Raw genomic sequence first — 144,179 nt, forward strand, 5'->3', positions numbered from 1 at the left:
GCAATATATACTGTCACGCTCACTTGAAGTGCAGTGATTAAAAATGCAGAACTTAACTGAAGAGGTATAAAAATTGATTTTTCCTTTTTTTAAAAGTGGACAATGTGCTGCAAAATGGCCACCAAAGGTCAAACTGCCTGGCTCTGCATATTCAAACTATCTTGCTGTTTGTTAAGGACAAAAGGGGGCATTCCAAGCTAAGCAGTATCAATTACATCCATCCTGAACCCATCAAGAGACATTTTTGAATTGAATGGGTTCTTCTGAAACAAAGAAGGTGTGGTAGCCACATCCTGGTCCATTGTTGGTCACCACAGGGAGGAGGGGGGTGGCTCCATGTCTCGCAACAGAAGCAACATGTGAGAGACTTTTACCTTAAAAAGTAGCTCTCTGGAGAGAGGGAGAGAATCAGAATAACATCACCAAAAGCATGTCCAGCCGGGAGCTGAGAGATCTAGCAAATGCCAAAGAAGATGCCCTGTTGTGAATTCTACACTTCTGCTTGTGCAGCAGAGGACTGAAAGTGATCACCATCTCCTGACTGAAATCTCAACCACCAGAAAAATCTACAACCATGGCCTGCAACTTTAAAAGAGAAATTGACCTCCGAAAAGATTCAACAGGTTTACCCTGAACCCTGAAAACCCACCTCACTTCAAACCACTTACCCATTTCCCTCTCTATTTATCATTTCTTGTGTTTGTGTGTGTATGTGTGTGCGTGAGTCAATGCGTGTGTGGGTGCGTTGCGACAATTTCGGAAATGAATATTGCTCAATAAATTGTTAACCTTCTGTTTTAAACCTACAAGAAAACCTGTTGCTTTCTGTTTATTTGACAAATAAAACACAAAGGGGTTAAAACCCCAGTAACAAAAACACTTAATGTGGTCAGTTGGGAGGTGAACAGTGAGAACCACCCCCACCTCTTACCACCTGGCCGTAACAATATTTAACAGCACAGTTCTAAAGAGTGTGCAGGAACAGAAGGACCTGGAGGTGGATGTGCATCAATCTCTGAACGTGGCAGGACATATTGAGAGAGTTATTTATAAAGTATATAAGATCTTGGGCTTCATAAATAGAGGCATTGAGTACAAAAGCAGAGAGGTTATGCTGAACCTTTATAAAGCTCTGGTATGGCCCTGACTGGAATATTGCATCCAGTTCTGGTCACCACACTTTAGGAAGGATGTGAGGGTCCTTGAGAGGGTACAGGGGTGATTTACCAGAATGGTTCCAGGGATGGGGGAATATTAGTTACAAGGTTAGGTTGGAAAAGCTGGTTTGTTCTCCTTCGGGCGATGGAGATTGAGGGGAGATTTGATAGAGGTGTGCAAGATTATGACAGGCTTAGATACGTTAGACAAGGAAAAACTGTTCCCATTAACTAATGGTACAAGGACTAGGGGTCACAGATTGAAGGATTTGGGCAAGAGATGCAGGGGAAATATGGGGAAGAACTTTTTCACGCAGCGGGTGGTAATGACCTGGAACGCACTGCCCACAAGGATGGTGGAAGCAGAGACGATCAGTGACTTCAAAAGGAAATTGGATGACCACTTGGAAATAAACTTGCAGGGCTACAGGGATCGACCGGGGAAGGGGGACTAACTGGATAGCTCTGTGGAGAGCTGGCATGGACACAATGGGCTGAATGGCCTCATTCTGTGCCTTAAATGACAGTATTACTCTACAACAGATGGCCTCTTCCTCTCCCGATCCTCCAGTTCTCACACCCCGACACTGCATGCTTCCTGATTTCATGGAGGCCTGAAGATAATAGGCTGCTCCAGAGAGTTTGTTTTCTGTCTGCAGCTTTCTGTCTGTATGCTAATGAGGCCTGGCCCTCAAGATGGACCATCAGTTGAGATGGTTCAGGGACAGTGAGGCAGATGGTAAAATGGTGCCTTTGTGTGTGTCAGTGTATATAGACCCACCTGGAATGGTGGATTTTCTGATCATTGCCTATGAATGGACAGAAATCTAACAGTATCTAAAGGCAACTCAGAATACTGTATCTTCATTTTTGTCTTATGAGGAAAGGTTGAGCATGTTGAGCCTGTACTCATTGGAGTTTGGAAGAATGAGAGGTGATCTTATTGAAACTATAAGATTTTGAGGGGGCTTGACAGGATAGATGCTGAGAGGGTGTTTCCCCTGATGGGGAAATCTAGAACTAGGGGGCACAGTTTCAGAATAAGGGGTCGCCCATTTAAGATGGAAATGTAGAGGAATTTCTTCACTCAGAGGGTCATTAATCTTTGAATTCACTTCCCCAGAGAGCAGTGGGGGCTGGGTCATTGAATATATTCAAGGTTAAGTTAGACAGATAGTTGATCTACAAGGCAGTCAAGGGTTATGGGGAACAGGCAAGAAAGTGCAGTTGAAGTCATGATCAGATCAGCCGAGATCTTATTGAAGGGCGGAGCAGGTTTGAGGGGTTGAATGGCCTACTCCTGCTCTTATTTCTTATGTTCTTAAAGAAGTTCCCAACTTTCAATGACTTTGTGATAATGAATGAGCCTCTCCATGCTGTATAAGGATAGCATATTCCCGTTGTAGGAAATAGTTCTATTAACTGAAATGACTCATCAGTTACTGGAACATAGCATTTAAAAGCCTGAGGATGTAGAGAACAGAAAGGAAAGAAAATAGGCGTGCGATATTGTGTCGAGGGAATACTTGTCTGAAGTTGATCAATAGGTGAGAGGCTATTTCAGGGAGAGTAATTCCATCTCTGATTGGTTCTCCATCCTCCACAATGCCAGAAAGTGCAGTGTTGACTTTTTAGCCAAAACAAGAAAAATATAATGGACAGGATAAATTCTGAAGAAAAAGAAAAAGATGATTGGGTTGAACATACACATGGAGCATGGGATCATTTTGGTCCTTCTCAAACTTGCTGGATGGCTGCATATCTTCCTCCACGAAGAAAAGGGAATAAGCAAAGGTTATCCTTTCTCCTGGCACTCTTAGCTTCCTGCAGATCATCAGTCATGAAATCCTTCAGTCATGAAATTTCACAAAATCATAAGATAAATCCAGATGATGAAAACCATTTGATCTCATTCATCCAGAAAAATGGCAGATACTGCCCCCCCACCCCACCCCCTACCCCTGCCAAAACTCCATCAAAGCACCCAACTGTTTCCAAAATGTTAGTTTTCCCTTCGTTACCCTGCTCAGGAATCCATTTTAAGTGTTGATTACTCTTTGTATGAATGACTTCCTGACACAATCCCTGAACTTGCCTAGTGTATAGGTTGAACTGTAAGCTGTATTTTGGATATACATTTTCTACAGCTAAGGTTGAAAAGCCCAAGTTTTTCATTTTTTTCTTATTACTCACTGATGGTGGGATCAATCTCATAGTTGTTCTCTCCATCACTTTCAGGAATTGAATGTCCCTATTTTGTGGCCAAAACTGGATGGAATCCACCAGACTTTGAGTGTTACATCATCTCGCTTGTTCTCTACAGATACAGAATGAAGACGTTATGTTTTGGACAAGGTAGTGTGAGAAAACAGGGGTGAAAGTACAACATAAAGCTTGCCAAAAACGAGGGGTATAATTGTCCCTGGAAAGTTATATGAGGGAGTTTTGGAGCACTCTTTCTAAGCATGCATTGCAGTGATGTTTCTGAATTACAATGATGCTTGTTTTGGAAAATCTCCACTTATTGAGTTATTAAAACAGCATTGGGACAGAGCAGAGCACAGTGACACAGGTGGTGACATAATCGTGTATCTGGTGCTACTAGTTTAAGATAAAGCCTGAACATGACAGTCAAAGTGCTTGTGATTGGAGGATGTTACGTATTGTTGTAGCATAGGCCAAGTGTTGTCTAAAGAATTCTTGGGTTCTTTGTAGGGCTAAAGAATAACTCATTTATTCTTTCTTCTTTTTGGGCCTCCTTATCTCGAGAGACAATGGATACGCGCCTGGAGGTGGTCAGTGGTTTGTGAAGCAGCGCCTGGAGTGGCTATAAAGGCCAATTCTGGAGTGACAGGCTCTTCCAGAGAAATTTGTTTGTTGGGGCTGTTGCACAGTTGGCTCTCCCCTTGCGCCTCTGTCTTTTTTCCTGCCAACTACTAAGTCTCTTCGACTCGCCACAATTTAGCCCTGTCTTTATGGCTGCCCGCCAGCTCTGGCGAATGCTGGCAACTGACTCCCACGACTTGTGATCAATGTCACACGATTTCATTTATTATATACAGATAAAACTACTTATGCTCTCCACAAGCCTGTTTAGCTAGCACACCTCATGCTGCTTCTAGCTTCTTCTCAGACTAATACTCATGTGACTATTACATCACCATAACTACAGTGGGAGGGGTTTACTCTCACTGCCTCAAATATCAACCCTTACAGGCCCTTATAATAGAGGAGATCACCCCAAATACAGTGACAATTTTCCCCCCAATTTTCTCCTCACTCCTCCTGAACTCATGGTGGAACATGGGCAGCCTTTGTTCTCTGATTTAACTGACTGTTTTTTAAGTATGAGCCCAGAAACTTTAGATGAACTGATCAATGTCAGAGGGCCTCGCAACTAAGCCTGATTGTTGTCTCACCAAAACATCCAGATGTGCACACATTCCAGCAGCTGTCACTAGATAATGATCAGGAATGGGAACCATGGCTGATTGTTTTCCCCTCTTTTAAGATTTCACCTTCTTGCTACTGAGATCAACCAACTCAGCACAGACTGAGACCTGAACCTGGGTATTCCCTGTACTGTATGGTTCAGTACCGCATCTGTCAATACATCAACCACTGAGCCATTTGGGGAAAGAAATTGCCCCCTTTAACCTTGGTCTCCCCATGACCCTCCTTGACTCAAAAACTGAATCAAATTTCTCCACGGCTTCAGCAATTCCTGCACTAACTGCATTCTTTTTTTTAAAAATTCACTTATGGGAAGTGTGCATCGCTACCAAGGCCAATATTTATTGCTCCTCCCTAATGTCCCTCAAAAAGGTGGTGGCGAGCTGCCTTTTTGCAATCCCTGTAGCAAACATGCTTCCACAGTGCTGTTAGGGAGGAAATTCCTGGATTTTGAGCCAGTGACAAGGAAGAAAAGCCAATTTATTTCCAAGTTAGGACGGTGTGTGACTTGGAGGGGAAATTGGGGGTGGTGGTGTTCCCATGCATCTGCTGCCTTTGTCCTTCTAGGTGGCAGAGGTTGCAGGTTTAGGGGGTGTCGTTGAAGGAGACTTGCTGAGTTGCTGCAATGTATCTTGTAGATGGTGCACACTGCAGCTATTGTGCACCGGTGGAGGGACTGAGTGTTGAAGGTGGTGGATGGGGTACCAATCAAGTGAGCTGCTTTGTCCTGGATAGTGTTGAGCTTCCTGAGTGTTGTTGGAACTGCACTCATCCAGACAAGTGGAGAGTGTTCCATCACACTCCTGGCTTTGTTAACAATTATTAACAAACTTGTGAAAGGAAAGAATCTGAGCTCTTTATTTCTCTAGTGGATGATCTGGCTGAATGGCATGTATGCAGGTAGGGTATAGTAACACACTCAACTGTTTGACTTAATGACAAGCAAACTGGGTGATTAGTTTGTAACCAATGAATCATCTAGAATCAATTAGACACCCCACTCTACCTATTAGACTCCATGCTTGGTACCCTTTCTTTAGGTTGACCCCTGACTTCCTAGAGGGCATATCCTGAGAATACTATATTGGACTTTGCATTATTCAGGGCTCGGGAGAAAAAAAAGACTCTTTTGTTGAATTATTCTTTGGGGCAGACTGTTGAGGGGAAGCAAGGGAGTTCGTTCTTTATCTGTTTATGTAGCTTCCTTAATCAAAACGATTAGGATGAAAATGTTTATCTTTCGTCATGTCTTCCCCTCATTGACATGGCTGCCTCCCTTCATTCACTTCATTAAGACATTTTGACTGTAACACTTCATTAACTACTGCCTGTAACTGAGATCCCAATCCTGCTAGTCTCCATTATTTAACCTTTAGTTTATTGCTTTATTCCAGCTGGATGTGTTGTGACCCTTCCATTCATAGTTGCTGCCATAGCAGAGAGGCAGAATATGAAGTCGTCCATGTCAGTAACAATCAGGCACTTCGATGGGAACCAAATGCAATTTACTTCTCAATCAACTTGCAGTAAGAAGACATTCATTTATCCATTAATTGAGCGCATAATCCAGGCTGAAATGCTAGTACTGTACTGAGGCAGGACTGCACTGCCTGAGGTCCAGACATTAAACCGAGGCCCAGACATTAAACTGAGGCCTGTTTGCCCGCTCAGGTGGGCGTAAAATATCCCACTGCACGATTTTGAAAAAGAGCAGAGGAGTTCTCCTCAGTGTCCTGGACAAATATTTACCCCTCAACCAACATCACTATAAAACAAATGATCTGGCCATTATCACATTGCTGTTTGTGGGAGCTTGCTGTGCGTAAATTGTCTGTCATGATTCCTACATTACAACAGTGAGAACACTTCAAAATGTACAACATTGGCTGGAAAGCACTTTCCAATGTCCTGGGCCATGAAAACTGCTGTATAAATGCAAGTCATTCTTTCTTGATAGCATCAAGCAAACAAATCTGCTGATTAAAACAATTACCATTAGCACAATTGGGTCAAAAATAAAATGAAATTACTCCATAAAATTTACAGTACATATAAAACCAAATATATCCTTAGTGATCACAGGGCAACAATCTATTCTCAAGGTTCAGATTATTAAAAAGTCGGCTCAGTTACTGTATGGACTTTTGTTCGACTTCATTATTTTGATTTCAACCCAGAACCAAAGGTGGTTGTGGTTATTGGATGCCAATCATTTTAGCCCCAGGACATCGTTGCAGGAGTTCCTCAGGGTAGTGTCCTAGGCCCAACCATCTTCAGCTGCTTCATCAATGACCTTCACTCCATCATAAGGTCAGAAGTGGGAATGTTCACTGATGATTGCAAAGTGTTCAGTACCTCAGATACTGAAGCAGTCTGTGACTGCATACAGCAAGACCTGGACAACATTCAGGCTTGAGCTGATAAGTGGCAAGTAACACTCATGCCACACAAGTGTCAGGCAATGACCATCTCAGGGAATGACCATCTCCCCTTGACATTCAACAGCATTACCATCGCTGAATCCTCCACCATCAACATCCTAGGGGGTTACCATTGACCAGAATCTAAACTGAACCAGCTACAGAAATACTGTGGCTACAAGAGCAGGTCAGAGGCGTGGAGTTCTGTGGTGAGTAACTCACCTCCTGACTCCTCAAAGCCTGTCTACTATCTAAAAGGCACAAGCCAGGAGTATGATGGAATATTCACCACTTGCCTGCTTGAGTGCAGCTCTGACAACACTCAAGAAGCTCGATACCATCCAGGACAAAGCAGCTTGCTTGATCGGCACCCCATCCACCAGCTTAAACCATCGGCACACAGTGGCAGCAGTGTGTACCATATACAAGATGCACTACAGCAACTCACCAAGTCTCCTTTGACAGTACCTTCCAAACCCGCGACCTCTACCACCTACAAGGTCAAGGGCAGCAGACGTATGGGAACACCACCACCTGCAAGTTCCCCTCCAAGTCACACACCATCCTGACTTGGAACTATATCACTGTTCCGTCACTGTCACTGGGTCAAAATCCTGGAACTCCCTCCCTAAAAACACTCTGGCGGTGCTTACACCATGTGGACTGCAACGGTTGAAGAAGGCGACTCCCCACCACCTTCTCAAAGCCAATTAGGAAGGATACAAATGCTGGCCTAGCCAGCAATGTTTACATCTCATGAACAAATTTTTTTTTTAAATTGTTATTCTAAGTCTAAATCACGTGAATTCCCAACTGGACTGCTGCCCCTTATTTGCTTTCAACCATATTATTATATATTACCTACAGTGTGTGGCATAGGTCAAACAATGTTGCAGAGGGTAACTGGTGATGCTGTCGTGTTTTGTGTACTGCATTTGATACCTGTCCACGTGTAGCTTGCACTTATTCGCAGGTGGAAAGGTTTTTGGGCAGTAAAGTAATAGCAATGACAGGAGATATTCTGAAATGGATCTCCCTTTAGCTTCACTGTTCTTGCTTCCCAGTCTTCCTGAAGCAAACTCTGTGGATAGGTGTCTAACAGCAATGGTACAGGCAGGAATACCATGGTTTAGTGCATGGGGGAGCTCCATGGGTTAGTGCCGGACGGCATGATCCTGGTCAACCAAGAGTCAAAATCGACCCCAGTGTATCTATCCTTTCATAAAGGAGACATCCTTGGTCTGCACCAACACACAGTGTACACATCCTGTTATGTATAGGGAACACTTACTGATCTGTCCAAGTGCACACAGTGGACACTCTCTCACACAGTGTACATCCCCTTTCACACAGGGGAACACTCCCTGTTCTGCAAGGATTGAATTTAAAAGGAGGGAAAATGATTAAAAATGGGTAATGAAACAATGAAATAAAATTCAAATTTGTAGTGCAGACTAAACTTTAAATGTTTGGATTGGTATTGATTTGGTTAAATTCTTAATCTTGATAATAGAAGTAAACTTCAAGGCTAAGTTATTCATTTCATCTAATTATCTTTTTGATCTGGTGGAAAGTGAGACTTCCAACCGAAAGTGAATCCAGGGCCCTCCCGGTGGGATGTTTTTTTGGGGGAACTATGGTACAGTACACACAACAGTAAATCTGAGGCATGGGGTTTGTGGAGAGTGTCACTTTGGAAATAGAGAGCTTGTTAGTAATTTGTTCAAGGGCCTAGGAGTCTAACATAGGGAGGCTCGCTTATGCGGGAGAGTGCCTCAGTCGTGATCTATGGGACTTCCTGAGTGGCAGATGATTTGTGTGGAGTTAAGCCTTGTATACTTTACACTTTTTTTCAAGAGGAGATTTAAGGAAGTCTGCTGGGGATTTTTCTCTCTCTTGCTCCAGCCAGTTTCTGTTCTTGCTGTGAACATTTTATAAAGCTCAGGAAGCTCACTGGGATTAAAACTGCAACACATTGGTGGAGAATTAACACTGGGCAAAACAGTCACGTAGCTGACTACCCACACAGCATAAAAACCTAAACAGGGCTGAAAACAGTTAATTCTATCCTCACATGGATCACAGAGGATAATTTCCATTAATGCAGTCTTCTCTAATCCAACATCACTAAAACAGATTCTCTGGTTATTATTGCATTACTGTTTGTGGGAGCTTGTTGCATAAATTAACTGCTGCTTTTCCTACATTACAGCAGTGACTACACTTAAAAAGTACTTTTTGACAAAACGGCATCAACCTGAAACATTTGCTTTGTTTCTCACTCCACACTTGCTGCCTGACCCATCGAGTATCTCCAGCATTTTCTATTTTTTATTTCAAAAAGTACTTCATTGGCTGTAAACACTTTGGGATGTTCTGAGGTCTTGAAAGGAGCTATATAAATGCAAAACCTTTTTGCTTTTTTCTTCACTTTTTGACATGTTCCCTTGTTTTCTCTCCCTCGTGCTCTCTCTCTTTACAATCTATATGCCCCGGAAGTACTAGTGCTTTCTCTCGCTGGAAGAAAATGCAGGGTGACCTCTCGCACCACGCTCCCACCAAATGCAGGAACATTGATCGGCTAGGCCTTAGCTCAAATTCTAAGGCTTCAATCTTGATACAGATCAGGGATTAAATACTGGAGTTTCCTGGTTTCATGGCTCAGTTTTCTCCCTGATTCTTTAGATTTTAGAGGTGAAAAATTCAATATTGGTGCATACATTTTTAAATTCACGTGGGGCAGTAGTGGGGGGCGGGGTCCAATTTTGAGTCACTATCTACCATGCCCAATCTACCCCAAAAGTGCGCTGTCAACGTCCAGGACCATCCTAAACAGTTGTTGGGCGCCTTGTATATGCAAATTACCACATTTGCTTTGCCCAGTTATTCAAGGTCTTGTGCGGACTCTTGAATGATCCAAAAAGGGACTGCTGGAGTTAACTTGAAAGAAGAATGGCCAGAGAACCTCTAAAAAGTTTAATTCTTGCTGCTCCTGGCTCCACAAAACTACTGCAGGCCACTGCTGGTCTGAGCTTGATCCTTTCCCAACTCATAAGAGCAGGTTAAATTGAAGACAATGGGATATGAGTGGGTTAGTCGCCCATCTGTGCTGCCTAAGTGGGCAGGGTTAAAATTGGTCCTACTAATTCAGGTGATTACATTTCCAAATGTGGTTGACTATTTATTTCTGTGTTATGACACATGGCCGTTTAAGTCAGTACCTCCTTAAATACACTCAAGAGGTGGTCTGTGAGTCTCTGAACGTTTGTGTAATTCATTCCCATTTGGTAGGTCCAGTAAAAAGCTATTATACTATATATTATACTCGACTTTTATAAGAAAGTCGAGGCACACTTCTAAACACTATTAAAATAATTATAGAGATTAGGTTTCACAGTACGTTAGAACACTGGAACCTCTGGAACCTCAATCCAAATCCAGCCCAGACTGAGGAGAGGAATGCCTCCCCTCATTGCAAGCTGGTTTTGTGAAACAAACCTGAATCAGACTCAGCCCAACTTATAGTGGGCAGACACACACAGCACAAAACTAAGCACAAATTTAGCACTAAATAGCCAGCCTCTCTCAGGTATGGCTGGTGTAGGGAATTGATTGGAGATGTTCTGAGCTTGAAGTTAAAGCTGGTCATTGAGGAAGTAAAAAAGGGGTTTTATTCTCTGCCCCTCACCTCAATGAATACAAAATTCAAAGTTTTAGCAGTTCTCACAGTCAGCTGCAGTCAGCCCCAACCCCTTTTTAATGGCTTTCCTCCCTTCCCACCTGCAAAATTGCCCCAACGTCTGTCTCCCCCATGACTTACCTTCATGCTGGCTTTTAACCTCTAGGCTCCTCTTGAACTGTGTGAAGCTGGCCAGCTGCCTCTATCTACCCAGTTCTGGCAGGCAGCTGCAGGATGTAAATGAGGCCTAGCCTTTATAATTGGCTGAGGCCTCTCATGGAGACTCCTCAGCAGGAAGACCATCATCTCTTCCTGGCCTCCTGCCCAGGAGTTAAAACCCACCCCTAAATGTCAGCAAGCTGTTGAACCATGGAGGAAGCCACAGCTGAGTTTGATTTTACGCTCACCTGATAACTACACACAGGCATTTCCCACCATATATCCTGGCTGATTTTCTCATCCTTCCTATCCAAGGGGGCTCCTGAAGCCCACATTGTACTGTCTTACACGAGGGCTGGATGAGAGCACAACACAGCAGAAAGGCAGAAAAAATCATGGGACTTTCTGGTTTGTATAGATCAGTGTTCCAGTTGTTAGTGGAACATTAGGAACCCGATTAGGCCATTCAGCCCCTTGTTCTGCCATTTAATTATATCATGGTTGATCTGTATCTCAACCCCATTTACTTGCCTGAATAGAGTTGAGGTTCAGATCAGCAATGGCCTAACTAACTGGTAGAACAGGCTTGAGAGGCTGTTACTTCCTGTTCCTATTATGCCGCTACCAACTGTGGCACTGATCTGCCCTTGGTGCACTTAGTCACCGAGCCATCAGAAATAAGGAAAAGAAAGGCTTTGTAAATATAGTTTATGTGGCGTTTTTCACTTCCTCTGGACGTCCCAAAGAGATTCTCAGCCAATGGAGTACTTTTGAAGTGTAGTCACTGTTGTAATGTAGGAAACGCAGCAGCCAACTTGTAGACAGCAAGATCCCACAAAGAGCATGACGATAATGACCAGGTAATTTGTTTCAGTGGTGTTGGTTGAGGGATAAATTTTAGCCAGGACACCCAGGAGGACCTGACTTCTCTTCTTCAAAGCAGTGCCACAGGACCTTTTAACTGTACGTGAGAGGGCACATGGGGCCTCAGTTTAACATCTCATCCAATAGATGACACCTCCAGCAGTGCAGCTGACCTTCAGAACCACACTGGAGTGTCATTCTAGAATTTGTAGTCAAATCCCTGGAGCGGAAGCCATGACCTTCTGACTAAAAGGGTGAGAGTGCTCCCAGTGAGCCACAGCTGACTTGGCCAAAGGAAGGCGTTACAATCTTCTTTTGAAAGTGACTATTCACAAAAAGTCAAATGTTGTGATCATCAACATTCAGGCAAAGGCGAGAGCAAGCTTCGAAGCCACGCCCCTGTTGGATGCTGTCAAATAAGTAACTTATTTACATTGTAAATTTCTAACCTGCAAAGCAAACGGCAAATTGCCCTGTAGCAAAACAAAGTGATTCATGCCTTCATTGAGCTGTGTTAGATTCATGTGGTATCCATTGATCAAATGCCACAGCAATGAGACATCTCTCCCCTCACAAACAATTAATAAATCATATTTTATAGCCTTGCAAAACTAAATATAATTTTCTGTTTTCCTGGAATAATATTTTGTTCAAATGTTAGAGTGTACGCCGGCCGATATTCATGAAAGGCCTGGAACAAGGGCAAGGAAACATTGGCAGTGAGGTAGCTGTGCATTAGACGTACTTTAAAATACGGAGCACAAGTCATCATACTTTCACAACCTGCTTTTATAGGCACTAGCAATGGGGAGCTTAGACACCAAAGCAACTTTTATTATTGATTTGAGTTTGTAACATTGCAGTCCCATTATATATAGTTGATTACACTCCAGTGAAGTGCCTTGGGATGTTTTAATACATTAAAGGCACTATGCAAATGCACTATGTAAATGCAAGTTGTTGTTGTTGTTGATGATAGTGGGATGAACAGTTGAAGGTTGAGACCAGGACACTGGACTCACTTTTTAAAAAGCAGCCAGATGTTGTATTGGGAGAAATTAGGGTCCCTATTCAGAAAGGACAAGATCAAAGGGGCTAAAGAGTCTTCTTCAGCTGAATGTATCTTCTGTGAAGTACCAAAGGAGACAGGATTGAGTGTGTAGTCATGTGTGTAGAAATGGCGGAGACACTAAATCAGTATGTTGCCTCAGTTTTCACGGTGGAGGACACTAGTACCATCCCAATAGTAACAGGTAATGCAGAGGTTATAGAAAGAGAGGAACTTAGAAAAATCGTCATTAGTAGGAAAAAAGTACTGAGCAAACTATTGGGATTGAAGGCAGACAAGTCCCCAGGGCCTGATGGCCTACATCCTAGGGTCTTAAAGGAAGTGGCAGCAGAGATAGTGGATCCATTGGTTATAATATTCCAAAATTCCCTGGATGCGGGAAAGGTTCCAGTGGATTGAAGAAAAGCTAATATAACACCCTTATTCAAAAAGGGAGGGAGGCAGAAAGTAGGAAACTACAGACCAGTTAGTTTAACATCTGTCATTGGGAAATTGTTAGAATCCATTATTAAGGAAGTAACAACAGGACATTTAGAAAGTCAAAACGCAATCCATCCGAGTCAGCATGGTTTTATGAAGGGTAAATCGTGTTTGGCTAATTTGCTAGAGTTTTTCGAAGCTGTAACAAGCAAAGTGGATAATGGGGATCCTGTAGATGTCGTTTATCTGGACTTCCAGAAGGTATTTGATAAGATGCAGCACAAAAGGTTAACACACAAGGTAAGATCACATGGGGTTAGGGGCAATTTATTAGCTTGGATAGAGGATTGGCTAACCAACAGAAAACAGAGAGTCAGGATAAATGGGTCTTTTTCTGGTTGGCAAGATGTAACTAGTGGGGTGCCACAGGGTTCGGTCCTTGAGCCCCAATTATTTACAATATATATTAATGACTTGGATGCAGGGATAGAAGGTACTATGGCCAAATTTGCAGATAACACTAAAATAGGTGGGATAGTAAGTTGCAATAAAGAAATAAGAAATTTACAAATGGATATGGATAGGTTAGGTGAATGGGCCAAAATTTGGCAGATGGAGTTTAATGTGGATAGGTGTTGTGAGAATAAGAAATACTGAAATGTTGTTTCTACAGCTTGTGGAAAATTACCGAGAAGTCATTTCTACACAACATAATGAAATCACTGAAAAAGAGAACTGATAAGGATATGTAAGTAAAGACCTTGAGACAGTACAGCAGTTAAAAATTGTGCTTAGGTAGAGAAAAGAAAAACAGCAAGAGTTAGAACAAAGGATGTAGTGAATGACAAACTGCCCCACTAAGATAAAGGCTGACAGCTGCAAGTTAACACACACAATGGAGAGCCAAATAAGGTAAAACAAAAACAAGAGTTAGGGGCTAGAAAGTTAGAGTAGGGGGAGAAGTAAACAGAGGAGGAGACTGTAGCAACCATAGGATAGGTTAGTGTCATAATACGTTATAACCAATAATGTAAAATAAAGGCGTGGACAAATGGATTTGTATTGTATAAACATGAACTGAATATGTTGATGGGTGTGCCTGCTTGTAGGACACCCGATCTTGCAAGAACATTAAATAAACTTACTTCTTCAGAGTTTGACTTGGTGTAAATTATTATCAAGTGGGCTACGTTTCTCACAGTGTGAAGTTATCCACTTTGGTCAGAAGAATAGAAAGGCAAATTATTATCTAAAGGGAGAGAAACTTCAGAGAGCTTCGGTGCAGAGGGATCTGGGTGTCCTCGTGCATGAAGCACAGAAAACTAGTATGCAGGTACAGCAGGTAATAAGGAAAGCAAATAGAATTTTGGCAATTATTGCGAAAGAAATAGAATATAAAAGTAGGGAATTGTTGCTGCAACTGTACAAGGCATTAGTGAGACCTCACCTGGAGTATTGCATACAGTTTTGGTCCCATCACTTGAGGAGGGATGTAGTTGCATTGGAGGCAATTCAGAGGAGGTTCACCAGATTGATTCCAGAGATGAGGCGTTTGTCTTATGAAGAAAGATTGAGCAGTTTAGGCCTTTACTCTCTAGAGTTTAGAAGAATGAGAGGAGATCTAATTGAGGTATATAAGATGATTAAGGGGATTGACAAATTAGACGTAGAGAGGATGTTTCCTCTTGTGGGGCAATCTAGAATGAGAGGTCATAGTTTTAGGATAAGGGGTATCAGATTTAAAACAGAGATGAGGAGAAATTACTTCTCTCAAAGGGTCGTAAGTCTGTGGAATTCACTACCCCAGAGTGCGGTGGATGTTGGGACATTGAGTAAATTTAAGGAGGAGATAGATAGACTTTTAATTAGTAAAGGGTTGAGGGTTATGGAGAATGGTCAGGAAAGTGGAGTTGAGGCCAAGATGAAATCAGCCGTGATCGTATTGAATGGCTGAGCAGACTCAAGGGGCTGAATTGCCTACTCTTGCTCCTAGTTCTTATGACCTTATGATGTCCCACATCACGGAGGCACTGAAATGAGATCGGATATTTCCCAACAGGGAAAGAGGAAACATTGGAGGACGAGTCTTCTCAAAACTTATTTTGTTTGTCCAATTCTTTCCCCTCCTTTCTCTGATGGCACTGATGGTTGCTGGGGTATGGTTTTATGGAATCAGGCCCGTCCCAATATCTCACACAAGTTAGCTAAGATGAAGTGAGCTTTGGTAGGAGAGCATCATAGGCAAACCTGATCTTTTCCTCAAGCAATATACACACCTAACAGTGAGTGCCACTGGATCAGGATTTGGAGGAAGATCTCTGGTTATTATTTTTTCCTCCTCAGCTGAAATCAGCTAATTCAACATAGACTGGCTATGTGGCTCCAGGCTATATGCAGCAGGCTATTTACCATCTGAGGTATTAACTTTCCAGTGCTGTTCCTTTAGTCCACTGAGATGATTAAGTGTCATAATGGTGAAAGAGAAATCCAGTGTCCATCAGAAAACTTCAAATACCTGGAAATTATACAGAAAAGGGAACATTAAACAGGTGCAAGTGTCTCAAGATGATACCACATCTAACCTATAATTGGCCTGTAATGTTCTGATCACCCAAACACCGACTTTGAAAGTTCTGCTTTGATTGTCGGTTTGCCCACATGAATTAAATAATTTTTCCCCATCCAGAATACCGATAAAAAGATAGAATGTAGCTTCTCAGAATTGGCAATGAACACCTGGGGCCCTTCTTGGTTATATATTTTTTTTTTGTCCTGCTAGTTTTTCACTGTGAAAACCTCTAACCAAGAAGACACAAATAATAACAGCAGGTAACATGCAATTTTATACTGAGAGGCAAATGGAGGGAAAAATGTGACAAGTTAGGAGCTCAAATATTCTCATAATTCAAAAACAAACCCATTCATTGCCATTACAGAAATAACACAACTCTGCCATGGGGAGATAATTATTCAGCACTGATAGATCTCATAAGTACTCAGAGAGTGCTATCAGTTTCTGTCTGATGCATGGGGTTCTGTTTCCTCATACACAGCTGTGGTCATAAATTGTGGGCCTTCCCCAAAAATACTTGTGCCGTTCACACTTGAAACCCACTCATGAACCAGACAAGCCATCCTTAACCAGTAACAAGAACTGCCTGCCAAGACACTTAGCTAGGCCTCAATCCCTAATAAATTGTCTGCTGTTTTGTCAGAAAAGTATAACTCTCTGATTTATACCTTTCACAGATTCCACATTCTTTTTGTTCAATCTTTTTGTCCAAGGGTGATATATGCCTCCTAGTAAGCCCAACAGTTGCCATGGAATCATTTTTAACTTCTTGGGCAGTCAGCAATGTTTACTGTAGCTCCAGCAATTTATCTGATGCTTTATGAAATTTCCTGACTTGCAAGTGGCTTCCTGGAATATTAGATTCTGATTCTGAGCTTTTTATTTAATAAAGAACAAATAACTGCAGAGTAATATATGGCTTATATTCGAGTCAAAGAAAACACCCTTTCATTAACTCTCCTTAATGTTAATGCGGAACAAAAATTGACTGATTGCCCAGCGTACTTTTTTTGATTGAAAAGCCCTGGTGAAGGCCAAAGCCCACTGTGTAGGACACCACTAAGTTTGAAAAGATCAGGAGTGTTGAGGTGATATATCAAAGGAATAGTCGACAGGCAGCACGAAGTTTGGAGCTTGCAAACCTCAGTTTGTAGAGGATGAAGACTGGGATGGGGGGGTGGGGAGGGGGTGAAGGAGTTGCATAGTTTGAGAACTTGCAAGAGTAATTATGTAGGATAAAGGTGAACCCTTTATAAAGTTTATAGAATAAACAAAGAACTCCACACAGAATGAAATGGCTTGTATTTATATCGCATCTTTCTCATCCACAGGATGTCCCAAAGTGTTTCATACCCAATTAATTGAAGTGTGGTGAATGTTGTTATGTGGGCCAATTTTCACAGAGCAAAGGTCCCACAAACAGCAAAAAGATAAACGACTAGTTAATCTTTTCTGCTGGGGTTAGTTGAGGGAGGAATGTTGGCCATGCTGCGAGAACTCTCCTGCTTTTCTTCAAATAGTGCCATGAGATCTTTTACATCCTCCATCAATTTAGGCCTCCCTCAATCCTGTACTGAAGTGTCAGCCTAGATTCTAGGTTCTATCCTGCAGTGGTGGGGCTTGAATCTACAGGATAGATTTTGATTTTCGAGTGGTTGATTGGCAGAATGGGCCAGCTGCCCACCCAATAGTGCCAATGGGGGTCCAGTCCAGTTTGAGGTCCTGCCATCATTACCGTACCCCCGTGGGCAGTAAACAGGGCAGTAAACTGGCTCTGGTGAAATATAAGGGCGGCACAGTGGCGCAGTGGTTAGCACCGCAGCCTCACAGCTCCAGGGACCCGGGTTCGATTCTGGGTACTGCCTGTGTGGAGTTTGCAAGTTCTCCCTGTGTCTGCGTGGGTTTTCTCCGGGTGCTCCGGTTTCCTCCCACAAGCCAAAAGACTTGCAGGTTGATAGGTAAATTGGCCATTATAAATTGTCACTAGTATAGGTAGGTGGTAGGGAAATATAGGGACAGGTGGGGATGTTTGGTAGGAATATGGGATTAGTGTAGGATTAGTATAAATGGGTGGTTGATGTTCGGCACAGACTCGGTGGGCCGAAGGGCCTGTTTCAGTGCTGTATCTCTAATCTAATCTAATCATAATCTAAGGAGGTGCGGATAAAGGTAGTTTGGGCAACAGCGGGGAGGTGGGGCCAGCTGCGGCAGAGGCTCAGGCCCGGAAGCACACTCCTGGTGTTCTTGGCCCCACAAAAATAATTTGCCTTTGGGCGCCTGTTTCAGTTGATCTGTCGGCTGAAACTGGAGGTGGGGCCTTGGGGTCCTACGTGTGTCAAAAGATCCCGATTTGCACATTAAAAGAGCCAACTGCCTAAAACAGGCAGGCACTTCTACCGCCCAGCAGTCGGCCCCTTTGAAGATGGCGGCAGCTGGAGTGCCAGTGCAAACGAGCTGGTAAGACATTTTCAGACCACTCCCGCATCACTTACAAAAGATGACTCATGTTAAAATCCTTCTAAGTGAGAGCCACTACTGCTGTCACTTAACGCTCTGTTGGTGTTCTAAAGGTTATTCCATTGCATTGATAGCCTCTATTCTAATCATTGAGCAGGCAGTAACCTAATCAAATTCAAATAATATCCAATGACAGCAAAGCTCAAACAATCTTTGTTTGACCTCAGAGCATCAGCAACAATATCAGTGCCATTTTATCATTTATTTCACATATCAGAGAGGGAAATTTAGCAAAAAGAGATAATTATTCCTACTGTTGCAACATTATTTTTATTTTTAGCAAAGGATTCATGCTGCAGTTTGAGCTAGAAATTGGTTCTTTTAATCTGATTAAGCACTGTGACACTAATGTTGCAATAGTAAAGTTATTCCATAATTAATTACTGTAATTAGTTAGGTCAAATACTCATGCAAAAACTCAAAATTACTCCCATTGACTCCTGGAAAGGACGGCATTACCCCTGAAATAATCAAGAATGCCAAGCCTGCTATACTCTCAGCACTCCACTGCTTTGCCTGTGCTGGGATGAGGGGGCAGTACCACAGGACATGTGTGATGCCAATATCATAACCCTCTATAAGAACAAGGGTGACCGCGGTGACTGCAACAACTACCGTGGAATCTCCCTACCCTACTCAGCATAGTAGGGAAAGTCTTCGCTCGAGTCATTTAAACAGACTCCAGAAGCTGGCTGAGCGTGTCTACCCTGAGGCACAGTGCGACTTTCGAGCAGACAGACCCACCATTGACATGCTGTTCTCCCTTCGTCAGCGACAGCAGAAATGCCACGAACAACAGATGCCCCTTTATGTTGCTTTCATAGATCTCCCAAAGCTTTTGACCTCGTCAGCAGACGTGGTTTCTTCAGACTACGAGCAAAGATTGGATGTCCACCAAAGCTACTAAGTATCATCACCTCATTCCATGGCAATATGAAAGGCACAATTCAGTATGGTGGCGCCTCATCAGACCCCTTTCCTAGCCTGAGTGGTGTGAAACAGGGCTGTGTCTCGCACCTACACTGTTTGGGATCTTCTTCTTACTGCTGCTCTCAATGCATTCAAGTCTTCAGAAGAAGGGATTTTCCTCCACACAAGATCAGATGGCAGTTTGTTCAACCTTGCCCATCTTAGAGCGAAGACCAAAGTATGGAAGGTCCTCATCAGGGAACTCCTCTTTGCTGACGATGCTGCATTAACATCCCACACAGAAGAGTGTCTGCAGAGACTCATCGACTGGATTGCGGCTGCCTGCAACAAATTTGGCCTCACCATCAGCCTCAATAAAATGAACATCACGGGACAGGACGTCAGAAATCCATCAATATTGATGACCACGCTCTGGAGGTGGTTCAAGTGTTCACCTACCTAGGCTCAACTATCACCAGTAACCTGTCTCTCGATGCAGAAATCAACAAGCACATGGGAAAGGCGTCCGCTGCTATGTCCAGACTGGCCAAGAGGGTGCGGGAAAATGGAGCACTGACACGGAAATCAAATGTCCGAGTGTTTCAAGCCTGTGTCCTCAGTACCTTGCCCGACGGCAGCGAGGCCTGAACAACATATGTCAGCCAAGAGCGACGTCTCAACTCATTCCATGTTCGCTGCCTCCGGAAAATCCTTGGCATCAGCTGGCAGGACCGTATCTCCAATGCAGAAGTCCTCGAGGCGGCCAACATCCCCAGCATATACACCCTACTGAGCCAGTGGTGCTTGAGATGGCTAGGCCATGTGAGCCGCATGGAAGATGGCAGGATCCCCAAGGTCGCATTGTACAGAGAGCTCGTCACAGGTATCAGACCCACCGGCTGTCCATGCCTCCGCTTTAAAGACGTCTGCAAACGCGACATGAAGTCTTGTGACATTGACCACAAATCGTGGGAGTCAGTTGCCAGTGATCGCCAGAGCTGGCGGACAGCCATAAAGGCAGGGCTAAAGAGTAGCGAGTTGAAGAGATTTAGCAGATGGCAGGAAAAAGGACAGAAGCGCAAGGAGAGAGCCAACTGTGTAACAGCCCCGACAACCAATTTTATCTGCAGCACCTGTGGAAGAGCCTGTCACTCTAGAATTGGCCTTTATAGCCACTCCAGGCGCTGCTTCACAAACCACTGACCACCTCTAGGCTCTTACCCATTGTCTCTCAAGACAAGGAGGCCCAAAAGAAGAAGAATTACTGTAATTAGTCCATAACTGGTAAGGTAACTCCCTAAACCAAGTGTACCCTTACTGTGGCCTGTGCGAATCAAAAGGATATTTTACATTGAAGTCATTGGAAATAAATTTGGAGGAGTAAAATTAGCTCTCACTCATTTCATACTCATGCAAAAGCTCAAAATTACTCCCATTGTTTCCTGAAAACAGGCACATCGTACCCACTGATTGTCCACCCTACATTCCCTGCAAGCTCTGTTCCCTGCTGAAGAATGCAGGATCACAGAATTATCCATCAATTATGCATAATCAATGATATCAGATTCTTTGTGCTGAGACTAACTCCAGTCGATGTATTCTCTGTTGCTCCCCATTCACATGTTGTCAGTGTTTTGTGTCAGAGTGAAGATTAGTCCAGTAAGGTAAAGAGCTTTACTCATTCTGGAATATCCCAAATTGGAAGCAAATTGGATGAAAGAAGAGTTGTTGTTATGTATAAAGTGCACATGTGATAGAGTAATCACCACAACATGCGCAATTGGGGGAGGAGGTGTTCTGATGAAGATTATACATTTGAGTCAGAAATTCTACATGAGCTCCCCTAATGGTTCAATGGGGTAATGCACTACCTGGTCTGGTATGGAACCCTACACACCAGGAGGGTCCCAGGTTCAATCCAGTCTGTAGTGGGTTGGTTGGGTTCACCTGGGGTGAGAGTAAGGGAATTGTAGTTGCAAACCTAAGTGTGGAACAGTAAAAATCAGTCAGATTCTCAATCCTGATTATTGTCCATTGCCAGCAACCCAACCCCACAAATGATATCAATGTTATCAATGGTTTGGTTGAGTGGGTGGAAAAGTGGCAATTGGAATTCAATCCAGAGAAGTGTGAGGTAATACATTTGGGGAGGGAAAACAAAGCAAGGGAATACACAATAAACAGGAGGATATTGAGAGGGGTAGAAGCATTGAGAGACCTTGGAGTGCCTGTCCACAGGTCCCTGAAGGTGGCACGCCAGGTGGATAGAGTAGTGAAGATGGCATTTGGGATGCTTTCCTTTATTGGCCGAGGTATAGAATGCAAAAGCAGAGATGTAATGCTGGAACTGTATAAAATGCTGGTTAGGCCACAGCTGGAGTATTGCATACAGTTCTGGTCACCACATTACAGTAAGGACATAATTGCTCTGGAGAGAGTACAGAGGAGATTTACAAGAATGTTGTCAGGGCTTGAAAGTTGCAGCTACGAGGAAAGATTGGATAGGCTAGAGTTGTTTTCCTTAGGACAGAGGAGGCTGAAGGATGACTTAATTGAGGTGTACAAAATTATGAGGGGCCGAGATAGAGTAGACAGGAAGGACCTGTTTCCCCTAGTGGAGAGGTCAGTTACCAGGGGGAACAGATTTAAGGTGATTGGCAGAAGGATTAGAGGGGACATGAGGAAAAACATTTTCACCCAGAGGGTGGTGGGTGTCTGAAATTCACTGCCAGGAATGGTGGTGGAGGCAGAGACCCCCAACTCATGTAAAAGTTACTTGGACCTGCATTTGAAGTGCTGTAACCTGCAAGGCTATGGACCAGGTGCTGTAAAGTGGGATTAGATTGGGCGGCTAGTTTTTTTGGCCGCGCAGACACGATGAGCTGAATGGCCTCCTCATGTGCGGTAATTTTTCTATGATTCTATGGCTCTATGGTTCTATGTGTGGACACCAGTTGAGCTAAAGTTTGGGCTTGACTGTGGTTAATGATCATAGTATTGAAGTTCCTACAGTGGCTCGGGGTAGTGAAATTACAGGGAGCCCCTGTGATGACTTGACTGAGATGAACTGACGGCACAGTACAGAAATTTCTTCACATGTGAGACTCAGAGGCTTGGATTTTCCTTTGCTGCTTTGTGGTGGATTTGGGGCAGAAAACAGAGCAAATTGCATTCTTAAAGCCCAGTGCCTCAAAATATCACAAAAGATGTCCTTCTGAGTTTCCTCGCCCTGCCCCAAACAACACAAAAAAAACTCCCTTTAAGGAACACCAAAAGCCCATTCCACCACAATTACATGGGGTCAAAGGGGTTGTGGCTCCAGGGGGTTACAGGGGCATGGCGAACCCCTTTACTGCATTCCCCTTCATTTTCACCCCAACTCTCTCTCCCAAGTAATTATCCACGTCATGTGGTGCTCGATGTATGCCCCTTTTATCCTTTTTATCATGAAGACATGTCCCAAATGGGACCCTGTAACCCATATTGATGAGAGGTGAAGGTGGACTGTACCTTTGAGAGAAATGCCCTTGGAGCCTAGCAGAAGCCCTTGTGTTAGACAAAGTGAGTTTCGAGAGTAATGAGGTTATTCTCAGCAGATGTGAGTTTCCTCACCATCCAGTTGCTGGACCAGAAAGAATATGATAGATATGGAGGTGAGTGAAGCTGTATTCATAGAAGATATATATTGACATTAAAGCCTTGACTTACCTTGGCCACCCTTTTAATTTCTTTCTATATTGTGAGGCAGCTCTTGGAATGGTAGAGGTTACACCAAATTCCTCCACCACCTCCCACACACAGCCTGCAGTAATCTTCGATGGGAACTCCTTCCCTCAGTTCTGACCAGAGTGTCCCCTTGGCCCTTTCTTCTTCCATTAGCACCTCCGTGGATACAAACATCTGGGGCTCTTTCCACTGCAGGAACTCTGAGGCTACTTCTCCTTCTGGTATTTTGCAAAGAAGTGATGTTGCACTTTAGTTGGCTGGACAGGAGCTTTCTTTCCTCCCAGAGGCAGTAAAGGGCAGATTCCTGGGGCTGGATTTTCAATCTCCGCTGAGAGTGGGAACGGCAGCGAGCATTATTTGAAGATCGCGTGCTCGAATGTTGGCACTGGGTCCCATTGCCTCCACAACACAATGTCATTTTTAAACTTCTGCCAGCAGGAAGGGAGCGGGTCGGGCGCCCACGTCCAATTGAGTTCATTTAAGAGTTCATTAACAGGTTTGTCAGGAACAGGGAGCTATTTTTAAAGTCTAGGATTGGGAAAAATGCCATAGGGTAACACGGTAGAGTAGTGAAGATGTGAGCAGTGTGGAGGGACATAAGTGCTATGGGAAGAACTGATTAAATTAAAGCAGAGGCAGCAAATAAAGCATAGCTGCCTCAAATGTGTCTCAGTATGGATATTGTTGAATCTGGAAGAGTTAGATGTTACATTGGAGAGTGCCATGAAACTGGATAGGGAAGTGAGTCCATTGTCATCACTGTGACATCTGGCATTGGCATGGGAAGACCTGGTGAGCTTTCAAGGCCAAGCAGACGGAGGTCAAATGGGAACAGGCAACTCTGACATTGGACAGAGCAGACAGGATGAGCGGCAGCAGATGCAACCTCCTGGACAGCAGGAGGCCTGAGGAGCACAACAGGGGGTTACAAGAAGTGGAAGGCACTACCCAAGACATCAGGTGCACAGACCAAAAGTCAGCTAATGGAAATGTCAGCGCGCTAGTGCCGTAGGAGGCTGCGCCTATCCAGGCTGATGATCTTGGTCCTGTGTGCTCTGATCCACAATAACCTGAGGCCTCACAGTCCCCATGGCAGTCCCCTACCAGCAGCCATCAAGGTCTCAGGTGCTCTGAATCTCTATGTGACTGAGTCGTTCCAGGGAACAGCTGTGGATCTAGGTGGCATCTCACAGTCGGCATCTCATTAGGCTATCAGGCAGGTCACGAATGCCCTTTTCAGGAGGGTAGGGGACCACATCCACTTTGACACAGATGGGCCTGCGCTGGCACAAAGGGCATTGGGTTTTGACACCATCGATGGATTCCTTCAGGTGTTAGGCATCATTGATAGTACCCACGTGGCCATCAAGGCACCCATCAACAAGCCAGTGAGATCCATCAACAGGTAGGGCTTCTACTCCCTCAATGTTCAAATGGTCCGCTACCACAACAAGAGCTGCCTCCATGTTCACACTCGCTTTCCTGGCAGCTGCCATGACTCCTTCATCCTCCGCCAGTCCAGTCTGTCTCGGTCCTGCACTCAATCCCAAAAGTGCATGGCTGGCTTCAAGGGGACAAGGGAAATCCCTTGAGGAGATGGCTACTGATCCCTTTACAGGAGCTCCAGACAAAGGCACAGAGGCGAACGAACCAATGCCACCTGCTCAGCAAACCAACCATTGAGAAGGCCCTCGTATTTCTGAAGATGGGATTCTGGTGCCTGGACTGGTCAGGTGGTGCCCTCCAGCACCCACCTGCAAGGTTCTCGATCATTGAGGTGGTCTGTTGCGCTCTCCAGAGAGGTATGGACCTTAAGGACAGTGAGGTCCTGGAAGAAGACACATCATCGGGGAGGAGCAGGAGATAAGAGAGGTTGAGGAAGAGGGGTCTGAGGGGGATAGCAGTGAACAGAGAGGTGCCCCTGCTGCATGACGAGGAGGCCTCCTCCTGCCACCCTCCAAGGAAGAGTACCTCCTTCCTCTCCCTTGCGGCCTCCAGCATTAGATCCAGGTCAGCCTCGATGAAGCGAGGGTCTGCCCTGCCCCAAGTGCCAGCCCTCCAGCTCCCTTGTGACATCTCTCTGGTGCTGTGGAAGGTAGATCTCTCCCCCAAGACAAACAGCAGCCTCAGTGATGGCTGCCATGGACGTCTACATAAGCCTCACACTTGATCTGACCCACTGCTATTTTCAATCCCCCAGCTCTAAGAGGACGGGAAACCCATCTCCAAACCAATTAAGGACTTTCTGACTTGAAAATTGCAATCTGAATCAGCTTCCCAGAGGTGGCAGGTTTCAGACCAAAAACCAGACGAGGCTCCTGTTTCCCACCTCCACTTCGGAAATCTAGCCCCTGGCCTCCAAAGCACCCTCATGACCAATGAGAAATTTGGGAGGGAATTCTGGAGGGAGGAAAACACAGGCTAGTAAGCCTTCACAGGGTGCCTTTGCATTCAACTACAGCTGGGGAAAGGGAAGCCAGTGACAGACATGCCCTACCCATAGAGCAAATGCAAATGAATGACATCTGGATAGGGTACCAGTTGGGCGTTGGGTCTCCACAAAACTGTACCTCAGCATGAGTTAGTGCCTTAAGACAGTAAGGGCGAATATTCAAAACAAATTCAAAGCAATTCAGTGAATAAGCAGCTAAATATGTAATGGATAAGCAGCAGTGAGACTTTATATACCAGAAATATTTATTGAGTAACCTAACCATGAAAACCACAGTTGACAATGTTATTAAAAGGTTGTTTCGTTAGGTCATGCATTAAATATTCTTGGCACTCCTACCATCCCCTATCATATATTCTGTTTATGGTATAACATTCCTAAGAAGTGTCCGAACAGGACTTTAGGAATTGTGTAAAGGTTTTTTTAAAGGTTAGCTCAAGTTTCCCACTCTGATTCTTTTGCATCTCCTCAAAACTGCAGGACTGTTCACCTCCTCCAGTTTTCCTTTCTAAGAGGCTTTACTTATTGCCATTTCTATACTTATCTCATCTACTCTCCTACTCCTTCAGTCATTAGAAAGTGAAAGAAAATTAATATATGGTGTGATGCTCTGATTTTCATACTAATTGCATTGGCAATATAGCTGAAAGCACATCCACAATGGACTGAATGGCCTCCTTCTGTTCTCCAAATTTCTATATAATGTTAATTGGACACCTTCATGAGGATGACCCAAACTTTGTAAGGGAAAATTACTTCAATGCCTTCTACTGCAGTCTTCAAAAAAAAACTCTTCAGCAAATGCCAATTTCAAAATGATATATCCATGATGGAATGTTTCACGTTTCCACAAATGGGTCTTCCAAATCTATCTCGTTTTAAAATAAATGTTATGCTCACCAAGTTGCTCACCACTCAGTGTTGGGGGTTGGAATTATTCCCATTTCAAACTTTCAATGTCAGCATCAAGCATTGCTGGCCAGATGTAGCAGAGCCAGATGTTGATCCCCCTACTCTGCCCAAACTCAGAAGAGTTCCATCCACTGCACCAGTGTGGCACTTTTTACCATTACCCAATTAGCCTTCTCTAAGATTTCCTATGGGGTAGATTTTGATCGAGTGCCACAGCCCATTTTACCTCTCTCCTGATTGCCATTTCTATTCACTCATTATCACCCATTTTACACGATCGCACAAAGTCAAGATCTACTCCAGTTTTTGCTGGTAACCCCTATCCACCAGGAACTGGATTGAGACTGCCCAACCCAATTTTACATTGGATCCTTAACAGCCAACAGACAGGCAAACCCAGCTCTTATGTCAAAGTCAGAGCCTCAAGTCACTAGCATCATGTCAGAGAAGCAGGAGGTTGGCAATGCAAGAGGAAAGGAGCTCCAGGAGAATTTTCACTCAGAGGCGGAATCACAGCCAGGGCTTAGTAGCCGTAGGAAATGTTAGACCTTTCTGTTGAGATGTTGAGAATGCCACACTTGGCAAGGGTTGACTTGTATATCTCAACACATCCACAGCGGGGAGGAATTGCTGTCTCAGTACCTTCACCTAATACTTGAATGTAGATCAGGCATTAGTGTATTTGTGAAACTTTGCAGTCTGGCCTCCAGCAGTCTGGTTACGCATAACACAAGTAGGCTGGACACAGCTGAATGTAGAAGTTAACTGTTTCAGTCACTTGATAGTGGAACACAAATAGCAATCTTCACTTAGCAGTTTCCAATAGCAACATTACTCCCTTGATATTTAACGTGATGTAGAAGATGGCTAATTCTAACTGTTGATAAAAAGGCTGAATATATGTAGTTTGATATACTGGGATTATATACAATGGCTGCAACTGGAAAATAATTTAATGGAATTAGATTTAGTCCTTTGGAATTCAATACCACAGCAGTTAATTGGAGAAGTTTTACTCCCAAAAGAAGGGGTGTTAAAAGAGGTGTACTCCACTCTAATGATATAAAATCAACGTAACTGAGAAATGGTTTGGGTTACTCGAGCTTTATAGAATGGGAGTAAGTGGGAAGATGCTTGGTCTGTTGGTATTTCGCACAGTGAGAATAAATGGGAAAAGATTTGGTCCATAGGAATTCCATACATATGTACGGATGAGTGTAAGTGGGAAAAGGCTTGGTTCATTAGGGTTCTATACATTGGGACTGGGTACGAAAGGGTTTGGTTCAATAGAATTCTGCATAATGAGAATGAATGGGAAGGGATTTGGTCAATTGAAATTACATGTAACGGGAGTGAATGGGAAGGAGTTTGATCCACTGAAGCTGAATAGGCGTCAAATGAAATTTACTTTGGAATTCTGAACAATGAGTGTAAATAGGAAGAGGTTTAGTGATTTGGAATTCCATGTTGGGATTAGCTGTAGTAGAGAGGATCAAATGAGCCTTATGAGATTGAGGTAAAAAGGTACTTTTCTGCAATACTGTCTATTCTGCACAATACCCAATGGGGTTTTTGATATTTCACACCCTTTCAGGAAATACTTCTAGAAATTATGGATAATTTCACCCAAATAACTACTTCCAATAAAAAAATGGAGCTGATCTTTACATTATTGCATGCTTCCTATTGAGCTAGTTTCAAGCACAGCCAGAACAGTGCTGTAGATTTAAAGCTGTGTTATTTTAAGCGGTTCAGGAACATTGGATGGCATTAAAGCCTCCTGGTGATTTTTATTGTAAATACATCTTTCAGCAGAGTCTGGCCTATCCATCTATCATAAAAGGGGCCCTCTAATCTATGCTTATATACAGGTGAAATAAAGCAAAACAAATTTGCTTAATTGTGTAAATTCTGTTCAACCATAATCTATTTAGTTTCCTTAATATTTAATCTATCCCCATTTTTAAACAACTTTATCTTCCTGCTTCGGCTACTCTTGCAGCGAAGCTTGGAGGTCTTGTCAAGTGAGGTGGGGGAGAAGGGTACAAAGTTCAACCCTTTAGTTGCTCATTCTCCACTTGACATCTCTCTACTTCCAGACTCTCGCTCGGTACCAATATATTTGAGTGTCTACGGTGTTCTTTTCTTTCCATTTTGTAAATGTTCCCATTTTAATATCACACATTGTTCTAAATGGTGGGCAATCTAAGCCTGAACAACAACTGTGCCTCCTGCTGCTAAAAGCGACACTTATATCCAGCCTTTGCAACAGACCTTCTGTTATTATGTAAAGGACACAGGTTAGAGGAGTGCCTTTTGCAGATAGAAGGGAGTTAGGAGCAGACAGGCATGGGTTTACATGTACAGAAGACTGACTTTACGCTATTAAAACTCACTTGTTTGTTATTCCACACATGTCAAAGTCTGATTAAAAGACTCTACAACACCACAGCAGTAGTTAATCCAAGAAAAAGAGAAGAGGCTTGTTTGGACCCTACAGCTCTATAAGAAAATAGGCTCAACTGTTGCTTCTGAGATTAGAACAAATAGATCGCCACGTTGAGCCTTACCCGCAAGAGATATTTGACACCTTAAGTAACAAGTACATTAATTGTTCAAATAAAAATGTCTCTACTGAGATTCTGGATGCAGGCCTCTGTCCCACTCACATCGTAGCCCATGGTCTCTTCCAGGTTCTATCAAAAATGGTGAGGTGTGGGAGCAGTTCATTCCCCCAGAGAGCAAGGGAAAGTCTAAAGAAAAGGCAGCCAACTTCATCACTTCTTACCTCCGACTACATAGTGCCACCAGCAGAGGCCTGTGGACACCATAATCCAGTTCCTCCTGCGTCTGGGAAAATAACTTGAAGTCGATAGACTATCACTTTAATGATCTTAGAGGTGCCAAATATCTCCTGTCATCTGGCCGAAAAATTTAGGCAGGCCTGCAAATTAATTACTCTCAGCCCACTAACTCTACTTTTGGAGAACTAAACTGGGCCACTGCTCAACTTAGGCCTGCAAAATATTATAAGATATATTTGCACTCCGCAAGCCTGTCCAATTCCACCCCTACTCCCGGCTCTTAATGTTAGCTTCTAGCAGTGAAGCAGGGAGTCACATATTGTTAGCGACCAAAAATGCCTAGCTCAAGGATACTTCCCACAATGTCTCACAATTTTATTGTCTACACCTTTTTCTAGTATTTTTATTTACAAGTTGTCCTTCTATTATGACTCCAAAGGGCTTACCTGTTTCAGAGATTTAAAAATTGCAAATGTTAAGCATTTACCCATCTGTAGAAGTGAAATTGTTTTTGAGTATATAATTTCTGGATGGATTCTCTGGATATTGCTTTATAAACACAAACAGATGGAGTAATAAACTTTATGACCTAGTGAAGCTGATAGCTCTCTGATCTCTCCCTTGGGATTTTCCACTGCATTGCTCTTCATAGAATTCCGTATGAACGGGAATCTTGTAAATTTACATCATTTGTGTGAATACCAGAGAAACCGAGTTGATGGCTTCAATTAACACACGGATCTTTCTTCCCCTTTCATTCTTTCCTGGGACTACAACACTGTCAAACTCTTTACCTGCCCTAGCCTTTCCTTCTTCCCACATAATTGTCAAAAAAAATCAAGCTTGTTGTCAATTGATCATAGTTCTTCCTTTTCCTATTTTTCAATCTTGGTAATGTCTGCCCAGTGGGTCTGAATTGCTAGACACTACTATCTCACAGTGCATGTTGGAAAACAGCAAGCGCTAACTTTTCCGAGCCATATAGACCCTAATTGCCGTATCAAAGCCTTCAAAACAATGGGCAGCATTTTCATGGTGAGATGGGGGCAGGACTGGAATTTCCCACCACCGACCGGCGTGCCACTTCCCTGGCAAATCCAGACTCCTGACCATTTTCCAGGCAGCAGGTCAGGGCTGGAATGACTACCCATCTGCAAGTGGTGGGTAGCCGATTGAGTCAGTCAAGGGGTCTATTTAGGCCCCTCTCCTGCGTCGACCGGAAATTTCCAATCAGCAGGTGGGCCCCCTGCGTTGACCAAAACACGGCCAGAGGAAGGAGGCGGCCTCCCGACGGCACACCAAGGGGCCAAAGCTCTGGATTGATTTTATAAACCTCCCGGGTTGCTGATGATGAAAAATGGCCACAGCTGCAGCCTTAGTGCGCCCTGTGGAAGACTCTTCCTTCACAAAGGCAGTCTGACTGCTGTGGCCATTTTTAATTTTATAAATTTTAAAAGTGCGGAGGGGGCACCTCAATCTTGAAGCCCTCTCTCTCTTAGATCCAATGGCAGGCTGCAGCTCTTTTACTGCTGGAGGGCCTCTTATTGCTCCTCTAGTGTCGGGAGCCCACACACCATCCTTAATTGGACAGCAAGTGGACCCTCTGGCCATTAATTATTCCCAACATGGTGCAGGATTGGGACCCATATTTGATCCCGACGTCGGGGTCCCAAACCCAAACGGTAAATCCAGGCCAATATGTTTTAGAGTTGAAATCGCCATGGTTTCCGGAGATTGATTCGAATTCCAATGAGGTGGATAAAAGGCAACACGTCCATGCATGATAGTGATAGCTCCTCGAGAAGAGATGAGCAATACGAAATAAATTTGTGTCAATCCAGTACTAAGTGGTTAGTGTGACACACTAGCCTGCCATGTCCTGTTGCCCATGTGTGCAAGACATCGGGCTGGAGTTTATAGAGCTGGTGGGGAGGGGGGAGGAGGTAAGTTTCTCAGTGCAGGAGGGGTGGGGGACAGGATCTAATTAGCATCATGGGTGCAGGGAATGGTGGGAAAGGTTATAGTTTAAAGTTAATGCAGTTGGGGAAGGGAAGGTCAGATAGTAAAGGTAAGTGTTTTGGAGGGCAAAGGGCAAATAATTAATTTAATTGATATGGGGGGGGGGGCAGGGGGTGGCCCACCCTAGCTATTTAAATGAGTTGCCGCGCTTGAAGTCGGCGGATCTTTGGCGTGCGGCCCATGTGGGTGGGCAGCCTTATAAAATTCAACCCATCAATTCGCACACAGTAAACAGCAAGGAACAGTTAATCTGTATTTTGATGCTGTAGGTTGAGGGATAAATGTTGGGCAAAGACATTGGGAGAACTCCTTTGCTCCTCTTCAAATAGTGCCACAGGGCCTTTTGCATCCAGCTGAGTCAATAGATAGAGCATTGGTTTAACATCTCATCAGAAAGCTGTTAATAACCTGTATAATAGCCTTCCTAGTAATAGCACAAGTTCTCAGAGCATCAGACAATGACTGCTTAAATATGGGAGCCAACCCAAAATAAATAGAGTGAAACCTGGCTCCATAAGGCATGTCTGAGACTGTTCAAAATTGGCTCTCTGTATGGATACTACAACATTGATTGAACTGTTGGTAAAATAGTTCTAACTATGTGCTTGAACCCACTGGAGAAGCATCATTATTGCATTTGGAGGTGTGTTAATGTACACAGCAAACGTGACAGTTCTCCAAGAGAAATCTTTTGATTCTAGCCAGTCTCTCACTAAAATCAGGCGGCGTGTAAAACAGGAACCTAATCCAACTAGTTTATTGCTGGGCAGAATAGGTTATTATGACCCCCAACAACTTTTTAAAAAAAAACATTTTTTGAATTGACAAAGAGCAAAGCAAGTCAGTACAAAGGAACAACTAACTGAACCACAGAGACAAGAAGGGTCAAGAGAAAGCTTTAGACACAAAATCAAAGCTATCAGAAAGGAGAGCGATGAACAAAATTAAGAGATAAAATTAAGGCTCTGGAAAGAATGCTTTCTCCAGGTGCAGACAGGAGAAAGAGAGAGTAAAGGAACTGTAATCTGGGAATCAGTTCAGACCAGAAAGAGGTCAAAAGGAAAATTAAAGAAGGGAAAATGATTTTAAGAGGAGAAAACATGTGAGAAGAACAGGTGAGATTAAGAGAAAGAACAGACGTGATTAAGAGAAAGAATAAACAAGTTAACAGGAATCTAAAGAGAAAGCCAACACAAGGAGGAGTGAAGGCAATGTCAAAACAAGTGTGAGAGGAGGAAAAGAGGCCTGTCGAAGCAGAAGAATCCCAATGAGCATGAGAGGAGATTACAAAATAGGTAAGATAGAAAAATATCAAGGTAAGTGTGAGGAAGAGGAGAGCAGACAACACAATGGAAACTCGGAACTGGCAGGAGAAGATGAGAGAAGGGCTGTACAAATGCAGAGGTCAAGACAAGCAACAGAGAATGAAACTCTACAGCAGATAGGTAAGGAGGAAAGAAGCCAAAGCAAGTAGGTGAGAAGGAAAATGTAAACAACAGAATATTCCAATACAAACAAGAGGAAGCCATCTGAAGTGGGAGAGGAAAAGAGCAGGCCAAAAAAAACAGCAGAAGAGATTCTAAAGCAATGAAGAGAAGATCAATGCCCACAGGGAATAATGAGATTCCAAAACAGGTGGAAGAGGAGGGGCGAAGGCAAAGAAAGCAGGAGAGTAGCAGACACCAAAACAGGTGGAAGAGGAGGAATAAAAATCAAAAAATAAAGAGTGACAGGAGTATAGAAGGCCAAAACAAGCAGGTGGGATGCCAATCCAAGCATCAGGAAATACTAAAATAAATAGTTGTCAGCCAACAGAGGTGTGAGGAGGAAAAACGGTCAAAACAAGTAAAGAGAGGAGGTCAAGTGATGAGTAAAAGAGGAAAAAACACCAAAGCAAGGGAAGGAGGAAAGAAGTTGAAAAAATGGGAGAATAACAACACAAACAGCAGATGATTCCAGAAAAAACAAGGTGGAAGTTGTTGAAGTGGGAGAGGAAAGAAAGCCAGATGCAGGAGAAAAGGTTCTAAAAGAAATGGGAGAAGAGAAAAGAAAGCTATTGTATTTATAGAGCAGATTATCACATCTTCAGAATGTCCAGAGCACTTCAAAACCGATGCATTACTTAGAAAGTGTAGACACTGTTGTTATATAGGCAAACATGGCAACCAATTTTGCATTCAGCAAGGGCTAATGAACATGTGTTTTATTGAATGACCAATGATCTGTTTTTGGTGATATTGGCTGGGGGAATGTTGACAAGGACAACCCTGAAATAATTCCTTTCTCTTCTTCAAATAATGCCATGAGATCTTTTGTATTCATTTGAGCTACTTAAGCAGGTAGGTAAGGCCTCAGTTTAATATCTCATCAAAAATGTGCAACTCCAAGAATATAGCAGTCTCTGTGTGCTGAAGTGTTAGCTTAGATTGTTTGCTCAAGTCCTGGACTGGAGATTGAACCCACAACCTTCTGGCTGCAGCATAAGAGTACTACCACACAAGTCAGTCGAATAGCAAGAAGATCAACACATAAATGGAATATTCTCCAAACACAGCACGAGGTGAGGCCAACACAGCTGGGAGGAGAGCAAAACAGATGAAAGCACATGTGAGAGAAGGAGAGAAGGCAACACAAATGGAAGGATACAAATAAAAACATGTAGGAGATGCTAAAAGAGGAACAACTCAAGTGAGAGGAAAGGAGGGGCTGACATAGCAACAGAATAAAGAAACTCTAACACAGATAAAGCAGAAAAAAATGCCAAAAACGTAGGGGGAGGAAAATATCAGCAACAGGAAATTCCAAAGCAAATAGGAGGAACCCATTAGAAATGGGAGAGGAACTGAAAAGGCCAATAAAAGCAGGAGAGGAGACTCAAAAATCTGGTAGAAGAGGTCAAAGCAAGTGCAGATAGAGGAGAGATAACAGCACAACTGAGAGAAAGGAAATTGAAAGCCATGAAGAGAGGAGTAGAGAAGGTTAAACCAATTGGGGACAAGAATAAAACAAAACAACAACTCTGAAATAAGTTTCAAGTGAGGAGTAGGAGAGAAGGCCATCAAGCATCAGTGAAAGTGGAGAAAATGGTCACAATGAGAGATCAGGAGGAGAGAAAGCAGAGAAAATTTGAGTAAAGAAAATCTTTGAAATTAACGGGGTCAAATGAAGCACGTGTTCATTTCATTTGGGTGAGACACTTCAAGCTAGGAAATAATTACTTCCTTTTGAGGTCTGGTAGTTTTCGAGCACAGAGCTATTGATACAAGTCGTTGTCTTCTTCAACAGCATTGTCATCAACAACCTTCCATTTATATAGTGCCTTTAACAGAGTAAAGCGTCCCAAGGCACTTCACAGGAGTATTATCAACCAAAATTTGACATCGAGCCACATAAGGAGATAGTTGGACCGATGGCCAAAAGCTCAGTCAAAGACGTAGGTTCTAGGAGCTGATAAAGAAAAACATTGGGCTATATCTTGACTTTGTGTCTGCAGTCCATCTCTCCCAATTTTTATTTCCGTTGGAAATGCAACAAATTACTTATGTGTGCAAGACTTGTATGTCAAAGAGAGAGTGAATCCTTTCTTGAATGTGTTTCCATGACTATAACAGGGTAAATGTTACCCCTAGTGCTGAGCTTCCTGTGCTTGGGCACTAACCGGAATATCACATGAGAAGGTTGTCAGTAACACGTGCTACGCCGAATGATGATTTTTTTTAATCCATTGGCTGGAAACCTGAATTAAATATTGAAGAAATGGTGACTGATAGCAGCTAAAATGGTCACCAAAATTTACATCATGACAGGGAGTCAATGTCTGGCCAGTCTCCTCCAAAACAATGACTTGAGAAGTTTGGAGTGCCTCACCTGGCCAGTCTCCATTGACAAGACATTAGAGACAATCTTGGGACATTAAACTGGTAGAGACAGATCATTCAAAGATAATCACTTGAACAATGGGACCCTGATTGAGAGAAGGGGAATTCCTAGACATGAACTTATTAAGTTGCAAGAGGGAATACACACTGAGCCATCATGTGACAGGCCCACCATCTGTGTGTTTTAAGCTGGCTTTACTCTCTTTGCAGCAGACAAGCAACTGACATTGTTCAGAAGAGACCCAATGGGGGCCCATCTCTCTCTCTCTCTCCCCAGTTCACCTGGCAAGTTTCAAACCCTGCCTGCTGTCTGTGACCACCTAAGTCTATCATTGCTGCAGACAGAGATCCCATGAAGGAAACTATCTGCATCGCTGTTCTCCAAGAAAACCCCAAATCTGCAGGCCACCTCTACAAGCCGGAAGCCTCAGGACCACCGATTTCAGTGGAAGACAACTGAGTCATCAAACTCCACAGACTGTATACACCTTTTTATTGCTCCAGACTGTAATCCGATCAATCTATTCTTCCCCACTCTGTAACCTATTTGTATGTGTATGTGTGACCCTCGAGTGTATGTGTGTGTGTGTGAAAGTTGGAGCGTAGTTTATTATTTTACTTAGATCAGTTTAGGTACAATAAAGCTAACCTCTTTCTTTGTTAAACTCAAGAAAATCTGTCTGTTTGGTTCTTTTATGATCATAGCACGTGAATGGTGAAACACTCACTGAATTGGTAAGTACATTCACTTTTTAAAAGAAATAAACCCTGTTGCGGTCAAACAAGGAGAGGGAAACGACGGGAGGCCTTTGACCCCTCCTCACCCGATCGTAACAAGGTTAATGTGCAGACTTTGTGTGCCGCCCACTAATTTCAGATACCTTTGCTGAGGATAGTGGTATATCCTGGTGGTATTCCCGTCATGGCCAAAGACCTCGTTGGCTTTTCTCTAGCTATCTTTCTCCTCCAATACGTTCAGCAAGACTTGCTAAAGGAGCCATCCTACTCCATGGACCTGTACCAATGAGTCACTTGTTACACCTTCTGATCTGCTCAGTACTGGATTTTTGCTGATTCACCCTGCTGCCTTTACAACATTTTTATGTTACACATCAAAATGTTAGGTGGGAAAGCAAGTGCGAATATATTTGCATATTCACCTTTAACTAGAGCTCATTTAGTTTGCCAAAAAAAAAACACTGCATTCAATTCTGGGAGAAATGTTGGGATCACAGACAAAATGTGATGACACTCCAGCACACATTAACGCACGCTTCAGGTGCGATGCGTGGAGTAATTACAACCCTCTTGCTGCCTGATCTCTCACACAATGAATGGTTACTTGGAAGTGTATCCAAGGATGAGTCAGCACCTTCAGTAAAGGAGGAGAAAACATGGGAGGAAAAGTAAGTTTGAGAAAAAACGATGGTGGCTCTGTGCCAAGTTAAAAATGGTGACTCTGGAGTGAGTTAAAATTCCCAAGTTTGCCTATAAACAGTTCAATATTTTCACATTTCCAGACTGTATTTTTCACATATGCTGCTGAAGGGACAATGTGAGTGTGAAAAGGAAAGCACAAATCTGTGTGTCTGTTTTACATTTTATTAGAGCTAGTTCAAGATTAGCTTTTTGACTCCATTCCAGCTAGGTTGAAAGTGATGAGTTATGAGGCCACATTCTGACATAAAAGGAAAGTTTCCATTCTCCTCAGGAAAATCCAACTGAACAATGATAGCAGACAGCAATAAAGAATGAGATAGTCACTCCTCATAACTGCGCCTTCCCAGTATTAGAATATTACTGCAATAAAGAAATAAATTATATCCTCAGGATGTCACAAAGCCCTACCCAAATAATTAATTACTTTTGAGGTATATTCACTGTTGCACTGCAGCTATATTCAGCAGCCAATGTACATGGCAAGATCCCACAAAAAAAAGATGAATGATTTTTTAAACTGTTTTCTGGTAGTGTTTATTGAGGGAGGGATGTCAGCCAGGAGAGCAGGAGAGCTTCCTATTTTTCTTCAAAGAGCGTCATGGGATTTTTTATATCCACCGGAACAGGCAGACAGCTTTGGTTTACCATCGCATGTAAAAGATTGCACCTTGTAAAATGCAGCATTTCCTCAGTAATGTGCGGAAAGGTCAGCCAAGATTTGTGTTCAAGTCCTGGATTGGAGTGTGAACCCATAATCTTCTGCCTCAGAGGTGTAAGTGGTACAAGCTGAGCCTAGCAGCAATTCACTCCAAGCAGACATAGGCATTTCAGCCTCAACTGGATTCTTCTTTAAGTCACAAAGAGACAAATCTTACAACAAAACAAGCTATGTCACTCGCTCATGACCTCAGGACATCCCAAAGCACTTTCTAGCCAATGAAGTACTTTTTAAAGCAAAGTCATGTTGTAAACACTGCAGCCAATTTGCATACAACAAGCTCCCACAAACAGCAATGCGATAATTCCCTGTTATTGGCAAACAGGTACCTTTTTGAGCTCAGGTCAGTTAGTGAGCTACTGCACCACACTGATGCATCAGGAATATCATTCTATATATGAGTAGCATGTGGAAAAGATTTATGATTGTCCTTGATCTTAGGACCTTATAGATGTGAGCATCTGCTGGAGTCAGTCGCAAGTGGAGTGTATTGGATCTTATTGCCAATCATAGATGTCAAAGCTTTTAAGCCAATTAGGCAGCTAGTCAGCTACACAATCTCAATAGAAATATTGTTCCAAAGAAATCTAGCATGTAGCAAGAATAATTTGTGATGCCCTGAGTTCCTGACCTCCAAAGCTGGTGTCCTGACCAAGATTTATCCCTCAAACAGCACCACTAAAAACAGATTAACGGGTTATTTATCTCAGTGCTATTTGTGGGACTTTGCTGTGGACACATCAGCTTCTACAATTGCCTACAAAATCACAATGATTACACTTCAAAAGTAATTCATTGGTTATAAAGCTTTTTGGGGACATCCTGAGGACATGAGAGGCTCCGTATAAGGGCAAGTTTGTTCTTGTGGCTTTTGTAATTATGGGGCTGAATCTTCTCAGAAGAGGGGGCGGGGGGGGCACATCCCGACGTCAGGATGTTTTTCATGTGGCCCACACGCTCAGGCGGGAGGGGGGACCTCACCCACAATATTGCCAGGAGATGGAAATCAAGAGATGGCAGGCGGGGGAGGCGGCCAATTAAGGAATGCAGGTGGGCCTTCCATGTTGCTGGCCCAATCAGAGGGCGGACAGCTGTGCAGACTTGGCAGTGCCCTCACAGGGGTGGCAAAAAGTTGATTTTTTTTGCCAGGGCCAAGCAGGCAGGCCCCAGCGATTGGAGGGGAAACCCCTCCAGCAGTGGTGACAGGCCACAGGTGTGGCCTTTGGTGCTGGTGGCCCCCTCCTTGAGCCATGGAACCTTTGGCTCCAATGGCTCCCCCTCTGCCAGAAGCCACTGAGAGTCCACTTGCATTGCAGCCAGCAGCCTCTCCATGTTGCGCCGGGGTGGGTGGAGGGGGGGGGGGGGGGGGGGAGGGTTGGAGGAGTGTCAATCCGCTGCTGGCCAAATGCCAGCGGCCCAGGAAAATGGCCCTTAATTGGGCCTTTAATTATTCAAATTGTCCACCCACTGAGCCACTGCGCTGAGAAACTTCCTCAGCAGATTGACTGCATCAGAGAGCCATCCCACCTGCCACCTAGCTCGTCACCCAGGGACCAGTAAAATTCCAGCCATGGTGTCTGAATGGAGCTCTTGTTTGAAGTCAAGAAGGTTGAATCTCATCAACTCACATTGCTGTGCCATGATGCAATGGGCACTAGCCAGGATTACAACCCTTTCTTTCCGAGCTCGTAAAATGAAACCTACAAGTTAAAATCATAATTGCTGAGTCACACGCTTAGACCCAGGGCTGATGTGTCAACCAGAGTTTACAGTTTTTAAAGCAGGTTAAACACTTTAAAAGGTAACAGGGAAGTAAGAAGCAAGCAGCATAAAACTCCTCATACAATCTAAACCCTTTGATAGAAACATTTCCATGGTGACATGAATAGTTCCTTTAAAACAAACTCTCCAATTGTTGGAGTGCCAGTCGACTCAGTCACCATGTAGAACATGGTGCTTAATATGGTTTCGTTAGTGGGAAGCTTACAGGAAAAATTTGTTTAGGTAATTATGCCATCATATACCTCTGAAAAATGACTACTAATAATATAATCTCCCTGTTATGATCAGGTGAGGAGGAGTCGAAGGACTCCTCTCTTGTCCCTCTCCATGTTTGACCGCAACAGGGTTTATTTTGTTTTTTTGAAGTGGCTATGCTTGCCAATTCAGTGAGTGTTTAACTATCTGCGCTGTAATGTTCTATGTTCTATTTACATGCTATGATCATAAAAGAACCAATCAGAGAGGTTTTCTTGAGTTTAACAATGAAATAGGTTAGCTTTATTGTACTTAAACTGATGACTTTCTCACACACACACACACACACACACACAAATAGGTTACAGAATGGGGAAGGATAGTTTGGTCGGATTAAGGTCCGGATCAACAAAAAAGGGTATGCAGTCTGTGGAGTTTGATGATTTGGCTGGCTTCCAGCTGAGTTCAGTGGTCCTGAGGTTTCCGGTTTGCAGAAGTGGCTGACCGATTCAGTGGGCCTGTTGGAGGCAGCGTTACGGATGATTTCCTTCATGGGGTCTCTTTCTGCAGCAATGATAGGCCTAGGTGGCTACGGCCATCAGTCAAGGTTCGAAGCTTGTAAGGTGGACTGGGGGGACCTCCACTTGGGTTTTCTCTGGACGGTGTCTAGTTGCTTGTTTTGGTTGCTGCAGAAAAAACACCAGCTTAAACACACAGATGGTGGACCTGTCACATGACTGTCACCCAGTGATTCACATGATGGCTCAGTGTGTATTTCATCTTGCAACTTAATTTGGTCATGTGTAAGAATTCCCTTCTCTCAACCAGGGTCCCATTGTTCAAGTTTGAGTGGTTTGTCTCCACCACTTTAATGACCCAAGTGATGCCTCAATGTCTTGTTAATGGGAGCAGGACAGGTAATTCATCATTGCTCTGGAGGGGAATGGCCAGACAATTCGTCTCCACCTCGATGCATTGGAATGTAGGGTATATTGATGCAAATTGCGGTGGCCATCTTAACTGCAATCAGTCGCCTTTTATCTGTTCCTTTTCTCCTTTTTTAACATTTATTTCAGGTTTCCAACCAGTGGATTAAATATCATCATTCGGCATAGCATGTGTTCATGACATCCCTCTCAAAGTTGGTATTAGTTATGCTCATTTTATCAGTTTGCACTTTCCACTGTACACCTAAACCTTAATTACCAATGAAAGTCACATGAGACCTTAATTCGGGGGACCGATTTAGAACAGATTTGTCATTGACTGAGTTTTATTTTAGTTGTTTAAGACCAATGAAAAAAAGAACAAAGTGATTCTTGACAACGCAGCCGGCAGGGATGTCATCCGACTGCGCCAACCTGCGCACATGAGCAAGCGGGCTCCTGCTCTCTGCGCGTGCGCTGTATTCCACATTGCCAGGACCGGTTGGCGCATGCGCAGATGACGTCATCACGTAAATTGCTAGGACTGGTACACGCATGCCCAAGTGACGTCATAGAACATAGAACATAGAAAAATACAGCACAGAACAGGCCCTTCGGCCCACGATGTTGTGCCGATCCTTTGTCCTCTGTCAAGGACAATTTAATCTATACCCCATCATTCTCCTTTATCCATATACCTATCTAAAAGCCGTTTGAAAGTCCCTAAAGTTTCTGACTCAACAACTTCCCCAGGCAAGGCATTCCATGCCCCGACCACTCTCTGGGTAAAGAACCTTCCCCTGACATCCCCCTTATATCTCCCACCCTTCACCTTAAATTTATGACCCCTTGTAACGCTTTGCTCCACCCGGGGAAAAAGTTTCTGACTGTCTACCCTATCTATTCCCCTGATCATCTTATAAACCTCTATCATGTCACCCCTCATCCTTCTCCGTTCTAATGAGAAGAGGCCTAGAATGTTCAGCCTTTCCTCGTAAGACTTATTCTCCATTCCAGGCAACATCCTGGTAAATCTCCTCTGCACCCTCTCCAAGGCTTCCACATCCTTCCTAAAATGAGGCGACCAGAACTGCACACAGTACTCCAAATGAGGCCTTACCAAGGTCCTGTACAGCTGCATCATCACCTCACGGCTCTTAAATTCAATCCCTCTGCTAATGAACGCTAACACCCCATATGCCTTCTTCACAGCCCTATCCACTTGAGTTGCAACTTTCAACGATCTATGCACATAGACCCCAAGGTCTCTCTGCTCCTCCACATGCCCAAGAACCCTACCGTTAACCCAGTATTTTGCATTCGTGTTTGTCCTTCCAAAATGGACGACCTCACACTTTTCAGGGTTAAACTCCATCTGCCACTTTTCAGCCCAGCACTGCAACCTATCCAAGTCCCTTTGCAGACGACAATAGCCCTCCTCGGTATCCACAACTCCACCAACCTTTGTATCATCTGCAAATTTACTGACCCACCCTTCGACTTCCTCATCCAAGTCGTTAATAAAAATCACAAACAGGAGAGGACCCAGAACTGATCCCTGTGGCACGCCACTGGTAACTGGGCTCCAGGCTGAGTATTTACCATCTAAGACCACTCTCTGCCTTCTATCAGTTAGCCAATTCTTAATCCAACTGGCCACATTCCCCACTATCCCATGCCTCCTGACTTTCTCCATAAGTCTACCATGGGGGACCTTATCAAATGCCTTACTAAAATCCATGTACACCACATCCACTGGTTTACCCTCATCCACTTGCTTGGTCACCTGCTCAAAGAATTCAATCAGGCTTGTGAGGCAAGACCTACCCCTCACAAAACCGTGCTGACTGTCCCGAATCAAGCAGTGTCTTTCCAGATGCTCAGAAATCCTATCCCTCAGCACCTTTTCCATCAACTTGCCTACCACCGAAGTAAGACTAACTGGCCTGTAATTCCCAGGGTTGTTCCTATTCCCTTTCTTGAACAGGGGCACAACATTTGCCACCCTCCAATCACCTGGTACCACCCCCGTCAACAGAGAAGATGAAAAGATCATTGCCAGCGGCTCTGCAATTTCATCCCTTGCTTCCCATAACATCCTTGGATATACCCCGTCAGGCCCGGGAGACTTGTCTATCTTCAAGTTATTCAAAAACCCCAACACATCTTCCCTCCTAACGAGCACTTCCTCGAGCTTACCAGTCTGTTTCACACCGTCCTCTTCAGTAATACACCCCTTCTCATTCGTAAATACCGAAGAGAAGTACTCATTCAAAACCTCACTTATCTCTTCCGGCTCAACACACAGTCTCCCGCTATTGTCCTTGACCGGACCTACGGTCCCCCTAGTCATCCTCATATTTCTGACATACGCGTAAAAGGCCTTGGGGTTTTCTTTTATCCTACCCGCCAAGCATTTTTCATGCCCTCTCTTAGCTCTCCTAATCCCTTTCTTCAGATCCTTCCTGGCCATCTTGTATCCCTCCAGAGCTATGCCTGTGCCCTTTTTCCTCAACCTTATATACGCATCCTTCTTCTTCCTAACAAGACTCTCAACCTCTCTTGTCAACCACGGTTCCCTCACATGACCACCCCTTCCCTGTCTGACAGGGACATGCTTATCAATGGCCCCTACTATCTGCTCCTTGAAAAAGTTCCACATTTCGACCGTGCCCTTCCCTGCCAGCATATGCTCCCAACTTATGCTCCTCAGTTCCTGCCTGACAGCATCATATCTACCCTTCCCCCAATTGTAAACCTTGCCCTGTTGCACATACCTATCCCTCTCCATTACCACAGTGAATGCTACAGAATTGTGATCACTATCTCCAAAGTGCTCGCCCACCAACAGCTCTATCACTTGCCCTGGTTCATTACCTAGTACCAAATCCAATATTGCCTCCCCTCTGGTCGGGCAGTCTACATACTGAGTCAGAAAAGCTTCCTGGACATACTGCACAAACACTACCCCATCCAAACTATTCGATCTAAAGAGTTGCCAATCAATATTTGGGAAGTTGAAATCCCCCATAATTACTACCCTGTGACTTCTGCTCCTTTCCAAAATCTGTTTCCCAATCTGCTCTTCCACCTCCCTGCTGCTATTGGGGGGCCGATAGAAAACTCCCATCAAGGTGACTGCTCCTTTCCTGTTCCTGACCTCAACCCACAGTGCCTCAGTCGGCAGATCCTCCTCGAAAATTCTTTCAGCAGTTGTTACACTATTTCTAACTAACAATGCCACCCCCCCACCTCTTTTACCACCATTCCTAATCTTATGAAAACATCTATAACCAGGTACCTCCAAGAACCATTCCTCCCCCTCACCTATCCACGTTTCAGTGATGGCCACAACATCGTAGTCCCAAGTGCCCATCCACGCCTTCAATTCACTCACCTTATTCCTGATGCTTCTTGCGTTGAAGTATACGCACTTTAACCCTTCTCCGTGCCCATCTGTCCTCTGCGACAGTGCTACCTTCCCCAATACCTCACTACACTCTTTGTCTTTCTGAGTGGACCCACTGGTCCCTGGACTACAAGTCCGGTTCCCATCCCCCTCCCAAACTAGTTTAAACCCTCCCGAACAGTACTAGCAAACCTCCCTCCCAGGATATTGGTGCCCCTCTGGTTCAGATGCAGCCCGTCCTGTTTGAACAGGTCCCATCTTCCCCAGAATGCAGTCCAATTATCCAAGAACTGGAAGCCCTCCCTCCTACACCATTCCTGCAGCCACGTGTTCAGCTGTGCTCTCTCCCTATTCCTAGCCTCACTATCACGTGGCGCCGGCAACAAACCAGAGATAACAACTCTGTCCGTCCGAGCTTTCAGCTTCCAGCCTAACTCCCTAAACTCACTTCTAACATCTGTGCCACCCTTCCTTCCTACGTCGTTGGTGCCAATGTGCACCACGACCTCTGGCTGCTCCCCCTCCCCTTTAAGGATCCTGAAGACGCGATCACAAACATCACGGACCCTGGCACCAGGGAGGCAGCAAACCATCCGTGCGTCTCGCTTGCGCCCACAGAACCGCCTGTCGGTACTCCTCACCATCGAGTCCCCGATGACTAGTGCTCTCCCGTTCTCCCTCCTTCCCTTCTGAGCCACAGTGCAGGACCCCGCGCCAGAGGCCCGTTCACTGCAGCCTGCCCCCGATAGGCCGTCCCCCCCAACAGTATCTAAAACTGTATACTTGTTGCCGAGGGGAACGACCACAGGAGATCCCTGCACTGACCTCTTCCCACCTCTAACTGTTACCCAGCTGCCTTTGTTTTGTGGAGTAACGACATCCCTGTAGCTTCTATCTATCACCCCCTCAGCTTCCCGAATGATCCTCAGTTCATCCAGCTCCAGCTCCAGTTCCCTAACACGGTCTGATAGGAGCTGGAGACGGATGCACTTCCAGCAGGTGAAGTCGGCAGGGTCACCGGAGGTTCCCCTTACCTCGAACATACTGCAGGAGGAGCACTGCACTCCCCTGGCTGCCATTTCTTTTACTCAATTACCCCTTAATTAAGTACAAATATAGATATTAACAAAAACAGTGAAATAGCTTACCTGTTCAGTCCTTTTTGGTTAGAGGAGGAGGGTAAAAAGGGTCTTATTATTAGGTTAGAGGAGGAGGATGGGTGGGAGACACTACATGTGTAGTGTCTCGGGTTAACTCTGCTCCACACCTTTAAAGAAAATACCTACCCAGGAGTCCTTGCTGCCGTCCAGCTTCCGGTTCCTCCCGCGCCAAAAGTAGCTTGAACACAAGGAAAACAGTAAGTACAACTTTTAAAAACACAGTTCCTGGTGCCTTCACTTACCCACCGAAGAGTCGCTACCTTCTCCTGCTGCTCCGCCGGGAAATGAGGCCGAGTCCACGGAGCTCCGCACCTTTAAAGAAAATACCTACCCAGGAGTCCTTGCTGCCGTCCAGCTTCCGGTTCCTCCCGCGCCAAAAGTAGCTTGAACACAAGGAAAACAGTAAGTACAACTTTCAAAAACACAGTTCCTGGTGCCTTCACTTACCCACCGAAGAGTCGCTACCTTCTCCTGCTGCTCCGCCGGGAAATGAGGCCGAGTCCACGGAGCTCCGCACCTTTAAAGAAAATACCTACCCAGGAGTCCTTGCTGCCGTCCAGCTTCCGGTTCCTCCCGCGCCAAAAGTAGCTTGAACACAAGGAAAACAGTAAGTACAACTTTCAAAAACACAGTTCCTGGTGCCTTCACTTACCCACCGAAGAGTCGCTACCTTCTCCTGCTGCTCCGCCGGGAAATGAGCATAACGTCATCGCATAACGCAGGAGAGAGAGCAAGCGGAGAAGGGGGAGAAAGCGAGGTGTGGGGGGAGAGAGCAGAGTGGGGGGGAGAAGCAGGGAGAAAGTGGGGTGTGGGGGTGAAGCGGGGTGTGAGGGAGAAAGCGAGGTGTGGGGGAGAAAGCGAGGTGTGGGGGAGAAAGCGAGGTGTGGGGAGAGAGCAGGATGTGGGGGGAGAGAGCGGCGTGTGGGGGGAGAGAGCGGAGTGTGGGAGGAGAGAGCGGGGTGTGGGGGGAGAGTGGGGGAGGGAGCAGCCGAAGACCTTGGTGCCGGTGGGTGCGCTCTCCTCCTGCACCCCCCCCCCCCCGCCCACTCTCTGTGGCAATTCCCCCCCTCCCCTCGATCTCTCCGGCCATTCCCCCGCATCTCTCTCTGGCCATTCTCCCCCCCCCCCCCCCCGCCCGCTCTCTCTGGCTATTCTCCCCCCACCCTGCCCGCTCTCTCTGGCCATTCTCCACCCCCTCCTCCGCCTGCTCTCTCTGGCTATTCTCCCCCCACCCTGCCCGCTCTCTCTGGCCATTCTCCACCCCCTCCTCCGCCCGCTCTCTCTGGCTATTCTCCCCCCACCCTGCCCGCTCTCTCTGGCCATTCTCCACCCCCTCCTCCGCCCGCTCTCTCTGGCTATTCTCCCCCCACCCTGCCCGCTCTCTCTGGCCATTCTCCACCCCCTCCTCCGCCCGCTCTCTCCGGCCATTGTCCCCCCCCACCCACTCTCTCCGGCCATGCCCCACCACCCCCTCCCCCCCCGCCCGCTCATTTCCCAGCCAGCCAATCTCTCCATCCATATGTTTACGTTGCTTTTGTGTGATTATTTGAGCAGCGCCATCTTTAGTCCTGGCAGCTGCCTGACCGTCGTTGACTGTGACGTTTTAGTTGAACAGGCTGCATTTGCCAGTGCCAGTGCAGCGCCATCTAGTGGCTGCATTGTCAGCAAACGCAGCCAAAAAAGAATGTCAAACCTCTCAGGAAGCAACTCCCTACCCTAATTATGGAAATTGTAGTAATCCAGTAGACAACAGCAGGAGGCAAAGATAACAATGGACCCAATTAACTGGGCCTGCAATGATTGCAAGGGCTATAACCAAAAGGCAATACCTCACATAGCTTAGGTTCAATAGATTGACTCTAAATAGTCAGTGTCATCATTTGCAGTACAATTTAGAAACTCATTCCATCATTTCCACTGCTTTTCCAGTACCTGTTAAAAGAGCAGCAATTATCAGCGCCAATATCGCGGTCATTTCAATCAGCTTTTAGGCACCTTATAGTCATATGAAGGGATCGTGCCTATCCCATGACCGATGTACACCACGTACCAACCATCTTTACTCCATGTTTATTTGCCTCCCTTTCCATATTTCAGAACCCCAGTGTTTCACATTCCATTGTCATGTACAAAATGGAAGATTTATGACTGCAAAAGTCAACTGTTAAACAAAACCACAGGAACATAGGCACTTATATCACAGTCAAAATGGCGTAGCAGTCACGTGAACCCCCTCCTGTACTGGAAATCAACAAACCTGTCTGCAGAGCTGGACCTCGTTAACCTTGTCTGAAATAGTTTTGGGGAGAACCCCTTTGAAATTGAAAAAAGCACTATTGCATATTAATGACTCTTTTCGGCATGAATGAACTAACAAAGGATTCTGGAGACAGACTGACTCACAGCCCAAACCAAAATGAATGGGTGTGAAATAGCACCATGTTACCAGAATGGTCCCCATTCAGACATCAATCAATAGCCATTGTTATCATATCCTGGCCCATTGCATGATCACACCGTGGAGAGGGCCATATGTCTCCTAACAGAAATTCTAAAATGATGGATTCTTACCTTAAAAAGTTAGCCCTTTGGAGAGAGGGGGGTAGTCAAGCCAACACCTTCAGAAAGCAGTCCAGTCAGAGGCAAAGCATGAGATCCAACCAAGTAAGAAGAACCGTGCTGTACAATAATTGAACAACCACTACAGCAGAGACTTCACTAAGTGACTTTAAGACTCTCCATCTGTGAAGGTAACAACATCCACACCTCCAGCTTTGTGCAGAGTTGTAACCACTAGAACTCTACAACACCTCAACAAGTTCAAGACTACAAACATCCAGGCCTGCAGCTTTAAAAAGACTTTCCACCGTAGAAGATTCAACAAGTTTGCTGTAAAGCACACTTACCTCACTTTGGATCTTAAACTATCCTACGCTTTCTCTCTATCTATTATTGTGTATGTGTGTGTGACTGAATGTGTGTGTGGGTGAGGTTGCGACTATTTCAAGAATTGCATAAAAATAATTACCCTTTTTTAATCTACGAGAAAACCTGTCATGTGTTTGTTTATTTGACCTAAAGGACACTCAGAAGCTAACACAACTTTTTAACAAAATGCAATTGTGGTCAGTTGGGAAGTGAACAGTGGGAACCATCCACACCCCTTTCCACCTGTCCGTAACACCATATTCCGATAACTGATGGTTTTGTAAATTGAACTGTCCTATTTCCCCACGACATGCAGTGCTACATTTATGCAAGCTGAAGATAGTCATTTTCCCCCAAAATGTTTGAAGTAAAAATTTATTTTAAAATGACAGAAAGATGCAGAATATAGAGAGTGACCTTTAAGGGCCCAGTTCCAAATCTGTACACATGCACTCGGACACATGCCTCTCAACGTAATCTGAGGAAATACATCCAAAAACACCTTGCTGTGTTTATATTTTATCCGGCAATGCCCTCAACACATCAGCTAGCACTTAGTGAGGAAAATTAACGTCTTGCACAGGAAGAGAACAGATGGTCATTTTGCAGTTGCAGGTTTTGTTGAAATCCCTATCCTCATTACAGCTCCCAGAGTAAGTGCTTTTAGCTTCAAAACAAAAATCCCATTCTCCTACGCTTTGTATTTTCTTCTGGGGAAACTGAGCTATTTTTCAACTGATATGCTGTTCTGAACCCAAGTGAAGGCAACCACAGGGTTAAAATTCCCCTTGTACCAGTTGACACATTTAAGTGTACGTTATTTGAAAGTAATGATTAACTTATTTGCTCAATATAAGTTCCCTAAAACAAGGGGAATTTAACCCCCATGTCAAACAGCCCCAATTTCTGTTAGTTTAAAACTTTAGTCACCAGGCTAGAAAATCAAGAATTGAAATAGATGTGAAATCAAACAAATATAAAGAGGAAACATCAATGGACCGACGTTGCAGTTCATCAGCAAAAGCATTAGGACATGAAAGAAATGGAAAAGTTGTGCAAGGAGAGAGCTAGGTCAGAGGTCAGAATGTTTCTCATTTTGCAGAGGGAACATCGACCTCGGGAACAAGTCGTCGGCTCGTGCAGTGCATGAGGATTCACTCCGGGTTTTCAGAAGGAGGTTGGGTGAGTTTCTGGCTGAAACTGAAATCACTGCATGGAAAAGATAGGTGGGATGTTGGGCAATGTGCCTCCTGGACAGTGTGACCTCCCGGAATGGCTTTTGATTACTCTCTTGGGTCCGAGAGGAATTTCCCAGAATTTCGGAAGGTTTTTGACTGCTGGTGGGTGGGGAAGCTTTGGGAATCACAATGCTTAGTTAGAACATAACTGTACGGAGCATTTCATATATTCATATATTCGTAAAGAAAGGACATGGGAATATCTAAGCAAGTAGGAGGCCTGAGGTAAATGGGAAAAATGAGATTAAAACAGGTTTAAAAAGAATATAGCTGAAGTCTAATGTTAATGAAGTCGGTCTTGAGACCAGCAGGTTGCAGGGTATCTGGAGACAGATGAGATATCATTCCTGAAGCTTGTACTGACTTTATTCACGCTGCATTTGTGTGTTTTTTTGTAAAACATATTTCCCATCACCCTGTTATTGATTGTATTAATATGCTTTCATGCCTCGTATTTTTCAAGCTCAGAGGAGGATCCGCACTCAAAGTGTTGGCTCTCTACTCTCCCTAAAGATGCTGACTGACTTGTTTCCTGTGATTCCAGCATTTTCTGTTTTTGTTTCAAATTTCCTGCATTTGCAGATTTTTGTATTAAAAGATTATTTTGTTTACATTTTTTGTTTTTTTAAAAGGCATCCAACGCCCCCTTGCACCTTGATTAGATTTCAAATTGCAACTCACACCTGAGTTCCACTGATGCTACATAGAAACCCTCTGAACCCTTCAATTTGCTTCTGGTCTGCAACTCACGCTCAAGTTGCAATTATTCTTTGTATAAACTGAATTCCCATTTAGATTCCAGCCTGTAACACATTCCTGGGTGCCCATCACTCTACATGAAAACCATCTGCTCCCCTCAATTCAACTCTAGTCTGGATCTCACTCCCAGGTTTGCCTTATTCTATATACAAAGCATCTGAATTTCTCAATGAATTTAATTCCCAGTATATTATGCAAAATTAGATTCTTATTAGTGATCTTGTAGCCAATAGTTGTTATTGCATAAAAGGAGGCCTCTATTTACAACATTTATATAGCACCAATAATGTAGTAAAGCCTCCCAAGTCACTTCACAGAAACGGAGTCAAAAATTGACACCAAGCCAAAGAAGGAGACATTAGAACAGGGTAGAAAAAGCTTGGTCAAAGATGGAGGATTTAAGGATTTAAGAAAGGTCTGAAAGGAGGAGAGCTTTAGGGAGGGATTTCTGGAGCTCAGTACTTAGACAGCTCATCAATGATGGTGTGAAGGAAGGGAGAGGATGGACAACAGGCCAGAGCTGGAGGAACATAGGGTTCTCGGAGGCTTGTATGGCTGGAGGAACTTACATCAATAGGGAGCGGCAAAGCCCTGAAGGAAGTTGAATTGGAGGATGTAATATTTTAAAATCGAGGCGTTGTCGGACCAGAAGCCAATGTAGGTCAGCGAACACAGGGGTGATGAATGGGACTTGGTGCAAGTTATGATATTGGCAGCAGACTTTTGGATGAGTTTTCAGTTTATGGAGGGTGGAAGACAGGAGGCTTGCCAGGAGAGCACTTAGAAAGATGAAAGTTGTGTAATTGAATCATGCAAACCAGAGGGCGTTGGGTTTAACATATAGACTGTACCGAGTTAGCTTTTCTCAGCTGGGGTAGCAGTTGAGATGCTGTCGGCCTCAAAGCATTGGGTAAAGAAAGGAAGGCCAGGCAGGCTTCTATCTAGAGACCCAAGATAGAAAACAAACATGTATATGTATCTGTGTCCAGATGTCCTGCAGCTTGCCAACATTGTCTAAAGAGAAGAAGGTAGAAAAGGGACAGTAAAAGGAATGCATTTATACAGCACCTTTCACGACCTCAGGCTGTTCCAAAGTGCTTTGCAGCCAATAAAATACTTTTGGAGTGCAATCACTTGTAGGAAACACGGCAGCCAATTTGCACACAGCAAGGTCCCACAAACAGCAGTGAGATAATGACAAAACAATTTTCTTTTAGTGATGTTGATTGAATAATACATACTGACCAGGACAGAGGGGAGAACTGCCCTGCTCTTCTTCGAAACAATGCATCCATGATTTAACAACTGGAAGTCAGCACCTCCAACAATGCAGCACTCCCTCAGGATTGCGCTAGAGTGTCAGCCTAGGTTTTGTACTCAACTCTCTGCAGTGGGATGTGAACTGACAACCTTCTGCCCCAGAGATGAGAGTACGACTGAGCCACAGTTGACTCCACCAAAGCTCCTACGTGAAGAATGGCCAGTTAGGTGAGGTACTGGTGGGCCAAGCAAAGAGTCAATGTTTGAAAGAGCGAAGGAGAGAAACTGGGAAGTAAGAAAACATCTCAGGACTTTGCCCAAGGGGTTAACTGAACAAACAGAGAATAAAGTTCAAAGCCAGTCCTCCTATTCCTCCCCTGACTCCAGGTCAAGTCAAAGACGGTGACTGAAATTCAAAATTAATCGATGGGAGGAAGTCACTTGGAACTGCCCAAATGACATTGGTAGCTTTTGGATTGTGAAGTGACGTGGTTTCCACATCTGACTGCAGTGGCTCACACAGAGCTGTCAACCTGGGGAAAAAATGAGGTGAATGACAAGGCCTATTACCATATTTACACCTCGACAGCCAAACAATAAAACCTTTACCCACAGAAGTGATTTAGTACAGAAAATTATTTCCCAATAGGTTCATACATCAGTCTATAAAATTTATAAACATTTCAGCACCGGTCGATGGCAGGGAGCAGGAACGCGAGCGAACTGTTAATTTGAGAAATATGCTGCAGCTGATGTTAGACTACAACGGAAAGAGAGAGAGTGCAACAGGAAGTGGGGCAGCCACGTTTATGTCTCACTGTTTCCTGCTGTTGTGTTCAGTGAACACTCAAGGATTTTTCTTTTTAAAAAAAATAGTGGAGCCTGCTCTGATTCATTACTGAGTTGCTCCCGTCTGTCTGTCGCTGCTCAGGTCTGTCACTGCACTTATATGTCGGATCTGGCAGAGCTGTCGACATTGGACAAATCCTCGCGTTGATATTTTCAATAGCGAGCCACGTTCCTGAGACGTCGGATTGTGGCTGGAGCGGAAATATGGTTGAAAGCAGTAATTCGTGTCCATCAGATGGGCTGTAGCAAATCGCAGAATGGCAACAGTGTTTTATTTTTCCCTTCTCTGCCTTCCCAGCAGCCCCGTCTGACTTGTGAAAATTGCCAAAGCTTTGACATGCTTCCTTTCCCTCACTGGAACCTAAGGAAGAGCAAAAAGAAGTACGCGAGAGTCACGAGAGCAGTCCGTGCATAAGGTTGAAGGGCAGGAGGTCGCAAGGTCACGCGTGAGGCACCTGTGGATTGTGGGATCATTAGTAAAACTGCATATCAAATAAAGGAATAAAAACAGACAATGCTGGAAACAATCAGCAGGTCAAGCAGCATCTGTGGAGAGAGAAAAACAGAGTTCAGGTCAATTACTTTTCATCAGAACTGGACGAATTAGAGATTTAACAGTTTTTGAGCAAGGATAGAGCCAGTTAAAAGGGAGCGGGGAGCGAAGAAAAACAAGTCAAGGTTTATGATGGGGTGGAGGGCAGGAGTGCTTAAATGACAAAAGGGATGATGGTGCAAGGCATCTCCACAAATGCTGCCTGACCTGTTGAGTGTTTCTAGCATTTTTTATTTTTGTTTCAGATTTCCAGCATCCATAGTATTTTGCTTTTGTTTTATGAAATAAAGGATTCAGGGTTAATAATTGATATTTCAGCAAAAATCCTGACAGTTCTCACTCATCTTTTTGTTAAGATTTTGTCCGATAAAGCTCCCGTGAAGCGCCTTGGGGCATTTTACTGTGTTAAAGGCGCTATATAAATGCAAGTTGCTGTTTTATTTCTAACACAGCAAAAGCACCAGGGAAAAGGTGGGAATGGAGGCGGGAGGGCCCCCGAAAATACCGATGCCGGGCCGTGTGCCAATTTCAAAGTACCAATCCTGGCACCAATAATAAATATCAGGATGGAGACGGAAGGGCAGGCCAGAAGTCCCACTCACCTCCCCATTGAGCTCAATTAAACATTAAAAAGTTCGTAAAGAGCTTGTTGAAGGGGGAGCGTGAAATATTTAAAGGGACGCACAGGTTTTAGAAGCTGTCGGTTTCTGAACAGCTGAGGGGAGGCAGATACACAGTGGGGAGCCAGTCATGGCTGCCCAAGGGTAAAGGACGGCTACCCCGAGGGGACCCGACGACATGTGTCGGGTTCGGGTTCGGGTCGGGTCGGGTCGCACTTCCGGATCCGACATTCGGGCTCGGGCCGGGTTGGACACGCTCTATCACCACCTCAGGTAAGTGGCTCCAATGTTAATTTACTTTTTGGGCTTGAAAGGTGATTTTGTTACAGTTATTTTAAGCTTGTGCAGATAAGCAACAAAATGAAAAACGGAAGGTAGGTTAACTGATGGTCGGGTCAGGTCAGGCGCAGGAAAAAATGGAAGGACTCGGGTCAGGTCAGGCTCGGGGTCGGATGCGGTTCCGTTGGGCTCAGGTCAGGTTTCATTTGCAGACCTGCCGGCCTTGAACCTAGGGCATCACCCTGCCCCATAAGAAGGTCAGCGGGGCAAAGGGGGACTGGGCACTTGGTAAGGGGTGCCCCTGGTGCTGCACAGGTGGCAGGGAGATTAGGCATTCAGAACCTGGGCTTTGAATGGGGTTGACTCCCCCTGGCATCACAGGGCAGAAGAACAAAGGGCAAGGCTGCCAAGAACAATTGGGAGGCCACCTGCCCAAAAGGAAGGCTTCTGCTGGCAATGGGGGAACTATTAGATTTTGGGCCTAGTGGCCATGAGGAACAGCAACCTTTGCAGAAAGGGCAGAATCACAGGCATCAGGAAGACATGGGAGAGGAAAGCAGGATAGGAAGGCAATGGAGGCCAAACGCTCAACACAAGATCAACTGCCAAAGACGGAGCTACCTGGAGATGACCAAGACCCATTGCTACAGGAGACTGTGACTATCCACGCCAGTGTTCACATAGATCTGTGCTCTCGTCGCCGAAGACCTCACACTTCACAGCACTGGTCGCTGTGTCCTGCCAGCAGTTGTCAAAGTCACTGTGGCCTTGAAATTCTTTGCTTCTGGCTCCTTCCAAGGATCAGCTGCGAACCATTGTGGCATCTCAAAAATGGCTACACATCACTGCATCTCGCTGGTCACTGATGCTCTCTTTGTCAGAGCTGCACAGTACATTCATTTAATAACAGACACAGCCTCGCAGGGTCAGAGGGTATTGGGTTTTGCTTCCATTTCTGGATTCCCCCAGATGCAGGCATCATCAATTGCTCCCATGTGGCCTTAAAGCACCCAGTGACCAGCCAGTGAGATCCATCACTAGGAAGGACCTCCACTTCCACAACATCCAACTGGTCTGCAAAAACAACAGGAGCTTTGTCCATGTGTGTGCTCACTTTCCTGGTAAATGCCATGACTCCTTCATCCTCTGCTAGTCCAGGGTGCCTCAGATCTTCACTCCAACCCCGAAACACATGGATGGATCTTAGGGGACAAGGGAAATCCCTTGAAGAGATGGTTACTGACCTCTGTATGGGAACCCCAGACAGAGTTGCAGAGGTGATGCAACCAATGCCAGCTGCTCAATGACAACCACTGAGCAGGCTATAAGGTTCTGAAGATGCAATTCCAGAGCCTAGACTAGTTGGGTGGTGCCCACCAATAATCTTCTGTAAGGGTCTTGGTCATTGTGGTGGTCTGCTGCGTGCTCCATGACATGGCCCTCCAGAGAGGTGTGAATCTTGAGGACGGTGAGACCCTGGAAAAAGACAGCTCATTGGCGGAGGAACAGGAGCAGGAGGTAAGAGAGGAGGAGGAATTGGAGGCAGAGGGAGGTGAAGCTGAAAAAGAAGTGCCTTTGTTGCAGGATAGGGTGGCCTTCTCCTGCCACCCTCTGGGAAGAGGACCTCCCTCCTCTACCTTACAGCCTCCAGCATTAGATCCCGGTCGGCATCGATGAAGCGAGGGTCTGCCCTGCCCCAGCCGGGTGCCAGGTCTCCAGCTCTGCTGTGACATCTCACTTCCCTCTCGAACAGTGGAAGGTTTTGGCACAAACCGCAGATCTCTTTTTTAGGACAACCAGCAACCTTGGTGATGGCTGTCATGGGGAGTCTAAATCAGTCGCACTTCATCTGATCCACCTCCATTTCCGCCCCCACTGGTCCTAAGTGGACTGGGAACCCGACTTCATGCAAATAAAGGGTTTCCCCACGTGAAAATCTGAACTTTAGTCAGTTTCCAACCCAAAATCAGACCCGGCTCCTGTTCCCCTCTTCCGTGGCAAAAATTCAGCCCTTAGTGTTTACATCAACCACCCCCCAATCCAGGGACAACACAATTCAGATGGAAAAGCCCTCTGAAAAAGAGGTGCCTTTGTTGCAGGATAGGGTGGCCTCCTCCTGCCACCCTCTGGGAAGAGGATCTCCCTCCTCTACCTCACAGCCTCCAGCATTAGATCCAGGTGGGTATCGATGAAGCGAGGGTCTGCCCTGCCCCGGCCGGGTGCCAGGCCTCCAGCTCCGCTGTGACGTCTCACTTCCCTCTCGAGCCCTCTGCTCTGACCCAACGATAAGCTCCAGCCCCAACCTCAGAAGAACACTGCCCTTTGTACCAGTGCCGACATCTTGTCATTCGCTCCATCAGTCAGCCAGTGACCTGAGAAACTTTACTACCAAATTGGTTAGCCAATCCCAAGTGCCATTTGCAAAGGTATGGAACAGGGAAAATGTAAATGCCAGAAAAAGCGAGGAGAAAAAGTAATGTCTGGCGCCCTAATCTCCTCTCTGACTGAGACACACTGTAAAGCAGTGAGTTCTGAAGAAGGGTCACTGATCTGAGACGTTAACTCTGCTTCGCTCTCCACAGATGCTGCCAGACCTGCTGAGTATTTCCAGCATTTCTTGTTTTTATTTCAGATTTCCAGCATCTGCAGTATTTTGCTTTTATATTACTGTACAGCAGTTGGTAGATCATCGGGGAAGGGCAGCAGGGGGTGGGGCTGTGTGTTTGCAGAGGTGAAGCACTTTACTAAATATTGCAAGGTTAATGTAACAGCCAATTTGCACATAAGGGCTGGAATTCAATGCTGAGCCAGTGGCTCCACCCACTGGCTGGAAAGCCGGGGGCTGAGCCCACCTCTGTCGGGCCTAAAAGCCACGTCGCAACTTTGAGTGGCTCAGGCCTTTAATTGGCTGTTGTTCCTGGCTTGGGGGTGGTTGATGTAAATCCAGCCTCCAAGAGCTGCCGGCCAATCAGAGGGCCAATCTGAAGTAAGAGACTCAGGGCCTGGAGTTTCCCTATTGAGCACAACCCAGAACTTGCACCCAAAACTGCAGCCATCTTGCCAACATCTGGTTACGCTCAAGTTACCCCCCCCCACCACCCCCCCACTCAATCTCATTAGAATGCACCTAAACTTAAAATGGGCATAAATCAGATAAACCATTGGGGCCCAAGGAAACAATTGAACCCATACCAGTATATTTAAAAAATTTGAAGTTTCAACTCATTTAACTGCCATTCTTGCAAATATTCAGCATGTTTAAGACCCAGCCATTGGGGAAGCTTTTCAGTTTTTACATATGACTTATACCTTGCCATAAATGCATTCAAAGATAATACAGAGCAGGTTTTGAGGATACTTCTTTTACAAAATGCTTGAACAATTGCAATTGCAATCTTGAGACCAGAAAAATGTTTTCTGCTGTGCCTGAAAATCTGGTTGTAATGTTGAGAGAGCCAAACAAGGGCAATTGGAGTATACAGGCATTCGGGAGTTGGAGTGGCGTGGCAGTTTTGTGGTCTGAGATTTGTTGGGATGGAGGGTTTGAAGGATGGATGTAAAAGAGCAAGGAGACTTGGGTGCATTGGAAATACATGTATAACTCACCAACGCCCAAAATTCTGTAATCTTTAAAACCACAAAATTGGCTTGCACCCAGATTCTATGCCTGTCTGGGGACAAAACGCAGAGGAAACTCCGGGCCCTGCGTTTCTTTGTAGCAAGTCTTTTGGTTGCTTGGGGAAGTCCCAGCCTTCCCAAACATACAGATACGCAATTAATGTGCTGGCCAAACACAACAAATCGACCAGTTGCTCAGTCGAGCTTGTTCAATGGCTAATCCTACCATATTTCATCGCTTACACTTCCCTTTGCAATTCTATTTTTGAAGCACATGCTCGCCATGTCAGGGCAACCATCAGGATTGAGAGAAACAAATGTGTTCTTAAGTTCCCAGTTATTTCACCTCCCCCCCACCACCAACACCCCCCACCCCACCCCACCACCACCTGCACACCCCTGTCCACCTTAAGTTCTTCAGAGTAGCCGTAAAGGGAAAGGGATCCATATTACAAAGCATTCTGCTATACCAGATTTATTTTTTCTTGCTACAATTTATTTTAAAAAGACACAGCCTGTTCCAGAAAACAGGACAAAGTGGAAAAAAAAGGTTATTGGAATCAAATGTACACAGCATTCCCTTTCACTTAACCTCAAGGGCTTCATAAACTTGAAAAGATTTTTGAGAGTATAAATCACAGAAACTGGCAGGAGCATCGAACACATTGGACATGTCTGAAAAAACATAGATCCAAGTATAAGTGCAAGTGCTGGATGAGACACTGAGGTTCAAGAGCAGGAGACCACTTAATGTCCAGTTTAAAGTAGCCAAAATGCACATTCATTGAGTTGGTGGGGCAAAGCAAGAGTGTGCAACGCTAAAGCAGACATGTATAATGATGACTATGATACTTCTCTGCCTGCAAATCCCATTTTTTTTTTCAATATTAACCGGCACTTGCCAACTTCTCTGGACAATGGCAGTTAAATTGTTCTTACTATCAATGTGGCCTTAGATAAGTCTGGAATTCCAGTAAGATTAATAGGCAGCCTACAAAAAGAATGATTGACATTACTTAAGAATAAGATGTAGACAGTCACCACTGGAATTAGACCAGGTCAGCTCTGGAGTTGAGCCCCACATCATACACTAACCACAGAGTGAAGCACTGGGCCAATGAGCACAGATGGAATCTAAATTGATTCTCATGATCTGTTCTTTAAAATTACTTCCTGAAATGGTGCACTGGGTTTTTTCTCCCAATGGTTCACCTTTACAATGTACAAAGGGGTGTATGACTGAGCTGCAAGGAGATAGGGTTAGCCAAAGCACCTTGAACGTCTCTCCTAAATGGCCAGTTGCAGCAACAAATCAGCTGACATTTAATAGCCTTTTATCATCATCCGGTTTTCTTCCTCTCCCGTTACGATGATGCTTCTTCATACTGGGCACCACTCTGTTGCACCTTTGGTACACTCATGTAGCTAACAGTAAGTGTTGGCTAGCTAGTCATCTGTGAGAGTCATTCCAGAGGAGCCTAATCCTGAGCTCACTCACCACCCACAAGGAACTCTGACTAATTTCTTCCTCTCCTTCCTGAGCCCAGGGATGCTGAGGTGAATTGTTCCACCCTTACTGCTTCCACAACTAAGATCAGCTAACTCACGCAGACCAGGGATCATCCCTGGGACCTCCCTGGCTTGTGTGGTTCAATTCTATACTGAGCAGTGCACTTACCAACTGAGCCATTGGGAGAACTTTCTTAAACCTACAGCAAAACTGTGCAGTTTATTGTTGAATACGGAGGAATAAAGGCTGCCATTTTGTTTAGTGGGCTCACCACCACCTTCTCAAGGGTAATTAGGGATGGGCAACAAATGCTGGCTTTGCCAGCGATGCTCACATACCATGAAAGAATAATACCAGCGCTGGTATTAGGTTCTTTAAGAAAATGAGGACTCCATTGGAATTAGGAGAGGTGAGGGAAGAGAAAATTCAACCTCCTTAATTTTGTTCTACACCAAGTTCCATTTGGCTATCACCTTCTCCCCAAATACATTGACTTTAAGATCCTGATCTTCATCTTCGAATTCCTCCATGGACTCGCCCCAGCCTATCTCTGCAAACTCCTCCAGCCTGTGTCCAATGTTGCTACTATCAGTGACTAATATTATCAATTTTTTTTTTAGTAATCATGACTCTTCAAGATAAGGGAGGTGAAAGTGGTTTAGGGAAGAGTTCCAGAGAGTGAGAGAGTGCTGCCTGAACACGCACGACAGATGGTGGGGTTAAAGAGAGAGGGGGAGGGAACAGAGAGCACAATAAGAAGGTTGAAGGGTGGTGGGGCAGGAGATACAAGACTGAAGAAGCTTTAGGATGGAGAGCCAGCATACATCAGCAAAGACAGGGGTGATTGGCGGATGGGGTATAGTGAGTTTTCACTACCACTATGAATGCTGGGATAGCCTTACCTCCATATCCTTGACTTGCCAACTTTCGCTCTCAAACAACAGCATAGCCAGATGCGTTATGAAACAAGAACAGGAAAACATAAAGGAAGAGAAAGAGAAAATGTGTTGAAGAGAAACAAACTGCATTAAAGAGGAGACATGATGATATTAATGAGACTTGGCTGTCCCAGGGGCTCACGTAATGGATGTAGCTTGCATTTTTAACCTTACTGGCACCTTTGATGGTGTGGATGCTCAGGTAGAACAACACACCTCACACTTTGGATCTGCCTAATGTTGATAGCCATGGTCCAATGTTAACATCAGTGTGTGCAATAGGATAGAGGAGTTGAGCAGTGTGTTAACCTGTTATTCAGCACACGCTATTCTGGGTAGCCCCACAGTGAACGAAAGTTTGGCCCTACCAAGTTGTGTTTGAATGAACTGGAGCCGATTCAACAATTTGCTGGTTTCAAGAACCAATTGAGATTTCGTTTGGAGCCAAAGGTGACTCCAGTGTTCCAATCTGCCAATCACAGTGTCGGGATGGAAAATCTAGCTTCAGAGAGAAGGGAAAAATGTAGCGGATCGACCAGCATTGTGTGTGCTGAGAATACTGGCCACCCTTCGGTGATTTATAGGAACACAATTAATTTCTGGAAATGTGCTACAGACTGGAATGCACCTGAGGGGTTCAGACCATCAAGATGGCTCAGATACAGAATAAAAAGCTCCCCATAAAGTCTGGTTAGTAAATGATGTAAATACTGAGCTGTACAGACCAGCTTGAAGCAGCAGTCTGAGCTGAGCTACCTGATCTTAGTTGGCAGAAAAACAAGCCAGGCTTCCCAATTCTGAGGGCTACAGAAAGATAGACTTGCATTTAGATAGCACCTTTCACTACCTCAGGACATCCCAAATAGCTGTACAACCAAAGAAGTACTTCTAAAGTATCATCACTGTTGTAATGCGGCAGCCAGTTTGTGCGGAACAGGATCCCACAAACAGCAATGTGATAATGATGAGATAATCTGTTTACTGACGTTGATTGAGGGATAAATGCTGGCCTGGGCGCACAGGAGATCTTCACAGCAATTCTTTGAAACAGTGCCATTGGGTCTTTTACATCCACCTGAGAAGGCAGACAGAGCCTTGGTGTAACATCTCATCCAAAGGACGACACTGTCAAGGTTGGCATGTGAAAGAATAGTCACTTGGGCAAGATACTAAAGAGTTTTCAACTCTTGTGGACCTGAAAGATGGTCACCTTCCAAGGTGGAGGGTGGGGCGGTGGGGTGGAGATAGAAACTCAGAACAAATATTATTGATAAAATGGATCCTGTATTTGGAAAATGCCAAGGAAGAGCATTCCACTGAAACATTCAACAACAGTTTGCATTTATATAGCGCTTTTAATGTATCAAAACATCCCAAAGCACTTCACAGGAGTGTTATCAGACAACAATTGATGGAGCAATGAAGGAGACATTAGGAGGGATGATCAAAAAGCTTGGTCAAAGAGGTCAGCTTTACGCAGCTTCGTAAAGGAGAGAGGTGGAGAGGAAATTCCAGTGCTTATAGGGTCTAGACAACTGAAGGTGCAGCTGCCAATGGCGGGGCTTAGAAAATGGGTTAAAAAGGACTTTCATTAGGTTGTCTTTGTGGCCCAGAGCTCATTTAAGGGTTAAAGGTGGTGTTGGCTTCCTTGAGTACTCTCATGAAGAGTTCAGTGAAGACTGTGTGGGTTTTGTGCAATGTGGACAGCAGCTTGTTTTGTACAGAGTTCACATGGTGACCAGTTACAGCCGTGATTAGAAAAAAAATTGCAAAAAGTCTTTTTATAGACACAGTCATAAACAGTATCAGAAAGTGATGCTGTAAGTCTAGCAGCCAATAATGTCAAGATACTCTTAGCAAATGGCCAAGGGGCTCTGGATTGTTTCACTGCTCAGTTGACTGTGTACATGCAGGTCATGGCTGGTTACAATGAACATTTGAGTATTTCACAAACAAGTCCGCACAATCCAGAATAACACTGAAGATGGTCCCTGGGCTGCCAAGGGAGCAACAATCAACAAAACTGAGGATATGCTGTTTTGTGATGTGATAAATTCTACACTCAAATGACCTGCAGGAGGCAGAGGGTGGCAGACGGCAGAGGGTGATGGTCGAGGGTTGTTTTTGCGAATGGAAGCCTGTGACCAGTGGTGTACCACATGGATCGGTGCTGGGACCCTTGCTGTTTGTAGTGTACATTAATCATTTAGATGTGAATATACAAATTTCTCTGCAGCACCTGTGGAAGAGCCTGTCACTCCAGAATTGGCCTTTATAGCCACTCCAGGCGCTGCTTCACAAACCACTGACCACCTCCAGGCGCGTATCCATTGTCTCTCGAGATAAGGAGGCCCAAAAGAATAGGAGGTATGATCAGTAAGCTTGCAGACGACACGAAAATTGGTGGTGTCGTGAGTAGTGAGGAGGAAAGCCTTAGATTACAGGAAGATATAGATGGGCTGGTAAGATGGGCGGAGCAGTGGCAAATGCAATTTAATCCTGAGAAGTGTGAGGTGATACATTTTGGGAGGACTAACAAGGCAAGAGAATTTACAATGGATGGTAGGACCCTAGGAAGTACAGAGGGTCAGAGGGACCTTGGTGTACTTGTCAATAGATCACTGAAGGCAGCAGCACAGGTAGATAAGGTGGTTAGGAATGCATATGGGATACTTGCCTTTATTAGCCGAGGCATAGAACATAACAGCAGGGAGGTTATGATGGAGCTGTATAAAATGCTAGCTAGGCCATAGCTGGAGTACTGTGTACAGTTCTGGGCACCACACTATAGGAAGGATGTGATTGCACTGGAGAGGGTGCAGAGGAGATTCACCAGGATGTTGCCTGGGCTGGAGCATTTCAGCTATGAAGAGAGACTGAAAAGGCTAGGGTTGTTTTCCTTAGAGCAGAGAAGGCTGAGGGGGGACATGATTGAGGTATACAAAATTATGAGGGGCATAGATAGGAGGAAACTTTTTCCCTTAGCGGAGGGGTCAATAACCAGGGGGCATAGATTTAAGCTAAAGGGCAGGAGCTTTAGAGGGGATTTGAAGAAAAAAAATTTGACTCAGAGGGTGGTTTGGAATCTGGAATGCACTGCCTGAGGGGGTAGAGGCAGGAACCCTCACAACATTTAAGAAGTATTTAGATGAGCACTTGAAACACCATAGCATACAAGGCTACGAGCCAAGTGCTGGAAAATTAAATTCGAATAGTTAGGTGTTTGATGGCCGGCACAGACATAATGGGCCGAAGGGCCTGTTTCTGTGCTGTATAACTCTATGGCTCTATGACTCTATGACCTTTTTAAGAGGCTCAGTTTACGGAGCTAGTGTATCAATTAACATGTGGGGAGGTGTCGCACATTATAATTCGAACAAACCAGGAGCTTTACCCTTCCTCATACACTGTGTGAACTTTATTTGTACTTTTGCAGTGACTACCAACATTAAAACATTTACAGACTAGTTTAATCCCCCTGTCACCCCTCAACTCACACATTTCTTCACTCCTCTCCTGAAGGTGCTAACTCATATATAGTTTGAATGTCAAAATGAGTTTCCTCTCCCAAATGGATATTCTTCACCTGTGATTTTAGACACTGAATGCTAGTTGACAAGGAAGGATTTCACTGCCAAAGCCAAATCCTGAGGCCTAATGTCAAATCTGATTTAAACTTATATGGTGAAAGCTTTCACTGTATGCTGGCTGTAAGGGTCTTATGTGCATTGAGTTTGAATAGTCTCAATCAGTTTCTAATGGGTATGGGCCCATAGCATACAAACCTCATGACATCCCAAAGTGCTTTATAGCCACTGAAGTACTTTTGAAATGTAGGCACTGTTGTAATGTAGGAAACGCAGCAGACAATTTGCACACAACAATAAACAGCACTGAGAATATTATCTGTCGGTTAGAGATGAATATCACCCAGGATAATTCCCCTACTCTTCTCTAAATAACACAATGCAATCATTTACATCCACCTGAGAGGGAGATGGAGGCCTCAGTTTAATACCTCGTCTGAAAGGTGACACTTCTGACAGCACAGCACTAGAGTGTCAGCCTAGATTAATGGGCACAAGTCTCTGAGGTGGGACTTAACATCACAACCTTGAAAATCTGAGATGGAGGGTGCTACCCACTGAGCCACAACAGACGCCTCAAATAACCTACCCTAAATTCAGCACTTGGTTCACTTTAAAGTGGCAATGCCACAGAAAGATGTGAGGAATGTAAAAATGTCACATGATACAACAGGGAGGCAGGAACTGAGTTTGTGCCAGTAATAGAAATTGTTCTGTTTCCCCACACTCATTTTTCTGAACTCGGAATCAACTTGGGGGGGAAAAAGCCAACATTTCTACAGTACATGAATGGATGGGTCTATTGCAATAATCTCCCTCCTCCAAAACATGCCTGAAATTCCTGACTATCAGAGCTTGGAGCTTTCCCTCAGATACTGTACATGGAAGAAAGAAATTGAAACAATACCACCTTCTGAAAGAAGTGAATAAATACTATTTATTTTGGCATTGCAGTAAACTGTAAATTAGCCTGTGAGCTCCAGACTACACAGTGACCCCAGCACACGCCAACCTAATGACTGACATCAACTCTCTACAAACTCTCGCAATGTCTAATCAGAGGAACCAACACTGCAGCTGTACTTTATACAAAGAAAAAGCTATGTCATTCATTACAAGAAATAATAGTAACAATGCAACTCCTGGAAGCTGTTCATAGTTCCTTGGGGTAGGGGAGGTAGCTGGATGATTTCGGTAATTCTAAACAGAACGCAAGAGGCGGAAAAGAAGGAAATAGGAAGGGATTACATGTGAAAAAGGCTGAGGAATATGGATATATGAGTTAGAGAGAGGGGAGATGCAAATTAATTGGGTGTGGGTTTACTAAAGATCTGCAGTTGGCAGAGAATAAGGGAGGGGAGCCTATAAATGAGTCAGAGAGTGAGAGTAAGAAGGAGGGAAGCCAAATATTAGTTACAGAGAGAAAGAGAGAGGATGAGAGAGCAAAAGATAGAGAGAGAGAAAGAGAAAAAGTTAGAGGGAGGGAGAAGGATTTACATGCAAGTTAGAGTTAGACGGTAGGAGAGAGAAAGAGGGATTTAGAATGAGTGTGCGTGAGTACTGAAAAAGAACATAAGAAATAGGAGCAGGAGTAGGCCATTCGGCCCCTCGAGCCTGCTCCGCTATTCAATAAGATCATGGCTGATCTCATTGTGGCCGTACTTCTACTTTCCTGCCTACCCACCATAACCCTTGACTCCCTTTTAGGAGTCAAGCCTTGAATATTTTCAATGACCCAGCCTGCACTGCTCGCTGGGGAAGAGAATTCCAAACACGAATGACACTCTGTGATCCCAGAACATATGTGGGCAATTTTTGACATTGTCGTGTAGATGCCCATGGTGTAGTTGTACTGGAATAGCTTAGCTAGAGACACAGCTAGTTCTTCGGCACTACAGCCAGGATGTTGCTATATTCAGTACACTCAGTTGTTTCTTGATATCACATACAGTGAATCGAATCTACTCTTTTCTTCCTCCTTCATTGATATGATTGTTGTCTTTGCTGTCTTCTTCCTAAACTGCAAATACACTGTGCTATTCACTTCACCCTGGCTATATCCTCACCATATTGAATCAAGACTCCTCAAATAATCCCCTACTCAAACTCATTCTTTCCCATTATCTCAAAAATGGAACCCCTCATCTCCTCAAACTTTTGTTCCTCCTACAATCTACAGGCTTTAAAACCTAAGATTAGTGTCACCTGATCACTCTATCTTTTCTCCTATTTTTTTTAAATCTATAGGTGTGTGCATCTGTTCTAAAGACATTAATAAGGTAGTTTTGCACGGGACAGGACTATGTGTTGTACAATTGGCATTGCATTCCTGAATTACAGAAGAGAAAAAGTCAGGATTCCCAGTCCTGCATTCTATTGGAAATCCACATGGATGCCGGGTTAGCTTTGCTGTGACGTCCTCCAGCATTCAGTGCCAAACGGCACACTAGTGGCCACTTGGGTAAGGTACTATACAACAACCATTCCCTTTGGAACCATAATCTAGATAAAGTCAACTGGGGAGAAAAAAATGAGAAGAGGAAAAACTTCAGAAATTGCAAATTGTGGTGATAGGGTCTTCTTGATTCTCTGTTTTCCACAACTGGTTGCATATTTAAGCAAAGCCTGCAAGTTAACCATGTTACAATCCCAAAATATTTTTATAACAGTAATAATACATGGGACACTGCCAGAGGAATGAGAACAGCCCAATGGGAGTTCTGGGTTTGGCTCAATCCACATTAATCTTAATGCCGTACTTTGCCTTCTTGCTAAGTATATTTATTGTAGAGGAAAACAGATTATATATTCACTTAATCTGTACCAGAAACATAATGAATTATCTTGAAGGCCTCTTGCCCATTTTAGACTCTGTATGGACTGATGTCTTCCTTCACATTTGTGCTTATGCTGTCTGCCACCTAATGTAGGATTGGAATTCGGGAGAAGCAGGCATGGTGTGGTGGTGAAGCATCAGGTTTATGTGCCAGGCGTCCTGACTAGAAACTCTGTGTAGCAGAGGCCAGAGTGTTCAAGTAGCCCTCCCCTGACTGCAGTGTTCAAAAGCAAGTGACTGGATTTATATTGGGAAGGATCGGAGCATCATATCTCCAAGGGGACCGGAGCAATAACAGGAGGACTAAGATTTTATTTGCTGTAGTCAACTCCTATAAACTATGAGGCTATCCCGGCTCCTCCTCGTTCAGTGAGAGAAAAGCCAGGATTGCATTTACAAGGCTGCATTTCTGTGGTGAGAGATTGCAATGTCATGAGTGCACTGCAACAGTTTTTGGCGTTCCCTTACCTTTCTCTCAGTAGAAGGTCAGAACATGTTATAGAGGAGGGCTATCCCAGAATGCATAGTAATAATGAAGGACTTCGATTAAAATTATGTATTAATAGGGGCTTCTGCTCCTAGCATAGCCCTGTGTACAATTTAAGGTTGTCAATTAAACCCAGACCACATTATAACTCTCTGTTATACCTCACTATAATTAAAAAACTCTCATTCTGTCTGTTATAAGGAACTTAGACCCCAATCACAGGACATTTTCTATATCTCCTCATTGTCACATGAAAATTGCCTGACTCCCAAGAGCAGTATACTGATGAAGATGGAGTAGATACAAATAAGGAAACATGAACCAAATATTAATTTACTAGAAAGCTAATATTGAGTTTTTACCCTGCTAAATTGGCCCCAGACTGGCCAGCTAATATCCACTGAAAGTAATGTAAATTCCTGAAATTCTTGAGGGGAAAAGAGCTAAAGGCTTGATATTAAAACAATAAGCTTTGGTTCTATACTGTTGCCTTAAATGTGGAGTGTTAGGAAAGGAATAACATTTTGCGGCATTTTAGAACTGAGAGTGGGTTTACAGGGCTCGCACAGAGCATGTCCAAATCCTTCCTTGTTCAAAGCCCCACTCCCCTCAAGGGCCATGAAAAGGGTAAATAGTATTTTCATATTATGCTGAGTTTTTTTAAAATGTGAAGTGTTGATTTTGTTGCTGAATAAGCAGGGAGTGTTGCTAAAATAGTGCACCGTATTGACACTCGGTTGAATTGGTTGCTAAGCGAGGCTTGCGTCAGTGTTTGTTTTCCCTCCAATTAGTGAGTCAGTGAAACCCTTCTTACTTTCTGTCTAAAGCTTTTCGTTGTTTCCCCTCTGCCCATCACTCACAGCAGTGATGGTGCAACAAGCTCCACTTGATGGAGTACAGGCTGGAGATAGGACGGCAACACTAAGGCACCAAATGCCCAACCCATGCTCTTGTTAACCAAAGCCCCTTGCTCGGAGCACCGAATTACTTTTACCCTTTGATTTCAATGCAGTAAGGATGCAGAGATGAGGGAATGCTATACGCATGTATATTTTCATCTGAGGAAAATTCAGAAAAGTACTGACCATATCAATAAAGGCAGAATTATATTTACACATTGCCTTTGATGGGGTTAGATGAAGAGGGGTGGGAGGGGGCTCATGTGGTGCATAACTACCAGCATGGACCTTGTGGGATGAATGGCCTGTTTCCACGCTGTAAATACCTTGTAATACTTTCACAACCCCAGGATGTCCCAAAGCGCTTCACAGACAATTACGTACTTGAAGTGTAGTCACTGGTGTAACGTGGGAGAAGTAGTGGCCAATTTTCACACAGCAAGGTCAAGCAAACTACAACACAATGACAACCTAATTTTGAGTGATGCTGGTTGAGATGGTAGATATTGGTCAGGTCACGAGTAGAACCCTTCTGCTTTTCTTCAAAATATCACCATATTTTATAGCCAACTGAGAGGGGAGACAGGGCCTCAGTTTAACATCCCATCTGAAAGATGGCACCTCTAACAATGCAACATTCCTTCACTACTAATTTTCATGCTTGAGTGGGACTTGAACTTACAAAATCTGAGGCAAGAGGGCTACCACTGATCCATGCTGAATACCTAATAAAGTAAGCAAACAAACAATATATCATTCATGGGGCTAGAAGAAGAGTGCGTTAGGAACAATTTTAAATGTTCTCAACAGCAAGATACTGGATCACACACCAATTTGCACGATTACATTGAAACTCTATGCATGCGCTGTATCCTCTGTTTGACCTTTAATGATTTAATCCTAGTTATTTGCCCTGTAAAAGTTGTTTTAATTTTATGGCAGTAACTTTGGTGGCTAATGGGCCAGTAAAATAGCCCCAGAATTCTAAAGCAGGATATTAAGAGGTGGATAATACAGCTGCCAACAGAATGTGGCTAATGCTTGTAAATATTATCATAAAAATGGAGCAGTGATCACTCAGCTGGTCTGTTAGTTTGCCTCGGAGCCTGAGTTAGGGACAGGTTGGGGGACAAGACGATCAGCCAAGGTTCCTGGTTCTGATTGCAGTGCTGCATGGTAGAATAAGCACATATTGAAATTACAGTCCAGGTGACCATTCAGCCCATCATGCCTGTGCCAGTACAAACTGCACAGCTGTAACCTCCTTTTCCCTGTTCCTTTTAATATTCCTTCTCTGTATTTATCCAATTTCCTCCTAAGTGTTTAATTGACTCACTTCAATAGTTATGTGTTTCAGTACATCTCATATTCTAACCGCCGGTTCCATGAAATAAAAATCTTCTAATCCCCTGGTTACATTTATAGTAATAGTCAGGCATTTATACCCACTTAGTACGAATTTACTAAGCAGTGGAAACAATCCCTCATTGTTGGCTCCCAAACACTATTTTAAAATCTTTAGCACATGTTAAGTGAGGACAGGATGGGTTTGGCTGTGATGCCTACACAGTTGAACAGCTTGCCAAACCTCATTGTCTAACCTCACAAATGTGAGCATTCCATATGGAGTACAAACTCGCCACTTTCCTTAGTGTGTTTTCCTAAAGAAACAAGCTACCAGGTCAGGACCCAAGGGCTGGAGCTGGGGGCAGGGGGCGTGAGGGGAGCAAAGACAATTGTGCAAGGGGTGCAGATGGAAGCTGTTAAGAACAGGTCTCACTTCCCAGTGTGAAGGAAGGACCCAATCACTTCTGGCCTGACTGATCCGTAGTCAGTCAAGGAACATGCAGTGATAACAATTCTGTTTGGCCACTGAGAGACACAGTGGAATTTCTCTGGGATTTATGAAATACATGTGCAGGAAAACTGGCGGCATGGTTATGATTAAAGTCATATTATCTGAATTTTAATATGGAATTTTTGTGGCATTGTGCAAAGACACAATAGACTCTGAAACAAATTAAACAGCCAATTGGGTGGAAATAATACAATCATTTTTAGCTAGCATTTTTAAAGTTTATTTTGTGTTCATCCAGTAATGGTGCCATTTTATGCATCCAGTGAAGGATAACAGAGTTAGGTATAGCGTGAAGTTCTCTCCACTCTTCCCCCATCCTCCTACCATACCCTTGTAACAATTTCTCCATTTCTAACATCAGTCATTCTGTGGCCTTTCTGTGCAAGATCGGGATTGAAACTGCTCCAAATTCATTTCACTTACAGCTTTAGCACAGAGCAGGCAGGAGGGACTTTCGTCCTTTCTGTTTGAGCTAGATTTGAACCCAGATCCAAAATGTGCAAGTCATTACCTGACCCACCACTCCACTACATTTCGTTCACACTCTAAGCTACATTGATTGATTTCTGCAATGGGGAAGGCATTGCGTTTGTCCATTCTTCACACTCTCTTTCAACCTTCCCCACTGGTAAACCAAACTCACTAGAAGAGGCCAGATTCACACCCCAGAGCCCAGGAGATTCCAACTTCTTAAATAACACAACTTTTGGTGTTGCTTATTGGCATGTTTGCAATGATATTTGAAGCACAATGGTTTCCTTGGTGAGGCACAGCCCATTGTGCTCAAGGTCAGCATTACTAGGTAGTTTAGGGGGTGATTGGAGGGGTAGGGATCAAAAATTGATCCATTCTGAATTAACTCAGATAGACATTCAGCAATGGCTTTGTAGTTCATCCCCAGAAAGTCAATAGCACAATCCAAGGGAAAGCCAGGCAAGGCTTTCAAAAGTATTCAGAGTTCATGAAATGGAGAATTCCACGAAAAGTCACCAAATCCAAACATTAATTGACTAAATGTTGATAGAGTTGAACTCTCTCCTTGTGATTGAATGGATTCACGGTTTGCTCACCTAATTTGATGGATTCCACAGAATTGTGCCCAGGAATCAGAATTCAGATTAATTTAGATTCACCAAGATCCATGCTAATCATTTAAATAACTCTTGCACTCGGCTCCTTTTGAAAGCACCTAGAACTGTAGAAGAAGGCCATTTGGTCCATCACATCTGTGCCAGTTCTTTGCTATAAAAAAATCTAATATTAATCTTGCTGCCCTGGTTTCTCACCACAGCTCTTTTCTTCCTTTACTTCAAACATTAAGGCACCTTAGAACTATGGACAACATTGAATCCACAGTGGATGCCCCAATGACTCAGTTGGTCATGCCCTGCCCAGGAAGATACTAAATTGAAAACTGGCCTGTACTGAGTTTGCTAAATCAGCTGACTGGCAATAGGGGGCAGTAAAATTGGTCTTGACCGTCAATGGTCCAAGAGAAGGAGAAAGTTACCCAGAGTTTCCACTCATGATCAATATACACTGACCCCTGATTGGACAAGTGTGGACAGGAAGCAAGGACAAGTTTTGATATTTGTATCTACTCTATTGAATCCTCTTAACATTTAATCCTAAAATCTAATTGCAAAGTTTGGATAGAAATTTTCTCTCGATTTTAAAGTAAAAAGGATTCTATTTGTTTTAGCCTTTTAAATATGACACTGCAGTGTTTAGAAGGCTAAAATGAGTAAAATCCTTCTTTCTTTAAATGGAAAAAACTTTTCCATCTGAAGTTTGCAATTAGATTTTAGCATTAAATGTTAAAAGGATTCAATATGGTAGATAGAGAAACTATTTCCTCTTAAGGGAAAAATCAAGGAAGAAGGGACATAATATTAGAGCCAGGTCATTTAGGAAAGAAATCAGGAAGCACTTTTATGATAAAGTCTAGTCAAAATCTGGAACCCTGTTCACAAATGGTTGTGGATACTGGCACAATTGAAGCTTTCAAGACTGAGATAGATTTTTGTTAGACAAGGATATTAAAGGATATGGAGCTAAAGTGGCTAATTGAAGTTGAGGTACAGATCAGGACTGATCTAATGAATGGTTACAAGGGGCTGAATTGCCTACTCATGCCCTATGGTCCCAAAACCCTGAATCCTCACTGTATTAATATGGAGGTTAAGTCATCTTCTATTCATTCCTTCAAATATCATCAAAACTGTAGAATTCCTTACCTCCCTTCCTTCTATAATCTTTCTTTCTTTTGGGCCTCCTTATCTCGAGAGACAATGGATACGCGCCTGGAGGTGGTCAGTGGTTTGTGAAGCAGCGCCTGGAGTGGCTATAAAGGCCAATTCTGGAGTGACAGGCTCTTCCACAGGTGCTGCAGAGAAATTTGTTTGTTGGGGCTGTTGCACAGTTGGCTCTCCCCTTGCGCCTCTGTCTTTTTTCCTGCCAACTACTAAGTCTCTTCGACTCGCCACAATTTAGCCCTGTCTTTATGGCTGCCCGCCAGCTCTGGCGAATGCTGGCAACTGACTCCCACGACTTGTGATCAATGTCACACGATTTCATGTCGCGTTTGCAGACGTCTTTATAACGGAGACATGGACGGCCGGTGGGTCTGATACCAGTGGCGAGCTCGCTGTACAATGTGTCTTTGGGGATCCTGCCATCTTCCATGCGGCTCACATGGCCAAGCCATCTATAATCTATAGGCCTATAATCTATAGGCTTTGAAAACCCAAGCTTGGTGTCATCCAATCACTACTACTTGATTGACCTTGCTTTCCCTCTTGCTCAGTTCAACCGTGGAAATGTCCTGTTTTATGAGACTTTAGCGAGGTTTCTCAAGAACAGATAAAAAACACTGGAGTTTCTTATCTCTGATCTGATTGTCACGTAGCCACCTCCTGTTACATGACCACTTTTCTGCCTCTCACAGGAGAAAAGGAAAGCTGAGAGATTAAAACGTGACAGGAGGTAGATTCAATGGACCTTTTAACATATCTCAAACAGTTCCTGAATTTCAGCCCTGTTTCTGTGCAGCTGGATTAATTAAACCATCAGGATGATATGTGACCCTCCTGAACTAGCTGGAGAGAGGAAAGCATAAATTGTGTCCTGGTTATTAAACCTAGCATGGTGTCCTCAAGATGTCGAACAACACTGTTATGAATTTAATAAAAATGTAGCAAAGTCTTTTGGAACCCCTCAATCTCATTGATTAATTATTTTTTTAATGTATCTAATGCAGATTGAGGTTTATTAAATATGAGCTGATTAGCTATATTAAATAGTTTCATTTGTTTGAAGGTTAGCAATGGAAAAAGGCTCTTTATTTTGAAATCAAGAGGCATAGCAGCTTACCTGAGGCATGATTCATAGGATGAGAAACTAATTTTTATTCTAAAACATTTGGCAATTGTGTATTTTCCAAGTGTGGAACTGAGCTGGACAGATTAGGAATGAAATAAAAGTGCTGGAAAATACTCAGCAGGTTTAGCAGCATCTGTGGAGAGAGAAGCAAAGTTAATGTTTCAGGTCAGTGACCTTTCATCAGGACTGGCAAAGGTTAGAAATATAATAGGTTTTAAGCAAATAAAGTGGGGGTGAGGCAAACGAGAACAAAAGGAAAGGTGTTGATAGGGCCACAGAGAATAGCTGACATGGAGGTCATGGGGCAAAGGCAAAGAGTGTGTTAATGATGTGGTGAAATACAAAGTGTTTGTGCAGAGAGGGTGTTAAATGCCAGAATAATGAAAGCCTGAGCCAAAAGCACAAACAGAGAAAAACAGTGGGCAGGCATATGGTAAAAAAAAAATGAATGATGAAACAAACTAAAACAAAATGAAATTAAAAAAAAGTAATGTTAAAAATAAAAAGGGGAGGCCAGTCATGCTCTGAAATTATTGAACTCAATGGTCAGTCCGGTAGGCTGTAGTGTGCTGAATCGATAAATGAGGTGCTGTTCCACAAGCTTGCGTTGATGTTCACTGGAACACTGCAGCAATTCCAGGACAGAGATGTGAGCATGAGAGCAGGTGGTGGGGGAGTGGGGGGCTGGGGAGCGGAGTGGTGTTGAAATAGCAAGCGACAGGAACCTCGGGCTTATGCTTGCGGACTGAACGGAGGTGTTCTGCAAAGCAGTCACCCAGTCTGTGTTTGGTCTCCCCAATGTAGAGGAGACCATGTTGTGAGCAGCGAATACAGTATATTACATTGAAAGAAGTACAAGTAAATCACTGCTTCACCTGAAAGGAGTGTTTGTGGCCTTGGATATTGAGAGAGGAGGTAAATGGGCAGGTATTACACCTCCTGCGATTGCATGGGAAGGTGCCGTGGGAAGTGGAAGAGGTGTCAGGGGTAATGGAGGAGTTGACCAGGGTGTCGCAGAGGGAAAGATCCCTTCAGAATGCTGCCAGGGGAGGGGAGGGGAAGATGCGTTTGGTAGTGGCATCACGCTGGGCGTGGCAGAAATGACGGAGGATGTTTCTTTGGATGTGGAGGCTGTTGGGAACTCCATTCCATTCTCCCAGTTTCTCCGTCTCCGACACATCTGTTCTGATGATGCAACCTTCCACGACAGTGCTTCTGATATGTCTTCCTTTTCCCTTAACCGAGGATTCCCCCCCACTGTGGTTGACAGGGCCCTCAACCGTGTCCGGCTCATTTCCCACACCTCTGCCCTCACCCCTTCCCCTCCCTCCCAGAACCACGACAGGGTCCCCCTTGTCCTCACTTTCCACCCCACCAGCCTCCGCATCCAAAGGATCATCCTCCGCCATTTCCGCCACGTCCAGTGTGATGCCACTACCAAACACATCTTCCCCTCCCCTCCTCTGTCAGCATTCCGAAGGGATTGTTCCCTCTGCGACACCCTGGTCAACTCCTCCATTACCCCTGACACCTCTTCCCCTTCCCACGGCATCTTCCCCTGCAATCGCAGGAGGTGTAATACCTGCCCATTTACCTCCTCTTTCCTCACTATCCAAGGCCCCAAACACTCCTTTCAGGTGAAGCAGCGATTTACTTGTACTTCTTTCAATGTAGTATACTGTATTCGCTGCTCAGAATGTGGTCTCCTCTACATTGGGGAGACCAAATGCAGACTGGGTGACCGCTTTGCAGAACACCTCTGCTCAGTCCGAAAGCATAACCCTGAGCTTCCGGTTGCTTGCCATTTCAACACTCCCCCCTGCTCTCATGCTCACACCTCTGTCCTGGGATTCTGCAGTGTTCCAGTGAACATCAACGCAAGCTCGAGGAACAGCATCACATTTACCGATTCGGCACACTACAGCCTGCCGGACTGAGCACTGAGTTCAATAATTTCAGAACATGACTGCCCCCCCCCCTCCCCCCACCCCCTCTTTTTTATTTTTACTTTTTATTTTTTATTTTTATTTCATTTTATTTTATTTTGTTTCATCATTCTTTTTTTTCACCATGTATCTGCCCACTGTTTTTCTCTGTGCTTTTGGCTCAGGCTTTCATTATTCTGGCATTTGACACCCTGTCTGCACTAACGCTTTGTCTTTCACCACACCATTAATACACTCTTTGCCTTTGCCCCATGACCTCCTTGTCAATTATTCTCTGTGACTCTATGTCCTATTGTTCCCTTTTGTTCTCTTTTGCCCCACCCCCACTTTATTTGCTTAAAACCCATTACATTTCTAGCCTTTACCAGTTCTGATGAAAGGTCACTGACCTGAAACGTTAACTCTGCTTCTCTGATTTTGGAGATGCCAGTTGAGGGAGGAATCGTGGCCTGGACACCTCACTGACTTCCTCAGAAAATGCCCCGGCGAGATTTACCATCCTCTTGAACAACTGGAACAAGCAGACCAAACTCTGATTTAATCTCGGTCCTATAGATGGGAGGTTCAATATAATGTTCAGCTTGGTTTGCAGAAGAGACTTTTTTTACTCAACAAGTTATGATGATTTGGATGCAGTACCTGAAAAGGAGTTGATTGCAGATTCAACAGTAACTTTCAAAAGGGAACAAGTATATACCTAAAAAGAAAACAATTGCAGGGCTATGGGGAAAGAGTGGGACTAACTGGAGAGCACTATTGATGAGCCAAATGGCCTCCTTCTGTAATGTATGATTCTACATGATGAAGTCCAAGAATAGCACTTGACTCCACAAGCTTCTGACTGACAGGTGAGAGGGTGTCAGAAAAGCACCAGGCATCTTTTACTTACATTAGGGACATAGTTTTTAAATTGTGGTCATGCTGTCTCCTGCCAGCACATTTTATTTTCAGCTCTTTTGCTTGGATCCAGCAGTAGGTGACAAACTAATAAGTCAATGAGGGAATAATGATCAGGGCAGAGCTTCCTGCATCACTCCCACTGCCATTGAGAAGCTATAAATTCTGCGAGCTACAACCTCTGTGGGACGAACATCTTTAAGCATTTCCCATCTCCCCACTCCCCTCCCAACCTTGTGCTTATGGTGCAGTGGAAACTGGATGTGCTATTTTAGGATCAGAAGTCAGCATCTAGCACTCCCAGGGCAGATACAGCACAGGCAGCTGCAGAGTACAGTTCTCTCTGCTTTTCCCCAACAGTGTCTGTGCCTCAACCTCACAGGAATGTCTCTGACTGCAGCAAGTGTGCAAATTTTCCATTTCTCCACCACCCTGCCACCCCCCCCCCCCCCCACACCCGCCACCCACCCACCAGCCATCTTGTGACCTTGGAGTGACATTGCCAATTTAGTGCCAAGTTAGGAGCACACATTTTGCTGTGGACATTTGCTCAAATGTCATTTCATGGACCATCCTTGAAACCAACAGAGGAAACTTTTATTGCATTAATCAAAATCAATCCCAGCTCCAAAAGGTGACAAACCCATTACAAATCTATCAAGCCTGCCCCAACAAGTCATGCTGCAGCTTCATACATCAACACAAGCAAGCCATGCAATCTCCTGGGGGAGGGAGGATAAGAGTGAAGTGGCCAATTCAGGAGAAAGAAAAACCTCTGGGAAATTTCTTATCGCCCCTCTAAGACAATCAAACAAGCTCCAGGAGAATGCTGCACAGCCTACAGAGAGAGAAGCTACAACACGGAGATAACCATTCAGCCAAACAGGTCCATATTGGCATTTGCCCTCTGTGTAAGAAAATACTTAGAAATCACATTTACCCACCTTGTTCTCATATCGTTTCAATTCTCTATCCAATCAGACTTGAATTTTGACACAAGAATGAATGTTAACCAGCAGTGGGATTCGAGTGGGTGGAAGGGTGCAATGACACCAAATACGCCCGACTTAGGCAATGCGACATTTTAGCCCCTAGGCCCCCTCTGCATGCCAAGTCAGCATGCCTGCCCAAATCAGGTGGGAAGTGTAGTAGATGGTCCCATGGCATTACTGGACGAAGAGCAGTGAGTTGCCCTAACTGACATTCCCCATTTAACCAACACCAACAGGATCCGATTATTGTTCCTGTGTTGTTTGTGGGACCTTGTGGGTGCAAATTAGCTTCGGCATATGCCTACACAAGAACAGTGACTGCACTTCAAAAAGTAGCCTGTGAATTGTAAAGTGCTTTGCGATGTTGTGATGCACTCTGGAAATGTAGGTTTGTTCCCCATATAGCTTCTCGCAGTGGTAAAATGGTTCCCTTCCACTCTTTGACTGGAATACAACATAAGTGGAGCATGGAATCATGCTTTTAAAAGCTGACAGCGCAAGACACAGTGTCTAATCATGGAGCAGCATTCTCATACAAAAGGTGTTCACAACACACAAATATTTTGAACATTTGGCCCCAAGACTCTTCAGCACTTTTCCAATGACTTTCTCTCCTTCTTCTGAGCCAATGACAACACAAGCCATCTTTATGTCTTTCATAATTTTCAAAATAAACATGTTTTATGTCAAATAATCGCTGCCCACTAATTATTTCTTCCAACTTTTAGTGCTGCACATTGGAAACTATTTATTTGAGAATCCCCTGAGCCTGGAAATTGGGCTGTGCAAGTAACACAGGAGCATCTCAGTGACTGAGGCAGGTGAGTCTTGAGCCTGACCTGGGTGTGTGAGTGACTTGGGTTAATGCCACGCTCCAGGGACAGTTTAGATGGAGCTTTACTCTGTATCTAACCCATGCTGTACCTTCTGTGAGAGTGTTTGATGGGACAGGAAGGAGAAGTAACAATGAAAAAACTTGAACTTGACAGAGAGGAAAGGGCAAAAGAGAGAGCATTTCAAAGAGAAAGAGAAGGGAAATTCAAAGTTAAAAAGCTGGAACTCAGTAATCAGCGATTTTCGCTGCCTGTCTGACTGTTGAAACCTTCTGGTTCTCTACATGGGTTCTTACTAATGGAAGGAGTGAATTTTTAAATTCTTCCAGGAGAATTATTTCCCTAAGAGTCTCATGCGTGGTCTCTACCGTTAGTGCCTGCATCCAATGATCAAAATTAATTTGCTTTAACCCTCTCAATTTCTATATAAGTCTGCCCAGGCTGTCTCCAGAGGTTCCGAAATTTCTTCCTGTCGCTTCAGGGACCAATCCATAAGCAGCAAGAATAGCCTTTTTTTATCATCTCATAACCTGCTGACGCCTCCTCAGAAAGCATAGCACAAACGTCATGAGCTCTGCCCATCAACCTGCTTTGCATAAGCAGTGTCCAGCTTTCCTTCGGCAACTTCATCCGTTCGGTTATCTTTTCAAAAGAAAGGAAAAATGCCTCTATGTCCCTTTCCTCAAACTTATCAAGGGCTTGTACAAATTTAAACAGCTCTCCACAGGGTTCTGGGCTGGAGTCAGATCTTTCCTCACCAGAATTTTCCTTGGAGCCAAGGCTACTCTTTTGACTTAGTTCCAGCTTTTTAATTTTGAATTTCCTTTCTTCTCTTTCTCTTTGAAATGCTCTTTCTTTTGCCCTTTCCTCTGTCAAGTTCATGTTTTTTCATTGTCAATTCTCTTTCCTGTTCAAGCTTAAGTTTTCCCATTTCTTTTTCTTTTTCAAGCTTAAGTTTTTCTACTTCCAATTCCAACAGAATCCAAGATAATTCAACTGCACTACCATCTGGTTCACTCTTTTCTTCCAATTTCAAATGCTGTGCTATTACCTCAATTATATCTGCTTTCTTAGCTCCTGGTTTTAACTCACCAACTTTTCTGCCAATTCCTTTAGTCTAACCTTGGTTAAGTTTCTCAAATCACTAAGGGATGCATCTTCCTTCCCCAGAAAGGTCATAACAACTGACAAAGATATTCTAGTCGCATAAACTTTACTGTAATGCACAAGAAATCTGTTTTTTTTTACTTTTCCTCTTTTCAATTATTATTCCCCCATTACAATTGCACATCATTGGCTTTTGGGTTATCCTGCACAGAGCCTCCAATTATATGTTGTGACTGAGGTGGGAGAAGTGCACTGTCTTTTCTAGTCCCACTTCTCCGCAGGTCACAACATATATTTAAAAAATGTTAACGATTCGGTCAGTCATATATTCTACTCTTTATCCCAAAATAAAATACACCAACGAGGTTTCTTTAATAAACAATAAAATTATCAGTTTACTATCAAACAAGACTTATCCAGTAACAAAGCAAAGCATGAACACACATATTGAAATATGAAAGTTCCCTTTTTAAATTCCCCCCACACATTCACACACACACTGAAAAAAATTCAGAAATTCTCTCTGCAGAGATCTGTTACAAAAAAAGACCAGAAAAAAGAACTTTGACCAAATACTTCCTCATTCTTGAAGTAAATAGAGAAGATATGGAAGGAAGTCAGTTATCCGTTTTGGTCTGGTGGCCGGGTAAACGGAGATGAGTCACTGGGATATTTTCTAAAAAGGTTCTTTTTAGACGGTGTTGAGAATTAATCTGGTAGGTTTTTCTAGCATCTCAGGAGGGATGCAGCACCAGGGATTTTAGTTCTCCCACACTGGATCCTTACAGGTTTCTTCAAAGAAGTAGAGAAAGAGGTGAGTTGGGTGGTTTCTTTTTCCTTGGCAGATAAAACACCAACTGTCTTCAAAACAGTTCACACCCCAACTGAACTGAAAACAATATCTTCCCCAAACAGAACGTCAATCTTTTGACCTCCATAAACCTTGACATGTGGCCTCTCTATAAACATCTTCCCTAGGTCACCAAGGATTCTGTTGTTTATTGAGCTTAAAGCACATTCAAATAACATCTCAAGTATCCTTTTAGTGAACTTGGGTTAAAAAAAACACATCCATGGAATCTTTTCAGTTTTAAAACAAGTCCTCAAAAAATAAAATATTAAAAAATGGAAGCACTTTTGTAACAAAATATAGAGTATCGCTATAACCTGCAAACCCGCTCCTCAATAGATATTGATCAACTCCTTAAAAGTATTAATTCAACCCACAATTTACTCCTGTGGACATCAGGAAGAGCATCTCACAGATGGTCACTGATTCTGTTCTAAACTCAAACGCCTGAGATTTATACATTTTGTATTTGTGCCCTTTAGTTCTGTGCCTGTAACCCATTGCTAAATAGCTTGTTTTCTTCTGCATAATCTCTATCTTCATTATTTTAGAGGCCTGGACCACATCCCTTAGTTTTCCTTTCTCCAACAATAATAAATCATGCACTTGAGCCTTTCCTTGTAGTTCAGTTTCCCCAAACTTTAGATGTTCAGACTAATCAGCTGGTGTATTGGACCACACTCTTTAGGAAGTTAGTCATGCTTTTGTGACACGTGATAGATTTCACAACATCACTACGTGTCTTTGAATAGTGGACGATCTCGCTGAATGATTATGGGAAACTGGCATTAGAACGACTTATGCAGGGCCAGAAATTTCTGAGCCAATTCTAAATAAGCAGCTTTTCCTAAAAGTAGACAAACAAAATTTTTTGGAAGCAAATTTAATTGTATCAAATATAATAGCTGCTCGGGCATGTGGGACTTATGATTAAGTATAAGAAAGATATGTATTTTACCCACACTGGTGCACAGAAAGCAGTGACTGTTCAACTCTCACAAAAACACCAGATGACTACCCTCAACATCATACTGACCAGCTCTATATAGTCACGCAACTCTTTAAAGAGGTCAGCAAGTTAAACATGTCCACTGGAAATGTGGCAGAAACATCGGGCTGAATTTTCTGGCCCACCCAAGATCGGGAACAGAGGCAGACGGGATCCAAACATACTGGCGCCGGCGGACATAATGGTTTCCCGACCCCATTCCTGGCACTGGCCATTTTTGCCAAGGTGGGTTCAGGGCCAGCAGGGCTACCCATTCCCACAAAGTGGGAAGCCAGTCAGGCTCATTAAGAGCCTAGTTAACCATAGTTAAAAGGAGGCCAACTGGGATATTCCAGTCGACCTCCCATTTCCTGATGCGACGGGGGCAGTTTAACTGCCTAGAGGTGGGCACCCAGAGGCAGGCCAGGAGTGGGAGTGGGGCCAGTGCTCTAGGCAGTCCTACAGGCCCTCCCTAACCTGCCTGGGTGCAGGTGCAGCTAAAGGCCGCCCTTCAGAGGGATTCATCACTAAAATCCTTGGCCTAACAACAGTTGGGATAACCTCATCCCTGCGGGTTGGGTAGAGATGATTGAAGACAAATGCTATCTTCACTTACCCAGAAGGGCCTTAAATGACTGTGATATGGGTATATATTTTACAAGTATTTTCGCTTGCCAGTTCAAATTTGGCCAGTTCCAATGGATATTTTGGCTGTGTTTCAGTATTCATTACTTTCATTTTGTTATACTCTCTACCACCTCCCTCCCCCACCCCATCCACCTCAATTTGGCACAGGAGTCAACCGAGTGTGATTAACAACTTTAATTTGCAGTGAATGCATTTTATTAAGTTGGTCATACTGCAAGAATTTTCTAAGCAGCAAGATCTCCGATATTAAATAATCGGTTTCAAAGTGAATCCTGTCGTTTCTGTTGTGTGTGTACTCCTTTATGAGGTGTGGCTACAAGATCATGTTATTCATGTAAAAGCTATGATGTAACACACCATGTGATTCTGAGTGTACTAGCTCCTCTCTCAGTACTCAAGAAAGAAACAGCAATATTGTGTTACTGATCCCATCTGGAATGGTCAGTCTTTGTGTACAGTCTCTACTAACACAGGGGTTCAAGGAACATGCAATATGGTGTCAGAGGTGGGATTACTGAAGACTCAAAGATGCAACACATTGGCACTGGTGGGTCTTTTGAAGAACTAGACACTTTACAAGCTGATAATGATTCTGAAGACAGCAGCTAGTACATCGAGACGTTTATTGTACAGGTTTTTCTTCAAGACTGCCTAATACTCAGAATCCTGTGGTGTGTTACCTCAGAGCTCTTGCATGTCTAACATGATCTTGTAGCCACACCTCTTAAAGGTGTACATACACAACACTTCCTAGATGTTTAGAGGTATAATATATCATGGCCATGGATTTCTGCAGAAGGTCACCCCATCTGCTGCCATTAGTTCAGCAGGAGATCGGTGAAACTCCCAGAGAAATGGTGCAAATGGCCAGAGGGCCTTCCCCAAGTCATGCCGTGGTCAAGCAATTCTGGCTGATGTATACTGTAGGTGGGACTCCTGTTCTTGCAAGACGTCTGGACCCACTGCAGCCAGAACCTGACCGTTACCAGTAGGACTCTTGTAAGCATAGCACTGGGGAAAAGGGTGCAATAATGATTACTGTAAAGCAAAGGTCAACATAAGGTCCGGGCTATGCTGATGCTTAGCACATCGGGACAGAAAACGTTAAGTTTAGAAAGGGCCGATTCGCAGGTGAGATAAAGTAAATCATCGTGGATGATGGTGTGAGGAAAAATACTGGTTGGAAGAGAAACTGATGACACGATAGAGGGTCAAGCGGGTGTTGGAAATAATCACATGGGACACCAACAACTTTCAAAGCAGTGCTTGTGCTCCATCACAAAACAATGCACCTGTTCTCATTGGAAAGACATACTCAGCAACACACAGGTGCTCATTGGGCCTTGTTGCAGAAGGAACACAAGCCCAGGAGAAAGAAGGAATACGGCAGGACTGATACTTAATAAGCTCCAGAAACACTAATGCTCCTGAGTATTTCTGACTCTGGCCACAGCATAGTGCAGACAGCAATTCCTTTTGCTGCAAGAATTCCTGCCAACAGCAGAAAGCATCAGCAATCCCTTCCATTCACTTGAAGGAAGACACACCCATTAATGTGACTTAGACCTGTCTACTCACAGGAGCAATTTTAGGAACCTCGGCAAACGTGAGCACCCTGTCCACTAATGTAACAAAATTACCATGCCTCAGTACGTGCATTTACTCATAGACTCAGACCTAATCAAAGCTATCACATCCTTTAATGCTCTCACTGGGCTAATTACTACCTCAGTGGTGCTTAATTCATTATTAGGGCATATAGAACAAGTAATTTATATTCTTAAAGGCCATTTGCGATGAAAAGCCAGGTGAGAAAAGTCAAATGTCATTCTTAAGATATTTTTTAAATGCTGCACAATAAATTTGTGTTCAAGAAAATAAGGAATAACAGCCCATTCAGTTGATCAAACCACTTCCTTTACATTTATTATTACCTCAATCATAGAGCCATCTCCCAATCTACTCAAGGCCTCTCTATTCTCTTCCTGACTCCCATGTGAATCAAACAGACCTAGAATTATCTCCATAATCTTTAACCACTTTTCACAATCCAGTTCCTTCTTTGGAGGTAGTAACTGACCGAGGATTAATTACTTCTCTGATTTTTGGGAAACATAACCATTGAAAGAAATGAATTTGTTCCAGAAATGTACTCAACTGGAAACTGGACAATGTTGCTGGTTAGAGCACTGTTCTTGGGCCTCTGAGATTTAGGATTGAATCTAATCCAGACTGGTAGGATGAAAGTCTCCTTTCTCTACCAGCTGGAGGAGTCCAGAGATCTTCAGTTATTCTCAACCCAACTTCCAATCAGCATGAGCCCACAGCACAGACTTGCACATAATTAGACATTAATTCGTGCCAAATTCACCAACGTATTCTGAATGTATAGCTGGTACAGCAATATCGCACTGGCGCAGTTGGGAGGGGCAAGATTAGTTTAAGTCACATAGATACAGCAAAGTAGAGGAACCAGTAAGGTCTGTTGAATCTGTGCTAGATTGGCCCTGGAAATACTAAATGCTGCTATATTATGTGGGCGTCAGCAAGATAAAATAATTAGCTCATATTTCTGATTGCTATCCCGTGACCACTACTGGAAACTCTGTGCACATGAATGTTAGATGAGAAAATCTTCAGGCATGACAACAGGCCCCAAGCAGTCCACACCACCACTTCCCCACACATGGCCGAATAGCCTGCTGACACTCATTATCAGGGCTTATTACATGAAGAATGGGTGATGTACGAGAGGACAGACTGGAAGGGGACTTTTTTTCATTACAATACTGTAGTTATTGTAACAATGATCTGGAGAATTGTTAAGTGAAAGGGTAGTTATCTAATTGATGGTCATATCTGGGTTTGTCTGAGTATGGAAGAACCCAACGTGAACCCAGTTGTAAACGAGTTATACTAACTTGGAGTAGGCAGATGGAATGACTTGAAAACTGTATTAAAAAAACTGAATACAGCCTTCCTTACTGTGTGATTTTGTAAGCACCTTTCCAATTATTCTAGTTAACGTAGTCTTAAAATGCCCAATGGTGCAACTCAGGATGCCTGTTCCCATTATAAACATGTTAGCTGGTTTTCTTTATTGAATGGGGTATGTAGTAATGGGGTGCCACTGCATTTGATTAACTCCGATTACACCCATGGGAGATCAGCATATTTAAACCCAGTTTTTTTGGGAAAAAACATATTGAAAACATAAGATTACATCATCTTCCTAGCCTGAAGGATAACATCACTTCATTTGGTGTAGATTAGGAGCTGAAACTCCATATGAGAGCAGCAAAAGCCAGGAATGTTCGAGTTTGTTTTACTGAGGACAATATTCCATTACACTCCTTGTATGTAGCTGTACAGGGGGCTCAGGATTCTTATAGTCTATCAGCATGGCCTCTTTTTGATTATGCTGCTGTAGGATGGTTAAGATACCTGTATGTTGTTCAAAGTATGGACAACCTGTACAGATGCGGCCCCTTTTAAAAGGATTTGCTTATATTGGATCCCTATGGCCTTGACTGATGAGTGACCTGTTCATAGGGTTTTGCTTAAACAAACAGCAAGTGTGGTCTTGGGCCCAAATCTCTTAAACTTGTAACTATAGCACGCGAGTCTGTTTGGCACATGTCAACACAGTTTGTCTTCCCTCAAGTGTACATGCATATCCGATTGCTCTTTCCTGGCTATATATTAGCTTTATGTATGTGCCTAAGGGGCAAAAATGTACGGATAATAATTTTTTTAAATGCACATAATTAATTAGACTCAGGCCCTTAAGATGTAACCTCCCTCCGTTCTTTAGGTCAGCAAGATAGATTGTCTATTCACTATAAATACTACAGTTCCAGCCATAGGATGAATATGCTCCTTCTCTCAGAGTAACCCCCAACCCCCTTAGAATGGTGTCAAAGTTTCCATTAAACTACTGATGCCCAATTAGATCATTCCATGTTAGAAAGCCAATGATGTCCTATTAGATCATTCCGTCTGACTCAGCCAATGATATCCTGTTACATTACTCGCTGTTACTAAGCCAATGGTGTCATGATAGGCCACATTCCGATTCTTAGCCAATGATATCCTATTAGGTCATGCTGTGTTACCAAGACAGTGATGTCATAAAAGGCCATTGTGTGTTACTGAACCAATGATGTCCTGATTGACCATTTGCAGTATTACTCAATGTCGGGATGGTCGCAGTGTTATGAAATCAACAAAGTTAGAGTAAGCTACTTTCGCTCCTACAGGCAGTTCTTGAGGTTAGTCAAGCAGTCAGAGATTATCTTCATTAGTTTTAGGCCAGGAGCGTTGATGAGCCCAGCAAAGGGATTCCCCCAGTGGCACAGCTGAGGACAAGATCTCAGAAAACATCTTTCACTATTTGATTGCTGAGTGACTGAAAGAATCTATCTCAACTGCAAGAGATGGCAACTAAAGTAGATGCATCATATTCCCTTTCTGACTGAAATGTACAGAAAGCTCTTTAAAATTCCATAGTATTAATCACACTGAGGGTGGGAGAAAAATAACACGGTCACAGTGCAGTAAAACCCCTAGCATACTCATCATGCATGTGAGTTCTCAAATGAATGGGTCTGTGAATATTTCATTCATGACTTTCAAAAGTCGACAATTACGATTTCAAGTCAGCCAGTCTTCATTTGGCCAACATCCACATATATGGTGGATTAAGTTGTCAATTTCTAACACGTGTCAATTTATTACATTCAACATGAGAATTCCATTTAATTTCCAGTTGCTCCCATTACAATTAATGAATGACCTCATCAGCAACTTGGAATTCCCTACAAAGCAAAAGCCCACCCAAGACCAGCTGACTTGTAGTTATGTGTCAATTTTCTACAGTTACGAATTTAATACAGTCTTAAATAAATGAGTATGTGAGTTTCATTCACGACGTTGAAAATGCCATAGTTATAAGTTCAAGGCAGTTAGTCTCATTGTCAGTTTCTTGCATCCACGAATGAAAAGGTTCTCACAAAAGATGAATGAATGACTGAGCCTAGCATGAGATGAATTTGTGCAAATTACACTTCAGATATATTATATTTGCATAGCTAAGTTTACTGTATCTTGAAACTACCATTGTAACATTTGCCCAACACTTGTTTTAGCTGTAGTTCTTTGAAAGTTATAGGTTTTACATTGTGGAGGATGGTCATTTGGGTTGCCACATTGTACCTGGTGTGTTCTTTATGTAACAGCAGTCAGAGCTGACAACCTGGTTGAGGTGTATCAGAAATGCTCGTGGGTGGGGTAAACAAGTCGAGTCTGACCCTGGGGGTGGAGCAAATACAGGTTCTGACACTGTGGGTACTGGAATGCAATAACAACGGGGAACCTAGTTTCATGAAGCAGCTTGACTGGAAATTTTACCGTCCCCAACCCCTGCAGCCCATCAATTTGGACGCGTGCTGTTTGCGAAGTGCCTAGTCTGGGCCCAGACTCACCTCTAGGCCATCATGCTCCAAAGTGACTGCTGAGCCTCCAAAAGACTCTGTGAAAATGTAATGCTCAGTGGAAAAAGGGCGACATATTAGGGGTGATTTTCTGAATTTGCTCTCCTGCCAGGAGAATATATCAAGGATAGTGGGTGTGTGCCACATTTTTATGTGTCCATTAAAATAAATGGATGGAAAATCGTGGGAAGCATGTGTGTGATACCCATTGCAAATTCCCAGCAGGTGTGACTCAGCTCCAGTAGAGCTTAATTTGTAATTTTGGGCCCTGTTGTCACAGAGAGTCTTGATAATGAATTCAGAATCATGTGCTTCATGATTGATCAATGGTCAGGAAGGAGAGGAGGCGGAGGAGAAAGAGACAAAGAGTCGCAGGTAGTGAGAGAACAAGGCAGAGAGGCACAATGAGAGAAAAGAGAGAGAGACAAAGCAAGAGACATGGGGCACAAATTGAGAGAGGTAGAGGACTGGCCCAAAAATAGTGCTCACCATTAGTTAAACTTGCCTTGCCCTTTTAACCTATGTGGTATTTTGCCCAGCAAGTTGCTGGATCTGAGAGGTGCAAATGGCAGGACATCCTCTACAGGGTATCTGGAATCTAAGAGAAAAGGGCAAGCAATCATGTGTCTCCTTAACCAGTCTGAGGTCAGCGTTGTGAAATTAACAGTGCAAGGTCTGAACAAGGAAATGCAAGTCACAGTGGGTGAATTCAATATCAAATCAGATACAGAATGAGAGATAAAGAGAAGGAATGAAAGACTTGATTAAGAGAGAAAAAAAAGCGACGGAAAGAGAAAGTAAAAAACATAATTTAAATTTATTTTAAAAATCTCAAACAATAATTAATCCCTGAGAAATAGGACTCCACACCTGCAATAGTTAATTTTCAGTGCCAAAGAGGTTGATGGGCAGTAATTAACAGTCATCACTTTGTTAAAAGGGTACTTAGACTGAAATGACAAGCCCTAATTTTATGTGGTGAGTTTAGTTTGTATCTACCACACAAATAAAGGAACTTGATGCCATGCAATGCATTTCAATGGTGAGGAAAACAGCAAGATGTTGTTTTTGCGAAGCTAGAGGCAGAGCAATGCATCTCAAACAGCAACTTTTGGATTTGTGTGTTTAATCACGCATCTACCCCTTGCCTGAAGTTGCTGTGAAATTTGCGTGTAAATAATGGTGTGTGTTATTAACCTCCCCGTTATTTTGACAGAAAATTCTGGACAATTAAGTTTAACCTGTGCAGACAGGTACTTGATACCGAAACAGCACCAATTGGAAAATATCCCCTAGTGTAATTGGAGGGAATTTGCTAACTGTTATTCTGACATAGACATTAACTCATCTATTTTACATGGGTTGACATTCAGCCAAAATAGCAGATATAGGAACAGCATAGAATGCTTTAACCATTCCTTTATTTAATTTCACCAACAGTAATTTGTAATTCAAATGCTTTGTGACTTTACAATGAAGCTCATTGTGTTGTAGGGAATATTGCAGTGAGAATATTCAAAAGAAAATTCAGCGACAGGAAAATGAATGTCGATCTTACGGCAAATAACTTGTCTACTTGGAAAACCAAGGTGAAGGGCAATGCCCCCAAAAAGCTGTCGAGGCTAGATCAATTGAAATTTTCAAGCCTGAGATTGATAGACTTTTGTTAGGTAAGGGTATCAAGTAATATGGAGCAAAGGTGGGGAATTGGAGGTGAGGTACAGGATCTGCCATGAACTAATTGAGTAGCAGAACAGGTTTGAGGGACTGAATGGTTTTCTCCTGTTCCTATGAAGATAGCAACTAGGTGAAAAGAGTTGGGGATTTATTTTGTTCTCAAAGAAATGGCCAAGACTAGATTTAAAAGACTTTGCAATTTTCGGAGGAAAGGAAGACTGAAGGAGGTAAGGAGCTACACATTCTTGAAGATCTGGGAAAGAATCAGTTATCGAGTAAGAGATGCAGTGAAGAGTCTTAATTTCAAAACAGTGCGAATGAGGAGAGGAGGAGGAGTGGTTCGCTACACATAATGAACGTAAGGTAGATCAAAGAAGAAAGTTCAGTGGAGACTCACTATATAGTACAGCGAGGCAGTAGAACAGAGAGGCATGAAAAGAAGATTGGTGGCGAGATCTACGGGAAGGATTCACATACAGGTATTAGCCTTGACTCACTGATAGCATGCTCGCTTGAGTTTGAAGGTTACGGGTGGAAATCCCACTCCAGAAACCTAAGCATAAAATTTATTCTGACACTCCACTGCAGTGCTGAGGCAGTGCTGCACTGTTGGACGTGCCATTTTCAGTTGAAACAATAAACTGAGGCCCTGTCTGCCTGCTCAGGTAGACGTAAAAGATCCCACAGCACGATTTTGAAAAAGACCAAGGGAGTTCTCCCTGGTGTAATGGTCAATATTTATTCCTTAATCAACATCACAAAAACAGACTATCTGGTATCACATTGTTGTTTGTGGGACCTTGCTGTGTGCAAATTGGCTGCTACGTTTCCAAAATTACAACAATGGCTACAATCCAGAGGAACTTCATTGGCTGTAAAATGCTTTTGAACACCCTGAGGTCATGAAAGTCGCTGTATAAATGCAAGTTCTTTGTTTTTAGACAGAAGTTTTGCTATGCCCAGGAGCATGTGAGAACCTCCCTAGATATAGGAGCAATGTTCAAGTGTGTGCCTATGAAAAGATATGTGGAAATGGAAAAAGATATGGAAAAGAAAAGTGTGGAAAAGACTATTGGTGCAATTAACAGGTGACACTCAACTCATACATAGCCATTTCTCTGTCCACTGTTTTAGTGTGGCCATTATACCATTGGCTTTAAATGACTTCAAGCCTTTGAAACAGTAGAGGGAAGAATGTCTTCGGAGCATGTTGTATTTTCCTAACAGTCATGTCCAGGCTGTAATGCAGGTAATAGATAAGCTTACCACAACATGCTGTGAGTTAATGCTTGCTCCCTAAATAGAGTTAACATTTTACTTCTCAGAGTTCAGCTGCTAAAGAGAAAGAAAAAAATTAACTAACGAGTTGGTTTCTAAACTTGGAAAGTTACTGTGGATTATAAATCAGGGGTTGCAGAAAAGGTAATGTTTCTCATTGCATGACCTCTTAAACATCCCAGGTTACGAAAACAGCTATAAATTGTGAAACATAGTCAGCTTACTGTAGCTATCATTAGTTTTCTGTGTTACGGAGTCAAGGGTTGCCCAGAAATGGAAGGCCCCCTCAATTTTCATGCGGTCTGGTTAAAGTAACATTAATGAATTCTGTTGTGCTAAAGGTTCCTTGTGTTTGGCTATTTTCAGCCCACACAGAGCAATATCAATGTGCATTGCTTAGTGGAAATATTTGTACCAATTAATTTTTGGCTTACAACCTATTGCTCTGTTATGAGCCAAAACTGAAAGGAAAATCCTATAATCCTCTATATAATAAAACTGGGAGGGAGTCTCAAAATCCAGAGAGGCCCATGATTTATCAAGTGTCTATTATGAATCCTCGTGAATCCTATCAATTCAAGTAAACACCAGCGAAGATGGTTTGCCCTGCCCACCCAGAAGGACAGGCAAAGAAAGGAACTAGAGGATGCAGGAAAGAATGAATGAGAAAACAGACATACATCACAAAAGAAGAAAAATAAGGCCTGAAAGATTAGAAAGAACAGGAGATTTAGAAACACATAAGGTGGAGGAGATGGAAGGGATATAGAATGCTGGAACTATATCCTCTCAAGTTGATGACTTAAGTTCAAATCTGAGTTATAACTGATAGTCAACCATATTTTGAGGTGATGGTTGTAACAATGTCATGCCATCACTATTTTATAGCATCTTTACAGAGGCCATTCGACCCACCAAGGGTGCCTGAGACCTAACCAATTAGTCTCAGTCTCCTGCTGTTCCCCATAGTTCTGTAAATGTTTCCTTTTCAAGTATTTATCCAATTCCCTTTTGAAAGTTACTAACGAATCTGCTTCCATCACCCTTTCAGGCAGCACATTCTAGATCATAACACCTCGCTGCATTAAAAAAAGTACTCATCTCCTTCCTTTGGTTCTTTTGCCAAATAACTTAAATCTGTGCCCTTTGGTAACTGACCTTTCTGCCAGTGGAAACACTTTCTTCCAATCTACTCTGTCAAAACCCCTCATAATCTCCTATTATATCTTCTCTACTTTAAGGAGAACAATCCCAGCTTCTCCACTCTCACCACTGCTGTCCCTCATTTCTGGTAACATTCCAGTAATTCTCTGCAATCTCTGCATTGCCTTCACATCCTTCCTAGAATTTGGTTCCCAGAATTAGACACAGTTCTCCAGCTGAGGCCTAATCAGTGATTTATAAAGCATCTTTGCAGTTTGACGCATCATTTCCTCCTTCTCAGTAAGTCAGCCTTGTTTTTATTTGTAATTTTTCAACTTACTTTATAAGTTAAAATCCATTATTTGTAGACTATGCATTTCCTGTTTATGTGAACAAGACTGTTGGCAGTTTCCTTGCTGGCTCAGTACGTTAATGCACTGTCCAGTGATACTAAGCCATACAAATCAGGAAGATCGCAGGTTCAATCCCTGGGATGATGGCTCCCATGGTGACCATTGGATTTCTATAATCAGGTTCCCTGGGTTGGAATATTTGGTCGCAGCCATGGTTCAGTGGGTAGTGCTCTTTCTGCCAAGTTCGAGGGTTATGGGCTCTCAACCCCACTTCAGAAACTTGAGCATGTAATCTAGGCTGACACTCCCTCCCAGTGTACTCCTCAACTAACATCACAGAAAGTACAGATTATCTGGTCAATATCTCATTGTTGTTTTGTTGGACCTTATTTGATGCAAATTGGCATTTCCTACATTAAAACACTTCTTAAAAAATACTTCATTTGCTTTAAAGCGCTTTTGACGTTTTAAGGTTGTGAAAGGCGTTATACAAACATAAGTTCCTCTGTTTCAAGGACTCCTACTAGAAAGTTTGAGTTTGAGTTTGTGAAAGAAAAAGAAAGACTTGCATTTACATAGCGCCTTTCACAACCTCAGAACATCCCAAAGTGCATTACAGCCAATGAAGTACTCATAAGGTAGTCACTGCAGGAAATTCAGCAGCCAATTTGCACACAGCAAACTCCCACAAACAGCAATGTGATAATGACCAGATAATCTATTTTTGTGATGTTAATTGTGGGATAAATATTAGTTCGGACACCAGGGTTAACCCCCTTGTTATTCTTCAAACTAGTACCACAGGATCTTTACATCTACCTGAGGGCAGACAGGTCTCAGTTTAGCATCTCATCTGAAAGACAGCACCTCTGACAGTGCAGCGCTCCCTCAGTATTGCACTGGAGTGTCAGCTGAGGTTATTGTGCTCAACTTCTGGAGGGAGACTTGAACCCACAATCTTCTGACACAAAGGCAAGAGTGCTACTAAATGAGTCACAGGTGATACCTTATAGCCTTTTGTGAGATGCAACCTTGCCCGTCTAAAAGCGAAGACCAAAGTACGGAAAGTCCTCATCCGGGAACTCCTCTTTGCTGATGATGCTGCATTAACATCTCACACTGAAGAGTGTCTGCAGAAACTCATCGACAGGTTTGCGGCTGCCTTCAATGAATTTGGCCCAACCATCAGCCTCAAGAAAACGAACATCATGGGACAGGACGTCAGAAATGCCCCATCCATCAATATCGCCGACCACACTCTGGAAGTGGTTCAAGAGTTCACCTACCTAGGCTCAACTATCACCAGTAACCTGTCTCTCGATGCAGAATTAAATAAGCGCATGGGAAAGGCTTCCTCTGCTATGTCCAGACTGGCCAAGAGAGTGTGGGAAAATGGTGCACTGACACAGAACACAAAAGTCCGAGTGTATCAAGCCTGTGTCCTCAGTACCTTGCTCTACGGCAGCGAGGCCTGGACAACGTATATCAGCCAAGAGCGATGTCTCAGTTCATTCCATCTTCGCTGCCTCCGGAGAATCCTTGGCATCAGGTGGCAGGACCGTATCTCCAACACAGTAGTCCTCGAGGCGGCCAACATCCCCAGCATATACACCCTACTAAGCCAGCGGCGCCTGAGATGGCTTGGCCATGTGAGCCGCATGGAAGATGGCAGGATCCCCAAGGACACATTGTACAGCGAGTTCGTCACTGGTACCAGACCCACCGGCCGTCCATGTCTCCGCTTTAAAGACATCTGCAAACGTGACATGAAGTCCTGTGACATTGATCACAAGTCGTGGGAGTCAGTTGCCAGCGATCGCCAGAGCTGGCGGGCAACCATAAAGGCGGGGCCAAAGAGTGGCGAGTCGAAGAGACTTAGCAGTTGGCAGGAAAAAAAGACAGAAGCGCAAGGAGAGAGCCAACTGTGTAACAGCCCCGACAACCAATTTTATCTGCAGCACCTGTGGAAGAGCCTGTCACTCTAGAATTGGCCTTTATAGCCACTCCAGGAGCTGCTTCACAAACCACTGACCACCTCCAGGTGCTTACCCATTGTCTCCCGAGACAAGGAGGCCAAAGAGAAGAGATATTGGAGGCCATAGGATTTATGCCCAGATTTCTTTTGTGCTGCGTCCATTTTTCAGGCCCAATCTGGGTGTGAAACTCAAGAAAATCTACCCTAATCAGAGGGGAGTCAATTAGTCATTTATCTGGACTCAATTAGTTTGGACTACTCTGTTGGTCCAGGTGGACTCAATATCAAACAATATTCAGCCACACTAATGGATTAAATGGTCTGTGTTGAGATCACCAATTTTAACTGGGGCAGCATGGTGGGGAGTTCAACAATTGCCATCAGTATCCCTGGCTAAGGAGAGGAAAAATCACACAAGGGTTGGTCCAGCCACAAATCCCTGCTGGAAAATATACATATGTGGGCATCAGTCAAAGACAATCTCAGCTGAGATAATATCTACAATTGGATAACTTGCTGACAATGTTTCAACAGATCCATGGAGAGTGTCCACCCACATAGTCCCATCCAGGTACCAAAGCATGGCTTCCACCTAAGTGGGAGTCAGCAGACCCGGAAGAAAGGAGAAAAACAGAGAGGAATAATTGAGACCTATTTTGATCATTGATCACTAAACATAGCTTCTTAATTTGTAATGAGATTGAAATTCTTATTACTTCTAACAGTTCCCCCATGTTGGTATTGACTGTCACAAACCTCCTGGTCACTGTTGCTTCCTGCCTAAATACAGTCTTATAGGATTAATATATTAAAATCCAGAAGTCAGGAGAAGGTTAGGTAGCGCACTTGGGTTTTGACTACTGGATTTCACCTCAAAATCAAGACTCAAGGTTTACTTCAGCGAAGGAGAAATGCATGTTGGCTGCTTCTTTCTGTTGAGGTATCAAGTGAATTGAGGTCTGGTACTGATCGAGCTGAGCTTACAATGAGCTGCAATCTATATTGAACAACTGTCACACAACTGGCAGCCGCGAGAACCCAGAATTAAAAGAGTGTGGAATGGGAATGTTGTGCTGAGGAATGCACGTGTGAGACTTGGAGTGGAGATGTTTCCTTAGCAAAATACTGCACAAAGCAACCTTGTATCTTGAGCTTTTTGACCTGGGAGTATTTCCTTACTCACTTAGTAGGTGCAAAGTGGAAAAATGTTGCATTCTCCGACAGGAAGAGTGGGAATGTGAGAAACAGTGAATATTCTGGAGGTTTCTTTGACTTCCTTTGAGGATCACCCACTCAGGAAATGGAATCTATTTAGGACAGATTGTGCACTGTGTGTGGAAGAAGCAGGCTTGATGTGTTGGTTGCATTTCCTCATTCCATGCTTTCATATGTTCCTGCATGTTAAATGGCACTATCAAAGGCCCATTCAAAAACAACTTTTAAATGAGTCACAGCTCAGGATTATGGCCCTCCTCAAAACGTTTTGAGGAACTTGTGCGTTATTCAACTGCACCCAGGTTTCTCCAGTACACAAAAGCTTACTGTTGCTCATCCTGTTATAGCTAACTCTTATTTTTTTCTCAGGACCTTAATATTGTGGAACTCCTTCACTACCATTTTTTAACCCAAGCTTGGTATCACATGATCACTACTGTTTGATTTACACCACCTTCTCCCCTAATCTTTCCAATCTTAGTGGGGGTCCTGAACTGTGAACCTTGGCATTTCACTTGGCTTTCTTTAACATCAGAGTGGAATAATGTATATCACAATAATGTCAATGATAGTGTTGTGAATGTCCTTGGAGAATTCTACAGGGACAGATTGTCAACCAGCAGCTCAGAAGACAGAAAATCCAAGTTTAAACTAAACTGGGATTCACAAACTCCGCAGAAAACTGTCCAGGAGAACAATGGTTTCAAGTACAAGCCATGGGAATTAAAACAATTTCTATAAAGCCCATGAGCAACATAAAGACAGAAAAGAGTTGAGAGGGCACCCAGTGCACTCAGAAAAAAAAATAACACACTGACTCAGTGTCAACATTCCACCAAAACCAAACAGCCCAATTCTCTGGAACCCAAAATGTCTCAAAGAATTAAGTTTAATGAAACACTATAAAAACCCATATTAAATAGATTGACATTTGTTCCATCTGTTGGCTCGGCACTCATGACTCTGATGAAGAAAAACACATGCAGAAACAAAACAAAAATAAATTGTAATTGTTATTGTTAGCTGGTCTCGGCTGAGGTAACAACAAGGGCACCAGACTGGCCTGAGTGCCCACCGGATAAGGAGATGGAAATCAGCTACAGTCCCTGGTCCTAACTGGTTACTGCTGCTGGTAAATACGCATGTGTAAACGCAGAGAACAGACAGGGTCAGGCTCAGCTGGGATGCCTCCCTTCCCTCCTGCCCTCAACATTCCATGACTATTCCGGCAAGCCCTTAGCTAGAATCGCACGTGACGAATGATCACATGGGCAGCTCATCAAGTCCCTCATGAGTTTCATTAAGTTGAGGGGTCCATGACAGTTCAAATTGTATACAGCGCATACAGTGTTCAGGCTTTTTTTGGTTTTGTGGGCCAATTGGGTGTGTACCATGGAGCTTTAAGGATTGTTCGTTGGCATCTAAATCAGTTAAGAGCTGGTATAAATCCTGGAAGAATAGTAAAATGTTAATAGAACTCAAATTTCTGGGGTTGGTCTATATCCATATTTATTCACAGATTATGGTGCAGACTTGAGCATCTCTTGTGCGGTGAAAATATGTCCTTCCCTAGCATCCTTTTTTCCTCCACTTCTTTATCAAAACACCCCATCCAGGGAATTCCCAATGGGAAACCCATTGCTACTTGAAGACAGCTTTAAAGTGGCAGGAGTGGATAATTGCATGTAAGTATAATTAAAGGGATGAGGATCACTTAAAGGGAACTGGTACAATAGGGGATTAACCTTTTTGAAGGCTTTTAGAAAGGCTTCTCATCGCATTATGTGTGTTTGCCAAGGCCGCAGGGGTACAGGATTAAAAAGTGACAGATAAAAATGAAGGGAAAGGAATCACCTTGTGCCAGAAAATGTGCCTTGTGCAAACAAGTCCAGGAGACCAGTCCCTGATCTCTATTTGATGGTTGCTGAAATAAAAGTAATGGGGCATGAAGTGGTTTTAAGCAAATTTGCCTGATATGCCAGTGAAGGGCACTATCTCCACTAATCCACATTCCACCATTTCTGGAAGGACTTGGTGCCGTGTATGAGGCACTGCATATGGCAGCCCTATGATGTCTTCTTACAGCACATGCTCACCAAAGCTCAGTTTGAGTTCTGCCAGAGCCACTCAGCTCAAGACCTCATTGCAGCCTTGGTTCAAACAAGGACTAAAAAGCTGAACTCAAGAGCTGAGGTGAGAGTGACTGCCCTTAACATCAAGGCAGCATTTGACTGAGTGTGGCATCAAGGAACCCTGGCAAAATTGAAGTCAATGGGAATCAGGGGGAAAACTCTCCACCGGTTGGAGTCATACCCAACAGTAAGAAAGATGGTTGTGGTTGCTGGAGACCAGTCATCTCAGTCCCAGGACATCACTGGAGAAATTTCTCAGAATAGTGTCCTAGGCCCAACAATCTTCCGCTGCTTCATCAATTTTGTTCCTTCCATCATAAGGTCAGAAGTGGGATGTTCGCTGATGATTCCACAATGTTCAGCACCATTCGCAACTCCTCAGATACTAAAGCAATCTGTGCCTGCATGCAGCAACAGGCAGTGACATAGTGGTAATTTCACTAGACTAGTAACCCAGAGCTCTGGGGATATGGGTTTGAATCCCACCGTGGCAGATGGTGCAATTTGAATTAAATTAATAAATCTAGAACTAAAAAACCTAGTTTAGTGATGATCATGAAACCATTGCCAATTGTTTTGAAAACCCATCTGGTTTACTAATGCCCTTTAAGGAAGGAAATCTGCTGTCCTTACCTGGTCTGACCTACATGTGAAGTCAGACCCACAGCACTCTGGTTGACACTTAAATAACATAGCAAGCCACTCAGTTTTTACAAAGCCTAAGAAAAGGAATGAAACCAGATGGACCACCGGCATCTGCATAGGCACAGGAAATGACAACGGCAAACCCAACTCTGCAAAGCCCTCTTACTAACATCTGGGTGCTTGTCCTAAAATGGGGAAAGCTGTCCACAGATTAGTCAAGCAACAGCCTGACATAGTCATGCTCACAGAATCATACCTTGCAGATCATGTCCCAGACATCACCATCCCTGAGTACTTCCTAACCCACCATAAGGTAGCAGCACAGTGGTGAATATAGTTGGGAGGGAGTTGCCCTGGGAGTCCTCAACATTGACTCTGGACCCCAATGAAGTCTCATAGCATCAGGACAAACATGGGAAAGGAAACCTCCTGCTGATTACCACCTACTGCAACCCACCACCACCAAAACCCTCGGCTGATGAATCAGCACTTCTCCATTTTGAACACCAATTGGAAGAAGCACGGAGGGTAGCAAGGGCACTTCAATGTCCATCACCAAGAGTGACTCGGTAGCAGCACTGCCAGCCGAGTCCTAAAGGACATTGTTACTAGACTGGGTCTGCGGCAGGTGGTGAGGGAACCAACAAGTGGGAAAAACATACTTGACCTTGTCCTCACCAATCTACCTGTTGCAGATGCATCTGTCCATGACAGTATTGGTAGGAGTCACCACTGCACAGTCCTTGTGGAGACGAAGTCCCGTCCTCACGCTGAGGGTACCCACCATCGTGTTGTGTGGCATTACCACCGTGCTGAATGGGATAAATTTCAAACAGATCTCCCAACTCAAAACTGGATATCCATGAGGCACTGTGGCAGAATTGTATTCAACCACAATCTATAACCTCATGGCCCGGCATATCCCCCACTCTACCATTACCATTAGGCCGGGGGAAGCAATCCTGGTTCAATGAAGACTGAAAGAGGGCATGCCAGGTGCATATCTAAAAATGAGGTGTCAGCCTGGTGAAGCTACAACACAGGACTACTTGCACACCAAACAGCATAAGCTGCATGCGATAGACAGAGCTAAGCGATCCATTAACCAATGGATCAAATCTAAGCTCTGCAGTCCTGTCACATCCAGTTGTGAATAGTGGTGGACAATTAAACAACTGACAGGAGGAGACAGCTCCACAAATATCCCCATCCTCAACGATGGGGGAGCCCAGCACTTCAGTGCAAAAGATGCATTTGCATCCATTTTTAGACAGAAGGGCCGAGCAGATGATCCATCTCAGCCTCCTCCTGAGGTACCCAGCACAACAAATGTCAGTCTTCAGCCAATCAGATCACTCCACGTGATATCAAAAAATGGCTGACAGCACTGGATACTGCAAAGGCTATGGGCCCTGACAATATTCCAGCAATAATACTGAAGACTTGTGCTCCAGAACTAGCTGTATCCCTAGCCAAGCTGTTCCAGTACAGCTACAACACTGGCATCTACCCGGCAATATGGAAAATTGCCCAGGTAAGTCCTGTGCACAAAAATCAGGACAAATCCAACCGAGCTAATTACCGCCCTATCAGTCTACTCCTGAACATCAGCAAAGTCATGGAAGGGGTCGTCGACAATGCTATCGAGTGGCACTTGCTTAGCAATAACCTGCTCACGATGCTTGGTTTAGTTCCACCAGGGCCTCTCAGCTCCTGACCTCATTACAGCCTTGGTCCAAACATGGACAAAAGAACTGAACTCCAGGGGTGAGGTGAGAGTGACTGCCCTTGGCAGCAAGGCAGCATTTGACTGAATATAGCATCAAGGAGCCCTAGCAAAACTGGAGTCAATGGGAATCAGGGGGGATAATCTCCACTGGTTAGAGTTATACCTAGCACAAAGGAAGATGGTTGTTAGAGGTCAATCATCTCAGTCCCAGGACATTACTGCAGGAGTTCCTCAGGGTAGTTTCCTAGGTCCAACCATCTTCAACTGCTTCATCAATGACCTGCCCTCCATCATAAAGGTCAGAAGTGGGAATGTTTGTTGATGATTGCACAATGTTCAGCACCATTTACGACTCCTCAGATACTGAAGCAGCTCATGTCCATATGCAGCAAGTCCTGGACAATATCCAGGCTTGGGCGGATAAGTGGCAAGTGACATTCACGCCACACAAGTGCTAAGCAATGACCATCTCAAACAAGAGAGAATCTAACCTTCTCCCCCTGATGTTCAATGGCATTACCATCACTGAATTCCCCACTATCAACATCCTGGGGGTCACCATGAACTGGAGCAGCTACAGTAATGCTCTGGCTATAAGAACTGGTCAGAGGCTGGGAATTCTGATGCGAGTAACCCACCTCCTGACTCCCCAAAGCCCGTCCTCCATCTACAAGGCATAAGTCAGGAGTGTGATGGAACACTCTCCTGGATGAATGAGCTCCAACAACATTTAAGAAGCTTGACACCATCCAGGATAAAGCTGCCAGCTTGATTGGCATCCCATCCACCACCTTCAACATTCACTCCCTTCACCACTGGCATACAGTGGCTGCGGCATGTACCATATACAAGATGCACTTCAGCAACTCGCCAAGCCTCCTTCAACAGTACCTTCCAAACCCTTGACCTCTTCCACCTACAATGACAAGGGAAGCAGACACATGGGAATGCCACCACCTGCAAGTTCCCTTCCAAGCCACACACCATCCTGACTTGGAACTATATCACCGTTCCTTCACTGTTACTGTTTCAAAAACCTGGATGAGAATTCATTGAAATCCTAATAGCCAACATCCTCTATACCGTGAAATGCAGAAGTGTTGGCTGGTTCCACTTTTGTACATCTCACAAAAAAAAGAATTGTCCACTTCAAATTTGGGCAGCTGGTAGCAATCAGTTTGATGCCAACATTATGGGCACAGAGAAGCAAGCCTATTGATTAAAGCTCCATGATGAATGTAATAGTGCACATTTCAAATTTGACTCAATAGCTCAGTCGGGAAGTGCACAGATTGATATCTATGAGAAAGATCCCAGTTCAATTCCTGGTCGGCACTGAGGCAGCAGTATGGATGGTTCAATGGGTCTTAGCAGCCCTGCTTGGAAATGAGCAAACCTGCCAGGAATCCCGATTGCAGCAATAATCTAGTGACTCCTGCTAGAAACTAGGCGTGTACATAAATCTTGGCTGAGACATCATTGGGCTTGGCTGTGATGCCCCACAATCGCATAGCCTGCTGACATCCACTGAGGAGGCTCATACATGTAAAACAGCCACAGGTACTGAAAGCAGTGGCTACCCGTGGATTGGTACCCAGCAAATGTCAGTGGGGGCTAAATTGGGCTTTGTACCGCCTGTTTTTTCGGCGCTGCGCAGCCGTGTAAGACTTGAAAGTGGGGTTCAAGATGTATGTACACTTTCGAGAGTAAGTGCTCACTCAGGATGCCATCTTGGTAAAGGGCTTTGTGCACTTCATATAACGACCACAGGCAATGTACGGAGCAGCAGGATGATGATGTGAATCAATATGCAGCGCTGATGTGAAGCCATTTTCCAACTCCCCACTCCAGCCAGCTTCATGTTTTAACCTTGCACAGCTCACATAATATTAAACGGAATGAAGGACCTCCCACCAACGCTACCTTAAGGGATCATGAAGTATTTCCTGGTTACTTGCTGGATTATTTCTTCTGGCTGATGCTGCAATAGTGCACATTTTTGGAGCTTTCCTACATTTAGCTAACATTTGAATACTCTACAGGGAGTGGTTTGGCTGGTGCTGATGTACTTTTTTTGTTATATAAAATCTTATGCTGAAACAAGTTACTTCATATAGCCTGGTAGGGCTCTTTCCAGGAATTGAGCATGACTGGCAGAATGAAGAGAGGTCACACAGAACAGGACAAGCTGCTCGAAGAGGGAGGAGGAGAAGGGCAAGAAGAAGTCCCAACAGAAAGTCATATCCGCCCAGGATATTCAGGGAGCAATTCTCTTACCTCAACCTCAGCAAGGATCAATACTTGAGGCACCTTTGCTTCACAAGAGAGGTTATGATTAAAATCTGCCAACTGCTGCAGCCACTACTGTACTCTCAAAGGAGAGCAAGGGTAGCATTGCTGGTGGCTGTCAAGATAACTGTGGCTCTTGACTTTTATGTGTCTGGCTCCTTCCAGGCTGCTGCCAGGGATATACATAACATCTTGCAGTTTGCATAAGGGAGGTTGCTGAGGCCCTCTCTACACAGAGAGACAGCTTCGTCTCATTTCCTATTGCCAGGGAGACAAGTAGACGTAACGAGTACAAGAGTTTGCATGCATGGCAGACTTCCCCATGGTGCAGGGTGCCAATGATTGCATGCACAATGCCTTGCATGCACCTCATGTGAACTTGGCCATTTACATGAACCAAAAGGCATTCCACCCCCTCGATGTGCAGCTGGTTTGTGGCCATAGGCAGTGCACTATGCAGAAGAATTCCTGTTATCCTGGCAGCAGTCATGATTCCTTCATTCTGTGCCAGTCCTCTGTTCCACCTGTACATGGGTTACAGTACTTGGAGCAGTATTAGACAGCACGTAGCACGTGTATTGAAGAGCTCTCCTAGAATCCTGTTATTCTTCAATAAAGAACCCTTTGGTTTAGTTTACCAATCATTGTTATAGTATTTAGTACATTTGTGTTAAGAGCCAATAACATAATACGGTGGCAGCAATGCCGAGGTGCACAATGTGTTAGCAGCAGTGTTCGACACACTAACAGCGATAACACGCGCAACATCGTGGCCAATGGGAGGAGCCATAAAAGCCTGGGACAACACTGAAAACAGCTGGAAGAAACAGCGATGGTGAGATTTGGGACTGGATTTGAAAATCACCCTTGAGAATCGGTGCTCCGAGAGAATGAGTAAATGAAAGGGGAATTTTTTTCTGAATGGTAGTTGATCAGAAGGACAGTGTTCTGGCATAATTGGGTTAAAAAAAGAAAATAAATCAGGGCTGCAAGACTGCACTGCCATAACCATCTCCCCAGCGCTGCAGCCACAGAGCTCAGGACATGGCAGAGGTCCAGTGCTGCAGGCACAGTAGAACTGCATTATTTTTCTCTTGAGGGGAAGTCATTAAAGGAAAAATAGTTTAAGAGGAAAGCTCTGGCAAAAAGAATTCTTGTGAGCAAGAAATTTTGATGCCATGGCAATGAAATATCCAGCTATGAATTGGAAGGTTCTGGACGTTCTTCATGAATTCCAATTATTTCCTCAGTGTATGGAGTTATGCTTTTTAGATCTTGCAGTCACAGAACCCAACAAGCAAACAATAAAAGTAAAGATGGTGATTGGCAATGAAGGTCCCCATCACATCAACATTTCTAGACTGTCAGAAGCAGAGCAGAAAGACCCATCTAAACTCTGGACAGCGCTGGAGGATCAATTAAGAGTCAATGTCAACTTCAGAATCTATCAACTCAGACTGATGGCCTCCAGACAACAGCCCAACAAAACTATTGACCAGTTTGTCTGCAGATGTCATGATAAAGGCAAAGATTGCAATTTCTCAGATGCAGAACTCTCCAAGAGAATAATGTAGCTGGTAATCGCATCAACTAAAATATAGGTGCTCCAAAAGGATCTGCTTGATAAGGAAAAAGGATATGGCACTGATAGTCTACTCAAAGATGGCAGAAAATATGAAGCCATAGCTGTGAGCAGGCAATATAGTCAAGCGCTTGGAGCAGCAACAACCATAGGTAAGGTAGCCAAGGCACCGCAACAGGGAAAGGTATGTGGCTAGTGCAGTCTAATGCATCAGCCACATAACTGTCCTGCCTTCAGAGATACCTGCAAGGCATGTGGTCTAAAGGGACACTGGGCAAGACTGTGCAGAAAATCTGGCAGCGAAGAAGCGATTGGAAGCCATTGCTCAACAAAAGCAGATGCTGCCTAGTGGCAAGAATAAAAAAGAACTAAAAACACGAAATGCTGAAAATACTCAGCAGGTGTGGCAGCATCTGTGGAGCAAGAAGCAGAGTTAACGTTTCAGGTCAGTGACCTTTCTGATGAAGATTTCCAGCATCTGCAGTATTTTGCTTTTAATTAAGAATTTTAAAAATTCATCAACTCAAGGCAAACTCGAGCTAGAAAGTGAACATGCTTCCCATTCAGTGACAGTCACACAGCATATGGATGCAATCACACAACTGGAAGCTTTCACCACAATTGAAATTATATGTCCTATAGCATAAGCAACGACTGAAGATAGATACTGGGGCAAGTGCCAACATTTTACCACTGCGAATACTCAAAGACATGTACCTATTGAAGTGGGAGTCCATGTTACAGCCAACAAAAGCTAGACTCACCACATATAACGGTTCACCAATCTACTGTGTGAGAACATTGGCCTTGAAATGCAGATACGGAAGTTCCACGTGGTCACCACAAGTCTTCTATGTTGTTGACAAGAATGGTCCAGCAGTAGCCAAACAGCCAGATGCAGTGAACTGCAGATCGTGACAATTCATGAGATCAGTAAAGTGCCAATGCTAGATAATCAAGGCAAGTGTGACCCTATTGGATCTGCAACAGAAATACCCGGATAGATTTGATGCCATGGGCAGTTTTAAAGGAGATGCTATGCTTTACCTTAAAGACGACGCAGTTCCCTCCATAGATCCACCATGGAAGTGCAGTGTCCATATAAAGTACAAACTAAAAGCTAAGTTTGACATAATGGAATGACAGGGGATTATTCGCCATGTTCAGCAACACACTGATTGGTGTAGCTCTATAATCACTATAATTAAGAAAGATGGTACCATTATAGTATGCTTGGATCCCAGAAGATTAAAACGAGCACTCGAGAGGTATCCTCACAAGATTCCTACTTTAGAGGAGCTCAACCCAAGGTTTGTTAGAGCCAAGTTCTTCTCAAAGTTGGACGCAAATCATGATTATAGGTCAGTGCACCTTTCTGAGGAGTCACAGGAACTAGTAACTTTCTGAATGCCATTTGGGAGATATTGCTTTCTACTGTTACCATTTGGTCTGTCAGTGAGTCAAGACCTGTACCAACAACATATGGATCGCATTACTGTGAGTGTCCCTGGCTGTGTTTGCATTGCAGATGACATGGTGGTATTGGGAAGTACCAAGGAAGAGCATGACAAGAATCTTCATATTCTAATGGAGACAGCTAGAAGAGAAGATCTTGTCTTAAATAGCAAAAAATGTGCTATCAATGTGAGTTATATTAATTTCTTCAGTTCAATCTATTCTGACACTGGAGTACAAACAGATCCCAGTAAAGTTGAGGAGGTACAATCAATGCCTATTCCTCAAGGTAAAGAAGATTTACCGAGGTGTTTGGGCCTGTTTAATTTCTTAGCACCATATATCTCGAATTTATCTGAGAAAGCATCATCAGAAGCATGAACTTCTCGAGAAAGATTCACCATTCTTGAGGATCATGAGGATCATCAGCATCTGTTCAATTTGTTAAAACAGCCACTTTCTGCTGAAGCATGTTCACAATATTACGACCCAAGGAAAGAAACCACACTCAAAGCAGATGCCTCAAAAAAGGGTCTTGGGGCATGTTTGTTACAGGAAGGTAGACCAATTGGGTTTGGTTCTAAAAGTTTGTCACCCAAACTATACAAACATAGAACGAGAAACATTGGCATTAGTGTTCGGTATCACTAGATTCTATATGTACCTATTTGGCAAACACTTTGTTGTCGAGACTGATCACAAGCTGTTAGCAATGATTTGGCAAAAATCACTCACTAGTGCTCCACCTCGACTCCAAAGATTACTAATCAAAGTACAGGGGTACAATTGCAAGGTCCAATACAAACCTGGAAACCTCATGGTTACATCTGACACATTGAGCAGGCTACCCAACCCCAAGAAGACAGAAGATATAACATTGGATGTCCAAGTAGACAAAATAGATGTGGAACTAGAAGTTGTGTACAATATTGACCTAATGCAATTCAGACAGAACAAACGTGAAGAGCTCCAAAGAGTGACTTCCATAGCTCCTGTCCTCAAGGCATTATGGCAGTTCATAATCAGTGGATAGTCAAATACAATGCAAGAGATTTCCACAGACCTCAGAACATTTTGGTCATATTGTGATGAATTAGAGATATCAAGTGGAGTCATTTTCAAAGACAGACAAGTATTGATACCAGAGCACTTTGTCAAGGTGTCCTTATCCAATTACATCAAGTTCACATGTGCATTGAAAGATCAAGACGACTTGCATGTGAGACAGTTTATAGGCCAGGGATCAATAATGACATAGAATGAACTGTGAGGATGTGCGATGCATGTCAGGAGCATCAGCCAGTCAGCACAGAGAACCACTTCATCCTCATGACGTCCTATCACATCCAAGGTCAAGAGTAGCTACTGACTTACTTACTGTCAGAAGTGATGACTTCTTACTTATTACCAACTAGTTCTCCAAATTTCCTATTTTTCACTGACTGAAGGATACATCAAGTGCATCATTAGTAAACACGATGAGTGCAATTTTCAGTCTTTTTGGTTTCCTGGAGGAGTTAATGTCAGATAACGGTTCACATTACACTGGCAAGCCATTTCAAGACACTTGCACAAAGTGAGTCTTAAATCATGTTACATCATCTCCACACTACCCAAGGTCAAATGGGCTAGCAGAAAGGATGGTTGAACGGTAAAGTCACTAATCTTGAAATGTAAGGAAACTAATCAAGACATTCAAATAGCAACAAAAACAAGAAATGCTGGAATCACTCAGCAGGTCTGGCAGCATCTGTGGAAAGAGAAGCAGAGTTAACGTTTCGGGTCAGTGACCCTTCTTCGGAATTCGAAATTCAAATAGCAATGTTGCACCTGCGAGCAACACCACCAGATATGTGATTACCATCCCCAGCAGAGATCACGTTCGGAAGGCAAGTGAGGACAACTCTTCCAAGTAATCATCTGATCAGATCGTCATCAGTCCAAGATAAATTTCTGGTAAGACAAGAGAAAATGAAAATCACACATGACAGACATGCAGTCATGGAGTTACCTTCTCTGCATGTAGGACAGAAGGTTAGAATGAGGCACCGGCAAGAAAAGACATAGTTCCCTGCGAAGTGTCAATGATCTGTAATGAGCCATGGTCAATACGAGGTAACCACCCTGAAAGGAGCGACATTGAAGAAGAATAGATATCAGCTGAGAGAGTTATCCAACAGCATCATACCTAACACTCCTGTAGCATCAAGAACATATTCACATTCAAGTTCTGAGAGTGGAGTTAAGGAAGATGATACTTACAACACTCAAGTGCAAGATAATTGTCAGTCTAGACCTATGAGTCAAGAGAAAAGAATTGACAATTCCAGATCTCAGCAAAGTTTCACTGTTACCAAATCAGACCAAGTCAGCAAACCACCTGTACATGTGAATTGAAGATTTGAGTACTGATTGTTAGAGATTGTTGGTAGATGGGTAATGGGAGTGCCGTGAATTGAATAGTGGATAAGGCTATTGGTGCATCAGTAGGATATGCTATTTGAAATTGAACTCACTTACCTTGACAACTTGTGTCGGGTCATTAAACTTCTTCCTGCACTGCATCCATGTTTTTGGAGCTACTCTGATGGCATTGACCTCTACTATTACTTCTTCCCACTGCCTACTGAACATGCGTCTGGAGGGCCTCCTGCATCCCCCCACCACCACCCCCCCCCCCCACCCCTCTGTAGATGCAGGATGTTTCTCCTTCTCTCCACATCTTGCACCAGCCCCTCCAGCACATTTTCAGGAAACCTTGGTGCTTGCTCTCTTGCATTTTCAGCCATTGTTAAAATAATACAGATCAGGTTCATTTATGAAATGACACCCACCATGTCTTGTAGCCATAAAGCTCATCCCTGTAAAGAGGTGTGGGCTGCCTTTCAGTAAAGCAAGACACTCGCGATGTCGTGCTCCCATGCTAATGTGTGCGGCCAGTGAGAAGCATGGGTAGCACTGGCTGAACACAGCAATTATGTAAAGAAGCAGACAGCACGACTTTAACACACTATCCGCAACGCAATGTACGGCCCAGGCTAATTGCCTATCACGATCCCCACGCCTGTTTTCAGGTCTTATCCAAGTTAACTCCCAGTGCCTTCAGGATATAAGCATGCAAAAGGAAATGCCCTTACAGTTTCAGATAAACTGCAAAAATGCCTCTTGTAAAGAGGCACCCCTAGATATGGTATATACACTTCAATCTGCTCTCACCCCCACGGCAACACATTCTCAGCTGCAGGCCAATTTTGGCTACAGCACATTTACTTTATGTCCCCTGTGAGCTGAGTTATTTATCTGTGACAATCCAGAGCAGCATTGCTGTAATACAATATATACTCTGCACTTATCCCCTCGTACTTCCTTAAAATGATTTTCCTTATAATTAGACTCTGTTAAGTGTCAGATCATTTAAATGGCTGCGGAAGAATAAAAATCCTGTCAGAATCTTTTTGTTGTCTGTTGTCAGGTCCACATGTTTCGTTCAGTTTCCATGTCTAGACATTTGAAATTTGTCTCATTGCTGTTTTTTTTCACGAATGGTTTTTAATTATTGAATCTACATCTAGTGCGTATGTCAGCGTTGTAACATTTGGTTGCAGTTAAGCCTCACAGTCTGTGTATCTGAAGGAGTAAACAGTCCCATAAAATAAATATGTTCTTGGATAGTGCATGGCTATTGTAAATAGATAGCGAGTTCCATAAACAAACATAGGTTATTGCTATAATATTTAATATATTTGCTGTAGACCAGTGAATGAACAGGTTAGAGGGCATCAACAGGAGCACCAAGAGGAAAATGCATGTTTTTTGTTCCCAATTTTCTATCCTCTTCTACAGATGATAAACTCATGCTGACTGCAGTTGCACAGGTGCCAGCCGCCCTCTCAGATCTCTCACAAGTAGCCATCTTTGCGTGTGTGATTATGGAAGACGAATGGCCATGGGCTGTTCAACGACAGCAGGCATCACAATCTCACAGCTGCTGCTCTCAGCCATCGCCCACGCATTTGCTTTTTCCAACAGGGGTCGCTAAATAAGAACCAGGAGCAGGTACCCTGACCGGCCTTCCTATCCCCAAAGAGGTAGTTGAGTTAATTGTAGCATTCTTAACTGCTATCTTAACTGATGCATCAAGCAGCAGCTGCACTATACAGACCGGCCAAGTCTAGTTTCAATCCACAGCCTATGCTGAGTGTCCTGATTTCAGTTTGGGCAGTGGTGCGAAGAGTGCAATTAGCCTCCGGGTAGGAAGGTGAAAATTAGCCAGGGTTCCTGCTGCTGATCATTACTCTGTTACCCCCCTGCTGAAAGGGCAGAAGTATGAGTGTGAGCGTGTGTGCACACATGCATGCAAGTGTGTGCATGTTAAGTGAGGCCACGATTGGGCTCAACTGTGATACACTACACAGTTGAACAGCCTGTTAACACTCCCTGTCTGTGCTCCGACGTGATGAATGGCTGAAGCACTTGGAGGGCAGAGGTCACCCACGTAACCGCACTGCAGCATGAGTCAGCGCCTGCAGGAAGGGATGGTGAGAGTGGACAGGTTATAAAATGTGAGGTTAAATTCAGTGTTGCTGCACTTCCAGCAGGTTAAAACAGGGGCTAAATACTGTGGCACCAATTATCTGACCTGTGCCCCTGTTAAAGGAGACTCCCTGGAAGGATCGCAGGATCATTGGATAAACCATAAAGTATGAGGCATCAGAAAAGCATCCCTTATACTAAGCAGCCATCACTCAGAAGGAACCTGAACACATTATCCAATTTATCGATATGGCATGTGGGCCCTCTGAGCTTCTCCATTGAGCAATTTCCTAATTTTCCAATATGTTTGTTTTCTCAAACATGCGACTGAAAATGATTTTTTGGGCTAACTTCCAGTGTCTGGGGCCAACCTCCCTTTCCCGGCCAAGTTTAATTTTTTTCAAATTATAAGGGTCATTTAGTGTAATCATAGGCGCCCTGGAGAGTAATATTCCCAGACTCACTTGTTCAAACTGCTCGCTGGCCTCTGCCAGCGTCGGTCTTCCAGCTAGTGTTATTTAAACTAAATTGTTAGCAGGGGAGTGAAAGGCAGCGACTCAAGGTTTACAATTCAGTGAGACCAGGCAGCACCCAGTACTCGGCAAGCAGCAGAAAGGCTGCACTTTCTGCGTTTCTGATAAAGTTGCCTTCCTTAAAGGCGCTCAAAAATAAATCCCATTGAGTGCTAACCCTGTTACAGTAGCATTTCCACATCCTGACATGTCCTAACTAAACTGTACAAAACCCTCCTGGCAATCTCAGACTTTAACTCTGAGGCCTGCACTTTGGTCCAGTGTTTCTGAGGCAACGTTTAATAAGATACCCATCTGCCCTGATGGCTCAGTCAGTAAGTGTGCTGCCTGGGATGGATATGAGCCACAGGGATTAGGAACGTTGCAGGCTTAATTCATCATTTTAATCTCAGCGCAATCTCTGTGAACATATTTTTGTACTACAAAAATTATTTGTGTAATATCGCCTTTAGAACAGTGATTATACATTCAGAAGTACTTCATTGGCTGTAAAGCGCTTTAAGATGTCTGGCAGTCATGAAAGGCTCAATATAAATGGAAGTCTTCTTTTTGTGAATTTTGTGTGTGAAGGAAGAATTTTAGTGTTGGGGAACAGAGCACTTTCCCATTTTGTACACCCAGCATCACCAACAAGCAATCAGATCAAATTTAGATGCAGTTTAAAGCTCTCTGTACTCCATCCTAACAATGTATCTTGACTCCAAACTCAGAAGCTTGCCTCTGACTGCACCAGTATGGCACTTCCAGTTGCCACAAGAGTTGTCATGACCTTTTTGTGCGAGATTGTCAATTTACTGCCACTTAGTGTCAAGTTACTGTTATTAGAACCATAGAACCATAGAAAGATTATGGCACAGAAGGAGGGCATTCAGCCCATCGTGTCCATGCCAGCTGACAAAAAACTAGCTGCCCAATCTAATCCCACCTTCCAGCACCTGGTCCATAGCCTTGCAGGTTACATCACTTCAGGTGCATGTCCAGGTACCTTTTCAAAGAATTGGGGGTTTCTGCCTTCACCACCATTCCTGGCAGTGAATTCCAGACACCCACCACCTTCTGGTGAAAAAGCTTTTCCTCATGTCCCCTCTAATCCTTCTACCAATCATCTTAAATCTGTGCCCCCTGGTAATTGACCTCTCCATTAGGGGAAATAGGTCTTTCCTGTCTACTCTATCTAGGCCCCTCATAATTTTGTACACCTCAATTTAGTCACCTCTCAGCCTCCTCTGTTCTAAGGAAAACAACCCTAGCCTATCCAACTTTTCCTCATAGCTGCAACTTTCAAGCCCTGGCAACGTTCTTGTAAATCTCCTCTGTACTCACTCCAGAGCAATTATGTCCTTTCTGTAATGTGGCGACCAGAACTGTATGCAATACTCCAGCTGTGGCCTAACCAGTGTTTTATACAGTTCCAGCATTACATCTCTGCTTTTGTATTTTACACCTCATTCAATGAAGGAAAGCATTCCATATGCCTTCTTCACCACTCTATCTACCTGTCCTGTCACCTTCAGGGACCTGTGGACATGCACTCCAAGGTCTCTCAATTATTAGAGTTAGAATCATAGAGAGATACAGCACTGAAACAGGCCCTTCAGCCCACCAAGTCTGTGCTGACCATCAACCACCCATTGAAACTAATCCTACATTAATCCCATATTCCCTACTACATCCCCACCTTCCCTCAATTCTCCTACCACCTACCTACACTAGGGGCAATTTACAATGGCCAATTTACCTGTCAACCTGCAAGTCTTTGGCTGTGGGAGGAAACCGGAGCACCCAGCGGAAACCCACGTGGTCACAGGGAGAACTTGCAAACTCCACACGGGCAGTACCCAGAACTGAACCGGGGTCACTGGAGCTGTGAGGCTGCGGTGCTAACCGCTGCGCCACTGTGCCACCCAAATTCTTGTACCCCTCTCAATATCTTCCCATTTATTGTGTATTCCCTACTTCATTTGCCCTCCCCAAATGCATTAACCTCACACTTCTCTGGATTGAATTCCATTTGCCACTTTTCCACACACTCAACCAAACCATTGATATCATTCTGGAGTCTATGGCTATCCTCTTCACTATCTACTACATGGCCAATTTTTGTGTCATCAACAAATTTCCCAATCATGCCTCCCACATTTAAGTCCAAATCATTAATATATACCACAAACAGCAAGGGACCCAACACTGAGTCCTGTGGAACGCCACTGGAAACAGCTTTCCATTCACAAAAATATCTGTCGACTACTACCCTTTGTTTCCTGTCCCTAAGCCAATTCTGGATCCAACCTGCCACATTCCCCTGTATCCCATTGACTTTCATTTTACTGACCAGTCTGCCATGCGGGACCTTGTCAAATGCCTTACTAAAATCCATGTAGACCACATCCACTGCACTACCCTCATCAATCCTCCTTGTTACTTCCTCACAAAACTCAATTAAGTTAGTAAGCCATGACCTTCCCCTAACAAATCCATGCTGACCATCCCTGATTAAACCGTGCCTTTCTAAGTGGCAGTTTATCCTGTCCCTCAGAACTGATTCTAACAATTTACCCGCCACCGAGGCCAGACTGACTGGCCTATAATTATTTGGCCTATCCTTTGCACCCTTTTTAAACAATGGTACAACATTCGCACACAGCCAATCGTCTGGTACCTCGCCTGTAACTATAGTAAGGATTTGAAGATGATCCTCAGCGCATCTGCTATTTCCTCTCTGGCTTCCTTTAACAACCTGGGATGCAATCCATCCGGCCCTGGCAATTTATCCACTTTCAAGGATGCCAGACCCTCTGGTACTTCCTCTCTCATTATGCTCATCGTATCTAATATTTCACACTCCTCCTCTTTAACTACAATGTCTCCATCAACCCTCTCCTTTGTGAAGACAGAAACAAAAAACTCATTTAGAACCCTGCCCACATCTTCTGCATCAACGCATAAGTTTCCTTGTACACCTCTGATAGGCCCTACCCTTTCCTCAGTTATCCTCTTGCTCTTAATGTATTGATAAAATATCTTTGGGTTTTCCTTGATTTTACCTGCCAATAATTCTTCATGTCCTCTCTTTGCTTTTCTAATTTCCTTTTTTACTTCACCCCTGCACTTTCTTTACTCCTCTCGGCTTTCTAAATTTTTAAGATTTTTGTGAACGTCATAAGCTTTCCTTTTCTGCTTTAACTTACCCTGTAAGCTTCTAGATGACCAAGAGGCTCTAGATTTGGCAGTACCACCCTTTATCTTTGTGGGGACATGCCTACACTGTGCCTTTAGTATCTCGCTTTTGAATGCCACCCACTGGTTTGCCACTGATTTTCCTTCAAGTAGCTGTATCCAGTCCACTTTTGCCAGGTCGCCTCTCAGTTTCATAAAATTTCCCTTCCCCCAATTTAGAACTTTTACTCCTGTTTTATCTTTGTCCTTTTCCATGATTATGCTAAGACTACGTGTATTATGGTCACTATCTCCAAAATGGTCATCCACTGTTACTTCCACTTGCCTAGCTTCATTACCAAAGACTAAATCTAGAATTTCGCTCCCTCTTGTTGGCTTTGTTATGTGCTGGCTAAAAAAGTTCTTTTGAATGCAGTTCAGGAATTTTGTTCCCTCTGTACCCTTTACACTGTTTGTATCCCAGTTGATATTGGGGTAGTTGAAATCCCCAACTATTATTGCCCTATAGTTTTTGCACTCAGAAATTTGCCTACATATTTGATCTTCTATCTCCCTCTCACTATTTGGGGGTCTATAGTACACACCTAGTAGCGTGGCTGCCCCTTTTTTATTTCTGAGCTCCACCCATATGGCCTCGTTTGGTGATTCATTTAGCATATCATCCCTCCTCAAAGCTGTTATTAATTCCTTAACTAATAATGCTACACCCCCTCCTTTTTTTATCTCCCTCTCTATCCTGCCTGAAAACTCTATTTCCAGGGATGTTAAGCTGCCATTCTTGCCCCTCTTTAAACCAAGTTTCTGTTATAGCAATGATATCATGTTGCCATGTGTCTATCTGTGCCCTCAGCTCATCGGCTTTATTTACAATACTCCTTGCATTTAAATAAATACCCTTTAACATTGCCAAATTCCTGTGCTGTACACTTTTTAACATTTGCTTTTTCTGTCTTTCAGAGTCACTCGCTAATTTTCTGTCTCCTGTGCCCTGCCCTGAAATTGCCCTATCTAAAACTGCGCTCTGGTTCCCATCTCCCTGCTAAACTAGTTTAAACCATCCCCAACAGCACTAGTAAACCTTCCTGCAAGGATATTTGTCCCAGTCCTGTTCAGGTGCAGACCGTCTGGCTTGTATAGGTCCCATCTTCCCCAGAACCAGTCCCAAGGCCCTCCCTCCTGCACCATCTCTCCAGCCACACATTCATCTGGTGTATTTTCCTATTTCTATACTCACTAGCATGTGGCCTTGGGATATAGGAAGAAAGAGGGATGAGGTCCTGCTTGCTAATCTTGTTCCTAATTCCCTAAACTCAGCCTGCAGGACCTCATCCCTCTTTCTTCCCATATCATTGGCACCAATGTGGACCATGACCTCTGGTTGTGCACCCTTGCCCTCCAGAATGCTCTGTAACCGCTCAGTGATATCCATGACCCTTGCATCAGGGAGGCAACATACCATCCTGGAATCACGTCTGCAATCACAGAAACGCCATGCTATTCCCCTAACTATAGAATCGCCTACTATTGCTCTCTTGTCCTTTCTCCTCCCTCCCTGCACAGCTACCCATGGTGCTCTGGTCATGACACTCGCTGCATTCTCCAGAAGAACCCTCTCTCCCATCGGTACACAGAACTGAATACCAGTTAGAAAGTGGGATGCCTTCTCGGGACTCCTGCACTACCTGCCTTGACCTTCTTGTCTGTCTGGCAGCCACCCAGTCCCTCTCTGCCTGTATTCTCTTAAGCTCCGGGGTGACTATCACCTGAAACGTGCTATCCACGTAATTCTCTGCCTCGCGGATGCGCCGCAGTGACTCCAGCCGTCGTTCGAGTTCTGAAACCCGGAGCTCAAGCTTCTGCAGCCGGTGACACTTCCTGCAGATGTGTTCATCAAGGGCACATGGTGCATCCATGACTTCCCACATACCACAGGAGGCACATTCCACTTGGCCGAGCTGCCCTGCCATTACTTGGCTTTACAATCTAATTATTGCTAGTGTTAATAAGTGGAATAACTTACTAGTTATTTGCCAATCAGCTTCTTCCCCTGTACCATGGAGGCTGAAAAGGCAGAAAAGAATAGAAACCAAAGAGCACCTCCTCCCCCTAGTCAGTGAAATCCCTTACACACACACAACTCACAGCCTCACACTGTCCAAACAGCACTATTCTAATTAGTAATTATTAATAAATTACACTAATTAAAAAACCTTAGTAGTACTAACTTTCTCGCTTACAAGGTAGCTATTTGAGGTTTTTTTTAAAAAAGAAATGTTTTTCTCTGATTTTTTAAGCTATTTACAGACAATAACAGCTGTCACTTACCAACCAATCAGCTTACAGATTTCCCGTGATGGCACTGGTAGTTTATTCTATACAGGTTTTGAATGGTAGCCAATATAAGTGGATTGAGACTCTCAGATTTGGCACCCTTACGCTCTCAGCCTTGTCTCAGTGGCAGGACTCACATTTCTGAGTCAGAACGTTGTGGGTTCAAGCTGCAATCCAGAGGCATAAACAGAAAATCTAGGCTGGGACTCCAGTGCAGTACTGAGGGAGTGCTGCACTGTCAGAGCTGTCATCTTTCAATGAGATGTTAAACCAAAAGTTTCACCTGACATTTCATGAGGATGTAGAAGATTCCATGGCATTATTTGAAGAACAGCAGGGGAATTTTCCCCAGTGTCCTGGCATTTATCCCTCAACTAGCAACACTACAGTAGACGAACTGTCGTTAATGTTTGTGAAACTTTGCTGTGTGAAAAGTGGCTGTCGTGTTTGCCTACAGCAGAATAATGACAACACTTCAAAAGTACCTCATTGGCCTGGAAGTGCTTTGTGACAATCTGAGGATGTGCAAGGTGCTAGACAAATGAAATCGCTTCCTTTAGAGCCACTAGGAGAAGAACTTTCATCTTGTCCAGGTTGTGGTGTAAGAAAACCAAGCAGCAGATTTAACCTTATAGTATTTTAACACACTACATGCCCTAGTGGCTGTGACATCTGTGCACCTAACTTTTTCACACTGGTGCCCTCTCATTTGTTATTCCTGAGGGCGTTTATGTAGACATTGGTGTAGCAGAACAGAAAGTAAATCAAAATTGCAGTGTGCTTATGGTCAACAGGGTGCATGAGTAGAGACATATAGGGCTGAATTTTCAGGGCTCCCGAAAAGCAGGAACGGAAGCGGGAGGGGACCTTGAAGATACCGGTGCCGACATGCATGTCAGCTGCAGGAATCCTGCTCTCCTCCCAATTAGGCCAATTAAATCAGTTAAAAAGCTTGTTAAGGGCTTGTAAAGGTTAGATGTTGAAACTTTCAAAGGGTGATGGGTTACCTGCCTTCAAAAACAGATCAGCTAAAGGGAGGTGGGTAAGGAGTGGGAAGCCACTCATGGCTACTCCAGGGCATCACCCATAACTGGGTCGGCGGGGAAAAGGGGGCTCAGCAGTTGGTACGGTCGTGCCCTTGGCACTGTGCAGGTGACAGGGAGAGTGCCCAGGCAAACACCTGGCATCGTTGGGGGCAGTCAAATGGGGGAAAGGCTCCCAAGGACAATTGTGTGGCCACCTGTCCATGTTGAGGCACCCTTGTGGTCTCTGATCTGCCTGAGCAGCATCCACCTCTCGGTAGGGCTGCCGAGGCTCTAGAGCTACTGGAAGATCCAGCCCACCCACCAGCAGGCTCAGAGGCAGCCAATTAGGAGGCCGCCTCCAGGAAAATTGCGTCACCAGTCTTGCTTCCGAGGTGCAGACTCAAGACCCCCATTTGACCCTGACATCGAGTCCCAAAGCCTGCGGGAAAGTTCTGCTCTATGTATTAAGCTGTTTAGGTAGATCATTCAGCTAAACACTCAAACTAGAAATAGAAATTGCAGAGTTGACAGCCATTTGTTCTTCAAACCATGAGAAAGGTACCAAAAATCTGGTTAAGATTATCAAATTTGGACGTCTCCTGGAAACTAGTGGGGGAGATGACAACTCACCTTTGGTGATTTCTGAGATGAGGGAGCTGAAGAGAACAGAAGGGTTTTCACTGTCTTTAATTAGAAATGATCAAGATCATGTGACAGACAGATGCAATTTATGGTGAATTAAATAAATAAAATATGCTTGGAATGTACAGTAGCCCTTCACTCTGATATACCACTACCATTGACACAATGAGGCCGAAATTTATCTCGGGTGGCCATGCTAAACGGACAGTATCACATCAGCTGCTCACTTTATGACCCGCTCAGTATTCAGTTCCATTGACCTGAAGTCAATATGGCGAGGGAGCTTATGATGACCTGAACAAAGCAATGCTGGCCATTTTGTGCCCATGTCCAAGGTGAACTTCGACCTATTGTCTAAGACACTCTTCATTTCTCAAATTGTGTTACACAGTTGCCAGCAGCTGTCCCCCCACACCCCGCCCACCCCACCCCCAACCCTGCAATCCACCCCTCAGTACAAGGTGGCCATCCTGTCATAAGTGACTCTGGATGGTGTAGTTTATCATAGCCAAGCCAGATCACATCATCATCTGCATTTTCCAGTAAGGGTCATTACACAGCAATCAGAAGTGTCAACCTTGCCTGAGCTTCTTCTTCCCCTCCCCCTGGCATCAGAGTCCTGAGGCCGATTGAATTGCCCACTGCCATCCCCAATTCTGATAAGTTAACTTAGCACAGAATGGGGACTGAGTTTGCGAACCTTCCTGATCTGTATGGATCACGTGATTTCAGGCTTGGTTGGAACCAGCAGGATCGAGCTTTGTCAAATGCTCTCTGGGCACGAGGATTCTCTGCGTACAAATTAAACCAAGCTCGGGATGGCATCTGGGGCCAATGTTAGAACCAGTCATGTGCCCGATTAAACAATAGCATAATCAAAGTTACCCAAATTGTAAAACTCATTAAGTTAATAAAAATGCAAAGTTGGTGAGTTATCACTGCCTTTCCGACAGAGTTTGATTTCAGTCCAGAAATCCAAAATTGATAGCAATGCATTATTTTATTAAAGGACTTATTGAAGCTACATGTTATCACAACAGGGGAGGCGGTGGCGTAGTGGTAATGTCACTGAACTAGTAATACAGAGCACAGGCTAATGCTCTGGCGACTTGGATTTGAATCTCAACACAGCAGATGGTGAAATTTGAATTAAATTAATAAATCTGGAATTAAAAAATACTAGTCCAATGATGAGCATAAAACCACTGTCGATTGTTGTAAAAACCCATCTGGTTCACTAATGTCCTTTAGGGAAGGAAATCTGCCGTCTTTACCTGGTCTGGCCTACATGTGACTCCAGACCCACAGCAATGTGGTTGACTCTTAAAATGCCCTCTGAAATGGCCAAGCAAGCCATTCAGTTGTCAAGGGCAAATTTGGGATGGGCAATAAAGCTGGCCTTAGCCAGTGACGCCCACATCCCACAAAATGAATTTTAAAAAGTACATGCATATTAGGTACTGGAATCAAAGTCTATTAGATGATAACGGATGGCTCTTATCACCTTTGTGTTCCCATTCCATAGGCAAGTAAGGCCTTTCAGAATCTTCGTGGCACATCTTCTGCAGTTAAATTAATGCTCAAAGAGAGATGGGCACTGCCAAAGAGTTATGCCTACCAGGAAGCCAGTCAAATGGAATGATTACAATAAACTGTCAGTGTTCTGGTAAAAAAGGCTGTCATCAGTCATTCGCTGGCCTCATGGATGAAAAATTGGATGACGTAGCAGAGGGCTGCTTATGGAACCTCACCTCAGCATGACAAAAATAGGAAACAAAAATATAACTCAAGTCACTTTCGCCATCAACTTTATATTTTCTTTTCAATAAAATTGCAAACATTATATTTGGGTATTATTCAGGGTTTTTGTTTTTTATAACTATGTGGAACCCAATTCTCCCACCAATTACTAATGTAATACAACACTTGGTGATGCCTCCGCTCTGCATGCTGTTGAATCAACTGTTGTACAATTTTTTTTAAAAGTTTAATCGAGAAGCATTGTTATCGGCACAGCTGTTTCCTGACAGATGTTGCGTTGTCCACGTGACGATGTAACCATTTCTCCGGATGTTGCCACGCACTCTCCTCTGTGCGTCAACCTGACGTGTCTTGTAAACCAGTTACCATGGAAACAGCATATTTAACTCTCTAAGTGATCCTTCGTGCAGCCAAGTTGTCCATGATTAAGCGGAAACACTGAGGTGAAGATAACTAGAAAAAGATTGTGAGTGCTGGAAGCCTGAAATAAAAACAGAAAAGTGCTGGGATTGCAGAGCATCCGTCAAGAGAAAAGTCAAGTTAACATTTCAGGTGGGACTCATCATCAGCACGCAGGATGGCTCAATAGGTAACTGTACTGTGGTGTGCAGACCCGGAAAGGCAGAAGTTCAAACGCTGGTCTATGCTATATGATCTCAGCCAGTGCCTGTGATGACACAACAGTTGCTCTCAGCCTCCCTCAGCTTGGGAAGCAGGAAAATTAGCCAGGGCTCCTGCTGCTGTTCTTCACCCAATAACTCATAGAATTTTCCACACAGATGGAGGCTATTTGGCCCATCTAGGCTGCACTGCCTCTTTGAAAGAGTTAGTCCCATTCCCCTGCCTTCTCCCCAAATCATTTTAACGTTTTCCTTTTTCAAATATTTATTCCTTTTTCTTTTGGAGCTTTTATGGATTCTGCATCCGCCATTGTTTCTTATAGGGCATTCCGTGTCCTAAAAGCCCTTTATTATGAAAAAATAATCTCCTTACCTCCCCCTTCATTCTTTTATCTTAAACTTTTGCCCTCTCATTACTGACTCATCATATACTTTATCAAAACCTCTAATAATTTTGAACACCTCTATCTGATGTCCTCTTATCCTTCTCTACTGTTGTGAAAAAAGACCCCTTTCCTTTGTCTCCCATCATAAGTAAAGTCCATTATCTCCGGTATAGTCTTCGAATCTATAAAATGCCAACAGTAACAACTTGCGTTTACATTGCACCTTTAACAGAGCAATAGGAGCGGCATCAGACAAAAAAAATTGACAACAAGCCAAAGAAGAAGCCTTTAGGACAGGCCTTGGTCAAAGAGGTAGGTTTTAAGGAACATCTTAAAGGTGGACAGAGGTAGAGCGGCGGAGAGATTTAGGGAGGGAATTCCAGAGCTTTGGACCTAGACAGCTGAAGGCACAGCCGCCACTGGTGAGGTGACGAAAATCGCAGAATTGGCAAGCAAAGGGCAAATACCCTCCTGACACTGACTTTCAGTGCTCAGACATGAGCAATTAACAGTTGGGACCGAGCTAACAAGGTCTGTGGAACTATACTCAGCGAGAGTCAGCATCAGCAGGAAACGAGTGCAAAGGATTGGGGATAAAAGGACTTGTGGTGAAGTATCACAGCAAAATGTTAAACTAATGGTACATGCCCACTCGAGCTGTAAGATCAATGCAAAGTGGTTTAGCTTCCCAACGATGCTTCAGATACTGGCATTGGGGCTCGACTTAACATCGTAGTGACACCGCCATGAGGAATGTAGCGAGTACAGTAATGTGGCAATTATGACACGCAGAGTGAAAGCAGCTATCACCTTTGGCTGACTCATGAAATGCACAAGGGATAACACCAAGCTGATCCTTAGGACCAAGATGATGGTTTATAAGGCCTATGTTCTCAGCACCTTGCTGTATGCCTGTGAAACATGGGTGACCTAAGCTACCAGGAAAAAAGCTCAATAATTTCCATCTTCTTTGTGGCGCATTATGAGTACACACGAACACAAGAAATAGGAACAAGAGTAGACCATGTGGCCCATCAAGCCTGCTCTGCCATTCAAACCGATCATGGCTGACCTTAGGATTCAACTCCACTTTCCCACCTGCTCGCCATATCCCTTGGTTCCCTGAGAGACCAAAAATCTATCTATCCCAGCCTTAAATGTATTCAACAATGGAATATCCACAACCTTCTGGGTTAAAGAATTCCGAAGATTCACTAACCTTTGAATGAAGTAATTTCTCCTCATCTCAGTCCTAAATGATCGGCTTCTTATCCTGAGACTGTGTCCCCATGTTTTAGATTCCCTGACCAGCAGAAATAACCTCTTAGTGTCTACGCTATCCTGGCAGGACAAAATCACAAATGTGGCAGTCCTCTCACAGGCAGAGCTCCCAAGTGTGTTGGCACTAATCAAACACAGGCAGCTTCGGTGGATCGGACACGTCTGCAGGATGGAAGACGATCACATACCCAAAGACCTTCTGTACGGTGAGGTAGCCAGGACGACCAGTGGGCACCCAAAGCTCCGCTTCAAGAATACGTGCAAGTGTGACATAAAGGCCCGAAATGTCAACTATCGCATCTGGGAGTCACTATCTGGCAAAAGAGAGAAATGGTGACACATCCTGTGGACTGGTGTGCACTACCACGATGACCAGTGGCTACAGCAGCTTGGCAACTGGCGCCAACATCAAAAACAACAACTCACAACGTCACTTGGCAGCTTCACGGGCAGCACTTGCGGCAGAACCTGCCTCTCAAGGATTGGGCTTCACAGCCATCAGCAAAGGTTCACCAAGAGAAGACACCCCAACTAAATAGATTGTTTGCTGCGTGTCCATCATCTTTCATAGATGGAAGGATGCCAAACCATGGTACTGGACCAGCAGCCTAGAGTCATGAGCTCTAATCTCAACATTGGAAGGTACAAAACTCAATTCCATAAATGTGAACTAGCATTAGGAAATAACCAAGAAAGCTTTGAATTGATGTAAAAACCAAACTGGTTCATTAATTCCCATTCACGGAAGGCAACCTGCCACCTATACCATCTTTAGCCTATATGTGAGTCCAGTCCCACTCATAATTGGCCAATCAAACCAACTCAACACAATTTCAGGGCAACTAGCGATAAGTAATAAATGTGATCCAGCCAACACCCAATGAACAGGTAAGTAACGCAAAATTCTGCAGATGCTGGAAATCTGAAATAAGAACAGAAAACACTGGAAACATTCAGCAGGTCTGGCAGCAACTGTGGAGAAAGAAACAGAGTTAACGTTTCAGGTCAATGACCTTTCAGCAGAATTGGAAGGCGCTAGAGATGGAGACCTAGAGTTTCTGTTTAGAACACAGTGTCCAAGCGCAAATTGTGCTCAAAATCACGCTAGTCTCCAGAAGTTTTTTTTTTGCTCAACTTTTCGTTCAAACAAATTTATATATCACCGGAAATAAATTAGTCAGCACTGGCTGGGTTTTCTCACTGGGCTGGCTAGAATGAGGAATTTTAACCCTACGAGGTCCCAAATAGCTTTTCTCAAATGGTGGCATTGAGCAAACTAAAAAGGGTCATTTGGCATCTGACGGACTATATGGGAGCCCTCAAACAAGATTAGCACTGGTGCAGAGGACAGGCTTTGCACAAACACTGAACCTGGAAAGTAAATTAAAATCTTTAAGATTTGTAACCTGGTGCAACTCCATTAGTACAACTGAAAATTGGTTTATCACAAAAAATAAGCATTTTTGATCAGAATTTTTAGTCCACCATTTTTAGATAACTGAAAATTACGTTAAACAAAACTATCCAGACCCATTTTCTAGATACCTTTGTGTACCGTCGTCAGTTTCTTCATAAATTAAAAAAAGAAATGAGAAGCTTTTAAAAGATGCCCAATAGTGTCTTGTGCCTAAAAAAAGCCTAATTTTAAGATCTTCCTCAAAGGCCCGCCAACAGGCATAATTAGGGGAAACTCGCCATGGTGATTATTTCGATCTGAGGCTGTGGTCAGTTTTGTGGGTGGGGTCAGCTTCCAGTGGATGGTTTTTAAACAAGTGTAAAAGATTGTGGAAACTTGATTTGCGCTGGACATAAGTTGCACTTGAAATTCCATAATCTTTTGCATTGGTTTGCCTGATTTTGGGCGAATTGTTCTGGGAATACTAGCGCAGCCTCAAGGAAACTCCAGGCCATACAGTTTTTGAGCAAGTACGTAGCTAAGGAAAAGAGAGGGGGGCAAGAAAACAACAAAGGTTTCTGTTTGAGTGAAGGGCAAAAGTGATGATGGCACAAGGCAAAAGGAGATGATAATGGGAAAGGTATAGAAACAAATGATGGGCCCACAGGAGGTGTAAAATGGTTACAGCGGAATAGCAATGGGGAAGCAGTAAGCATGGGAAATCTGACAAAGCAGAGAGAGTTGCTGTGGCCCAGGAATGTGGCAGAAGGCAGGGTGCCCCAGGGGTGCAGACTGTCCTGCCAGTTGTGTAAGCAAGTACAAAACTGATTCAAGATCCAGACTATTCTAGTTTACTTTAGAGCTGATCTGGGTCTTGGCACCCAAATCTGCACCACTGCTAATCTAATATGAGGGGCCCCATATAGTCTGTCAGGTGCCAAATGACCCTTTTCAGTTTTTTAAACGCCAACCTTTGCAAAAAGCTAATCAGGACTGCGGAGGGTTAAAGTTGCTCATTCTGGCCATCCCAGTAAGAAAACCCAGGCAAAGCTGCCTAATTTATGGGGCAGAGCATTTAATAGGAAATCACCAGAGGAAGAATATGTAAAGGAAACATTGTCAGTTTTAAGAGGTTTTTTTTCAACGAAACCACAGCTCATCACGTTGAATCACATTCTCCATCCGTCAAGCAAAACGCTATAATTAAAAGTAAGATGGATGCCATGACATTCTTCACTGATGGCAGAGGTCCACCTAATCAATTCGTCTCTACAAACTCCGCATCACTGACAAGAACCAGAAATTCCTCAGCTCCCTTCTCATTGACAAGTGGAAAAGGTTTTTTTTCCCTTTCTTACAAGCTTTCTTAATTCTCTTCGCATATAGAAGTTATGGGTTGCCTGAGCTCTGTCTACCTGACAAGGAGTACAGTCGTGCAGATGGATGTTTTTAATTATGGGGGTGGGGGGATAGGAAACAGTTTGTACATTGAAACAATATGAATATGGCGGGGAGATCCAATGTGTTAAGTAGACCTATCTGTAGTGTAGAATTACAGGCCCCAGTACCTGAATGAGGAACACGGTCTCCAAGGCCCAGGCGTAATAAATCTGTTGCTGCACAGACTCAGGTGAGGACTCTGCATGTTAACTCTGCAGGGAGAAGACTAAGTGGAAGTGAATACAAAATGCGAATAAAGCTGTGTTTATTTTTCTCTCTGTTTTACCCGATGCTCTCCTCAAAATGCTGGGGAGTGGTTCCAAAGGCGTTGGCTGCTGTCCTTTTCCTTGCTTGAGTGACCAGCCACCATGTATGCACCCAGCCAGGGAGCGTGGGCAGTCGAATTGACTACCTGGTGATCAGAACATGGGCTCAGGCCAATCATCTTCCTCTCCAGCCAAAGACGCGGAATGCCTGACTCGGCTCTCAGTCTGAGATCCATGAATTCAGCAGATACTTGGAATGGAAGCCAGAATCTCTCTGATCTGCATAGCTACATGGACAATGCATTTTCCCACTGGTACTTTTAAAGAGGGCCGTGACCAGCAAGGATCTGGTGGTCAGCTGTTTAACTATCCACCGCCAGATCTGTCTGCATCACATAAAACACAATCAAGTCCTGCTGTCGTCTGCTAATACTGATCTCTATTCCAGGATCATCCTGGAATGCAAAGATAACCCCCGGCGTCTTTTCTCTACTGCAAACTGTCTTCTTATGCCCCCCTCCTCTGTCTCCTTCACCCTTATCTCCAATATTAAGTGCGAGAAGGTCATGGACTTCTTTGTCACTAAGATCAGGGCCATCCAATCAGCTGCCTCTGCCACGTCCCTCCTTTCCAACAGACCACCTGATCAAGTTTCCTCTAATGCTGCCCCCTACCCTGGCTCTGAACTCGCTTTTATTTTTGAGTTTCTCTCCTCTTGCCCCTCATGCCCTCTCTGAGCTCATCTTGTCCATGAGCCCACATCCTGCTCCCTTAATCCTATCCCCAATAAACCTCTGACCACCCAACTTCCCCTCCTGGACCCCATGTTGACTGATTTTGTTAACATTTGTCTCTTCAGGTGTTGTCCCTCTCTCCTTTAAATCTGCCATCAGCACTCCTCTCCTTGAAAAACCAACCCTTGACCCCACTCTCCTTGCAAACTACTGTTCCATTTCCAATCTCCATTTCCTCTCCAAAGTCTTTGAATGTGTTGTCACCTCCCAAATCCATTCCCATTTTTCATGAAGCTCCATGTTTGAATTCCTCCAATCAGGTTTCCACCCCTGCCACAGTACCCAACAACTGTTATCAAAGTCATAAACGACCTCCTATGTGACTGTGAGAAAGGTAAACTTTCCCTCCTCATCCTTCTCAACCTGTCTCTAGCCTTTGATACGATTGACCACACCATCCTCCTCCAATGCTTTTCCACTGTCATCCAGCTAGGTGGGACCGCTCTCCATTGGTTCCATTCTTATCTATCGAATCATAGCCAGACAATGACCTGCATTGGCTTCTCTTCCTGCTCCCACACCATTACTTCTGGTGTCCTACTAGGATCTATCCTTGGTCCCCTTCTATTTCTCATCTACATGCTGCCCCTCAGCGACATCATCCAATCACACAGTGTTAGTTTTCACATGTACGCTGACAACACCCAGCTCTACCTCATCACTGTTGGATAAAATATCTGCTGCCTCTTTAGGTGGTTTCCGATACACTTCTCTCTGAAAACTTACTCAATTCGTCCACTGTTGCTAAGTTATCAGACTGCTTATCCAACATCCAGCATTGGATGAGCAGAAATTTCCTCTACATTTTCTATGTTCCTCTCCGAAAAGCATTCCCATTCTGGGGTTTGGGTCATAGATGCCAGTAGCAGTCCTAGACCTAATGGAAATGCCATTCTTCAATGTGAGTCTACACAATGACCAAAAAATGTAACCATACAGCACCCATTTTTCAGATGCTGAATGGCCTCCTGAGACCCCCCCCTCCCCCATAGGGGCAGGCAGGAAGCACATCCAGAAGTGCTCTTCCTGCCCTGCTGGTGTAGGCAAAAGAATTGGCCTGCAGGGCCCACTTCTGAAATAGGCCTTAGGCCCTTTCCATATACAAATACGGGGTCTAATGTCTACTTGAAGCCCCCTCTTCAACATTGAGTTGCCCTGAAAGCAGCCAGCACCAATCGCTGACTCTGCCCTCCCCAATTCTGACTGTGTCTGTGCCAGCTTGTGGTAGCCGAAAACATTACATTCAATTCACAGTTATCCTACTTTGCTTCTTCAGGCCACATGCTGGGGTATTTTTCCACAGGAGCTCATTGCCCTAAACACATGAAGAAAGTCCTCACTTGGGAGATGTAATAACCCATGGAACAATTGCCCTGCATGTGCCAGCTCCTCAGGACAGGACGGGAGGAAAGAGAAATAGAGAACACCCTACTGCTGACTGATTAAGCAGTCTGGAAACCAAGCAGGCCATCTTGGAAAACCGTTGTGAGGGAATATGTTAAGAAAAAGTGTGGTGATTAAAAATGGATGTCATTGTCTTTATTTTTCCACTTTTATCAAGTGTTCTGTTCAGGAATGTCATCCCATCCTATTTTTGCTGTATTTGGGAGTTGCACTGTCCTAGGCATCAATTCATGTTTTAAGCTCGATCACAATTCCATGCTAATGAGACAGTCTTAAGGAAAATAATTCCTAAATTTAAGATATTTCTCAACTTATTACTAACTTCCAAAACTCTCCATGCAAGAGTGATATTTGTATAAGCAGGCCTGACGTTCATCTTGCGCAGCAGAATCTGATAAAATTCTAATTCCTGGCATCAAAATATACAAATATTCCAAAAGAGCTCACTTTTTTTAAAACTTTGTATATGGAGCTATTTTGTCTGGGGAAGTTTTCCCTTTTTTTCCCCTTCTGTATTGTTTTTTTCTCTGCGTTTTATTATTTGACTGGTCAGTGGGTGAATAACCATTTCCTAGCCTGTGCCTAATACTCCTGGAGGAAGGAGTAGCGTGACCCCCATGTGTACACTCTGCCAGTAATTCTCACCATTTCTCTTGCTTTTTGCCTTGAAGGAAAAAACAGATGGTCATTATGGAGGTGCAGCTATCCCAGCATTCACAGCAACAGTGAAAGTACTCTATCAAAGCTATGACCCCTATAATTTTAATAGAGGGTGTTCATTACTGCTTTGCACGCTGGGATAACTCAGCCTCCATGGCAGATATTTAATTTCTCACATTCCCCACTGACAGAAAGAAAAAGTACTTACAAAGCTCACAGACAGACATCCTGTGAAGAAAAATATGACAAATATGGGCACAGAGAAACAGAAGAGAGAAAAGGACAGAACAAAAAGGGATAAGGAACGTCCGAACATACAAATTAGGAGCATAAATAGGTCATGCAGCCCCTCTAGCCTGCTCCGCCATTCAATAAGGTCATGGCTGATCTGTTTGTGTCTCGAATTCCACACTCCCATCTACCCCTCATAACCTTTGATTCCCTTGCCTAACAAGCATGTATCTAACTCTGCCTTAAAAATATTCAATGACCCCGCCTCCACCACCTTCTGAGGCAGAGAGTTCCAAAGTCACACAACCCTCTGAGTGAAAAAATTTCTCCTCATCTCTGTCCTAAAAGGGCAACCCCTAATTTTAAAACAGTGCCCCCTAGTTCTGGAATCACGCACAAGAGGAAACATCCTTTCCACATCCACCTTGTCAAGACTGTTCAGGATCTTATATACTTCAATCAAGTCTTCCCTCACTCTTCTAAACTCCAGTGAAAACAAGCCCAGTCTGTCCAACCTTTCCTCATAAGAAAACCTGCTCATTCCAGGTATCAATCTAGTAAACCTCCTCTGAACCGCCTCCAACACATTGACATCCTTCCTTAAATAAGGAGACCAAAACTGCACACAGTATTTGAGATGTGGTCTCACCAATGCCCTGTATAACTGAAGCATAATATCCTTACTTTTCAATTGCTCTCATATTAAAGGATAGCATTCCATTAGCCTTCTTTATTACTTAAGAGGAGATCCTGCAGTCCAAACGAGCAGATTGCTGCTTTTAGCCATTTTTATGTCTCTGGTATAGGAAACAGCTCAAGTATACATCATAGGACTGAAAGTCCCACACCTAGAATTTGTTCGCCACTGGCAGTCAAATCTGAACCATTCACATAGCATTTCAATGTCAAAATACTACATATGGCCCAACCTCTAACTCCCAACACACAACATAGACACACCCAAACTCCACCTCCCCCACCCCCCAACACACTCCCCCCCAAGACACACTCACACCCCAAACTACCCCATAACACGCTGTTATGACCAGGGCAGGAGGTGTGAATTGTTTATTCTAGTTCCACTCCTCCACTGGTCACAACATATATTTAAATTTTTTTCCACTTACTGATACAGTCAATCATCGACTCTATTTTTATCCCAGAATAAAACACACCAACCAGGTTTCTTTAATAAACAACAAAATTATCTGTTTATTATAAAACAAGTCTTAACCAGTAATGAAGTAAAGCATAAAGACACAGATTGAAATATTAAAGTTCCCTTTTGACCTTAGCCCCTCACAGTCACACACACAAACACCAGTTAACGGGAAAAATATTACAGACAAAAAAACACTTTGGTTGAATACTTGCTCATTCTTAACGAAACATCAGATGAGATATGTTGTGTTCCAAAACTGGCATACAGTCTGGCCTCCGAGTACACGTAGATGGGTCACTGGGATCTTTTAGAACAGAACTTTTCAGACAGCATTGAGAATTAATTTAGCAGGCTTTTCTTCAAAGACAGGAGACGAGATGTGGACTGCTCAGGGTCTTTTAGAGAGGTACTGGAAAGCTGAACTGGGTTGTGGTCTTCTCTCCTTCCTTGGGAATTCTCTTCTCTCCTTGGAAGTTCTCTCCCTTTTCATACAGTTCAACCCTAACTCAAAACAATTCAAAAGCGAAACTGACAACAGGTGGTCAACCTTTTGACCTCCATCAATATTGACCTGTTACTTCTTTGTAAACAACGTTTCCAGGTGTCCAAAGTTCTCTGTTGTTTATTGAGTTGGAAGTCAGGTGGTTTCAGGGAAGGCTTGTTGTTGTGGCTGGAAGTCAGGTGGTTGCCCAAAAAGGCTTGTTTTCCTCACAAGACCTCTCAGTGCCCCCTTTAAAAAACATTTCCAGAGACTGTTTTTCAAAGTCAAGTTGCTTTTACATGACCCCCTTTGAAAAACCCAAAGTTTAATATTTCTTCAATCTTTAAAAAAGGAATCCTCAAAAAATATATTTAACAAAACACAGAGGCACTTTTGTAACAACACATAACACACACACAGAGCCCAACATGAGCCTCTAAAAGTTAGCATGTAGATGCAGCAAGCAATTAGGAAGGTAAATGGTATGTTGGCCTTCATCGCATGGGTTTTGAGCACAGGAGTAAAAATGTCTTGCTGCAATTGTATAGAGCTTTGGTGAGACCGCGCCTGGAGTATTGTGTAGAGTTTTGGTCTCCTCATCTTAGGAAAGATATACTTGCCATAGAGGGAATGCAATGGAGATTCACCAAACTAATGCCTGGGATGGTGGCATTGTCTTTTGAGGAGAGATTGAGGAAACTGGGCCTGTATTCTCTAGAGTTTCGAAGAATGAGAGTGATCTCATTGAAACTTACAAAACTTTTACAGGGCGTGTTAGGATGGATGTTGATAGGATGCTTCCCCTGGCTGGTGAGTCTAAGAATAAGGGGTAGGCCATTTAAGACTGAGATGAGGAGGAATTTCTTCACTCAGAGGGTGGTTATTCTGTGGAATTCTGTACCCCAGAGGGCTGTGGAAACTCAATCATGGAGCATGTTCCGGATAGAAATCGATGGATAGCTGGATACTAATGATATCAAGGGATATGGGGATTGCGCAGGAATGTGGCATTGAGGTAGATGATCAGCCATGATCTAATTGAATGGCGGAGCAGGCTTGATGGGCTGACTGGCCTACTCCTGCTCCTATGTTCCTAACCTCCCCACCGACAAACACACACACACCAAACTCCCTTCCAACACACACACAGACACAGAGCCCAACCTTCCCCCAACACACACACTCACAAATACACACACGTTCCAACCTCCCCCCAACATACACAGAGCACACCCACCACTCGGACACACGCACACACACAGCCCAACCTCCCCTGACACACACACACACACATACAACCCAACCTCTCCTGACACACACATACACACAGCCCAACCTCACCTCCAACACACAAACTGCACACACACATTCAAACACAAACACACATACAGCCTAATTTCCCTCCACACACAAAAAAGCCCACTTGAGAAGAGGTATTAACAGCTCCCCAAACACCACCCTCCCCTCTGATCACATCAGTTGTACGAAGTGCAAAGCTCACTCAAATCGGCCTCAACAATATTTCTCAACCCTACATTACTAGAATGCAAATTCCATTTCCCACACACTTTTCATCTGAGGGAGGTGGAAAGCCAAAGCTCCCACTGTAGTCACCCCTGCTGGAAATAGATGTGGGTGTTGAGTGAGAAGAGGAACAGGCTTGGTTGATGATGCCACCCATAGTCAAATCACCTATCACTCACTGTCTGCTCGCACATGAAGAATTTGAAGTTGAATGAAGTGCAACATGGCAGCCGGTGCCAGTCAAGCTAGAGTATCTCAGCAAGAGTCAGTACTTCCTCGAGAAGGGAGAAAAGGTAAGATGAATGGAGGGTGAAGTGTCTTTTCTGCAGTGCATTGGGAGTCATCCAAGGGACTAGATGATACAATGAACTAAACATTGGCCTTTCAGCACTAACCCAGACTTAGGGGGCTGAAACCTTCCTCTGCTGGTAGGAGTTGTTCCTAATGGGCTGTTTGGGCAGCCTCAATCCAGCTCCTCAAAGAGTCAGGCCGACTGCACAACTCTCTCCCTAATTTAACACTAAATTGCCACAGAAACTAAGGGAAGCTGCAGGCGGAGTGACTTGGGAAATAGGAAAAGACAGAACTAGCGTAGTTCTCTTCTGAGGTAAGGCACCTTACTAGGGCAGATTAGAGGGAGCTTTACTCTGCACCTTGCCTGGCCTGGAATTGTTCCATTGCCCAGGACTAACACCATCATCCTGGTGAGCACCAAATTAAAACAATACACCCCACAGTCACCAGCATCATCCAGTACAGAAACAACCTGTGTACCCACACCCACAGCTGCATCACCTGCATCTTTAGCAATTGACTGCGCTGAATGCACAAACACCACATTGCATCATACGGTGTCTTGTATATCCATGCTACAATTATACATATCGTTTATGATGCAAGACAGATACAAGCCATGACTGACAGTTGGAACTGAACGGGTTAAAGCTAAGATGTGATAAGCTGAAAGGTAAACAATCCATTTTGTCTGGGCCGTCCGGCTGTTGACTATTAAAACCAGATGAGCAAGGCCTGAAACACTGCTCTGTGGAAGCAGCATGCGACACTTTAATAAGTTACATGTCAGGATGACTGATGGGCTGGACCACCGTCAGCTTGGAGCCTAGTCTACGAGCCTCAGTGTCTATTTATTAAACCCCAGCCTCCGCATCCAAACTCCAATAAATTTCATGCCACTAAAAGCCAGAGCTCTTGCTGATGTGTTGGCAGCAATCACTAGCCCTCCTCTTCCAACACCTTAATAAATCTTGAGGTTTTCCAGATACAGTCGGGATAGTCACTGCAGTATCCCGGCGGGGAGCAAACAGGCGAGGGCGTATTTTTAACTGAACGTAAGCATAGTTAGAGTGACACCACATTGCAGATTCCACTGGGGTAGAGGGTGGGATCTGGTATGGACAGTCAAAGCTATCCAGAGCCCATGAGCAATCTTAAATCCCCCTTACAATGCACCACAGACTTGGCGCTGAGCTCAGAATGTATTAATTACACTTTCCTGATGTCTTGTCAAACCACTATCCACTTGACTGATGATATGGAGAAGACCGGATGGTGGAGAGCGTGCTACAAGCCCATAAACACCTCAGTAGTCTGGATGATACCAAGAAGCCCATGAGTGAGGCTTGAATCATCTTCCCAGCCAGTTCAACAGCCTCCTCCCTAGGGTGATATCGCATGTACTCTTTCCCATCAATTATATAAGTTTCCCTTTCCCAGTTTTCTGGTCATATTATTATTCATTTATGTAGTACAAGTTAACCGGCATCTTCAGTTCATTTTTTCTCCATTTTTTCCTGAAGGAACTGATTCATACTAGCATCTGATTCTAGAGATAGCTGAAGCCCCCTGAATGATGATCATGCTGATGTTCTTACCCCATGGATTTCTGCGCCCAGAGCAGCTTGTTCTGCCTCCCCAGCAATGCCCACAATCAGGCCCTTTCTTGTATGGCAAAAAATGGGAAGGGCACAGCACACAAGCTGGTACCAACTGCAGAGCCAGTTCTGAGCAGTCAAGGCAGCAATGGCCACCAATGGTCTTCCTGATGACCAGTCTTGTGGAGGCACGCTCATCCTTGTCGTGCTCCGCTTTGAAAATTTAGGGTGATTGATTTTTGGGGGCAGAAAACTGGGGTGGGGCGGGGGCGGAATGGCCTTCTGCCCAATTTGCTGGTCAGAAAATCATTTCATGCCAGACAGCTGCCAAAAATGGCATGGAATTTCAGGTGCCATAGTGTTTTTAAGGGGAAAGCACTGAACAGCATTAAGGCGCAACTGAGGATGCAACAGGAAAACCAACTGGAGTGCAATGTTTCTGTTGGGGAGGGGTCAAGTGTTCTACTTAACAGTAACGTAATGGTCCATATACACATATTGCTACACAACGTTTGAAAGTGCAGCTGTTTATCCTCATTACAGTTACTTCCAACCATGCTTTCAACAAAAGCCTCTCAGGCAACAGCGACACCATACACAATGGCTTGCATGATATTTTTAACCATAGAGAATTTTAATGACCCCAACTTTTTGATGTTATTCTTTCTCGCCTGATTCAGCCAAACTGGTTAGGGACAATGAACTAACCCTGCCAAACCCACTCAGTTCCACATGCAGTTCTAATCACCATTGCATCATCTCACACTTATGTGGTGTGGGGGACGAGTCCTGCAGCTTTTTCTGATTAATTAATTGAAGCAATACTGCCTCATTGGTTGGGCCAGACCAAATTCATCTGTGGCATCCTTGGAACGCCGGTATAAAAATGAGTCTATGAGTCTTTGTTCAGTCTTATTAAAACTGATCTATGAAGTTGATCCCAACTAAAGTCCACTCCTTAAAGCATTAGTGAGAACACATGTGGATTATGGTGTCCAGTTGTGGCTCTTGTAAGGAAGCAGGGCTTAGAGGAATTGGATTCTAAGTTCTGGATCAATGAACTATGAAGAAGCTATAAAGAAACAAATTTGATTTTCAAAACAAAAGCTACTCGGCAATCTAAGCCACGTTCTTAAATAACAGATTTGGGTGTAAAAGGGGTGCATGATAGGATGTGGGAGCAACAAGTTAAATCCCTCCTTCTTGTTGACATCTGGAATAGACTGTCACCTAGTGAGCTGATGGTTGGCTTCATTAAAGAATTACAAAGGGAATTGGAGCTGTTCTCAATCAGCAAGAACTGCTCCAGAGTAGCAAAGAAAAGGAAAAGGATTTATGGCCAAATTCAATGCTCAGATCAGAGCTGGACAATGAAGAAAGTGAATAAACTGGCACAGAAGGCTAGCAAACAACTGCGTCCAAATCCGAAACAGACTATGAGAAAAAGCTTGTTGCCCCTCTTCCACCTCCATTCTCCCACCTCTATCTTCCCTTGATTGCAACCTTCCTGCTCTATGTTAAAGGTGCTATATAAATGCAAGTTGTTGTATCTTATGGATACTATTGTATGGACATTGCTGCCCTGAACTCACCTCTCTAGCTCTTTCTACACTACAAATGTGCCATCCTATGCATCATTCCTCTTTCCCATGCTCTCATCATGTTGAAATAAAGTTCTTCAAAATGGCCAAGAGGTATTTTGGAGTCAGGACACTGGACACATTTAGGAAACAGCTAGCTGCTGCAAAGGGAAGGCAGTCAAGTTAGTATTCTGGAAGGATAAGTGCGATGAAGAGCCTTCTTCATCTGAACCTAGCTTTTCATTTTGTGGCAATATTGGTGCAGGATTTGCTGGCAAAATGGCAGTGGGTTTAATGGTGTTTGCTGTTATTAATGTGTAAATCGTCTACATTTGCTGTGCGGAAGTGATACCCCATGAGTTGCAAATCATCACTAATTGCTGGATGATTGGCACCTCTCCTCCATTAGCCTCGTGAAAACAGCAGCTTGGTGTTAACCGCCTTGTGAGTGTCAAGAAATTGCTGTATTATTGTGAATTTTTTACTGCGCCATGCAAGTTCTGGGCCATAATATCTGGAGTTTTGAGTTAGAACAGATTTTAAATAGGCTCCATTTTATCAGGAACATGAACAACTGATGGGTTTGTAAAATACAAAAAAGCCACACAAATTGAAGAAGATCTCATAGGGAAATCAAACATACCAGTGTAATACTTAGAATCTTTTCTTTGAGATGTAACTTTTCTCCAGTATTTTACAAACCCATCAGTTTATTTTATTTTTTAAATAAATAAATAAAAAATAAAATAAAATAAACTGATGGGTTTGTATAATACTGGAGAAAAGTTACATGTCAAAGAAAAGATTCTAAGTATTACACTGGTATGTTTGATTACCCTATGAGATCTTCTTCAATTTGTGTGGCTTTTTTGTGTTGAAATAGGGTGAAGTCATGGACCTGGGGCCAGAGTCAGTTGGAATAGGGACTGCAGAATAAACATTAATTGTGTCTCAATCTAAATCTGATTGAGCAAGGCGCAATCTAAATTTACAGCTGGAGTAATTCCAGGGATGTCACTGTTATGCAATGATTACACTTACAATGTCTTCAAGAAGTAAGACAAAATGGTGATCTTATTAACGAGCAAAACAGGATCTTGTTGTTGCGAGACATTTAAACAGTGTGATGTACCCTGTGGTATGAAAGGCCCCAAAGATCACGCTTTGATAAATGATCGGTTAATTTTTTGGGTGTCGTTGGGCAGGTTAACTCGCCTGTCTTCTTTAACAATTGCCGAGGAATCTTCTACAACTATCTGGACAGGAAAATAGAACCTTGGTTTAGCACCTGATGGACAACACCTCTGACTCACTCACTGTCTCAATCCTACCTTGAATTATCAGTCTAGCCTATGGGATTGCACCCTGCTGGGGGCCCTGTTTTTCAGGCACATAACAGGGCCCAAAGACTCTGATTTCATGGTGCTGTCTCTCACGCCTCAAGGGAAATATGTCTGTCCCAAAATTGGGTTCGACAGTTTTTCAGACAACCCTGCCATCTGGCTATAGGCGGCAATAAGCCCCTTGCATATGTTAATGAGGGACCTAACACCTGTTTTAGGTCCCCAACAAGAAATTGGGCAGCCCGAGGGGAGCAGATGTTATCCAGGCATGGATGCAGTCTAGCAAGTGACTGCCACCAAAGACATAGGTACATTTTTTTAAGCTTGGTGTGGAGCCAGAAGCTCCCGGCTCCAGAGAATTCTTGAGGGCAGCTGGCAAATTGCCAACAGATTTCCCTCATGTTATCTTCCCAAGGACTTACCTGAGGGTCAATACCAGTGAGGATAGAGGCCTGAAATTCATCTGCTTCGAACAGACTCGCCTAAATGATCGAAATGAGGCCCGAGGTCCAATTTCAGGTCAGCCTCAGTCCGTCCAATTGGAGCACACACTCTATGTCATAACCAGTTTCCACCCTGATATGCTTCAGGCGTTGAGTGGGGCTTGAACTCACAACTCTGGCCTACTACGAGGCTAAGCTGACTCTGCCTAACAGGATCAATCACATAAATCACTCCATTTTTCTCCACTCCTAACCTGCTGATACCAACTGTTACTGGGGGCACAGTTCCCACAGGCCCTCGCCAATCTCTGGTTGGTACCTCGCCCAAACAGCCATTCTTCATGAGTGAGCCCAGACATTCGGATTAAACAAACTGTTTGATTGTTAAAAGAGCATGATAGCCAAGTTAGATCTTCTCACCTGATATCCGCCCACAGGAGTAACTAGATAGCAATAAGCACAAAGGAGCCAAGCTGCTTTTTTTTCCTTACCAGGTCCAGGAGTGCCCAGTTTGCTGACGAGCAGTTGGGATTAAATTTGCCCCTGAACATGCTACAGTAGGCTTCAGAATCCATTAGAAGAGAGACAAATTAGCCAGGCCTCTCACTCCTGATCACTGTCCATTGACGACCTACTGCAAAGAGCTGTGAAATGTATTGGACTCTTGCTGGGCAACCTTCAGATACCACAGTGAAAGGTATCAGACTATTTACCCGTGAAGGGCATCACAGCCGAATCCTATCCTTACACACATCACCCTCCCCCCCCCCCACACACACACAAAATCACTGCAGAGCAATTATATCTGCCGATTGTTTCACCCCTTTCTAGCCTAAGGACACAGCAGCCAATTGTATTTCCCCGACCACCACCCTAGCAGGTATCAGTTCAGGGCAGGGATTGTGGCTGGGGTGTTGGGGTGAAATTTCAGTCTAACTCACCAGGTGGGAAACCCATGGGATCCGGTCGAACAATGGATTTACACCCTTCCTTATATTACTCCCCTCTGACTTCAAAAGGGAGGAAAAGCCGTGGTGGGGGCTGGGGTGGGGTGGGGAGGAGGTGGGTGGGGTCTGGGGTGGGGTGGGGTGTAGTGGGGAGGAGGTGGGTGCCAAATCAGCATGGTGCCTAATCCCATCAGTTTCCCAATGGATGGGTTAGATAAAATTGCCCATAGGACTTTCTTCTAGGGCTCAGGACTATATCAAGTGCTGGGTTTACTCGCAGAGCTATTAGGGAGGAAGTGTGTGTGTGGTAGGACGGGTGGAGAGCTAACATTTTTCATAATGACAGTGTACCTTTGAATGAGGTTTTCTGAAACCTCAATTAAACCCTTTTAGTTTCAAACACTTTTTAAATTACCTGTTAAAATCTCCATTCATGCAACAGACCTTCCCTTACCTTTGGAAAATAAATTACTCGGAGGGGAGGCCAGTTTGTCAGCTTTCCCTTTCATCTCTCTGTCAGGTGGATTACATTTCACAAGGTGGAGACACAGGGGCAGACATCGGAGGAGTTCACCCTTAAATTTACAGGCTATGACACTAAGAACTGAGGGGAAGCTAAAGGAACAGTCGCAGCGAGCACCGATTGATTTATTTTTATAGGGAAACTAAATAGATTAACAGCTTCTACTTGTAATTCTTGGCGAGTAGCTGTGAAATGGTGCTGATGAGCTTGAAGTGCTTTTGTGTGAACTTGAAGTGCCAGGGATAAGCCTGTACTGTGTCTGTTGCCTGTTTGGCTGTGCCACCGAGGGAGTTAGCCATGACCTGCCAACCATCTGGCACACAGCATGACACCTTGGCTAAGGGGACTGGCATCTGTCAATCTGTGACCCACCAGGAGTTGGCACTTTTGGAAGAAAAAGGGAGAAAAAGTCTTATTAATATATCACTACAATCCCACATTACAACAGTGACCACACCTTAAAAGTATTTAATTGGCTGTAAAGTGCTTTGGGACATCCTGAGGCTGTGAAAGGTGCTATATAAATGCAAGTATTTCTTTCTTTCTTTGTCTTCAGACATTCCACTTCATAAATAATTTATCTAAGATTATGGGTCTATGTTCATGTAGGCTCCGTCTGCTGCTATTACACATCAGGATCATCTTTCATTAATCACTGTGCCTGAACACACATTACAATCTCTGTCAGCTCATGAAATCCCTTATTTTTTTTACACCTCAAAATCTCTCTGCAGATGTCACAGGATGTTTTATAAACTAACGGCCTCGCAGCTGCTTATCGGGCCCGTTCCACCTTCAGACTCTCCACACATGACTGAACCACAGTCCCACTTGTGTGAGGGCTGAGCGCCAATTACCTTATCAAGAGGCCCATCAGCGTTCCTCGAGTCCTATCTGAAACGACTTGGAAATAAATAAACTTGAATGTTTATCACTATCTGTTATTTGGCCCTCAGCCCTGCCATATCAAGCTGATCTGCTTGCGATTTTTTTTCCTCTTTGTCTTTCATTCTCTCTCACTCTTCTCATTTTGTTCAGCTGACAGGTTACAAGAGCAGGGAAGAAAGTGAAGGGCTATTATTGCCCACAGGGTGACTTTAGGTGAACTCAAAGGGAGATGTGAAAAAGGGAGGGCGGGAGAGAGGTGGGGTGGGGGGTGGGTGGTGGAGGGTGGGGTGATAGAGAAATGATTACGCCCAAAGAGAAATATTCACTTAGGTGATGAGCAAGACATTTTCAGGGACACAGCAATCTGTTTGAATAGGGATGAATAGATCACTTGTAATGCTGCTCACGGGTAGTTTGGGGTCCAAATGTTTCCTGTATGTTACCCAGACTGAGCTGACATTGCCATTCTCTTGTAGTTCTCTCTCAATAACTTAGTTGATCCATTGTGGTAGATGTGGAGACCAAGAACACTCGAGGGTGGGCTTTCGGCCTATGAGGCAGAGGTTGGATTGATTCAACAGGTGGCACTCATGCAACATTTCCTGCACCTTATATATCAAATATTCAGGGAGGCTTCACTGCTGTTGCAGATCTTGTGTCACTGTAAAGATGTTTGATGTGCAGAACTGCACCAAGAGGTTTGGGGACCCCATGGAGAAGCTGTTCTGTCATACCTCCATATCTGAGTTCCCCTCTTTTTTCTCTGTGCCTCTCTCTCTCTGTTATTTCTGGCATTTGTGCTTCTCTGTTATTCTCCTGTGTATTTCCTACCCTTCTGCTTTCTGTGTTTCTCTCCCCTTTGCTCTGCCGACTCCTCCATTATCCTTCCCATTTCTCTCTGTCCATCTTCTCCTCTCTCTCTCTGTTTTTCTCCATTTGTTTCTCACTTCCTGGGGAGTGATCAAATGGGGAAACAAGTCTACATTGACTGTTGTTGGGATTGGAGGATTGCTAGGGACTAAGTTACAGCCATTGTGGTGTTGCACATTCTCATGCATTGTTCATGTCAAGTGTTGGAACTCTGGGTATGGTATTGGTCCAGGGTCAGGGATGCAGGTGGTTTTTGCCGTTGAGGGTACAGGAGGGTATAGCTTCTGGTTGGAGCTGCTGACTTTGCATTGAGGTTTTTCATCTGTTAATTATGTGATAGAGTTTATTTTGGGAGTATATAGTAGGATGGGTGAAGAACTGTCATGGCATAAAAAAGAATTTTGGTCATTCAGACCAATCAGAAATGGTTCACTTAGGAAATGACCAATCAGTAATGACACAACATGGGATTTGCTTGGCTTATGCTTTTTGGAAACAATTGCTTGGCAAGGGACAGCTCTCTAGGATCTGATTGGTTGAAGTTCTCGAATGTAATTGGTCAAAGAGACTGTGGTCTGTGGTGCTGCTATCTGATTGGTGGAAGTGCTACAACACCAGAACACTATTAAACAGACACAAAGAGGGAAAATTTCCTCTCTGCACAAAGTGCAGCAGAACTGTGAAAAAAGATCTTTATGAATGGGTTTATCGTTTTACGTAAAGAGGAATCTAGCTGTAACATTATTGATATTATGCAGGATAATGTTTTTTCTTCCGTCTTCCCTGGAAGGTTTCAACACGTGTCTTATGTGGAGAGCAGCAAGCGTCAGTGGTTGGATGGTAATTCACCCACATGACCACTCTTTGTGTGGGAGCCTTGATGATGAGGATGAGCAGGTTCTGTTATCAAAGTGGGTGCTACAAACCAGCATCACCCAGTTACCTCAACTGATATTCATATATAAACCGGCAGGATTCGTTACATAGCAATTGGGAGCAAAAGCCTGTCAGAGGCCAGCTACCGTTCTCCTCCTCTGCCTGGCTGCCATTAGTTCACTGAGCACAGACTAAGGTCAACCAGCATTGTATCAAATGCTGTATTTACCCACAATGACCTGGGATTGGATCAGGAGCAGGACCCTGGTTTATTTATCCCCCTAGGGGCACTGAGGTAAACTATAGCCAGCTGTTTGCAGTTGGTTGAGGACAGGATGGTGTTTAACTATGAAATCCCCCCCCACCCCTATGCTGCCCTGCCCCCAGCATGCTTAAAGAGCCTGTTGACACTCACAGCCTAAACTCACATTGGCCACTTGCCCAAGGGTGACCAATACCCTGTGAAACTGTATCTCACCAAAGTGTCAATGCTTTTAAGAGAGGAATGGAGGAAGGAAAATGGGTGAAGATAAATTTTCGAGTAAGAACTAGCTGATTTACCTGCCCTACCCTAAACCAGGACAGCAAAGCTCACCTATCACCTGAGCAACCAACAGATTGGGGATCAAACCTGAGGCCTAGCTACCCTGTGTGGCTCAGTTCCACAGAGAGTTTGGGGAGCTGAATTTCTGCGTTTCATATTTCAAATTAAATGGAGGAATAAAAGTTATTCAGCAGTAAAGAGCAGTTTCGCCATGTGAAAGAGGCAGTTCTATCTGGTGTAGCTTTCCTTTCCAAGACTGGAACAATAAAGGATCTCATTACCTCCCTGAAGCTACCACATGGCTGGCTGCGTCATCTTGGAATGACTGAAGGGCCTTGGCATAAAGAGTGGATGCCAGAGACATTTTCAATCCTATTTACAGGGGATGTTATTTAAAAATTAAATCCTATTCAAAGTCAGGCTCACTTCAAATTCCCAGTTGATTAAATGTTCAGCTTTGTTCATCCGTGAGAAGATGCATTTCAGCACAAAGGCCAGGTTTTTTTCTTTCCCCTGCATGAGAAAATGATCTTTCAGTGATTCCATTGCATTTACTCCAACAGCTACTCGTGTTATTAGCCTTGGCTACATGTTAAACCTGCTTTTACTGGAGACTTGGTAGTGAAGTGGGTTATAAATTGACCTTTCACCACAGGCAGTCAGCTTCAAGAGCGGCCCAGACAGATGGTGATGAAAGTCTCCTCTCTCTGCTGGCTCGTAGGGGTCTAATGTAAAATGAATTTGTACAGTTCCTAATGGCCATATGCCACTTAAGACCAAAGTGCCCTCAATTTCTCTGTGATTTGGCAATCTCATTCAGATAGGCCACAAGATGGTAACTGTGGGAGAGCAATTAAAAGTGTCACAATTGGAATCTTCTGAGGCTGGGCATGAGGGTTGATGGGATTGGGGTAATATATTAGCATGGATTAGTTAACAGACAAAAAACTGAGAGTAGGAAGGAACGGGTCGTTTTCAGGATGGCAAGCTGTAACGAGTGGAACACTGCAAAGATCAGTACTTGGGGCTCAGCTATTTGCAATCAATATCAATGATTTAGATGAGGAGACTGTTAATTGTGTATCAATTGTTTAATTATATGCAGGTGGAGGGTGTTAATTGGAGGGGTCTCACTTGAGAACTTATAAGGAGACACTTACTGAGACTGGTGGAGGTTTTTGAGTGAGGAGTTGTATGTTTGTGATCCTTTTACTTGGCACAATAGATGTGAAACTGAGTAAAGATAGGCTCCAGCACTATCCTTCCATAACTGGCTTTCTGTAATTTAATAGACTAACTGTAATATCTTCATGTTTTCTGACAATACAAAGTTAGGTGGGAAAGTAAGCTTTGAGGAAAATGTAAAGAGGCTGCAAAGAGATATAGACTGATTAGGTAAGAAGGTAGCAGATGGAGAATAATGTGGGGAAGTGTGAAATTATCCACTTTGGTAGCAAGAATAGAAAATCCGAATTTTTTTCTAAAAAGGTGAGAGACAAGTAAAAGTTGGTATTCAGAGGGATTTGGGTGTCCTTGAATACAAATCCCAGAAAGTTAACATGCAGGTACAGGAAACAATTAGGAAGGCAAATGGTCTGTTAGCCTTTATTGCAAAGGGGTTGGAGTAAGGAAGTTTTGCTGCAATTATATAGGGCTTTGGAGAGACCATACCTGGAGTACTGTGTACAGTTTTGGTCTCTTTACCTAAGGAAGGATATACTTGCCTTAGAGGGGGTGCAATGAAGGTTCACTGGACTGATTCCTGAAATGAGAGGGCTGTCCTATGAGGAGATTGGGTCTATATTCTCGGGCGTTAAGAATGAGAGGTGATCTCATTGAAATGTATAAAATTCTTCGAGGTCTTAACTGGGTAGATGTGAGAAACTGTTTTCCCTGGTTGGAGAGTCTAAAACTAGAGATCATAGTCTCAGGTAAAATTAGTTGTTTAGGACTGAGATGAGGAGAAATTTCTTCAGAGAGAATTGTGAAATCTTTGGAATTCTCTACCCTGGAGGGTTGTGGATGCTTAGTATGATGAGTATATTCAAAACTGAGATTGATAAATTTTTTGACACTAAGAATCAAGAGATATGGGGACCAGGTGGGAAAGTAGAAGACCAGCCCTGACCTTATTGGATGGTGGAGCAGTCTCAAGGAGCCATTTGGCTTATTCCTGTTCCTATTTCTAATGTTCTTATATTACCAGGGGAGAGAAGGGAGTTTTATTGTGCAGTTAGCTCAGTTATACCTGACTTGAAAATGCTTGACACTGGGTGCCTGAATTGGCAAGCATTTGTTTCCTCACCTAGATGAAGATGCAATTCAAGAAAAGAAAGACAATTAATTTTTTTTTATTTCGAGATACAGCACTGAAACAGGCCCTTTGGCCCACTGAGTCTTTGCTGACCATCAACCACCCATTTATACTAATCCTACATTAATCCCTTATTCCTACTACATCCCCACCTTCCCTCACTTCCCCTACCTATACTAGGGGCAAGTTACAATGGTCAATTTACCTATCAACCTGCAAGTCTTTGGCTGTGGGAGGAAACCGGGGCACCTGGCGAAAACCCACACAGTTACAGGGAAAACTTGCAAACTCCGCACAGGCAGTACCCAGAATCAAACTCTGGTCCCTGGAGCTGTGAGGCTGCGGTGCTAACCACTGTGCCGCCACTTGCTCAAAGTGATTTGGAGGTGGTTTGTGGTGTGGGGTGGGGGGGTGGGAGGTGGAAGAGTCTGGAATCCCTTGTCTGTGTACATCTCAGAGGAACGAACACGGCTATGACACCCTCCATGATGGATCAGCCTGTTGGCACTCGCTACTCAAGCTTGCACTGAAAGAATGGGCGATTGGGAGAGATACTGGAGGAGCCCTGAGATCCATACCCCCAGTTTCAGCTTAGGAAGGAAGAAAAAGAGGGGACAAGCAAAGAGTTAAGAATTGCCATGAATCAACTTTAGTTGATGTGAATATTTGTCGAGATTCGATTTAACATTGAAGATAAAGGGGGCAATTAAAGGAGCAGGCAGGATGGGTGACTGACCCCAACAATGTGAGGGAACTGAGTTAACATGCACAGCTGGAGCTGAAACAGCCCCCACGGGTCAATGACTGTGTCTCTGCTGACGTTAATCTGGTTCTATTGCATTATTGGGCTTGGTAACTCCGCCAAGCATGTTCCTCTAAACATTGTAACCAGTAATTTGCTGTTTAAACAAACATATTGCCAAAACAATGCTACAGTTAACAAAACTGTGTTTAAATTTGTAATCATTATCCTTTCGATTGGATCCTCCGCACATAGAGTTTTATTTGCTTTGAGTAACTCTTACAGGCCCAGTTAATAGACTGTGCTGCCCCCTTTCTATATGACACACTTCCTGGTCAACATTCATCCCTTAACCAACACCTCCAAAAAGATTAATGGCTCATTCAACTCATCAGTGTTTGGGAGGTTTTGATCTGCACAAAATGGCTGCCTCATTTGCCTACATAATAACATTCAATGCATTTCAAAATAATTAATTGCATGTGCAGCACTTCGAGCTATTTCTCAGAAATGTGATAAGGCGCTATTTAAATCATTTCTTTCCTAACAAGTGAACCTCTCCATTCAGTTTTTGCTGCAAATTTCTATCATTTTGTTAGTACAAAGAAAATCCAAGCCATAAGTTTATGAAAACCTGGAATGAAATAGAAATATTGAACATGGGGGATGAGTTTTGAGGCATGTTGTTCCTAGAACAAATGTGACTTATGACACCTTTTGACATGACCTGTGACCCATCTAATGAGGCTCTGTTGTGGCCCTGGCACCTTGTAAAATTATCTTCTTATTACAGAGTCTTGGTAATGACAAATAACCCTGTTCTGTATAGATTACTACTGGAGCCCAACACCTAACTAGAACCTTCTGTGAGTTCAGCTGCTGTTCCTGGCCCAGCTACCAGAACATGCAACTGGATTATTTGCTTAAACTCAAGCCACAGCCCTGGATTTTGATGAAGCCTTCTATCAAAATAGCCCCCATATTGGTTTTGCCAAATTGATTCAGTACTGTTCAGCCAACCTATAATAATAATCATCAAAGGAGATGCAGTTTTGCTGTTAACGATCACGTTTTGAATAGTTGACTAACCGGCAAATAATTAAATGTATCGTTTGTAATCACGCATCCAATTTCCTTTGGTTTTCAAGTCAATCCCAAACAGATGACGGATGTATTTCAAACTGTGCAGATTCCAATATCTAGCCAACTTTTTTTCTTAAATGGAGAAATCTAGATGAGAGGCCAGGGCCTTGTGGTGCAGGACTCTGAGAAACAAGTCATGCAGCAAGGTTAGACACTGGCATTCCAACTCCATTCTCTGGGGCTGCACCTGGTCCACACTGAGGGGGTGAAAGTTTTGTCTGTCACCCCTGTATGTGTCCTATGGGAAATTGTTTTGGGCAAGCTGCTATTCCAGCACAAATTGGCAATTTCAGCCCCAGAACAGAGAAAAGAAAATCTGGTCCTGCAGATGGAAGAGAGAAGTCTTCTGAAAGAGAGTAATGCATCAGCACATCATGGTAAGAGGAAAAAATACATTGAATTGAAACTGGTATAATGGTGCATTAAGGTTGGGGTGGGGCTGATGTATATTTTTGGTGAACAGCTCAGGGGTCTTTAATTGGCATGTGAGCAGCCTGTATTAGGCCTGTTTTATGCTGACACTCGAGGGACTATTTTAACCCTTCCCGCCCAGCAGTTAAAATCGCCCAGGAGACTTACTCGTTGACGCCACATTCTGATCTCACTGTCTTCTATTTTAACCTGCTTAGCTGAGCAGGCAGCAAGGACAGCCTCCTGAAGTCAGCAGGGTCTTTCTTTAAATATGGAGGTGAGGGTCCGATGACATAATTGGACCCCATACAAACTCGGTTCTGGGAAAAGAGCGACGGTGCTTTACGGCCAATGAAGTACTTTTGAAGTGTAGTTACTGTTGTAATGCAGGAAACGTGGAGGCCAATTTGTGCACAGCAAGCTCCCGAAAACAGCAATGTGATAATGACCAGATAATCTGTTTTAGTGATATTGGTTGAGGGATAAATATTGGCCAGGACATCTGGGAAAACTCCTCTGCTCTGCTTCGGAATAGTGCTGTGGCATCGTT

At 43.9% G+C, this 144,179-nt stretch overlaps 1 long non-coding RNA gene across 1 annotated transcript; it reads left to right on the forward strand.

Moving 5' to 3' along the window:
- Nucleotides 1–48,424: 48,424 nt before the first annotated feature.
- Nucleotides 48,425–117,550, forward strand: LOC137352231 (uncharacterized). Its single transcript, XR_010969653.1, has 3 exons — nucleotides 48,425–48,750; nucleotides 76,804–76,896; nucleotides 117,233–117,550. It is a non-coding gene; the product is annotated as an uncharacterized lncRNA (long non-coding RNA).
- Nucleotides 117,551–144,179: the final 26,629 nt, after the last annotated feature.

This window comes from Heterodontus francisci, chromosome 37 (genome assembly GCF_036365525.1).
Source record: "Heterodontus francisci isolate sHetFra1 chromosome 37, sHetFra1.hap1, whole genome shotgun sequence".
Classification (NCBI taxonomy): Eukaryota; Metazoa; Chordata; class Chondrichthyes; order Heterodontiformes; family Heterodontidae; genus Heterodontus; species Heterodontus francisci.